Here is a 144,179-nt window from a genome sequence, read left to right as displayed (position 1 = left end):
GCCGGCATTTAAAAATGGCGGTGCCCGGCAAGATGCAAATGAAGCCCAGGAAATTCAAATCCCGGGCTTCATTTGCAACCTCAGTTGCCTACATTAACCACCCTAGTTCGAACTAGGGTGGTAGTGTAGACATACCCTTACTGAATACTGGGGACGACAAATGAAAAAAACAGGGATGAGAGTGAAGGTCATAGGGTGAAAATCAGGGAACTGGAAGGGGACACCGAGCTCAGAACTCCCGACAGCGCCCACTGCACCTCAAAGGATTCCAGGAAGTCAGGGGACACTGCCTGCGGGAACTCTGCTCGGAGGCATGGCAAGGAATGGAAACAGGCCCCACAGTCACAGAACACCCCCCCATTCTGGTCCAACTTCCTCCTTCTGGTCAGGGGTGGCCCGTGAGCCTAGGCAGACTCGGTGGTTGCCTAGGGCGCCGCCGGACCGGGGCGCCCAATGATGACATCATGGCCATTGATGGCTGTGCAGGCGGAGGCACCGATCGCGCCTTTCGCCTGGGGTGCCAGCTGCCATAGCCAGCCTCAGGACACTTCTGCTTCTGGTACATCTTGGCCAGCTCCAGGAGGAGGCTCCCAAAGAGGTCCCATGACTTTGTGGGGGTCACAGACGGGGTGTGCTAGAGGAGAGGTGTGGAAGAGTACAGCCAGAGCCTCTATAATTGGTTGTGAGGAGCCAGAAGAGGGACTGCAATCTGATGTGCTCCATGTAAATTTGTGCCTGGGTCTGCCTCTCACTGCAGAAAACACAGGTGTTAGGGGACTTCATGAATCATTCCAGGTACATGGCTGTGCTCATGGCTCTATGGCGGAACTGACAACTAATACCCCAGGTGAGCCACGCAATGAGAGTGAAATACAGACTGGCCCAGTGGTTAGGGGGAAGGGTGTCAGACTCTGAGCTCCAGCCAAGCCTGAGTGTTTATACTGCTGCTTTTAGCCCCTCAGCTTAAGCCCTGCAAGGCTGAGTCAACTACGATGGGATCTGAGGGCATGTCTACACTAGGGGTGTGTCTACACTGCACTGTTATTTTGAGATAACTAGCGTTATTTTGAAATAACAATGCGAGCGTCTACACAGCCATTCTGTTATTTTGAAATAATTTCGAAATAATGGACAGCTTATTCCGAAATCTGTAAACCTCATTCTACGTGGAATAATGCCTATTAGGAAATAGCTATTTTGAAATAAGATGTGTGTAGATGCTCCACTGCTGCTATTTCAAAATAGCTGTCCCCAGTGCCTCCTGGGGCTCTAAATCGAGATCGCACGTCTACGTTAGGGAAGCCTGCCTCGGGCTAATGTTGAGGCTTCCCTGCAGTGTGGATGTGCTATTTTGAAATAAGCTATTTTGGAATAACTATTCTGGAATAGCATATTTTGAAATAGCCTTGCAGCGTAGATGTACCCTAGGAAATTATTTCAAAATAGCTAAATTTGAAACAATAGCTCCTGAAATAACAAAATCGAAATAGCATGTCCCCACTATGGGGGAGCCTCAAAGTTAGTCCAAGGCACACTCCATTATTGTGGGCATGCTACCTCAACTTAGAGGCCCAGGAAGTCCTGGAGAGTAATTGCCTCAAATTATTCTGGGGAGTAGTTCTTTTGAAATAGCAACACCGGAGCATCCACACTGCCACTATTTTGAAATAAGTGTTAATCCACGAGAAAAGCAGGAGTACATATTTCAAAACAATGGGTTTGGTAGTGTGGATGCTCCGCTTATTATTTTTAAATAAGGGGGGTTATTTTGAAATAACTCCCTAGTGTAGACCAGGGCCGAGACTTGGTGCCCCAGGTTTTAATTTGCAATGTAGACAGAGTGGAAGAGGGCTCTTTCCCCAAAGAGCTTTGCCAACACACTGATCTATACCTGCTGAGGATCTCTTGCATATAAACAGATTTATTTCTTCTGTCCAATCAGTCTTGTGTTCCCAGGCTCATTTGTCCACTGATGGTGTCTTCCGATGTGCAGTATTGTTTCCACAGTGCTGAAAGGGCCTGGGTGTGCATTCACTGCTGCTCATGTTGCATTGGTGTCAATTGGTGTCCATGTGAAAGCAGAGTGAGGTTTATGGAGCCACAGAATAGAAGCCAGAACCCAAGAAGTTCACACTGCAGACTAGCTAGCCAAGAGGGGGATGGGAGGAAGGATGGCCCCTTCATTGGGAGGTGGGGCTTTAGGACACAGGCTCAGTTCCCTGCTCTGCCACGCACTCCCTGTGTGGCTTAGGTCAAGTTAGTTAACCTCTGTGTGCCTCCACTCCCATCTGTAAAATGGGTATAATTACACTTTCCCACCTCATAGGGATATGGACATATGTGAGAGGCTCAGATAATAGAACTCCACCATTACCTTACTAAGAAATCTCTGCAAATCAAATCTGATTTTAATGTTGCCTCATTTATATAGTACCGCCATAACTAAACCATAGAGAACCAGTTAGTTCCCAGAGGCACGAAACCTAAAAGATCCAGGAAAGCTGTGAACACCGGATGGTCTAATTCTCATTTACACTAAGGCCTCATTTTCACCTCTTTGGCAGTGCACGAGGGCCTGAATGTGAGTGTAACTGTGACTACATCCATTTTAAAGATGCTTTCACTGCTAGCAAAGTGTGAATGAGACTCCAGCTATTCAAAATTTATTTACTCACAGTGGATGCTTGCTTGTCTTTTACATCATTTCCAGGTGTGCTAAGGGGTATTGGGAAGCAGTCTTCTAAAGCACTGGCACAGCCGTCCAAAACTGCAAAGGGAATTCAGTACCTCAGTGCTGAACATCACCAAGCCTAGCTTTTAGGCACCTATGAAATCACAGGAAATCACTCTGTGATCCACAAAGCCTGAGCTAGGCACTGAGGTTGTGAATACAAGGATGCGGGAGAGATGGATACCTTAGAATGCAACCCACAAAAGTCAGCAACCTAGACAGGGAACACTGAAACTCCCCTATGGGAGAAGCTGACCCTGCCCTCTTTCATTGGTCAGTTCCAACATCTGGGTTGCAGGTAGGCACCAGTTCCTGCTAGCAATCTGTTAACTGTGGGGAAAGGTAGGTGCTCCCCTCCCCTGCCTAGTTACATGTGGAGCCTAGGCTGGTAGGGATGCTTACAGACTGCTTGACTCCACAAAATCATGGAGGGAGAAACTACTTTCCTTACAACTTTTAGCTCAGTGGTTAGGGTATTCACTTGGGATGTGAGCGACTACTAGTTCAAGTTCCCCCTGTCCTGTTTGAGAAGAATGGACATGAACGCCTGTCAGCTGAATGCTCTAACAACTGGCCAGCAGAGTCATTCTAACTCTTTTTCTGTCTCAACTGAATGATCAATTATTGAGTTGAAGCTGACCCACTTTAATAGGGGAGAATGAGGAAGATACCTCTCATGCTCCACAGGCCAATTGTTAGGACACTCAGGCCAGCTCTGCACTACCAGATAAAACTGACAAGGTACACAACTCCAGGTACAAGAATAGCGTAGCTGGAGTCGACGAACATTAAATCATCTTTCTGTGGAGTTCCTACCACTGGAGGTCAATGGGAGAAACTCTTCCGTCAACTTAATTTACTCATCGCAATCCTGTGGAGTACTGAGGCCAATGGGGGTGCCATCAGTTGTTGATTTAGTCGGTCCTTACTAGACCTGCTAAATCGAACTCCAGAAAATTGATCTCCAGAGCGTTGACCTCTGGGTAAGTGTAGACCTAGGGTCAGGTGAGATTGCAGATCCCTATCCTAATTCCTTCTCTCTTTCAGTTGTGGAAAGAATCAGACACAGTGCCGCTCTATTGGTCTAAAGCTGATGCTAATGAGAACAGTAATAAATTCTTAAGACCAGGACTTTAGCTTACAAAGAAAGGATGGCCCAGCGATTCTAGCTTCAGTGTTGGGATTTGTGACTTTAATTCCTTGCTCCACCACTGACTTCTGTGTTACCCAGGGCAAGTCACTTAGCTTCTTGGTTCTACATCTGTAAAAATGGGGTCACTAGCAGAGCCCTGCCTCCTAGGGGATAATTACATGTTTCTTCTTTCATGTGGCTGCTATAGAAAAGCAACCACAATTTTGCCTGAAGTTGTCTGAGCCAAATTAAAGTCTGTGAAGGACTTGCACCTTATTTTCTATCTGTTTTAGTCTTCTGAGAACTGAAATTCTTTAGTCAAATGCAAGTTGTAGACTCAGTACAAGGGTGTCAGATGAGTATGAAAACCCCCCAAATCAGAATAGTCCCATTGGCACATCTATTTTGCATTCATTTTGTACAGAGGTAAATAACAGCACAAACTGCAACAGAATCAACAGATTTCATATGCTTCCCAACACTCACCGTGTTGTCTAATGTTGATTATAATTAGACCGTAAGACTATGAACAGACTATAAACAAATTTCTTGTTTTTTCTCAGATAAAGTATTTCTGAAAGAGGGGAATTAATTTAATTTAATAAAGTCCAGGCTTTTGGGCAGTTTTCTTATTGCATCTTCACTGTACTTATCCTTCAGTTAGCCCCAAAACAATGATAATAATATGATCTTCCAATTCAGAGAGGAAAAAAAACCAATATCTGTTCTGTTTTCACAGGTGATGGGGAGGGTAAAAGTTACATTCTTGTCTCTTGTTTTACTAGTGCCCCCTCTAGTGGCATTTTGACAGCAGTGCTGAACCTAAAAAGCGAGCTGCATATCATAGTGACAAGAAAACTACTTCACTTCGTTCAATTTCTTTTCCAAAGCATTTCAGACAGAAAGATGCAATGAAATAAACAAGATAGTATGTATATAAACAAGAGATGAACTATTGATTGTAGTTTTAAAAGACAGTGCCAATATAAGAGTTGTTAACATGTCAGTCATGAAAATATTATGTACCTACTTGCTAAAATTGTTGCCCTTTATTTCTGAACTGTACTTTTTTTATTCTTGAAAAACTAATTGGTGTTTTGCTTATAACTTTTTCTGGAGGCATCCTTCTTGTAATAATCTTCCTATCTTCTCCTTCTAGCTTGTATTTCTCCTTTCCTGATGATCTGTTTTTCTTATTTTCTTTTCTGCTGTATTAGTTCTCCAATTTCTTTGTTCTCCAAATTCGTTGCTGGTTTCCTCTGCAAGTCAAACAGACATCTCAGGTCCAATGTATCTTTTTTTTTCCTTGTTTACCATTCCCAGTGTCTTTTCTTACACACTTTTTAAAAGCTTCTCTACTGATGCATCATTGATTTTCTTTTCAAATTAATTGTATTTGCACTAGCAGAGATGGGGTGGGGAGAAATGAAACAAAAACCGAAATGACCAGTGGCTTGCAAGATTTTTCATGGAGAAGTTTTAAGTCAGTAGATGCATCTTGTTCTACAGGGATCTCTGTCAACTTCTCTTTTTATGCATTTAATGTTCTTCCCTTGTGATAGCCGCAGGGTGCTTTCACTAAACAATTAATGTAAGGCATCTCCTGGGAACCTAATGGGTATTTAGCAATAAGTTCACTTCCAGTGAATTGTATAATGTGATATTTTGACAAGGGGTACAGTGAGATTCTCGAAAGGTGAAGTTTTCTCCAAAGAAGCAATAAAAAATATTTGGCAGAACTTCTGGTACCATTTTGGTGCGTGGGTAGGACAGAAATGCTCTGTAATTTAGCACACCATTATGTGCTGTAGTATAATATGTTCTATAATTTTAGTGTCATCCAGTTATACTGTTCTCTTTCACTAATACAATGTACAAGTCTTAATCTATTAGTGAAAATAAAATTTGCTGTGACATTTGATATGAAAGCCGCTAGCAATGAAAGATGTACTACCGCAAGAGATATTTGTATTCTGTTAATAAAAAATGATATTAACATATGAAACTAATACTTGGCAGAGATAACTGTTTAATATTAAGGCTCAAATTGTAGAAACTAACTTGAAATCTTAAATATGGTTTGATAATGTTCATTCAGAATTACAGTCACCCAAAAGCTTGTGCATACTTTCAAAGAACTTTATGTGGCGATCATTGTTCCAACAATAATATTTTAATCCAGACATTAAACAAATTCTGAATTTTATAGAGAATAAACTCACAACTGAATATTTCCCTTCCTGAAATGTTTTCACTGCTTGTTTAAAATAAAACAGAAAATCCAATTTGGAATTTCCTGTAAGTTAGTTGCCTTTATTTTGATACCTTATGTAGTGCTATGAAATCACACTGAGAATTTTTTTAATATGGTATGTGATTTTTCATGTCTTCTTTTCTGTGTGACAATAATGTGTTTGTATATACAATTTTGTGCATGAGTATCTATCTATATATATATATCTAAGCCTTGAAAAATTCTACTTATTTGCAATGAAAAAGTAATTTTGGGGGGTGCAGGTAGGTAAAACACCTTTTCATGTCTTTTAGTATTATTACTATGGGTGGATATAAGGGCAAATAGATGTGTGTTTGTGTGTGTATGTAAATTTCTATCATACAAACTTATATACATACACACACACACACACACACACACACACACACACATAGATAGATATTATTCATTAACACTATTCCAAGGTTTTTTATTTTCATTTTCCAACTCCCATCCACACAAAATATTTAACATAATAAAAATAGTGATGCAATACTAAACAAATTAAAATAATCTGACTACATTATTTGTCTCCACTAATTATACAATTTTTAATACTACATTAATAAAAATGTCAAACATCAGCCTAGGAAAACTGTGTTTGCTGATTCAATGAAGATTTTCAGTTGAAACATACTACTGATATTGCTTTTCTCCTAAAACTCTGCTTCAAAAGGAAATAATTTTAGAGCATTGTAAGTATACTATCTACCACTAAGAGAAAACTACAAATAACTTTAGAACTACTTTGCCAGATTAGAATGGTTCACCTTACAGTTTATGATTAAATTAAGCTTGTAACCATCCTTAAAAATCCCTAGTTTTCAGCTATTGAAGTCGGAAATAAAAAGTCTAAATTTGTTGTAGCAATTGTTTTTATGAGTAATGAGGGCAGAAAAGATTGGTGGTTTTCTCATTATAGGAGTGAATCTGATCAAAATCAATAACAAAGCAAACATTTGACATTGAATCAATCAATATAAAAGGAGTAAAATTTTGCTATTTTTTTACCCTGCTTTTCCTCCTTTTTTTGACCAGGTATCATAGCACAGATGCCTGCAGCAGTCTCCACTTCAGCGTCTAAGCTTATTAAGTGGCAAAGCTCATCTGGATTACTGTTGAAATTGTACAGGAAACTAGCGTGTCGCTAAAACAACAAAAATAAACCAACAACAAAAAATATAATTAGCTAACTTAGCTAAACACAAAGACTATGTTGTGAGGTCAGCACCAGATTGTAAGGATGGTGTTTTGATGGTAATATCTGTTTAATATATATACAGTGTATGAATTTCTAAATTAAGTTTATTTACAATTTCTTGGTAAGCAGCTGTTATATTTAATATATAGCGGAAGTTCCTCAGCTGATTTACATTGGTGTAGCTCCATTAAAGGCAGCAGAGCTCTGCCAGTTTATACTACTTAAGGATCTGGCCCTTTATGTTTGAGGACACTTTTACCTTTACAACAGAATATAATGTAATATTAAATATTAACAATGATGTGGAGTTGGCATGTATCAATATTAGCACTCCACAGGATAAATTTGTAGTATTATGTTTAGCTGTAACTTACTAAGGCTTTGTTTTTATCTGTTCTGAGAGAAGATTCTAGTTCAGGCCTAAATGCTAAATATGTTATATATATAAACTTTTAGGCCCAGATCAGGCAAAGATTTGTACACAATTAACTGTAATGACTGTAGATATCATTGCTGTAGTCATATGCTTAAAGTTAGGAATGAACATAACTGTTTACACCCTAAATTATCCTTATTTATTTGTATAGCTCCAGATACTAATCTTGTGTAAATGATAATCTGGACTAACTCCACTGAAGTCAAGGGGACTATTTAGGATTCACTCCATTGTAATTTGGGTTATTGTTTGGCTTTTAGGAGCAAAAAATATATATCTGTGCATGCTGAATAATAATATAGGTCTTGCTTCAGCAAGGTGCTTAGGCAGTTGAAGTAAATGGAGTTTCTCATATGCTTAAATCTAGGCATGATGTTAGCGACAGACAGACAGTTTCTTTCTTTCTTTCTTTCTTTCTTTCTTTCTTTCTTTCTTTCTTTCTTTCTTTCTTTCTTTCTTTCTTTCTTTCTTTCTTAATAATTCAAAGGAAAGAACTAAATCCATTGTTAATTGTAACTCAAAAATCAAGGGAGCTATGCCACAGATGAATTTCGACAATTTTTGTTACATCTACACTACATTAAGGGTATGTCTAGACTACAACATTTTTGTGGAAGAAGGTACGCAAAATGCACTCTGCATTTTGCGTACCATTTTCCACTTTTGGTTGTGGTTTTTTTGGAAGAGGCTTTTCCAAAAAATTTTTGGAAGAGGCTTTTCCAAACTGGGCCAGATTTGGGGGAAAACCCCCTTTTTTTAGAAGATCCCTTCTTCCTCATGGAAGGAAGACAGGGCTTCTGAAAAGTGCATCTGCTCTTCCACAAAAAAAAGTGAAAGAGCAAATGTGTTCTCTGGACACGGTGGAATTTTTTCGGGATACCTGTGGTATCTCAAAAAAAAACCCTGCAGTCTAGACTTACCCTAAAGGCTTTGCGTACCTTTTTCTGCAAAAAAAGGAGTGCATTTTGTGTACCTTGTTCAGCAAAAGCATTGTCGTCTAGACATACCCTTAGTTTGTTTAGTTAACAGAGAGATAGCAGAATGTTCACAGAATCACAGAACTGTAGAATGTCCTCAGAATGCTGTTCTATATTGTGTCCTCAGCTACACTAATGTAAATCTGGGGAAACATTTTTGATGGAAAATTATTTTGGGGGTTTGTTTTGTTTTAAGAGTAACTGACCTTTTTCACAGAAAGTGTCTGCTTTGATTATTCGTTAAAAAACAACAATTTGTCGCTGGAAACTTTTTGGTTTTCACATGAAAATGTGTTGGTTTTCATCCCAATTTTTGGTTTACTGACAAAATATATTTAATTTTGCAGCAAAACAAGCAGAACACATTCCTCCCCGCTCTAGCAATATGAGATGAATTGTCTGCCCCACATGAGCCTGGAAAGGGTTAAAGAGGCTCAGATGGGGTTAACTGACAAGCTACACCTGGAAGAGAGATAAGCTTGATAGGCAAGCACAGATTGAAGATGAGCAGGAGCAGGTGGGGCTGCTGTAAGGTCAGGAAGTGAGGACACAAGGGGTGCATCTACACAGCACCCTAAAGTCGAAATAAGATATGCAATTTGTGCTATGCAACTTGCATATCTTATGTCGACTGAATTTCAAAATAGCTTATTTTGAAATTTGGCACATGTACAGTGCCAGATTTTGAAATAATGCCTGATTTTGAGACATCCCTTAATCCTCGTGGTATGAAGGTTACCAGGATGCTGAAATAGCGTGCCCATTATTTCCAAAAATATTTTGAAATAATGGGCGGCTTGTTAAGACACGGGGTAGACGTACCCAAGGAGACTGCAATATGGTTGTCAGCAGTCTAACTCTCTGGACTTAGAGAGGAAAGGGGGAAAATCCAGGAAGGGTTTATATGTCCTGGGATTCTAGCCTTGAAGGCAGAGTTTATCCAGAGAGCTGATGAAGAAAGAAGTCTTATAGAGGTGGAAGAGGAAGCAGCCCAGGGAAATGACAACAGGGGTTGAGGGATGGAGTAGACATTGGTTTCTGATTGTAGGGTTCCTGAACTGTAACCTGATCAGAGGTGATAAAGGTTCCTCTAGTCACTACTGGGGAACTGACATAGCCTGGAATTGGAGAACTGCCGAGAATTATACCCAGTCAGCCAATCCATTGAAAGTTTGACACCCCAAAAGGGGAATGCTATCATGACCTGGCTGATGGGACAAGACATGAAGAAGGAGCATCCTGAGTCCTAAAGAAAAAGCACTGGAACGCCTACGGTGTGAGAGCATTCTCAGCAGAAATGAGGGACAGAAGGAAGCATCAGACTGGACAGACACTGCAGACACCAACACAAGGAGGCGCCCTAGCAGTGAGTGAACAACCCCATGACACAATAATTGTTAATTCCCAGTGGTGGTGAGAGGCAACACTGAACCATATTTGTGCCAGGCTTGGGACATGCTGAGCCCTGCTTGCATGCTAAATGTTCTGTTTAATTTTAGAGCTCGTTAGAAAACTAATATATGAGGTTTTTTTTCTAATTTCCCCATTCCTCCTATTATTCTGCTGAAATTCAAAATCCAAAAGTCCATTGCAATTCAAGAAATATCAACCAGCTCTGTAGTTGGCAATGAAACAGGGAAATTACAGAGACAGTGATATTTTTTCCAAAAGCTTCAGGGGGTAGCCGAGTTAGTCCGTTACAGAATTAAAAAAATGGTCCAGTAGCACTTTATAGACTAACAAAACATGTAGATGGTATCATAAGCTTTGTAGATACCATCTACATAAAAATGTAGATGGTATCATGACCCTGGGGTCATCTGAAGAAGTGGACTGTGCCCACGAAAGCTTATGATACCATCTACATGTTTTGTTAGTCTATAAAGTGCTACCGGACCATTTGTTGCTTTTTTTCCAGAAAGTTCAAAATGTTAACAATTATTCTTGTTGGATTTCAAAGTATAAAGGATTTCAACCAGCTATGTTGGTCATAGTCGTCCCTGTTAGCAAGGGGCCACATCTTGATTCATGGTGTGGCAGGTAAGTTTGGCTGTTCTTTGCTTTTCCTTATTCTAATTGTCAGTGGTTGGTGTTTATTCCAGCGTTGTTCTGCCACATTGCTGCTTGCTGTAATGTACCAACTTCACTTCCCTTACTTGAATTTCTTCGGAAACATTCTTCTTTATACTGCCACCATGGATCACTTTTCCTCCTGGCAAATAGCCTTTTGCCTTTAATAGTAGTTGGAATGCCACTTGCGTGTACGAGACCACCGGTGAATCTGCTGGGCTCACATAGAATCCTATGAATAGTTCTCCACGTTGGAAGCTCTTGGCCAAGGTTTCATTGAGGAATATCTTGTGTGTGGGTGTGAGCTCAAGGAAAGACAATTGTTCCATTCCAGCAATGCATCAGAATAGCTTTCTGTATGCTTGCCCTGGGCTCTAACAAAATCCAAACTCTGATAGGGTATGTCTACACTACCCCGCTAGTTCGAACTAGCGGGGTAATGTAGGCATACCGCACTTGCAAATGAAGCCCGGGATTTGAATTTCCCGGGCTTCATTTGCATAAACTGGGCGCCGCCATTTTTAAATCCCTGCTCGTTCGAACCCCATGCCGTGCGGCTACACGCGGCACGAACTAGGTAGTTCGGACTAGGCTTCCTAGTCCAAACTACCATTACTCCTCATTCCACGAGGAGTAACGGTAGTTCGGACTAGGAAGCCTAGTCCGAACTACCTAGTTCGTGCCACGTGTAGCCGCGCAGCACGGGGTTCGAACGAGCAGGGATTTAAAAATGGCGGCACCCAGTTTATGCAAATGAAGCTCAGGAGCAACTTACATACTCTCATCTGAGTTCCAGATTCCAATCCCACTGAAATCCCTGGGGATTCTACCGGTGAAAGAAATGGAGAGAATAGGCCCAGTTCAGAATATCTCTTTGGTATATGCATTACTTTAAGAAGGGAAATAATTCCACTGACTTCTATAGGATTACTCGCCTGCTTAAGGCTAAACATGCTTGCATGCTTTGTGGAATCAAGGACAGTGATACTTAACCACCCCACAAGTGTGAGGCAATGTATTTCTTGTATATCACTTTGAAGATGTGGATTTATGTGGAAGGCACTCAGATACTTTGCTGCTGGGTGTTAATATGAAACCTAAAACAAGTATTGCTGCTATTGTGTTTCCCTTGCAATCTGGAACTGAGCGCTCAGTCCAGATATTCTCCCTTCAAAGGATGAAATAATTTAAATTCCACCTCATAGCTTGTCACTGTGGCAGCAAATTGCCAAGGCTTTCCCTTAATTTGTAGTTTTCCTTTCATCAAGGAAATGGATATGAAAAACAGAGAGTGATGATAAGAAATCGCACAACACACCAACAATCAACATGAGCTGATTATCTGTGCGAGGATTCCTGAATCCTAATTGCTTTCAATGCTCTCAAAACACAGTGAGTTGGAGAAATAATGACTTTCAAAGCACAGTAAAGGGCAATTACACCAAGCTGGAGGAGGTACCTTAGGAACCTTTGTCTCAAGCCTGATACATGCCTGCAAATATATGTATGAATCTCAACAGGTTTGACTCAGCTCCATCTAATTAGTTCCAGGTAGTTCTATGTGTTTGGACCTTTTTTGATGAGAGCACTAACATGATCTACTTGTCTCAGAGGTGTAGCCATGTTAGTCTGTAACTTTCAAAACAACTAGTAGCCCTGTGGCACCTTAAGGCATGTCTACACTAGAAAAATATTTTGAAATAACTTATTTTGAAATAATAATTCCCAAAATAACTGTTTCGAAAAAGCATGTCCCCACTACTGGGAAGCCTTGAAATTAGTCCAAGGCAGGCTCCACTAATGTGGACACTCTACCTCAATTTTAGCCCCAGAAAGCACTGGGGAGTAATTATTTTGAATGACTTTGGGGAGTACTTATTTTGAAATAGCAGCAGTGGAGTGTCCATACAACCACTATTTGGAAATACTATTTTGAAATAACAGGCTTGGCAGTGGAGACACTCCGCTTGTTATTTTGAAATAAGGAGAGTTACTTCAAAATAACTCCCTCGTGTAAATCAGGGCTTAGTATCATGAGGTTTTCGTGGGCAAAACCCATTTCCTGAGATGATGACCTGGAAAGGAGTAACAGAAAGCAAGTATTTTAATAAAAGAAAAAAAAAAGAAAAGGTACCTACCAATTGTGGGACCAGTGCTAATGAGGCTAATTAAGTGGGCTGGAAGCATCTCATACCTAGCTTTTGATGTAACAATGAGGTATTAAAGGCATGAAAGACTGGCTTTATAATGCAACATACAGTTAGGTTGCGTCTAGATTGGCATGATTTTCTGGAAATGCTTTTAACAGAAAAGTGTTCCGTTAAAAGCATTTTCGGAACAGAGCATCTAGATTGGCATCGAAGCTTTTCTGCAAAAGCACTTTTTGCGGAAAAGCATCCGTGCCAATCTAGACACGTTTTTCCACAAAAAAGCCCCGCTCGCCATTTTCACAATCGGGGCTTTTTTGCGGAAAACAAATCTGAGCTGTCTACACTGGCCCTTTTGCGCAAAAGCTTTGCTCAAAAGGGACTTTTGCCCGAACTGGAGCAGAATAGTATTTCCACAGGAAGCATTGATTTCAGACAGTAGGAAGTCAGTGCTTTTGCAGAAATTCAAGCGGCCAGTGTAGACAGCTGGCAAGTTTTTCCGGAAAAGCGGCTGATTTTCTGGAAAAACTGGCCAGTCTAGACACAGCCTTACTGTCTTTGTTCAAGCCCAGTGATCTACATGGGGCATCTTTCTGATTTTCTCACACCCCTCTTCACATCCTGCTTCTTCACCACTTCAGATTTAAAACTCTTCTCTGCATGGTCCAGGCTATCCAGACATATCTCTATCTTTCCTTTCTTATTTGGGTACAATAGTTGGTCTGTTTTTATGCAGGCCATCAGACTGGAGGATTGTTTGTGGCCAAAATTCCCCAACCTTCACTATTGTGCAGGGTCCTGTATACCACTTGTTCTGCACAGTGGGAGGAAGTAATGCCTGGATTTATACAGGGATAAAGTGTGAATCCTTTAGCCACATTACAGTACACTTACCTGCTGAGCCTCACTGAAGTCAGTGGAACTAATTACCTAGTAGGATAAATCTCAGCATGAGAAGAGTAACATAATCCAGCCCATAGCAGCTGACATCTTTTGGAATAAAAGGCTCTGTATAAATACAAGCTAACAACAATAATAAATGATGATATTTTAAAATATAATCCACCAAAGAGCAAAATGAAGAAGGATCTCCTTTGTTATTCCACTTCCAAACATGACAGTCAATTAACACACACAGGGCCAGAAACTGCTTTCAGTAACATCGGCATGAATCTGGCGTGTGTCCTTTAATGTCTGTAGAGTTATCATAATACATACTGATATATGTGAGCAGTACTTTTTTGCTATAGCTGTTTTGTGCTTGACTTTTAAGTTGATCGGTTTCTGATGGTACTTTTGTGGAGGACCATCCATGTGTCACTCATTTATTAAGCAAGTCCAAGGAAAGGGCGAAGAAGATCTAAAGCAATCTTTGGCACAGCTCGTCTATATTGACCATGATTTAGTTTGGCATCTAAGGGCTGGCGCTGGCTCTGAGATGTCTGATGTTTGTTTTAAGAGTGTCACATATCCATATCCTGCTTGAATAGCAAGTTCAATCGGTGAATATACATAACCTATTGTCTTTTCTTATTCTTTTTCTGTAAAGGAAAAATTATATCCAGAACATTCATGAATTAAACATTCCAATTTGCTGGCAAAGTATACTTTTTACAGGGATTGTTTCACAGTGCAACTTGTCGAGAAGCCCCAGGGAGAGAGGACAACCCTATCCCTGTGTCACTCCTGCAGCTTGGGGCCAGGTGAGAAATACCAGTCCATGGCTGCTGCAGCTCCAGTGGGCACAGCCAGGGGGCAGGGTTCATGTTCCCTGGCAGGGGGATAGATAGACAGGAATAGACACACAAACAGGCAAACTCAAATATATAGTAGATAATTGTCCCTTTCTCCTCCCCTGCCACCTGCTGCCCCAATGCAGTTATGATCCCCATCTCTGGCCTTTTGCTGCCCCCCTGTGGCCATTATGCAGTACAACTGTCTCTGGTAGCAGACTCCTCCCTTTCCATTTTATGAAAAACAATCACATTCCAGGCACATCCCATTGTCCTGGCACACCCAGATCCTTGCCTTGCTTTAAATTATAACACAAAGCTGCATACTAAATTTGGTGGCCCTAGCTCTTACCATTTAGGAGTTCTTGAACAGATTCACAGACAGATGGATGGAAGGACAGACACATATACACAAATTTTCTCAAATATATAGTAGAAAAGTTGTAATGTCAAGTAAAAGAAATAAAAAGTAGAGATGGTAACAAATAAATTAGGGTAAAAAGACTAAGACTAAACAAGGTACAGCCTTGGTTCAAGATAGATTTCTTACCAATCTCTCTTCTTTCCAGCCATTGACGATTCCCATCAGTCAGGATCTTCCACACAAGAGCAAGGGACTTGTGTTCCTTGTCTTCCTAGGTGAAAGATCTGTACCTAAGCTAGTGTATCACTTGTATTCAGTTACAAGGGACCTCAGTAACCTCACCCATCTTTCTCAGTTTGCAAGAGCTCTGTTTCCTTGGGGGTGGATGCCAAAGATGGCTTCTGCCTTTGCTTATATCTTCCAAAGTTCAGTTACATTGCTTTGGAGGCAAGATGACCTCATGCTGTTTTTCCCTTCTGGAGAGCTTCCCATCTGCTGTACATAATAGGACTTCCATTTTTTATTCCACTATATCTAATGTGCATCATAGACAAGTAAATAGTTTTGATGTGCCCTTCTGCCTGGGACAGATTTGTTTCTGACTTTGTTTGTACAGAGATTGTTAAACCTTATGCCAAAGAGTATCCATAACACCTTATATAGTGTTAAAACAAACATTTTATAATTATATTGACCATCAGAGTCAGAGGCTTTTTAAAGCACCTCACTTGGTAAAGTTTTATAATACAGTAATATTATATACAATTAATTGATTCAATTATTTATTACTTGATTCAATTATTTATTACAATAGATACATGTTACTATTATACTACTACCAGAAACTTTAGTATATGATGGTAGATTGAATCAATATTATATTGGGTCACATATAGGATACATATATGTATTTCCTAACACTGTCCTTAAACACTAAGGGTGCATCCAGACTGGCAAGTTTTTCCGCAAAAGCAGCTGCTTTTGCGGAAAAACTTGCCAGCTGTCTACAGTGGCTGCTTGAATTTGCGCAAGAACACTGACAATCTAATGTAAGATTGTCAGTATTCTTGCGCAAATACTATGCTGCTCCCGCTCAGGAAAAAGCCATCTTGCGCAAATGCTCTTGCGCAAGAGGGCCAGTGTAGGCAGCTAAAAACTGTTTTGCGCAAAAAAGTCCCAATGGCGAAAATGGCGATCGGGGCTTTCTTGCGCAAAACTGTGTCTAGATTACCACGGACGCTTTTCTACAAAAAGTGCTTTTGCGGAAAAGCGTCCGTGCCAATCTAGACGCTCTTTTCCACAAATGCTTTTAACAGAAAAACTCTTCCGTTAAAAGCATTTGCGGAAAATCATGCCAGTCTAGACATAGCCCAAGTGTCGGGAATGATGCTATAACCTTGTTCCACTTCTCTACATTTGTAAGCTCCTATACAAAAAAGTCACGATATCCTGCACGTGCTGACTTCTGTGCCTTGTTGAACAGCCATAACATGTTGCCTCCATGCAGTCTGCACATTTACTTGCAAATCTGAGCTAAATTCAGCTTCAAGGTCCTCTGGTTTCTTTAGCCAATGGCTCAAGACACTGGGGATTCTGCAGCAGCTTCAAAAACATTTTAAAAAATCATATTTATTATTTGTCTAATGGTATCAAATAGAGGCCTGGATTAGGGTTCTGTGGTGTCAGATGCTGTACATAAAAATAACAAAAAAGACGATTCTGCGCCAAAGAATTTTGTTTGGGTCTATAGTAAGGGCTTCTGCCAGTGTAATTGCATCAGTCAGTGTGTGAAGAGGCATGATTCCTGACTGACAGACCAATGTAGGCTGAAGCCCATAGTGCAGAAGCCAGGTCTGCTGTCAAGGGGGACAAAAGGGGCAGTTGCTTTAGGGTCTAGCGATACAAAAGGGCCTGGAAACCCCAACTGCCACCAGCACCCTGGGCCCTTTAAATCACCGCTGGAGCACCATGTGGTCCAGGCAGCACCTGGCCCACCAACAGGGTCAACAAAGAGGGTAGTTGCTCTGGGGCCTAGTGATTCAAAAGGGCCTGTGGCTCTGGCCACTGCTGTTGCTGCAGTGACAGCAGCTGGAGCCTGATTTTCCTTTGAATCCCTGCTGGAGCCCTGGAGCGGCTGCTCTGCATGGCTTTGGGGGGAAGGGGACAGTGCCACAGCCTGAGTGGCACTGAGGGTGGGCAGCCCTGGCCCTGCCCCTCTGCCTGAGGCCCCGCCCATTCCGGGGGCACACAACTGGCCCTCCCACACCTTGCCCTGGGACCCGCAGTAACTGTTGGCCCCGCTGGGCAGTGCTGAGGGCTGACTGCCCCCAGCCCTGCCTCTTCTGCCCAAGGCCTGCCTCTTCTGGGATTACGGAACTGCCCACCCCCCAATTTGCCCAGGGGCCCTGCAAATCTCTTGGCCCCCCTGGCAGAAGCAGTTATACTAGTAAAGTTCCAGCTGGGGAAACAGCGGCGCAGGGAAGCACTTGCCTACAGGCTCCCATTGGCCAGGAATCATGCAAGCATGGGGTGGTGTGAATCCACCTGTCACCCCCACTCAGAAGCTGCTCCAGGTAAGCACCCCAATCCCCTGCCCCCTGCCCGCACTTAACTTCCCCCCAGACTGCTTCTGCACCCCACCTCCTGCCCAGATCCTGCACTCTCACCTCCAGCCCCCTCCCTGGCAGCCCCCAACAACACAGAGAACCCCTCATTTTTGGCCCCATCCCAGATCCTGGAGGTCCCAGAAAATCTCCTAGCTCCAAATTCCTAGAAGAGTTAATCCAGCCTGAGGGGGGAGGGCCTGAGCCTTGGCACCCCTCCCTCCTCCCATGGTGCTGGAGCACAAGGGAAACTCTGACACCTGGATTTGCATAAGTGAGTTTAGTGTTTCTTTTTTTTTTCTGCTTCTCAATTAGGGACCATATCTGTGAGTTATTTTGTGGAGGCTAATTTTGGGGTAGGGGGGTTTGTTTCTCACTTGTGTGTGGCTTCTTACTTATTTTTCTGTAAGTCAGTGACCCCTAACCCAAAAGGTTCCCCATCCCTGACCTACCAGGTTTGTACACGGAGAATGTGGAAAAAATATATTCTCCTTAACCTCTGAGAAAAGGACAAGAAGCAATGGGCTTAAATTATAGGAAGGGGGAGGGAGGGCATGTTGGTCATTAGGAAAAACTTCCTAACTGTCAGGGCTGCTAAGCACTGGAAAAATTGCCTAGGGAGGTTTTGGAATCTCCATCATGGGAGATATTTAAGAGCAGGTTAGACAAACACCTGTCAGAGATGATCTAGATGGTGCTTTGTCCTTCCAATGAATGCAGGGGATTGGACTTGATCTCTTGAGATTCCTTCCAGTTCTATGATTCTGTAATTCAACTAGCTGAGTATCTAGCAAACATACGCAAACAGGAGCAAACTATATTTGCTTAGTCTTAGAGGGGCAGCCGTGTTAGTCTGTAACTGAAAAAACTTAAAAAAAACACAAATAGTTCTGCAGCACCTTAGAAATAGTTCTGCAGCACATCTAACAAAACATGTAGATGGTATTATGAGCTTTCATGAGCAAAATGCACTTCTTCAGATGAATGGAGTAAGGGGTCCAAGGTACAAATAAATAGCATAGAAAGAGAGGGGATGGGGATGGAAAGAGAAGGAAAAAAGTAGGGGAAAAAAACTTATCAATTAGAGTGTCCGTGCTAAATGAGGCTAATAGAGTGGATGTAAGTACCCAGTGCTTTGCTTTTTATTAGGGTGTGGAATATAGAAATCCATCCAAGTCAGGTCTTTGTTCAAACCCCGAATACAGCTGTCAAACTTGTAAATGAAATCAAGTTCTGCAGCTTCTCTCTCCAGCTGTTTTTTGAAATTGCTCTAGTCACTTTTAGATCCATTAATGTAGATTCACTGAAAATTCTCCACACTAAGGCCGTGTCCAGACTCAGGGGTTTTTTCGGGAAAAGTAGCCTTTTCCCGAAAAAACTTCCCCTGCGTCCAGACTCAAGCCGCGTTCTTTCGAAATTATTTCGAAAGAACACGGCTTTTCTTTCGATGGCGGTAAACCTCGTTTCACGAGGAAGAACGCCTTCTTTCGAAAGCTCCTCTTTCGAAAGAAGGCGTTCTTCAATGTAAAGAGGCCGTCTTCGAAAGAGAGCATCCAGACTCGCTGGGTGCTCTCTTTCGAAAAAGCGGATTTCTCTTTCGAAAGATCCGCCTGCAGTCTAGACGCGATCTTTCGAAAGGGGCTCTTTCGAAAGATGCTTTCGAAAGAGCCTCTTTCGAAAGAAGCCTGCAGTCTAGACATAGCCTAAGGTTCTCAGACAATGGACACTTTTTGTTTCCTTTGGGGATTTTTTTCATAGACAATATTTATAGTTTTTCAAACAACTACAAGTATAATTTGGAGCAATCACAAATGCCTCCATCCTAGTTAGAATCACCTGTTTTGTAGCATCTTTGCAGATTATTTGGTTTTTAAAAGGAAGATTTTAATTTAATTATATATGCCAATAAGCAATACAATCCACCTAGTATTCCTTGTGTACTTTAATTTCATACTCTGTATGTCTTATTCTGCCCTTCTATTTTCCTTTTTACTCATGTGACAGAATTTTGTACTGAATACACATGTCTGCATTGTAGGATTTGTCATTTTGGTAGCTGGATGGGGAATGATTGAAGTGTCTGGTACCGGAGAGTATACAAAGCAGTTTGGGATTTTGGGGTAAGCACATGGGGGCATGTTAAATAGATGTAAATGTTGACATTCTCTGATCCATCTTATGGGTTTCAGAAGAATAAAAGAAGAGACATACTAAATCAGACCAGAGGTCCATCTAGCCCCCTATTCTGTCTTCCAAATATGACCTCAAAGTTTTGTTGGCAATTCACACCTCTCAGAGCTATTGTTTCAGACTCTGAAGACACACAGAGACATGACTGCTCCCGCTTTCACTGGGTTAACATTGGTCAGCTTGTCATAGTGAATGAAAACTTCATTAAAAAAAAAAACCCTGAAAACTGAGATTCCAGAGCAACATGACCAGCTCAGGGACAGATTCTGCAGGAAACTCTGGGTCCCTGTAATTACACAGTACACAGTGCCCTGCTTGTCATATTATCACTGTTGTCAGTCTGTGTGTTCCTTGTCCATATATGAATCTATAAACTGGTTTAACTGCAAAGTGACTCATTTCTTTAGTTCCCTCAAGTGTCAGGTAGTTTTATTGTGCCAGTCAAAAGTCATCACTACGAATGACTATGGCACCAACCCTGAGAACTTAACACATGATGTTATGACATGTCTGTGTCAGGAGTGCATTTGTCACAGATAGCCTTGGTGACAGCTGTTGGTTGCTTGGTAACCTACCGTGCTTTGCAGAGTTATCATGAAATGAAGTGAAGTCCGTAATGAAGGTAGACATGACTTCACACTCTCCACTGAGAACGAGAAAATGAACACCATGCTAATGTTACAAAGGGTCCCAGATCTGTTAGATACCACATGTAACTTTTGCCATTTTTGTCACCTCAGGAAGGGATTCAGAGATAAAGTTTCTAGACACCATTAATGACTGCTCCTTGTGGCAGCTAGTCCTAGAACCCACCAGGGGAGAAGCAATTCTTGATTTAGTCCTAAGTGGTGCACAGGATCTGGTCAAAGGGGTGAACTGAATAGCTTGATGTAGGGGAGCCTGGACTACCCTGCCTTGACAATAAATGGTAATGTCTGCCTTGTCCAAAGCGTGGATCCCTAAAAAAGCAAAACCCAGGCCTGTCTCAAGTCTGGTGCACATAAGCACACAGGCAAGGTTTGGGAGGCAGGAATGTTTTGAATAACAATGCAGATTAAGTGTGGTACAGTGGGACCATGTCAAGAACACACAAGAAGCAACCTTGGACTGGTACTTCTGTTTCTGATAAGGAAAAATTACAGGTGCAGCCACACAACTGTCAACTATGCAAATAGCAGCAACATCCTGAGTAGGATGTACTCCAAATAGGGCATTGGGCATTTTACGTATCCTACCCAATATATAACTAATTGGTAAATATGATTAGAATGACTAAGTCTCGCTTTGCTATAAAGGGCTTAGTAAGAAAAATTGATGGGGGGGAATGTGGCAGGATTGACCCACAGGTCCTACTTGATGTAACTAGATGTAAACAGGCCCTTTACATGGTGACTCAGTGCATGGCATTCCATTGCGTGGGAAGAAAAGGAAACATTACCTCCTGCCTGGTCCTGTAGGTACATCCGGGTGAAGTGTAAGTGAATTAGAATTTATTATTGTATTATAGTAGATCTTCTATTAATTGCTTTTGTGTTGCTTTGCGTTGTATTAATTGCTTTAGAATATAGTATTTAAGGTTTAAGTTGTATAGTAATTGTAAAACAAACAACTGTAATAACTGTTTAAAGCTTGCAATAAATAAGAAAGTGGTTAAGTATAAATCAAACCACATGACACTTGGTAAGAACATCTATAATGTAATGAAATTTAACATATTTGTAAGGGGAGTAAGCAAAAAAAAAAAGCATGACAGTAGCACTTAACTTCAAAAAGAGGAACTATACAAAAGTGAGAAAGCTATTTAAATGGAAAGTAAAAGCAACAGTCACAAGAATGAAATGCCTGCAAGCGGCATGGAAAAAAAATTAAAAGCACTCTAATAGTCTCAATCTAGAGATGTATAACCAAAATTACAAAAAAAAGGACCAAAAATGCCACTAAGGCTAAACAATGGAATAAAAGAGTCATAGATAAAAAAAGATATATCTTTTTAAAATTGGAAATCAAATCCTAGGCTATGTCTAGACTGCAGGCTTCTTTCAAAAGAGGCTCTTTCGAAAGCATCTTTCGAAAGAGCCTCTTTCGAAAGATCGCGTCTAGACTGCAGGCGGATCTTTCGAAAGAGAAATCCGCTTTTTCGAAAGAGAGCACCCAGCGAGTCTGGATGTTCTCTTTCGAAGACGGCCTCTTTACATTGAAGAACGCCTTCTTTCGAAAGAGGAGCTTTCGAAAGAAGGCGTTCTTCCTCGTGAAATGAGGTTTACCGCCATCGAAAGAAAAGCCGCGTTCTTTCAAAATAATTTCGAAAGAACGCGGCTTGAGTCTGGACGCAGGGGAAGTTTTTTCGGGAAAAGGCTACTTTTTCCGAAAAAAACCCCTGAGTCTGGACACTGCCCTAATAAGGAAAGTGGAAAAGAGCATAAACTCTGGCAAGTCAAATATTAAAGTCAGTCCACAAAAGAATTTTCAAATCACGCAAAAATGAAAATCAATTTTTAAGTACATCAGAAGCAGGAAGGCTGCCAAACGATCAGCGGGGCCACTGGATCATTGGGGTGCGAAAGGAGAACTCAAGGAAGACAAGGTCATTGTGGAGTGCTAAATGAATTTTTTGCATCAATCTTCAATGAAGAAGATGAAAGGCACGTTCCCATACTTGAGCTATTCTTTTTAAGTGTTGAATCTGAGGAACTGTCCCAGATTGAACTGTCAATAGCGCAGCTTTTGGAACAAATTGATAAATTAAACAATAATCACCGGGACCAGACGGTATTCACCCAAGCATTCTGAAGGAACTCCAGAGTGAAATTGCAAAACTACTAACTATGCTATGTAAACAATCGCTTCAATTGGCCTCTGTACCAGGCGGCTGACAGATAGTTAATGTAACACTGATTTTTAAAATGGATACTAGAGGTGATCCAAGCCATTACAGGCCAGTAAGTCTAATTTCAGTATGAGGCAAACTGGTTGAAACTATATAAAGAAAAGAAATATCAGACATAGATGCACAAGATGGCTATGGCTACACTGCCAGTTTTTTTGCAGAAAAGGATATGCAAATAGCGCTCGGATTTGCATATCTTCTTTCAATTCTTTTTCCGGAAGAGGTTTTTTCCCATAAAAAGCCCTGTATAGACAGGGCCATTTGTTGGGGAAAAAACCCTTTTTCACAAGACCCCTTATTCCTCATAAATCGAGGAACTGCGAAAGAGGGGGGTTTGTGACAAATGGCCCCGTCCACATGGGGCTTTTTTTATCGGAAAACCTCTTCCGCAAAAAGAATCGGAAGAGGTTTTCCGATAAAATTTGAGCATGATTTGCATATCCTCTTCCACAAAATAACTGGCCGTAGCCATCATATCCATCTATCTCTGATACTTCTTTTTCTCATCTTTTGGAGGAGTAAGGGTTATTTCGAGGGAAGGTTATTATCTCGAAATAACCCCATTTTTTTCTCTCAGAATAGCACTATTTCACAATAGCGCAAATGAAGTGCGGGATATTTAAATTCCCGCTTCATTTGCAATTTCGGATGTCTGCATTTGCATTCCTCTCTCAGAAGAGGAATGAAGTGTAGACATACCCCTGTAGTCAATCCACATGGGCTCACATGCTACCTTGTGGAACAGATACCAAAATGCACCTGAAAAGCCTCAAAACTCTTGTAGTGAGGGAAAGCAGTGGGTCCTCATAGCATTAATCCGCATAGCATCTTTGCAAATCTCCTTTGCATGACTGAGTGGTTCTGGGGACATGGTCCCATGACATGCTGTTTTGAGTTCAGGGGGATTTCTGATTGGAAACATACCTAAGAATTATGTTACTCATGGGCAAATTAAACAAGTTGCATAAGTGTTTATGCAATTAGGGTTATCTAAACTATAAAGTATTTGCACTCAACAAACAAATAAGTATGAAAGCCTGATCCAAAGCCAATGGAGGGAAATGAGAATCTTGGGCCAGGTCTACACTACATCCGACAGCTCATCTTAAGGTACACAACTCCAGCTACTTGGAATAGGTAGCTGGAGTCAGCTTACCTTAAGTTGAGGTTGGTGTCGTCCCCCCCACAGTGGGATGCTGATGGAAGCAAATGCTCCCATCAGATTCCTTATTCCTCACAAGAGCAGGAGTACTGGACAATGGCGGGGGGCACCCTCTGAGTTTGAAAGGTGGAATGAGGTGTACAGATAGTTCCGAATGGCTTGCTAGTTCGAACTATCTAGCCCGTGCCGTGTGTAGCCGCGCGGCACAGGGTTCGAACAAGCCGGCATTTAAAAATGGCGCCGGCCGGCTTATGCAAATGAAGCCTGGGAAATTCAAATCCCGGGCTTCATTTTCACGTTCGGTATGCATACATTACCCCGCTAGTTCGAACTAGCAGGGTAGTGTAGACATACCCCGAGTGTGGCTGTTACAAAAGCTCTCTATAAAAACTCTTATACATGCATATTGAAGTAGATATTTAATGAGGAATGGAACCACCTACTGACATATAAAAATGTGTAGCATTGTTCATACATTTGTATTGTGAAGCAGAGTTCTATTGATTTTTGATGCACTATCAATTTTGAAAAGTTGGAGAGGAAAATTTGTTTTGATTCAGATGAAAAATGAAAAATGTCAACAGCTTCAGATGATAATAACAACAACAATCACCATCATCATCTCAGGTTTAACAAAATATCTTGTTTGATCCCCCCCAAAAGGATTTCATTTTGAGCATTTTTAATGTTTTTGGATTTTTTGAAAAATAAAATGAGAGGAAATTTTAAATGACAAGTTGTTTCAAACAAAAAAAAGTATTTCGTTTTATCAAAATGAAATGCTTTGACTTTTTTTTTAATTTTAAAAGGAACAATTCAGATTAACTGACACGAATTCATGAAACATTTTGATGTGACTGAATCTGCATTCTTTAACTGAAAACAAAAATTTCCCCCGCTCTAGATAAGAACTAATGTAAAGAGCAGCTAAAGGAAATATTTGTTTGTTTTGCATTGAATAGTAACAGGTATTACTGGTCCTTGTTAAGTGGTTACAGCAGCCCCACCTAGTGGTTAGAGCCCATTGCAGTAGGAGCAGAGATGGAAAGGGATCCCAGGTCTACCCACTCCGAGTTCCAAGCCATTGGGTTCCAATACGTCCTCCTGGGTACCATATAGTCACTATTTGCTATCTGTGATAAAGCTAATGCCCTCCCTTCAGTCCCTTCCTACTGCTTTATGCCTCTATGCCTCCTTGAGATATGTTGGCTATCTAACCCATGGGCCTCCTCTGTATGACCCGTGGTCTACACTTGGGGTATGTTTGAATTAAGATACGCAACTTCAGCTACGTTAATTGTATGTCTTAAGTCGAAGTATCTTAACTCGAATTTTGGGGCCATCCACACTGCAGGAAGTTGAAGGGAGGATACTGTCCCTTCAACTTCCCTTACTCCTTGCAGAAGCAGGACAATCAGCATTGACAGGCGCACCCTCTCGGTTTGAATTAGCACGGCTTCACTACACCCATTAATTTGAACCCCAGAAGGTCAACGGCGGCTGCTTCGATCTTATCTGTACTGTAGACATGGCTGGAGAGACTCCTAGTTTTGCTCGGTGGTCCTCAGCTTTCCATTGTTTACCCGACTTTAAGGACCATTTGCGTAGCAGGTGTTTGGGTTAACAATTCATATGGTATGTGCTAGAACTGGGAATGGAAATTTTAACAGCTTGTAAAGTTTCAAAAGTGAAATGTGGGAAAAAAGCATTTTGTGTATGAAGAATGGATGAAACATGCAATGTCACATCCTGAAGAATTTATAAGGCTAAGCACTCTATTGAAATTAGAAAAAATCTAGAGAGAGATATTACTTTTAGAGCTAATTGACTGTGGAAAACTTTCCACCTGGTGAAGATTCATTTTCTTCTTCAGCCTTCATCCAAAAGGGAAATTGGATATAGGCCAACAGAGAATTCTTCAAGGCCCCCATTGTTCTGACTTCACAGAGCATAGGAATCCGTTGTTGGAATTCTGATAGCACATGATCTCTTTAGCAGGCACTCCTCTCAGGGCAGATCTACATTACGGGGGAAGATTGGATTAAGGTACACAATTCCAGCTACGTAACGTAGCTGGAGTCAACATACCTTAAGCCTAGGTAGGGTGCTGTCCCATCAAAGGAAACATTCCCATCAACTTTCATCACTCCTTCCAATAGCGAGGAGTATCGGCATTGAAAGGGGCACCCTCAACGTTCAATTTAGCGTGTTCCCACTAGACCCACTAAATCGAATGCAGAAGATCAACCACCACAGCGTCGATCTTCCTGGTAATGTAGACATGTCCTCAATCATTCACCATACTTCAGGCAAAAATGTGGACATTGACAAAAAATAATTGGCTATCCCTGCACTACCTTCACCCACTCCAGCAATGCAACCACCTCCTCCATGAGACGCTAAACTGGTCTGTAAAACTTGACAAAGAAAGAGGTTTCTGAATGCTAGCAACCTGCATTGACTTCTGTGGGACTTCTGAATGCTCATCATCTCTCAGGAGCATGGCCAATGCAGATCGTACTAAATGCAATGAGATTGTAAGCTCATTATGCTAGGAATCAGCGTATTGTGCTCAGCTCAGTGGAGCCCTCATCCCTCATGAGATCCTCCAGGTGTTCCTACTAGTAATATACTTAAACCTCTTTAACCCAGCAACCTCAGGAAGGAGGCTATCCTGTATTAGGGATTATTCTGGACCATGGGTGTCCGAGATGGAGGTGGGAGGTTCAAGGTCTGGGAGGGAGGAAGGTAAGGAGGGTGCATAAGAGGAATGGGGCCATGGTCTAGGCATGAGGGATATGGGATGGGGCATGTTTCTGGAGCCCCACTCCAAGGGCCACATGTGACTTCACTCTCCACACCACTTGCCACTGCCACTATGGAAGCAGTGGGGAAAAGCTTCCAAATAAGCACTTCACTGCACTTCCATTCCCCCAGCTGTAGGGGAGGAGGCAGAGCTGCTTCCTCCTCCCCCAGCCCGGGACTGAACCATGTGAATTTTTAATAGTAACAGTAATTAACCACTCTGACAACTTACCTAGTGTTCTGGTGGATGTTTTGGTTGAAAGGGGAATTAATTCAAGGAAGTCCTATGATCTGTGTAATACAAGAGGTCAGACTAGAAGATCGTGAGCTTTTCTACCATTGTAATCCAAGAATCACCCTCATTTTACATATGGAAAAACTGAGGCTCTAAGGGTATGTCTACACTACCCTCCTAGTTCGAACTAGCAGGGTAATGTAGGCATACCGCACTTGCAAATGAAGCCCTGGATTTGAATTTCCCGGGCTTCATTTGCATAAGCGGGGAGCCGCCATTTTTAAAACCCCGCTGGTTCGAACCCCGTGCAGCGCGGCTACACGGGGCACGAACTAGGTAGTTCGAACTAGGCTTCCTAGTTCGAACTACCGTTACTCCTCGTGAAATGAGGAGTAACGGTAGTTTGAACTAGGAAGCCTAGTTTGAACTACCTAGTTCGTGCCCCGTGTAGCCGCGCTGCACGGGGTTCGAACCAGCGGGGTTTTAAAAATGGCGGCTCCCCGCTTATGCAAATGAAGCCCGGGAAATTCAAATCCAGGGCTTCATTTGCAAGTGCGGTATGCCTACATTACCCCGCTAGTTCGAACTAGCGGGGTAGTGTAGACATACCCAAAGAGAGGTGATGTAACTAAGGCCACCAAGCAAGCCAGTGTCAGAGCCAGGAATAAAACATAGGTCACCCAATGCTTTCTCATTGCCCTAGTTCAGTTACTGATGGAGCCTTTAAAAGATAGGACCTGTAGTTTAAACATTTCCCCTCCTTTTTAGGTGAGGAGACAGGGTTTGCATCTGGCTCAGGAGCTGGTTTAAGCTTTTAAATGCTTTATTCTGACTTTCTGGAGACAGCACACAGCAGTCTGTACAATCCCCATCCCCTAGTATCTTGGCTGGATACAAACATAGGGCAGCTAGCCCCTCCCACTACTCATGACACACGGACTACACTCTATTGTTAGCCTACTTAGCTCCATCAGAGCTAGCATGGGTATGTTTTATCGAGCTGGGATTTGTGCTTACAGTTTTGAAGTTTGACATACCATATCTGGACTATGGGTAAACTTCTATAAGCCAAGACTGTACAATAGTCTCAAGTAGGGGTAAGCTCCTCTAGAGCACATCACAGCTTTGCCTGTCTACACTAGGGACTTTGTCCACTGTTCTCAGTTATACCGGAGAGAAACCTACGCTGACCTCAGGGACAAGACTCCCGATTTACACAGGTGCGAGGGGAGAATCAAACCCTGGGGACTGGTGCCGATATGCTGCTGATTGGCCACCCAGGACTGCATTAGGGCAATCGCCCCAAGCAGATCAGGCCTGAGGCTACGTCTAGACTGCAGGCTTCTTTCGGAAGAAGATTTTCCGGAAGAGATCTTCTGAAAAAACATCTTCCAAAAGAGAGCTCCTACTCATCAAAAAAGCGATCTGCTTTTTTGACAGATAGCATCCATTCGGTATGGATTCTATCTCGCATTTAAACTGTGATTATTATGGGCAGAGTGGCCACAGGGCACTTGTGCTTTTTCCTCTTTCCTCTTCTTGCAAAATAACTCCCTCTTCCCCGTCCACACACGCCTTTTTCCAAAATAGCTCTTTTGGAAAAAGGCTTCTTTCTCACAAAGAGGTTTACCAGTGTCAGAAAAACCCTCTATTCTTTCGATTATTTTTTTTGAAAGAATGCGATGGCAGTGTGGACATAAGTGAAGTTTTCTCAGAAAAACGGTGTTTTTTCTGAAAAAACTCTGCAGTGTAGACATACCCTGACCCTCCTAACCTCATTCCCCACCATTGTTTGGCATGCTTGCCCATGTTGTCACATCTAAAATCACACTGTCACCTCGCTGAGGCAGGGAGTATGGCTCTGATACTCAAAGATAGTTGGGGGCTTCACTCCCATTGATTTCAAAGTGAATTAGACACCAAAATACCTGTGAGGATCTGGCGCCATGTGCTTGGGTATATTCTGTAAAGCACTCAGCAAACTTTTGGGCTCTGTGTCACTCACCACTGCTTTATCATCAATAACAAGAATTAAAAGGTGGCAGAGAGTAACAAGAGGGGAGGCCCAATGCCTCTCACGACTGGCACTACTAGGAAATGAGACTCTTCATTCTCATTTGGTATTGTGACCCATCAGTATTTGTGGTGTTCTCCTGCGTAACGGTCTCAGTTGTGAAGAAGTGCCTCGAATTTTGACAAGAGCAGCCAACGTCAGGGGCAAGTGACAGAAAGGAGACATATGGCAGCCTGACCTGGGAGGCATAAGTGTTACACAAACTTGCAGTCGCAACATTTTTAATAATCTGGCCTTGAATATCAAGACAGCTGGGGCTTGTCTTGACTTCTGGAAAAGCATATGGCAAGGACTGGCATGTGCTTAACAATATGGAGATTCTCACATGCAGAGGGTTGAATTGATCAGCACAATTTGGGGCTCACATCCTCACCCCTCTGATCTTACAGTGTACATAGATTTCAATGGCCTATGCTGACACCAGCTCAGGATCTAACCCTTGGACTCTTTTCTCCCGCAGCGGGCTGGCCAGTATCCCAGGTGTGCTTCTTTGGGAGCAGAGGATGCTGACCCAGCTATTAATTCCTACAGTGGCAGGAAGAGAGTATCAGTGAACTTCAGTCCTTTTCGTGTGACGTTTCTATGTTCAGGGCTCAAATGTGCCAGGCAATGAGTTGTACCAGGACTTGCCCCTCTTGCTATATGGCACTTTGTAGGGTCCGGACATAAATCTGATACAGAGAACAGACACTGATTCCTGTAAGCAACCCAGTGAATGCTTGCTGCCTAAAAAACGGTGGGGTGAGACAGGCTTAGGGTGGGGACATAGCATAGCTGGCTGGCTACAGAAGTGACTGCCCCTCAGATGCTCAGGTCTGTGGGGCAGGAATGAATATTTCCTATAGGCAGGGGAGCCAACAGCCTCCGTGGGCCCCTGGGCAACATGGAGGGGGCCAGCTCCCTTCCCCCCAGAAGGGGTGGGGCCTCAGGCAGAAGAGGCAGGGCTGGGGCAGCCAGCCCTCAGCACCGCCTCAAACACACTATGCAATCCCCCAGACAGTCCTCAGTGATGCCTGGAGTGCCCGACTCCTCCACCCCACCACAGCCCTTAGCACTGTCCAAAGTGTGCAGTGCAGCACTGCAACTCTGGCCAACACCGCTGCTTCAAGAGCATAGCAGCAGCCAAAGCCCAGGGCCCCTTTGAATTGCTGGGCCCCGGGGCAATTGCTCCCTTTGCCCTTCCCCTACCTCCCATTGGCAGGGGGGAAGCCTGCCTATAGGTTTGCATAGCACTTGAGCACCATTGGACGGTGACTTGTGGGAGTCCTTCTGGCGCTATTGCGACTATACCGTCTAATTGTTTGCTCAGCTCTTGTGATCAGTGAACACGCTCATCCATCCCGACCGCAATACAGAAATTAGGTATCTTCAAACACCGTCATCCGCCAGATGGGTGAATGTCTCCGATTTCTCCTCCAGACCCATGCTGACCCTACGAGATCTACAAAGGCAGGGGTTCATGGAGCCCTGGGGCAAAATCTGAAACCAAGGGCCCCACCAGCCTTCCATACAAAATTTGATTCACAGGAAGTGCTGGGAGGTGAGAGATCAAGCCGCACCCCATTCACCCAGCACTGGCGACTCCTGTCCTGTGGGGCTCGGCCTGGCTCCCTGCTATAGCTTTTATGACCTGGAGTTACTACCCCTTTCAGGTTTGTACCAAGCCACGATGCCACTTGGTTTGGGGGCCTTGTCAAATGAGGAGCCAATCTTAGAACTGGAAGGGACCTCAAGAGGGGTCCCCTGCCCTCACGGCAAGACCAGTCCCCTGCCCTCACGGCAAGACCAAGCACCATCTAGATCACCCCTGACAGGTGTTTATCTAACTGGACACTCTGTTTCTGCCCAGTTTTGAGTTAGGGACCTTTTACATGTTAGGCAAAGGTGATAACTACTACCCTACAGAAACACCCTAGCTTTTCCCTTTTATGTCTCCACCCTACCCTCCCCACCCACCATGTCAATGGCATGTGATCTGGCCAGAGGAGTGTTTTTATCCACCCTACCAAAAATACAGCGTCAATTCTCTCAAGTACTAAAGTATGGAGGCCATGTCTTTTGTGAAACAATTATCTGCACCTTTAGATGACTGAACACACTTCGTAGCCACAGAGTTGCTAAACAGTGGAGTGGCCAAGTGCTTGTAGGTCAGCTCGTGTCAAGGTCTCAAAGAAATCATCAACAATCAAGAATGTCACACTGACTGTTGTAGTGACACTGGGACTCCATACAATGGAACAGGTGAGTGGAGGGGTAGCTCCATGCTGGGATGTGTCTTGTTAATATACATGTTCTTCACACACAGATTTTTTTTCAAACACACACATTTCAGTGGGAAGACACCCAGACACAAAGATGAAAGTGACTGTACATCACCACGCTGAAATATCCACGCCTCCTTGAGGAGCTAAATGGGGACAGTGATCTGAATTACTGAAGGGCTGTTGAATGCCAACAGTAGGGGTATGTCTACACTAGCTCAGTAGTTCGAAGTAGGAAGGCAAATGAGGGCAACTGGAGTTGCAAATGAAGCCCGGGATTTAAATATCCCGGGCTTCATTTGCATTTTCCCGGGCGCCGCCATTTTTAAATCCCCCTTAGTCCGAACTTCGCGCCTGCAGCTATATGCGGCACGGAGTAGGTAGTTCGAATTAGGATCTCTAATTCGAACTAACGTTACTCCTCGTGGAATGAGGTGTACCCGTAGTTCGAATTAGAGGTCCTAATTCGAACTACCTACTCCGTGCCATGTGTAACTGCAGGCACGGAGTTCGGACGAAGGGGGATTTAAAAATGGCGGCGCCCGGGAAGATGCAAATGAAGCCCGGGATATTTAAATCCAGGGCTTCATTTGCAATTCCGGTTGCCCTCATTTGACTACCTAACTCGAACCACCGAGCTAGTGTAGACATACCCTAAGAGAACTCTGTACAGTGACAAATGCTATCAGTTGTATCACAGTTCCCTGCCACATTTGGGAGCCTGTGGCATGCATGCCAGAGAATTGTTCCCTGGTGTGCTTTACACTGTATTCATCACAGTAGTCATTCGAACTTGCAAGTGAAGCCCGGGATTTAAATATCCCGGGTTTCATTTGCATGTTCCCGGGTGCCGCCGTTTTTAAATGCCCGGTAGTTCGAACTACCTGTGTAGTCCGCAGCTACATGTGGCACGGGCTAGGTAGTTCCAACTAAAGCTCCTAATTCAAACTATCTTTACTTCTCCTGCAATGAGGAAGAATGGTAGTTTGAATTAGGAGCTTTAGTTGGAACTACCTAGCCCATGCCGCATGGAGCCACGGGCAGGTGGTTCGAACTACCGGGCATTTAAAAATGGTGGCGCCCGGGAACATGCAAATGAAGCCCAGGATATTTAAATCCCAGGCTTCATTTGCAAGTTCGAATGACTACATTAGCCACCCTAGTCCAAACTATGGTGGCTAGTGTAGACATACCCTCAGAGATGGAAAAGCCCTATTAGGTCATCCAGTCCATCTTCGTGGAGTCATAGACTTGTTCTTGGTGCACCGAAACATGCTTTTATTCTGCATATGAGATGCATAAAAATTGCCTTATTGCTGCGATTCTCACTGATACCTCTGCAGAGATTAGTGATGTTGTTATTGAATGTTTTCCACAGGCAGACAACTACCTAGCTGAATTATTATTATTAGCTAACAATTATATTGCAGTAGTGCATAAAGGATTCCACTAGATTGGAACTCCATTGTACTACCTGCTATGCAAACACATCATGGGCATCAGCTTTTGCCCATGTTAAGACCGGCCTTCTGCTCAGCAGTTCTTTAGTGCTCTAAATCTTCACTGTTACTCAGGTTGCCTTGAAATGTTGTGTGTCTCATGAGAAGGTGGGGGTAAGGTTAGTGACTGTTAATGATAATTCTTTGACCCCACAATCTTTTGCTCTACATTTCCAGCTCTATTATCAGACCTCAGCTCGGTGCAGTATTGTTCCATCATGGCTGGCTGGGTTTGGCTATTATCAGACTGACTTTCTACTAAATTAGATGTGCTGCCCTGATCCTAGTTCTGAGTCCAGAGAGTTTTTTTAATCACACAGGCTACATCTACACTGAAATGCTATTTCAGGATACCAGAGTATCCCGAAATAGCTATCCTGCATCTTAACAGCAAGCTTGTTATTTCAGGCACTCTATTCCGACGTCCCTGTAAACTTCATTCCACCAGGAGTAAGGGACATTTCGGAATAGTGGGTTATTTCAAAATTTGGTACTGTATAGGCAGTGCCAAATTATGAAAAACCCGCCATTCCGAAAAGAGATTGAAATAAGATAAGCAATTTGCGTAGCTCAAATTGCCTATATTATTTTGAGCTACAGTGCAATGTAGATGAACCCACAGAGTCCAGGAGACAAATTCTCCTTTCATTTCCTTCTGCAATTCTCCACTGACATCAATGTTTAAGATAGGAGGATAATCTGCCAAAATTCTGGCCTGGAGGCAGGGAGCAAGCCCGAGGCCTGGTCTGCTCTAGAGACTTTTGCCAGTAAATATCTTTTTTTTTTCACTACAGTTTTATACCAGCAAAAGCCCTAGAGTGGCTGCCATTTCAGAGCATGTCTACACAGCAGGGCAAAAGTTGAATTAAACTACGCAACTGCAGCTACATCAATTGCATATCTGAAGTTGATACTGCTTAATTCAGCTTTTGGTGCTGTCAACACAGCAGGAAGCTGAAGGAAGAATATTCTTCCTTTGACTTCCCTTACTCCTCTGGAAATGAGGGTTACAGGAGTTGGAGTAAGAAGTCCTCCAGCTCGACATCATTTTGAAATAACAGCTTGCAGTGTAGACGCGCTCTTTGTTATTTGGAATAACGTCAGTTATTCCGAAATAACGCTGCTGTGTAGACATAGCCATACTGACATAAAACCACTTTGGCTGATAGCAAAAGCACTTTTCTTGCTTGTAAACACTGTGCTTGGACTAGGAGATTTGCCATATCCCTAACTCTTTTCTGGGTGAATTACAGTGATTTTTCAAGTGCCTGACTCCTTTTGTGCATTCAGCCCTTCATCTTTCTGTGCCTTCAGTCCTCATCTGTGAAATGAATCATAGAATCATACAATACTAGAACTCGAAGGAACCTTGAAACGTCATCAAGTCCAGTCCCCTGCCCTCACGGACCAAACACAATTTAGACTTATCTCTGACAGATGTTTATCTAACCTGCTCTTGAATATCTCCAGTGATGGAGATTCCACAACCTCCATGGGTAGTTTATTCCTGTTTAAACATCCTGACAGAAAGTTTTTACTCATGTCCAACCTAAACCTCCTTTGCCTGCAATTTAAGCCCATTGCTTCTTGTCCTATCCTCAGACACTAAGGAGCATAATTTTTATCCCTCTTCCTTCTAACTCCCTTTTAGGTCTTCATATCCCCTCCCAGTCTTCTCTTTTCCAGTGTGAACAAACCCAGTTCTTTCAATCTTTCCTCATAGGTTAATTTTCTAGACTTTTAATAATATTACTATTTGCTTTCCAGGGCTGGCCTTACCATGAGGCGAACTGAGGAGGCCATCTCAGGTGCCAGACTGTCGGGGGGCACTACTAGGACCCAGAGTGTAGAAAATTATGTCTGTTGCTGGTGCATATGTATTCTCTCTGAAGTACCATGAGAGGAGTAGAACAGGAAGAAGGCAGAATTGAGACCTTTCAAAATTTTGGCCCAAGCGAGGGGACATGGGGGCGTCATTTGAGCTCCCCACCTCAGGTGCCAAAATGTTGTGGGCCGACCCGGTGGCTTTCGCACTCTTTATGTCTGTTTTGTCTATTGTAACTCTTCAGGACAGGGAATGGTTCTGACTAATTGCCTGTACAGTACCTAGCACCATGTGACATTTACCTTGGTTGGGACCTTCCAGCACTGCTGTAGTATAAACTGCAATGAAGTTACTGGCATAAACAAATGCTGGACTGTTGAAAATCAGCAGGGATTCTATATTAAAATTTTCCAAGGCTCAAATTTTCACTTTGTGGACAAAACCGGTATCAGGAAAGAACTGGGTTTTTTTTATTTATTTATTCTGCATAGGTTTAATTTGTCCTTACGCTATTATTTTTCAAATTCAAGTAGCAAGAGAGAATGTGGCTCACCGGACTACTGTGCACAATATGATCTGCAACACAGTTATTATTCTTAAAAACATATAAATATATTTTAAACTAACCAGAGAAACTCTGGAAGTAAAGTCTGAGCCATCACCTTAGCCATGCCATTTAAAAAGTCTCATGCATTAAACATAATGGAAGGGAGTAGTAACAGCTCCAGTTCAATATGTGACTTGTGAGCTATCACAGGGCTTCTGACTCAGTATTACTAAGAAATGTTCACTGACTGTCACTGCAAAGGTATGTGAGTGAGAATCTCTAAGGACCAATTAATGGGAATGGAAGAGAATTGTGGTGGATTGGTTGCCAGTGGGGGGAAAGTGAGTGGAGAGTGGTGAAGAATAATATATGTTTGCAATTCACTTATTAGACCTGCCGGGAAAAAGAAGTGCAACACATGCCAAATGAGATAACAAAAGATCTTAGGAGCCTTGTAAATACCATTTAAATTATTTAAACTGAATGTGAATAGAAAGTCTTTTTTTTAAAGGACACCACTGCTAATCAACTCAATGGCCCCATTTTGTGTCATAAATCTGTTCCATAGCATTCTGCCACAGTGAAGCTCGTTGCTCCAGGTTTTTTTTTTAAAGCTTGCAGCCTTTAATCAGAGCTGAAATAATGGCATCTTAACGGTAGCATATTTGTGTTGAGGTTTGTTGTTGGGTTTGTTTTTAGGTTGGTGGGGGAGGGTTCTTTGGTTTGTTGTTGTTGTTGTTTTATTTTTTGCACTATTTCTTTAATTCGAGGATCTCAAAAGCATATTACAAACACCAATTAATTTAAATCTCACAACACCCCTCTTTGAAGTAGAACTTTCCTAATAAAATTCACTAGGCTGTAGACTGAATTTGTTTGAGTCTGATGAAAAAGTATTTTATACAAAATGAACCACTGCCCAGGTTTGCCTGTTTTTATGTATTTTTATTTTTGTTTTGTTTTAGGTGATTGGATGGCTGATGTTGTGCTTCTCAAAACGGCCCAACTGCTTTAGCATATGTCTTTGACAGACGTTCTCTCAGTAGCCAAGAAATAGCTTTTTTGTTCAAACCCCTCTATTTTCATGAGGAAAAAGACAAATATGTTGACCTGAATATGACAGAGAGAGACTGGATTGTTATTAAAAGCACACTGCAGCCAAACATCTTGCATACTTTACATTACTTTAGGCCACATTATGATCTTAGAAACAGTAGTACAACCGATTTTGGCTTCAGAATTGGTTAGGTACTTCTTCATTAAAGTACCTAAGTGTGTGCTTAACTTTAGAGGTCAATAAGAAATAAACAGTTGTTTAATTTTAGATTAATAGGTTTCAAGGTCAGAATGGAGTGTTGTGATCAAGTAGAAGAGAACCAGTTCAAAGAAACTTAAGTAGAGTTGGTTAGGAATGTTTTGTTTAAATGGTTTTACTTTGAGAAATTATGATTTGTCAAAAATGATACTTTCCATAGAAAAGGAGCTGGTTTTGATGAATTTCTTGACTGAAAAAAATATTGAAAAAATCATTTTGAATATCTTAAAATGTTCTACTCTGACACTTTTGACGTGAAAAAGTATGGGGTTTTGGTACAACTTGATTTTTTATTTTAAATATAGGCTTTGGCAAGGCAATCACTAGGAGGGACTGAGCATGGTACAACCACACACCTTGCTAACGGCAACTAGAAGCTGAACCATTTATACTGCCAGATGCACTGCAGGTGTTTCAATGTGTGGGGAAAAACAGAGGCCACCGTGAACTATTATTCTGAGTGCTAGTAGAACTAATTTAATGTTTACAATAAATAGGTAGATGAGTGAATCTCTTGAGTGTTTCCTGGCTCCTTTTGGATCCATTTAACCAAACACACAACAAAGGCAAAACATTTCAAACATACGTGACTAAATTTAGACCTCTAAATCAATGGCCTGCTTTTTCAGAAGTGCTGAGCTCCTGTTAATGTCGATAGCATTGAAAACAACAGGGATACAACACCTTTAATTATGAACCTAATTTTCAGCAATTACGCAAAGCCTCTTCCACAAAAAGAATTGGAAGAAGATATGCAAATACAAGCGTGGTTCGCATATCTTCTTCCAGAAAAACACGGCAGTGTAGCTGTAGCCTGAGTCTTGTGCCAGCACAATTCTATTAAACCTGTTATCCCAAAACACTGCCATGATGAATCAGCCCTTATTAGACTTTCAATGTGCCCAGTGATGTCTCCAAGCACAATACCAATATATTTTAATTAGTTTAGGCAAACATGTCCAAAGTCCTGCTTAGTCAAAAACAAAATAAACACATGTAAGCCCCTTTTTCCTCCCCGGGTTACTGGGGAGCAGGTCACACTCAGAGGTGTGCCTGGGCGCCTGATGTTTTAACCTAAAAGAGATCCTGAGCACCCCAGTGGTGATGGTGTTTAGTTGGGGAAAGCCCTATCCACACCCTTGCTGCAGTCCCTTGCTTGTAATGAATGTAAAATGGCAGTGCCTCCACCTGGCTGGCCTTGTACACACTCACTGGTGTGCCTTGAGAGCCTCCAGGAGCATACTCATTCCAACATAAATCCGGATCTAATTCCGGAACAACTACAAATCATATACAGATTTAGCAATGAACAGCATTAACAAAACACATAATAATTGAAGCTTACACAGCTAACATTTGTACTACCCGCGACCCCACCCCAGAGTGTGCACACCCCGAGACTCACAGTCCCAGACTCTTGCTTGCATTGGCGCGCTGATGTTGCAGCTGTAGTGGAGATGCGGTCCAGGCTAGACAGCAGCTCTGTCCCAGGCAGCACTTTTCCAACAAGGCCCAGAAACTTACTGCCTCATGCTGTGCCTATCAGAAGCAGCCGGCTAACTCCCAGTTTCAACAGGCATCTAGTCCCAGTCTGTAGCTGCATCCAACAGCCCCTGGACTGGATCAATATCCTTGGCAGTAGCCTGGCTCCCCCTTTGTTTCCAAAACTCCAAGGCAGAGTCCCAGACTGCTAGTCCTCTTTCTTCAAGCACATGGAGAGAGCAGTCCTCTCTCACCCAAGAGTCCTTCCTTCCTGTTTTTCCCAAGGGCTCATGGGAATTGTAGTCTGGGTTGTAGCACACAGGGTCTTTTCAGAATAAAACAGAAGCTCCTTTAGTAAGGGGACTACACATGCAATGGTCACAAGCAGGGTGCTTTGCCTAAATAAGCCAATCTAAGCAGGAATCCTGCAGATCATGGCTTGGTGTTGCATATTAAAATATTTTGCTTAAAGACTAATAATAAATGCGTTCAGATGTGTTGGTTTGGTGAAAACTAATTGTCAATCATCTTCTGGAAGGAAGTTTCAAAGGGGTCAGTCAAGAACCAGACTATTAAGAACAGTCTTCTGATTTGCAGTTTCAAAATTCAGGGCAAAAACTTCAGGTGGTGTAAATTGGTGTGGGCTTCAATCGATTTACACTAGCTAAGCAACTGAACCATGAAGGAGCACTTTAAAGCAGGAAATAGACTCAATCTGGCATTTTCAATTAAGCCTATGGGAGTAAGAAATTTCAGTGGGATTTGGGCATTTAGCTTTCAGCCTAAGAGTGTCTCTTAGTACAACAGGTATATTCTGATTCAGTATTTTTCACAAATTAAGACAATGGTGGTTATTGCATTGTGAACCCTTTACCAGAGAGCTGTGAATTGAGGCTTTAGCAGAGTACCAAAATGTAAGGCTCAGATACCATCTTCTCACTGCACTTGTTGATGGATAACCCCCCAAAAGGCAATATGACCATGTCCTGATGGCCACGGACGTCAAAAGGAGTCTTACCATTGACTTGCATGGGTATTGAATATACTCCAGTGTCCATGTTATTTATGACAACTGATTGCCAAAGAAGGGCTGTCATTAGTGGGTGACAAAGGGATTCATGTACAACCTTCTTTGAAGATGAATGTCTTTGAGCTATTGGACCTTTGTTCATAATGAGAGGCAGGCATTAAATGAGCAAAAGTCAACCGGCATGGAGATCTATACATATTAGAAGTTGTCTGATGCCAGAAGAAAACATCGGCAGTGATGTATTGGTTGAACATTGCCATTATTCATCGATTCATCCGTACAGTAATAGTTGATCAGCCAGAAACTTCTTTTCATATTAGAAAAATATTTTTACAGAAAGAAATAGAGTAATGCTTGTCCACTACTTCAGCAAGTGAACATTGGGCCTGCTCTAGAATATATTATATAATAAACCCTGTATTCTCCAGTTCTGTCCGACTTTCAAGGCTCTGCTTCAGTGTTCCCACAGGTGTTTGTCCACCTGAGAGGTAGTGGAAAGGTTCTCAGATGGTGTGATGATGAGCACGGTAATAAAACAGAGGGCCAGATCTTCAACTACAGGCTGAACCTCTCTAGTCCGGCTCTCTTTGGTCTGCCAATATCCATGGTCTGGCATGACGTTACTTAGCAAGATGTCTACTTATTATGGGTGTGACCAAGTTTTCTGCAGTGCCAATAAAGTTTGTTTACAGCCCCCAGTCCTGGCTCTTAGTGTTCTGTGCTGTTATTTAGCTCTAATTTACCCCTCTGTGTTTTCTAAGAACCCCATAAGCATTGGAAGTGTTGGTAATGCTGCTAGATAATATTGAGCTCCCATGGTTTGGCATTTGGCACTGGTCAGATCAAACCAGCTTGGTTTTCCCTTTGATATTTATGTACCTACTGCCTCCTTTTGTTCCCCCCTCCCATTTTTTTCCTCTCTCCCTGCCCCCCCCCCCCCCCCCCTCCTTATTTATTTTGGATCTGGACTTCTAATACTCCAGTCATTTTAAGAAGTGGGCTATGCCCACAAAAGCTACATGTTTTGTTAGTCTTTAAAGTGCTACCAGACTATTTGTTGTTTGTTAAGACTTAGAGAAGTTCAGCTGGCAGTATAAATGGGGATATTTCCATTGAAGTTAATGATGTGGGGATTGATTCAAGGCCACTGGGAATCTTTCCACTGCCTTCAGTGGGCTTTAGCATGGCTGTCAGTTCAGAACTAAAATAGCACTGGCCCGCTGATGAGGGAGGCACAGGGGACAATTGCCCCATGGCCTGGCGATTCAAAGGGGCCTGAGGCTCTTGGCCACCACCATTGCTACTGCAAGAGTAGCAGCTGGGCCCCAAGCCCTTTAAATTGCTGCAAGAGTGCCACTCCACAGGTTCTGTGGGGCTGATAGCTGGGGGGGGGCTGCAATTCTGATGCCACTGAGGGCTGGCTGCCAGGGCCATGCCCCTTCTCCTAAGATCTTTCCCTTTCCAAGGGTTCAGAGCCAGGCTCTCCCCACACCTTTCCTGGGGGGGTCAGCAAAGCTGTCTGCCTCCTTGGTCCAGTAGGGAAGATATGAATGCATAACTTTTAATGGCAGCAACTGAATCCTCCTAGCAAGAACAAATGGATGGCAGCATACTTAGCTAGTGATATATTGCCTTTGTCTTCTTCCTTCTTGTTTTCATATTAATGCACTTAGTCTTACAATCCTCTGTAAAGCCTATTGGAACAAAAAAGACGTTTACAATGTTACATATTCCATAAAACATGTTCACTACTCAGCAATCTGCTTGCTTCTCTTAAAAATGTATTTTCCTGACAAACAATCATTAAACCTCTCAACCACTGAGCTCAGATAAATGAAACTAGTGCAGATATTACCATTTGGGTGACACATTTGTTTTGACATTGTAGAAAAGCTTTTCAGATTTTTTTGTATAAATCTCTGCCTTTTCCCCCCTCTGAAACAATAATGTGTTCCTGCAAATGCTGCAAAAGATCAAAAGCTGTTCAGATCATATTTACAGTAGTAAAAGCACAATGAATGCCCCTGTAAATGACATGTAAATTACCGAACGATGATTCAACTTCAGTCAGCTTTGCAGATGAATTGAAGGACCTTAATTCCACATTAGCTTAGAAATCTGATTATTCTACAACGTGTAAGAAATCAGCTTTAATCCTCTTTTAAATGTCATTCAACAGGTTCTTCATGCACAAAAGATGCAAGTGAATTTTCCCTTACAGTATCTTTTCTAATTCATTTTCCTTCTTCCGGACAGTCAAAGAAATAATTTAAGACCAAGCTATCAAAATTGTAAGTGTCCTCTGTGAAAGAAGATTAGTCATGATTCAGATCTTACTTACTCCAGTTTTATATTAGCTTCATTTCATCGGACTTGTGCTTGATTTTGAGGAGACGAAATGAGGGACCCTGGTAACATTGCAGGTAAGTTTACATTCGAGAAAACAAGACATCATATTTAATTGGAGAGTAAACGTAAAGTAGATCCAAGAAGCATTCATGCAATAACATTCCAAAATGAGATCTGTGAAACAGAATGCCTGGGCATTCTCTCACTGTTTTCTGGGCTCCCCTGTCTCTTCTACCCACCTGCTCTCTCCTTTTTTATGGTGAGAGTTTTGGGGGACTTTTTGTCCCATGGTTCAGAGTGGGCCTCAGTTCCTCACTGGGAACTACCCTAATACAAATTAATAACAAAGAATCATGGGCGCTTAAAATGATTGAGCCAGCTCCTCACCTCATGTAAATCCACATAGCTCCATTTGATATTAGAGGGCAGTCATTTAACTCGGGGTACATTTGCATTGCAATTAAAAGCCCAAGCCACCTAATTTCTGGGTCTGGGTCAATTGACTCTGCTTGTGAGTCTTGGACTGAAAGGCTAAAAATTCCAGTGTAGATGTTCAGACTGAAATCTGAGCTCCGGCAAAACACATAGCTGAATCGGCTTACCTTTAGCCAAGCTGCCACAGCCTCTATTCTCCGGGAGGCCAATCAGAGCACACGCTACAGTCAGCTTCTCTTACTCCTCACAGATCGAGGAGTGCCAGCCGCGGGCGGGGGCTGCTCTAAGCATTCAATTTGGGGATCTACACTAGATGCGCTAAATCAAATGCTAGAAGATCAACCTCTTCAGGGTCAATCTTCTCCATAGTGTAGACATGCCCTCACTGTAGTGTAGACTCATGCAGTGAACCAACATCTCTGCTGTTGTAAAGTATTCCAAATCTCAGTAATGTTTTGCCTATTTACACCTGCAGAGAGTTTTGCCTGTTGATACTCAAGTCCTTGCGCAAACTTGAAAACTCTAGCTGGATTTTAAACCATCTAGATAAGAAGAGGTCATCTGTGGGCGATCCACAGAAGCGAGATTATTTTTTGTGGTGTAGTTCACAAGATTTAGGGGAGAGAGCCCTCTGAGAAAATGAATTTATTCAGGACTCCTCATTCTCCCCTCTCTGAGCCCTTCTGTTTTAGTTACTATTTATCACAGTACCTATGATGAATTTCACTTCTTTTTAAAGCAACTGACTTTTCTGAAAACATCATGTCTACTTACATCAGGGAAATCAGGCTACATTTAAAACCAAAATCACCTTTCTGTGGCTTGTCTGTGAAGCCCTCAGTTAGTGTTCAAGGGCATAGAAATTGAGACTTTCAGCACCAGCTTCTATTACACCAACTAAAGGAGCAATTTTGTTAGCTAGTAGCGTCATATTCTGTGTATCTATGTCTACACTACAAAGAAAATTTGGGAAAAGATACTCAAATTGCGAACCACAATTTGCGTATCTTTTTCTGCTTTTCTTTCAAAAGAGGCTTTTCCGAAATGTGGTACGTCTACACAGTGCCAAATTTTGGAAAAACCTCCTCTTTCAACACATTCCTTCTTCTTCATAAAATGAGCTTTACAGGGATGGCGAAAAAGCACATCCGCTTTTCCAAATTTTTTTTCCCTAAAAGCGGATGCATTCCTTGGACCTCTGATATCCCGGGAAAGAGCCGCAATCTAGACATAATTTGTGTGGAGCTTTCATAACATGCATAGACCATGAGTCAGAAGTACCCTTAAGCACATAATTAAATGTAATCACATACTTAGCTATATGAGGGTCTTAATCAGCTTGTGACAATTGCTTTTGGTAGCAAAATACAGTGCATGGTACTGGTAAAATGTTGATATTAACACTGTGCAGTAGGTCCAAGCACCCTTTCTGTCCACATGCAAATCAGTCTGACTTAGGTCAGCGAGTTCGCAGAACCCAAGTTCTAAGACTACCCCGGAAGAGTGGGTCAGAGCCCAAGTCTTGCTGTCACATGGATCCAAGCCCTGTCATTTTGCAGTGAGGATGCATATCAAGCCACAGGCCCAGGTCTGCACAGTGCAGTTTGGCTGTATTAGACCGGCTGTGAAACTTGGGTCCAGCAGTTCTAGGTGAATAACGCATTCAGATCTAGGCTTGGAAACAGTGAGTCTACAAAAGGCCTGACACCATCTGGGTGTGGTGAACTGTCTCTTTGAGTGCAACTCAGACCACTTACAGAGAGAATAATGAGTTTGCTCTATTGTCTTAGGCTATGTCTACACTACCAGGTTATTTCAAAATAAGATATTTCGTAATAATAACTCTCAAAAGAACTATTTTGAAGTAGTGCATCCACACTACAGGGAAGCCTCAAAATTAGTCCGACTCAAGCTCCCTAGTGGATGTGCTACCTAGACTTAGAGTCCCAGGAAGCACCGGAGGAGTAATTACTTTGAATGACTCTGGGGAGTAATTATTTCAAAATAACAGCAGCTGAGCCTCCACACTAACTCTATTTCGAAATACCAATTTCAAAATAGACATGATTCCTTATAGAATGAAGGGTTATTATTTCAAAATAACAAGCCCATTATTTCAAACTAATTTCGAAAGGGCGGGCTTGCTGTGTGGATGCTCAACTTTTTATTTCAAAATAACGGGAGTTATTCTGTAGTGTAGCCATGCCCCTAGTGATCAGCCAGCTGTATTTTAGCTCATGCAGTAGAGTCTCATGCACTAAGCTCCAGAGATCCCAGGATCAATGCCCCCTGTTTGCCTTGCACTGGGGTTCATAATCAGAAACAGTCCCTGCTCTGAAGAATTTAGAAAATTAAAAATGTAAACGGAAAATAGATTATAACAGGGTCTAGATAGAAAATTGATTACAAAAGAATCCAAAAAAGAACTAGGTATGTTGATGGAGGATAGTTCTATCCATGTCTATTAGCCAGGACAGGAGGGGATAGCATCCCTTGCCTCAGTTTCCCAGAAGCCAGGAATGGGTGACAGGGACGGATCATTCAAAAATAACCTGTTCTGTTCACTCCCTCTGAAGCTTATGGCATTGGCCTCTCGGCTAAACAGATCTTTGACTCAATATGGACTTTTTTTGTTCTTAAAAGATGGACATAGACAAGGTTGCCATCATTCTAATGGGTGGTAACTGGATTCTGAGGCCCCACCTCATGTTTCACCTCTTCCCTCAAGACTACACCCCCTTCTTTCCTAACAGAGCTTGTCAAAGGGCACCTAGATACACAAGCCAAAACCTAGGCTGTCCAGGTGAAAACTGAACAGATAGCAACCCAAACCAAGAGTGGATGAAAATGAGTCAAATAGAAGATGGTGAATTTAGTCATGCTGACAGAAAGTAACTTGGCCCAAGACAAACAGGAAGTCCATGGCAGAGACAGGAACCGACCTCAGTTCTCTTGAGCACAGACCTCCTCTAATTGCACTCAATATATTGCATTACTGTGCTACATATTTCATCACATACTGTGGAGTCTTCAAAAATTCTCACTGCATTCCATGCTGACTGTCTGGTATACAACTTAGCAGGTTTGTTTGTAAAATAATTCTAAATGCCTTGAACACATTTAAAAAGTGTGACCGTGAAAGACACATTTAAGGTCTCAAAACTGAGATCTGAAGTTGAAAGATATGCATTATCTGGTGTGAGTGTGAATAAGTAACATAGAACTGAGCTGTATAATGTTAAATGTGACTTCTGCATTGTGCCCCTTCTTAAATTCTGTTTGTGCTACCTGTGACTTCCCATAATGCACAGTCAACCTGTGGAACTCTTTGCCAGAGGATGTTGTGAAAGCCGGGACTTTAACAGGGGCCTCAAAAAGAGCTAGATAAATTCATGGAGGATAGGTGCATCAACGGCTATTACCAGGATGGGTAGGGGTGGTGTCCCTACACTGTTTGTTAGAAGCTGGGAATGGGTGACAGATCACTTGGGTTACAGCTACACTGCAAAGCTATTTCAGGATAGTATCGCAAAATAGCTATCTCACATCTTAACAGCAAGCCTGTCATTTCAGGCTTGCTATTCTAACGTCTCTGTAAACCTCATTCCACAAGGAATAAGGGATGTTTCAGAATAGCGGCTTATTTCAAAATTTGGCACTGTATAGACAGTGCCAAATTGCGTATATTATTTTGAGCTATGGTGCAGCATAGATGTAGCGTTGATGATTACCTGTTCCATTCATTCCCTCTGGGGGCACCTAGTATTGGCCACTGTCAGAAGACAGGATACGGGGCTAGATGGACCTTTGGTCTGACCCAGTATGGCCATTCTTATGTTCTTATATTCTAAAGGTAGATGATGAAGTGCAGTGATATGACTGTATTTAGCCTAACTATCACTCTTGGAGCATAATTGTAAACAACATAAATCAGATGCAAATCTATTGTATTTTAGCAAGTGTTCGCACGGTACAGAAAATGCTTCCATGGCACCAGGTTTTGCAAACTGCAGGAAGAGTCTTATCATTTAAAATGATCACGTGCAAATCCTATTAGCCAAGCCTGCCTTTGGCCGGATACTTTGGGTTTGATATGATGTGACCTGAATTTCTGCCCTAATGTAATTCTCTTATCTAGTCCTCATCCAAGCAGTCCCAGGGGCAGCAGGGTTTATGCTTTGAATATGAGAAAGAGTTGCCTGCATTTGAGTGGGGGGAGGAGGAGGAAGAGCACAACATTTCTATGGAAAAGCTTCATGTGAGGTCCAAGGTTATATCTTTCCCAGCACAGAGGAAAATAAAGGCCATCTAAGAGGAAGAGATCTCTTACCATGAAATGTTCTATGCAAAACACAAGGCCAAAAAAGACTGATTTCAAAAGGCAGCAAAACTTGAAGAGATTTCCCTGTGAGTACAGCAGTACAACCAGGGGACACTGGGTATGTCTAGACTGCATCCCTCTGTCGGCAGAGGGATGCAGATTAGGCAGGTCGACATTGCAAATGAGGCAGGGATTTAAATATCCTGTGGCTAATTTGCATAAAAATGGCCTTATGCTTCCTGTAAGGAGGTTTACAGGATCAGTTGAAAAAGGCTTTCTTTCTCGACAGATCCCCCTCTAGACTGCCGCTTTTTGCCAACAAAGTGCTGAGTCCGCAAAACGCGGTGGCCATTTTTATGCAAATTAGGCACAGGATATTTAAATCCCTGCCTCATTTGCAATGTCGACTTGCCTAATCTGCATCCCTCTGCCGACAAAAGAATGCAGTCTAGACATACCCACTGTGTCCAGCTTTCAGACGTGATGAAATTTATCAGGGCTGATTCACTAAACAGACTAAGTGTCTTGGGGGATTCTAGGGAGTCATGGAGGTTTTTTTTTCTTAGACGAGAGAGAAAACAGCAAGGAGGGGGGGGAAACCTATATTATGCAGACAACACTTAAAGCTAGAGCCCTTCATAGATAAAGAATTGGTATCTGCAGCTGCAAAAATGATCTGCAGATACCTACGTCCACATCCGTGGATGTGGCTACCTGCTGATATAAAGCTGTCAGCCACAAATTTGCAGGGCTCTAGATAAAAAAATTGTATCTGCATGTGTATCCCTATCTGCAAAAATGAGCTGTGGATATCCACACCCACATCCATGGATGCAAATATAAAGGGGATATCTGTGGATTTTCAGGATTCTGCTAAAACTCTCCCGTGGCCCCCATATCTTTGGCATAATTGATAATTGCTCCTTTGATTGGGTAGTGGCCTTTCTAGAGCCAGGCCGAAGAGAACTTGATAAAAGCCTGATCCAACTTCCACTGATGCCAGGAAGTCATTCCAATGACTTCAATCCATTTTAGATCAAGCCCTAATAAAGGATAAATTTCCCATGTGCTCCTTCTGTTCTTGTCTGATTTCTGTGTGGTGCTGGTATGTATGAAATACTTCTGACCTGCCTTGGGCCTGCAGTGGCACAGATGGTATTTTGTAACCAGGATAAGCTACATTCAAAAATGAACTTTTTCTCAACCTAGAAAATTCATTACAATAGAATCACAGTGAGCTTCATCACAGCTAAATTTGCCCTCACATTTGCAGCAAAACGGGTGCGGTTGCATTACATAGAACAGGTATTAGCTGACGTATGTGGGGCAGGCAAGGATTGGTGGAGCATACAAAACGGGTGTATGTCTTCCTGTGCCACAGTGACAAACTTCTCAGGGAACCTACACCATGTGCCCACACAACAGGGTAGGGATTCTGGGGTGAAGCCTGGTATCAGCCAGTTTGCACTATCTGTGCTGAGGTTCAGTGGCAGAGTTTGGACACAGGCTCCCTTCCCCTACCAACCTGGATGTTATGGACTTTGTATGACAAGGAGGATCTGGGTCAAATTAGGGGTCAAAAACTCTTGTGAATGAGTGAGGTTCAGAGACAAGTGAGCTCCAGAGTCGTAGCTGGGACAAGGGCAGTTCACATCATGCTTCAAACAGACCAATGGAGGAGTGTCACATTCACCCATCCCTTATGTGTGACATTCACTAAAGCCTTGAGAGAGAACTATTTAAATGAATGTCTTTGTGCTGTCAGGGAGTGAGACTAAAACTCCAGAGCCAATGCAGAGGTTCAGGCCCTTACTGAAAATGGCCTTGGTTTCATGCAAATTCCGGGGGAAACACAAGGTTTATGGTATCGTTTGTGACTCATTTCCTGGGAGACCTCCATCCACAATGAAGGGCAAAGTCACCGGCCATGGTGCTCCAGTCACCCTTGGCCAGTAGAGTAGTCCCCAGAAAGCTGTTCTAGCTGGCACAACTGAGGACATGTCTACACAGTGAGCGTCAGCCTCCCACAGCAAGTTTCAGAGCCTGGGTCTACAGACATTTGGGGTGGGGTAGACCTTCTGGGCTGGAGCTTGAGTTCTCAAGCCTAAGGAAGGGATGGACTTCAGAGCTGGACTCCAAACATCTACACCACTATTTTTAGCACAGTAGCTCAAGCCTTACTCTGCAGACACAAACTCTAAGACTTGCGGCTGGGTTCTGCCATTCAGAGCCATCCATGGGATCCCTTCCCCACTGACGCAGTTTTACATCATTTTTACACCTGCTTTGCCCAGGGGACAAGGCCTACCTACACTGGGTGCAGGGCGATGAAGAACCAGGCTCAACACATTTAAAGAGCCCGTTCAGCACCGAAAGCCCCTTTGGGCACTACAGCACTATATGAAATAATGAAGCCATATCCCCTCTCTGTTCTTGGGATAAACTGGAGAGGTTCAGAGGACATCCATGAGAACAATTAAAAGATTGGCAAATACACCTGATAGTAATAAATTCGAGGAGCTTACTCTATTTCGGTTAACAAAGAAGAGGTTAAAGAGTGACTTGATTATGACAGTTTAAAAGCACCTAAGTGAGAAAAAATATTTGGTAATAGAATCTTTCATTTAGCAAACGAAGATCCAGTGAGATCTCATGGCTGGAAATTGAAGTTTGACAAATTCAGACTGGAAATAAGGTTATTAGCAGACTGGTCAATTAATCACTGCAACAACTTGCGAAGGGGTGCGGTGGATCTGCCTCCCTGGCGATATTTAAAAGTCAGCTGGAGACGTTTTTCTAACAGATCTGTTGCAGTTCAAGCAGGCATTAGCTGGGAGAGGGTCTATGTTATGCAGCCACACTAGGGGTACGTCTAAACTACATGCCTCCGTCGACGGAGGCATGTAGATTAGACAGATCAGCAGAGGGAAATGAAGCCACGATTAAAATAATCACGGCTTCATTTAAATTTAAATGGCTGCCCCGCTCTGCCAATCAGCTGTTTGTCGGCAGATCGGGGCAGTCTGGACGCGCCGCGTCGACAAAGAAGCCTTTCTTGATCGGCACAGGTATGCCTCATGAAACCAGGTTTACCTGTGCCGATCAAGAAAGGCTTCTTTGTCGACGCGGCGCGTCCAGACTGCCCCTATCTGCCGACAAACAGCTGATCGGCAGAGCGGGGCAGCCATTTAAATTTAAATGAAGCCGCGATTATTTTAATCGCGGCTTCATTTCCCTCTGCTGATCTGTCTAATCTACATGCCTCCATCGATGGAGGCATGTAGTCTAGACACACCCTAGATGATCACAGTGGGTCCTTCTGGACTTTGGAATCTACGACATGGTCTTCCCTGCCCCTGATAATATCTCAACTTCCTTTTACATGCCATGTATAAGGGACAGAGCCATAGAGTCCAGCTGTTGCTCATATGCACCAGCATGATGCTTCCCTCCAAGAGGAATGATATGCCTGGCCTCTGAACTTAGATTGCACCCCTTTTGCATTGCTAAGTAGTGCAAAGAAAGACACAGCTGTTCTCTTAATGGTCCAGTCGACATAATAAACTCCTTGTAGAAAATAGGAATCTTTTTAATTGTAACAGTAAAATAATATGAAGGTTGAGAGTCTGTATCGATAACTTACAAGGTTAAAAAACAAACAAAACAGAGACTGTATAATTATCCCCAAAACCGAGCATTACAAATCCAGGGAATTCAAAAGGCGACATTTAAATGAAATGTGGAGATATAGGAAAATATGGAACTGCACAGTGAATATATGGAGACAACTTTAACTTTTTCTGTAATGATCCCATGTAATATGATTATGGTTAGGGCATTTCAGTATTTATGGTCCCAGATTAGACAGGCCTGGTATTCTAAAACATTTTTCTTTGTATATTTTTTCCTTGTGGAATAATATTCATAATGCCTAGCTCTTACATAGTGCTTTTCGTAAGATCTCAAAAGAGATCAATATCATTATCGCCATGTTACAGATAGGTAAACTGAGACACAGACAGTGGCCATGGCTTGCCCCAGGTCAGTCAGCTATTCAGTGACAGAGATGGGCACAGAACCATGATCACCTGAGTTCCAGTCAAGAGGAAGAAAGTCTAATGGTTACAGCATAGCCCAGGGTCTCAGGATGTCTATGAGCCAGTCCCAGCTCTGCCACAAACTTCTTGTGTGTCATTGGACAAGTCATTGTATTTTTCTATGCCTCAGTTTTCCATCTTTAAAATAAAAACAACAATCCTTTCTTTTTCTTATGCTGTGTCAGTTTTGTCTATTTCAACTGTGAGCTTGTGAGGGCAGAGACTGTTTCCATACATTTGTGCAGTGCCTGGAACAATTAGGTTCTGTTCTCAATTAGGGCCTCTGGGCATTATTGTAATAAAAATTGTAACTGTTAAGTAGTGAAACATGCTTTGTTTTTAGATTTGTTTTCCAAGGAGCTCACTTTGTAACCTAAGATAGCAAATGACATCCATGGCACAGTGAAGAACTACCACTGAATTACCCAGTGATCCCAAAGTCACATCTGTGTCTGTCTCCAAAAGTTATAAATCCAGAGTTCTTGAATGGCTTGCACCTGCAATCAGGAACCAGGAAAGTCGGCCTCCTTTCATCAAGAATTTGCTGTTTAACTCTGGGCGAGTCACTGAAACTCTCTGTGCCTCAGTTTCTCAAAGAGGGTAACAATAGTCTCAGTGTTTTCCCCATTGAAAGCAGCAGGAGCAAAACAGGTCTGTAGAGAAAGTGTGGCCCAATGATTGGTATGCTTGATTTGGGTTTGGGCGGTCAAGCTTCAATTCCTTGTTCGACCCCAGACTTTCTGTGCGGCTTTGGTCAAGTCTCAGATATTTCTCTTTTGAAGTCAAGATATGTATGGCAGGTGTGGGGATACACCAGAGCTAATTTGCTGACACTATAAGTGAGGACATCTTGGTGCTGGCACAAGTATTGCACAAGCAATTCTCTGGTGAGCTGCTGATATCTAAGCTCTGCTAGCATGGGTACAGCTCCATGAGCTGCCAGACACATCTTCATCCATGGTGTAAGCATACTCTTAACTTCTCTGTGCCTTGGCCTCCTCTGTAAAATAAGAATTAACAGGACTTCTATGAAGATAAATACATTAAAGACTACAAAAACAACACATAGTCCTGTGGCACTTTAGAGACTAACCAAGAAATATAGAATCATGAACTTTCATGGGCAAAACCCACTTCATCTGATGAATTAGAATGGAAATAACAGAAACCGAGAGATATAACAGCAGAAGAGGCACCTGTCAATTGTAGGACCCGTATTCATGAAGCTAATTAAGTGGACTGGATGTGTCCCATACATAGCTTTTGATGTGGAAATGCAGATGTTAATGGCAGGAGAAATTGTCTGTGAAAATGCACATTAAAGATTGCGATATGTTCAGATACTGTGATGATTGGTATCATATAAGTGTCTAAGGGTGATAGAATGGGGGTAATAATAATACATCCCCAGGTAACATAAGTGTTAGTTCATGTTAGTAAAACTAGAACATGTAGAACACCACATTGTGTTATTGTCACCCACTGGCATGTATGTCCCATTCTGTGCTGATCCACAGGGAAACTGTTACAGCACTCTCCAACCAGGCTTTGGCTCAATAACCATAGCCTAACTTTTGTTTCAAGGGTCAGCACCCAGTGTGGCAGCCATCACATTGTCACTGCATGTATTATTATAGGACATTACATTGTTCCCCTTGGAGACAATGGGAGAACTCCCAGAGATTGCAATCTTGGGTTAGACCGTTAGGGAGTATTCCGCTATTGATTCCTGAACACCAATAAGGGGAGAGTTTGCCCTTTCTCAACTCCGCCCCCTTTTAGGAGCCACTGAGCATGTGGAGGGGGCGGGGATATTAAAAGTCTGAAAAATAAATACTAGCTCTACAAGCTATTGTATGACGGCAATGGAACCAGGAGTTCACCCTATTTATCACACAAGGTGCCTAATTATGATTGCAACTTCTCAACATTTGAAGGACAAACTACTTCAATAATGTCTTTTTAGGGTGCAGTCCTATAAGGTACTCATGTGACATCTGTCATATTGGCCCTCACACTGAGCACTGAAAGAGAGCTAAAAGCATGAGTCTCAACATCTGGAGCTAAAAGGCAGCTGTATAGCTACGTGATGTAACAGATTCACATCCTTTGTGGATCATACATAAGGGGATACAAACTGACCCTTCCCAATTTACTGTCATTCCAGACAATTCAGCAAAGTACACACCACTTCCAGAATGTAAAAAGTCCCATTGAATTTGAAGGGACTGCTCATATTCCTTGTTGAACGAGGACCTCTCAAAGGGATGAGACTAGGGTGGCTAGTGTAGCCATACCTGTAACCATACCCAAAGATATTTAGGTGCCTTAGTCACATGGAAATCAATGAAAGTTATGCACCTAACTACTTCTGAGTCCCAGTGCCTTACCAGATCAAGCCTATATGCTTAATCTGGCAAGGTGTTCTTGTGGATTTCTAAGTGCTTCACAAAGGAGCTGCATCTTTAAGAGATGGGGAAACTGAGTCAGAGAGAAAAATCACTTGCCCAGGATCACAGAGCAGAGATGGGGACAGAACCCAGATTTTCCAAACCAGGGCTTAATCCACAGGGCCATGCTACCTTCCTAGGAAATAAACTACTTACAACATCATCATCAACCACCATCATCATAAGCATCAATAAGCACCAGGCTGCAAAAGGGAACACCACAGTCCCATTCATGCTTTTTTTGTTTTTTTTTTTGTTTTACCTTAAAAGGCCCTTTGATATATTTTTTATACCATCAGACAGCAACCAGCTCAGGTTTTTTTAACCTCCTCCCTCTGGGCACATGGGATATTAATACTAGGCCTGGAACAAGCAGCAGAGGAAATAAAACATCTAGGTAAATACTGCAAATGAGATTAAAACTCTTAGCTTTCTGATGTAACCCTGTGACATACAGTTTCTAGCGAATTAAACCAAATGTGCGAGTATTTAATGACTAATCCTTTTAAGTATTCTAATGCCCAAATGAAGATTTCTGGAGGGGAGAGGGAAAGCAGATGTGGTTTCCGTTAGAGCCTGCCTGCAGGCGGAGGATTGAGCAGATTGGCTTTTGCTTCTCCTTTTTAATTAATTAATATTGCTCCTCTTTTGTTTTTTGGGGCGGGCAGGCACCACGTGGCTGTCTGGTTCTGAATGGACAGCTCCTTTCTGCAAGAGGCTTCACCACACACGCCAGCGCCCAGCACTGCGGCTGTGGAAACCAACCTGCTGATCCTTCAGGAAGGGAAAAGAATGGGGTGAGGCAGACCCATCCCAACAGCAGCCAGCCTGTCCTTACTATAACAAAAGAGAGGCAAGCTAGAAAGATGGATTTACTTCCTTGGATTACAACCAACTACCGTGGGAGAGGCTCTTTGTAGACAAGTAAAGGAGAAACAAGTTTAGGAATCCATCCTGCAGGGCAGCAGGTATTAGGCTGATGATAAAAACCTGGCTTCTTATAACATTCATCTTTTTAACTTAGGGGAATAATATGTTCTCCTCTCTGAATAGCAGGACTTGTGGTTTCCAATGAATAACATTCAATATAGTGTATTTCATCAAATCTTTAAGAGCTAGGTTTGGTTCCAAATTTAGTGTCAGGGATAAGGTTAGGGCCCTATATCCAATCAATGACGATCATTCCGATATAGAGAAATATATCTTCTCTGTAGTGTACGCGTATTGCACAGCCATGCCAAAAGTTCCTGCACTGTACACACAACACAGCTTATATTACGCACGTGCACCAATCGAGAGAGCTGGTATACAACACTTCATGCGTGCACATCCCATGGGTGATGCTGGGGACTGCGTATGCATTTCTCCGCATTCATAATAAAGGATCAGATACTCAGCTGGTGTAAACTGACTTCAGAAATTATTCTCCATAAAAATTAACTGCACACCTAACTCTGATCCTACCACTGAAATTCAGTTTCACCAAAAACCTAATTATCTCTCACTGTATAGTGTATGTGTGACATACATATATCTATAGTGCAATATAACACTAGAATTTGTGTACATAACTATACTACATTGTTATAACTTGAACCATCTCATATAAACGCATTGTAAAATTACATCATTGTATTTTAAACTTTGTTAATTAGTCCCAGTTTTCACTCTGCACGTTGCTTTATGGTATTAAAACCATGTACTTGCTCTTTCTGTTCAAAGTACGAAAATAAAAGTTAAGCTGGTGCTTAAATTCTGGTCTGGATGGACAGAGCAACTAGTATGTTCAAGCCCGCTGCCATTAAACAGATGAAAACATTTCCTTTTATTTTCCACTTAATTTTATAACGAAAATTGTTGACTGTCAATATTTCACTTTAATGTCGTGGAATAATCAACTTGAAATGTTCAGTCTCTAGGAATGGACAAAAGCTAAATAGTGCTAGAAATGTGTTAACTATGTCGTTCATGGTTGCTAATATATGTACAGTGATTTTAGAAGAAAGAAAGAAAGAAAGAAAGAAAGAAAGAAAGAAAGAAAGAAAGAAAGAAAGAAAGAAAGAAAGAAAATGTATCAATATTCTTAATATTAAGTGACTTTCAGCTTTCAGACTATGAAACTAACATTTATAGAGAAATCGTTCTGTTTTCCATTGTGAAATTATTACTTTTCTACTCTCTCCTTAATTTTCACATTTTAAGCACGATAGAAACTCAAAGACAAAGACTTCTTGGGGGCCTGATCTAACGCCCATTAATACCAATGAAAAAACCCATTGACTTTAAATGGACTTTGGATCAGGCCTTTCATTCAAGAGAGCAACCCTTACCCTGAACTGAAATTAACAGTCCCATGGAGGTCGAGACTTTTAAGTGTGGATTACTGGCAGGAATAGGAATTGCAGAACCGATCTCATAGGCAATACTATCAGCTTGTTCATTATGAAAGCCTACTAGCTATTGTCAGGAAGTTCTGAATAGCTCCTCCTCCAAACAAAAAGATCATTCCAGAAATATCAAACTTTGCAGACAAGACTTCATTGCTGGAAACAACTTTTTCCTTTTGCCGAATAAATGTTAATGGCCAATTTTTAAGTCAGAGAAATTGGGGGGTGGGACAGGATTGAATTTATGCATGAGTAGGGAAATTAAGATATGTTTTAAAGACATAAATATATATATATATTCCCCTGATGGATTCAACTGACTCTGAAGTAGCAAGCTTCAGTTTGGGGGATACAGCATATGCATTTTAATCGAAATTGCCTGAATATTGAATCAACCTGAACAAAAACGTAGAATGCTTTCCTTACAACTATCCTGGATTCTTGGGTCAATAAAATCCCATTAAAGAAAACATGAATAAATATGTGTTCAATTAAAATATCTATATTTCTTAACCTAAATACTGGTGTATTCAAGCTATTCAGAGGAATCCCAGGCTCTTGAGGAAAGAATGTCTTAAAAATATTAATAATAGTACACCTAAATGTAAAGAGTGTTAAGGCTATAAATTAAGACGCGGGGAAAACATTTAAAATGAATATCCATAAATCGATGCATTGCGCACACACATATACATACGGAGAAAAGCCATCAAGCCATGCCTCATGAGTAAGGACAGGGATGTCAGCCTTACCTTTGAATTTACTCTTTTAAGTTTGTGTCACAACCTTAATGTTATTTAAACATACTGTAGTGCTCTGTGTTTAATTAGGCAAGGAAACGTGCTTGCTATTACTGCCAGCGCATAAATATATGAGCACAGTAGATTATACTCAATAATCTAAAGAACCTGACACTGTATTATTTATTGGAATGTCGGCATTAATTATGGATGATTCTAATATAAGGTACATCTTTAATACATCACAGTCTACAGATGTTTTCATTCTCCACTACCAGAGAGGAGTTTAATGATAGAATTCGGCTTCAAATATTGAAATGCACCCTGAAAATAATGTGAATAGTGTCATCTTGGTTTAAATTAGCTAGTCAGTTTCTCTGATTAGGGGCATTTTCAAGGGCCTATTTGATTTGATTGGGTGGATGCACGGCTCAAAACTGCCCTGAACCTGAGACTGGCTTGAGGATTGTTTTAATTGGGTTCATTGCTTAATTTTCAAGCTTTGTGAAGTATCATCACCTCGTCCTTCTAGATACCAAGTGTGTTGTGGGTGAGGTACCCAGTGGGAAATGGTGAATTCCAAGGGCCTGATCCGAAGTACCCTGATGATCATGGGAATGCTTCCATTGACTTTCACGGCCTTTGGAGCAACATCCCAAATTAATCTTGCTTCTATTGCACGTTCTGCAGAAGCGGACTTTGGAGCGTTGCGACTAGAGCTGGTGAGAAAAATGCTGCTGATGTTATTTTTTTCAAGAGCCATGCTGTCCCAGAGAAATGCGTCAGTTTCACTGTGAAGATCTCTCAAGTTAAGGATGAAAGAAGAGAGGACGAGTGGATGGATGGATGGATGGATGGCTCATGCTCTTGAAATTTGAAAGATCCACGTACAAGATCCACGCAGGCAAGATAAGGATTTCAACATGTGTCTGTGTGTGTGTGTGTGTTCTCCAAAACAAACCTGTAAACCTCAAAATCTTTCAGAAACAAAGTTATTACAGGGGAGTGGACAGTCAGTAGAAATTATTTACATAACATCTCAGAAGGAACAATATGGGGACGAGAATTACAAAAGTATTTTCCCAACTTCAAAGAAAGCAGCCGGGGAAAGCTTAGCTTACTATTTGGACATGAACTCGAGTGCACACAATATCACTGAGAAATTTGGGACCACCTCCTTCTCCAAACAGAAAAGAACTGAAACGAAATGGCTCATTAATGAGCAAAGAAGATATGCCTGGAGATGTAGTGAGGTGGAGGTAGGCACACATACAGGATTGTAAACTAGTTGGGTTTGCAATTAGAACATAATTTTACTTTTCAGCAGAGCAAATAAGAGGGGGTGAAATGTAAAGTGACAAAGCAATAGGTAAACAAGAATAGGATGAAAAGATGCAAAGGAAGTTAGGGTGCTCTCAGGAACCCTCAGTTACACTCGGCCGCGAACAGACTGGGAGTAAAGAAAGGTTGGTTTGGATGAACCAAAGGTCCAAAAGTAGAAAGGTGAAATATGTGAAGGAAAGAGGTCAGGGAAAGAGAGACGAGGTCTGGGGATCTTACCTCATGAGGGGAAGAGACTGTAAGAAATGTGAGAACTGCCAAGCTAAGGAATGAAAGGAGGTTTGCACCAGGGATTACGATAAATAAAACAATAAGACTTTTTCAAGTACAAGAAGAGGTCAATGGAAAGGAAAATGGTCTGTAATTGACAGGAGAGGCAGCTTTTGCTATTTAGGCGGGGGAGGGGGCTTCCCACACGTAGCTGATAGCCGGATGCCACGCAAGTGATCATGTTCCCTTTAAAAAAAGGATGCAGTAAAAAATTCTGAAGGAAATTAAGAGCGCTCAAGAAAGAACAGGTTGGTAGAGTCAGCCTAGAGCGCTTGATGGATCTGGCTGCAGAAGAGGGAACACGCCAGAGATCACTGGCCATTTTCGATCATCGTTGAGCAAAGGTGCCTTTGCAACCTTTCGCTCTAGGTTCTGCGCTCGCACCTCCGCCCCCAGGCATAGCCTTCAGGGAGTTCACATGAGCAAGGACCACGAGGGAGCTGCCGCAGGAGTCGTCAAGTATCGAAGAGAGCCAGAGGCTTGCAAGACGAGGAAGCTGGTGTGGAGAAACACCGATGCTGGGAAGGGAACAGCAAGGTGCCCAGAAGAACCAAGCTGGGGCAGTCTGGCCTAGTGCGTGCGGCGGAGAAGAGACATCCATTCCGAGGAGGAAATGAGCTAACGACACAAGTCCAAGGGATGGAGCTAAGGGGAAGGAGGCCAGCTCGACAGTTTGGACACACATGGCCAGGCAGTAAGGAACCGAAAGGGAAGACGGGAACAAAGAGAGGAGGCGTGATAGGGCACTAGGACCGAGAAGGGTCTGCTCGGAGGGGTTTCAAGAGGAATCGGTTCGAGGAGGAAAGCTGGGAAGGGTTGCGAGTCCAACCCAGGGGAGAACTCTGGCTTTGTCCTGGTCAGCTTAAGAGCACTGTGTATGCAAGGAATGTTTGGAAACGTCGATGAATTCATAGTAGGTTGAGGCTAGAGCCGGCCACACTCCGGAGTCCGTCTAAAACAAGGCCTTGGGTGACGCAGGCAGCACCCTTCTTGGCCCGAAAATATTGATCGAGTCCAGGTTCAAACCAGAGATGTTTGCTGATGGCTTTGAACAGTCGCCCTTGCATCACAGTCGAAATCTTGGCGAGGAAGAAACCCCACAATTGTTACGGTTATCAAAGAAATTACTGGAGACACTAGTTATGCCCTTTAATTTCAGACTAATATATTCACAGAGGTTTTAATTGCTAGCAGATGCATTTTCCCCTCTCCTATTATGTGCCTCTCGGCAGCTGGGTCGAAGCAGAATACAGATGCGCACAGACCATGGAGTGTGGTGGCGGGCAAAAGGGTTAGTTGCCGTTCAAAAGGAAAGGGCGGGGAGCGGGAACACATGTTCATCTGCTAGGAGGCCAAATTGTGCCAGAAATATTAACGTGGCCGGCAGCAGCCCCAAACTCTGCAAACGGCTCTTTAACTTGTCTCCTCGAGAGAAGCTAGGGAAAATCGCGGGCCAATGTTTATTCCCTCGCCCTGCCCCTTACACACCCAGAATAATAAGAGGGGGGAAACCACCGATGCCGTTTTAAATTAGGATCTTGAATAATCATCTTTAATAAGAATATCAAACCTGCCAAAGGCACTACGAGAATGGAAGTTGGCCGGACTCCGGCCTGCAGAGTGATGCTCTTTGGATTTACCCTTCTAAGTCCACTTTTCACCCAGGAAGGAGTCAAAGTTATTGGCAAGAATCTTAGGGTGGATAAGACAGAGTCCCAAACAACGGGGTTCCCGAAAGCAAGGGGTTACGAGGCTAGAAAGAAGGGTGGACAAAGAAATGTCCGAGGGCTCTCTTCGAGGAAAATGCCTTTTCTTTTAAGGGGAAGTTCCTCGAAGCTCACACCCTTCAGACTTCTGAGAAGCAATAAAAGCCACGGGGAAAGGCAAGCATACGGGGAAAGGTAAACAGCCTTTGTCAGCCAATGAAGGAGAGAGACCCTTCTTATGCAGGCGTGTGACTACAACGCTCACAAAAGGACTTAACGTGGATCCCCGCTGTTGAGTCTTTCATCGCATTGTTCATGCTCAAACTCCCTTTGTAAAGATTCTTGGTCTTTGGACGTTCTCGGCTTCACTAGGGTAAAACTCTCCCTAGCCTCGGAGAGGTTCGCGCCAGTGAAGGCTGTAAGAGCAGGCTCATGATTTGTCATCAAAAGAAATACTCCTGTGTGTGTTAAAAAAAACCCACCAACCTCAGTTGTGTTAGTCTGTAACTTTAAGACCAACCAGTAGTCCTAACCAAAATATAAAGAATCACGAACTATCGTGAGCACAGCCCACTTTGTCAGATGAACAGGGACTCTGAACACGATCGGGGGAAGGGAGGAAAAATGAACTCCAGGCTGGCCTCCAAATACTTGAGAGTATTTTAGGTCAAACACCAATCTGTTGGACAGTTGTGGGCAGTTATTCATGGTACGATCGCCAGACAACTAGACCAAGCTTCCCGTTACACAGTTCAGTGCGCTACCCGATGAATGGAGATGAGTCCAGACAAGCGGCACGTTTTCAGAAATCCAGTCTGGCTTGCCCAGCTTTCCTCTGGAAATTCACCAGCCCTACGCCAACCATCAGGCTAGGTTCTCCTCGAGGATGAACCCTTTGCATGATCGTCAAAGGGAGAGCACGCTCTATTAAATAATTTACCCAGTTAATTCAATTAAGCCTAACGCCAAAGTCTGCTGGAGCCATTAGCTTATGGCGATGATAGGAAAACAGAAAGATGCCAATTAACTTTCCTGAAAGGAATTCTTTTAGAGTAATTAACAAGAGATCTGCAGCTTGCCTCGGCCTATTAATGGGGCTTGGGGTGACTTCAGAACAAACTGTCTACATGCCGTGTTCCTGAGTAAAAGCATAGGAGACACAACCAAACGTAACAGATGGAATTGACCAGCGCCTGCATATGTCACGTTGATTTCTTAAACTTTTTCTTCAGACAGGAGCATTTGGTGGTTGTTTGGTTAATTGATCAAAACTCCCCCGCAGGAGAAGTTAGGTTCATAGTTCGGTTTAGTTGCCACTGAGCACGTGTGTGGGGTGGGGGAAGGGAGGAGGAGTTATTCTCTTTGTTAAATCTCAGCGAGGAAACTGTGTTAGTTTGTATCTGCAAAAAAAAGGGGGGGGGTGAGTACTTGAAAGAATCAGTCCTTGTTTAGGAAACTTGGGTCATACTTAAATAAATTATACATGTGACCCAAAAGGGTCAGTTACATCTTGTTTTGGGTGCAAAAAGTAACGGCAGCCCATGAGCCGAGCCGAACCCAAAATAAAATAACTCTCCCCCCCCCCCCCCACTCCCGTATGGAAGTTTTCAAAATAAATAAATAGAAGGCTGATGGGTTCTGTGGAGAAATAGTTCATTAAAAGCATTGATCTGAGAAATGGATGTACATACATAGATTAATAGGAGAGACAACTCTGTTTAACCTTATAAAAATAGACTCACATCCACGTTTTTCGTATCGCAGTGTTTCCATGCACACCTTAGTTTATCGCGCTTTTCCCTTTGCTTTGTAACAAGTGCAACTTCTTTAGTATAAATAGTGATGGAGGAGAAACAATAATCAAAACAAACGTAGAGGACAAAAATAACATCCTTAGGCATTAATAATTGTGAGGAAAATATTGATATTGGATGGGTGTCGAGAGAGAGTTTTCTGTCTGGATGATATTAGAGGAGTAGGGGGAGTAGAAGTAGAAGAAGAAGAAGAAAGTTTACATCTATCAGAAGTATCTATTCAAGCTATCATAACTTTTGGTGTATATGACCTATTGCTCATGTATTGACCGTACACACATATATTTCATTTATTGGGAGCAGGTCAATAATTTAAAGGAGAGTTTAGTTTATTTATTTACTCCACGTTGTTTCAGGCTTTGCCTACCAGACTTTTGAGAGGTTCCGCAATATCTAATATGTGGAATCATCCCTGACTATCAAACATGGGGAAAGAAAAGGGATCCTTGATATTTCAATGCATTACGTTAGAATAATCAGTGTCGACATTCCCTCTTATAAGAAACAAAGTAAATAAAACGTCCTTCCTGCCTGTTACCCCCCCTTTTTCATTAAGAAGAGTGAAGGGAGCGGGGGGGGGGGGGGGGGAGAGGAGAGAATTCTGCCAACATGAACCCGCTAATAAAATGTGGGAGTGCTAGAAAGTGTTTGCTGCTGACCCCTGTGCACGCCTGCATAATCGCACTTTTCCATCTCAGACAATGCATTTCAATTCCAGTCGTGTGCCTTTGTCCATTTGTATAAAGAAAAGAGGGATGAATGACAGGTCCTGTTAGCCTGCATGAACAGATACCAGTAAACCCTCCCCAAAAGCTAGACCTTTAAAAAAAAAGCCACATGCTTATTTGCCTGCGGCTTATTATTAAGACACCTTCGTAGCTAAAACACTTGAAAGCAAACCAAATTAAAGGGCAATTAAAAGCGAGTTACACCCTCTCTTAACTCCAGCCTTGTAATTTGTGGACACTAGCCATCAGCAGACACACATCGTCAGGAAATGCCATTTGGCCAAATACCTTTCTCAGAACATTTGCAACTTTCCAGTATTGTGCTCGATTTAGAACGTTCGTTTATATTTTGATACTTCCCATTCTAAATATGCCTTGCTTCTTCTTCTTCTTCTTCTTCTTCTTCTTCTTCTTCTTCTTCTTCTTCTTCAACAACAGTGTTTCAGCCCCAACCCAGCATGAAAACTCCTACGACTAATGTCACTACAAGTATATAAATAAATTCATTTGTAAAACCTTCCTATGTGCAATACAGTGCTAACCAGCCTCAATTAATTTTCCACGAATAAAATGTAATAGCACTTCTTGAAAAATAAAAAATAAAACTAATTTAAATGGGAAAAGGTCCACCTTTCTCTCACACGGCCCCATTTTCCCCTTATGTATCACATATATATGTATGTATGTAGCATTGTGTGTAATTTAGTGTGTGTGTGTGTTTGTGTGCGTGTGCAATAATGCTTTATAGTCTCAGACTAGCTACTTATTTGAAAAGGTATTTAAAAACACTAAGATTGTTTGGTAACCTGGATGGGGAAAAAAGATTGGGGTGTGGGGTGGACTTAAATTGGAAATAAATGTAAGAAAAAATCAAGCCCAACAACATTGTTTTAATTTAGAAAAAAAATACAGCTAAGGAAACACCCCGAGATTGTGCAATCTTTTCTTTTGGTCAGTATTTAAAAGCAGTAGAACCAACAGGAAGGAGCACACTTACCTATTTAAAATGACGATTTAGTTAGTATAGATTACTATATCTATTAGATCTATAGCCTCTCGATAAAATGTGTTTAAAATGCCCCCTTCGATCAGATTACCTCCCATATAAGCCTGTGTACGAAAAAAAAATTCTAAAGAGTGGAGGAAAAACTGTATAAAAATGTTGAAAGAGCCTACAGTTCCTTATTAGGCGAAGATACAATATTTATTCCTTGTCTCCTGGGATGAAGCTCCTCTATCTATTGTCCTCCCAGTTCTCAGTGCTGATGCTTAATTTTCAAAACTTCTATATTACCAAGGGACCTACGACATCAGCCAAAGAAATACCCAGCAAGTACAAAATCTGATCCAGGGAGCTGCTTTTGTGCAGAGGGAAAATTTTGTTCCTACAGGTTTTTAAGGTGGTGCATGGAAAAGGAAGCGGTCTAATCTATGCAGACACATTGCAAATTCTCTCCTAGATATAGACTTAAAAAATCGGGCGGGGATTCAAGCAGTTTGGATATTTTAATTTTATTTTAATTTTATTTTCTTTTTTGAGAGGGAATTTTATCCTGCGCCTTTTTTTTTCGGAGAACCAAAAAATGTCAACTACATTTCCAGGACTAGTCCACGAAGCAGAGGTATTTTGTGCGTGCGTGTGTGTGTGTGTGTGTACGCGTGTGTATGGGTGCATGGGTGTGAGCGTGTGTGCCTCTGTGGTTGTTTCCAGTATTTTTTTTAAAATAATCCATATTGGACCGTTACATTTAATTATAATCTGGCTTCAGACACAATTTAAAGAAGTATAGGGCGAAAATTCGTTATGACATCTGTCACCAGCAAGAGCAACTCATTACTACGTTAAAACAGTTGCCACCACGAAACCAGAATAAGACCCCTAATCATATAATGAAGTTGCGGGGAAAATAATCAACTCGCCAGAAAGGGGAAGATGTGGCCAAGACGGAGCATCGCCTTCTTCTGGGAACATTCGAGGGGGGAAATGCGCCGGAGTCGCTAGGATCCAGGGTCCCAAACACAAGAAGGTGGCGGTTCTGTTGCTAGATATGTAAACGCTAGAGAACACAATGGCGAGATTTTCCCCTTCTGGGGGTGAAAGCCCTTCTGTGTGCTGACTTTTTGTTTCCCTCCCTGATAGCAGAGCTGTGATCAGTGTTAGTTTTGTGCTGGTGGTTTTCCCTTTTTTCCCCCTTGTATTTCAGCGCGGTGGATTCCTTTTGCTCTACTGCAATCAGGCAGGTTTGAGGGGGTCCTTTATTTTTTTAACAGATCTGCATGACACCAAGCGCAAACTACCTCCGTACGGCTTGGAGTTGGGCGCTTTTAATAGGGGGGAAGCGATGCAGCAGACAGGGCCTGGAAGAGTCGCGCACGGTGTTTTAAATGACAAACCTCCAGTTTTGGGGTCTCCTTTTCCCTTCTTCCTTTCAGATACGTCATGACGGATCAAACAGCTACCGTTTGATGCAGCTTGGATGTCTGGAGTCTGTGGCCAACTCAACTGTCGCCTATTCCTCCTCTTCGCCTCTAACTTACTCCACCACCGGCACTGAGTTTGCTTCCCCGTATTTCTCCACTAATCACCAGTACACCCCACTTCATCACCAATCCTTCCACTACGAGTTCCAACACAGCCACCCGGCCGTCAACCCTGACGCGTACTCCTTGAATTCTCTCCACCACTCGCAGCAATACTACCAGCAGATCCACCATGGGGAACCCACCGATTTTATTAACCTGCACAACGCCCGGGCTCTCAAATCCTCTTGCTTGGACGAGCAGAGGCGAGAGCTGGGGTGCTTAGATGCTTACCGGCGCCACGACTTGTCTCTTATGAGCCATGGATCCCAATATGGGATGCACCCCGATCAAAGACTCCTGCCAGGACCAAGCCTCGGTCTTGCATCCTCGGGAGCAGACGATTTGCAGGTAAATAGCATGCGATATACTTTCGCTGGGGCTTCCTCCCAGCCACTTCAGGATCGCTCCCACCCCGATCACATCTATCGGGAGGGAGTCATAAGGACCATTTCCAGGGTCCAAAAGCAAGCAGCGCTCTTGCCGGACAAATAACTTCACACCTGGTTTAATACTGTCAGTGGCTCCGCTTTAATACGTGAGGTTTGGTACACTAATCAGGAGATCTTTCTGCGTATCCCCTCCAAACCCAAGGCGCTCGAAATGACTACGAAATCATCCACCGCAAACCCTTTTCTCCCTTTTGTAGTAAATGGGTATGTTTCACTATCAGAGGGACACGTAAAAACATCCAAATAGACCGAGGGAGGAGAAAGAAGAACATCCGAAAAAGTATCTCTGCTAGGAGATATTTTTTTAAAAATCTAATGTGGTCCCGTAGATAGTCTGTAGTTTAGCGACGACAGATGAAATGTTAAAGCAAAAAATATACCATACAATAAAATAAATATATGTCAATAAAAGAATGAAGGTCTTGAGATATATAGGTATGGATGCAGATCTATGTATCTACTTTCTGTCTATTCACTGTATCTCTCTACCTACGCAGATAATAACCTAGTTTATAGTCAACTAAATATCCGGTGCTGTCGATTTAGAATTCATTTCCAGCCGTCTCTCTGTCCCAAGTTAAAATATATTTTTAAAACTGTCATTTATAATTATGCGTATTTTAAAGGTAAAATACAAATAGTTTCCCTTAAACCAAACTAAGGAGCCATGGTCAGTCCAGAAGTGGCCAGGTTAAGACGGATTTCAGGGTATTTACTGTGCTTATTTTCCCTCATCCATAGGTGTTAGTTTGGAGAACTAAGAAGCGCCCCATTAAAAAGCTTTTTTCTCCCCATTTACTTCGGAGCAAGGCATTAGTTAGGGGGAAAAATAGTACCAACCAAAGAATCTTAACTGTTCCATCCGTTTGGAGGAGAAACTCCATAAATCTTGAATGTCTACATTTAAATTCACAAAATAATTGCATATTCGCTGGGCATTTTTTTTTATATTTTCCATAAGGCTCCCCGTATGTCCATCACCCCGCCCCCCCACCAAAATCTGCCATTCACTTCTTAGCCCAACTAAAACCTATTTACTCCTTTTTATAACCGCGTCTGCTGCTGATTTTTTTTGTATCTGTACAATTTTTTTTCTTTTCCGAGCACAAAGCCTTGTATCTTTCAAAAGAGGGGATTAAGAACGTTTGCAAGGCTGTGGACAATGCCTAAGTCCTGTGCAAAAGAGCACCATAGTTTATCCAATTTTCGACTTAGTGCCATTCAACTGGCCATGTATACAGTGTCATCCGACCAAACAACATGGTTCCCTTACGAATAGTAATAATAATAATACAGGATTGATAAAATTCGATTAATCTGGCAGATCCAGATTCATTTTGATTAGAAATTAAAAATAATCAGCTTTCAAAAAACGGGGGAAGGGGTGTTCATTATTTGATCAAAACTCATTTTAAAAACACCCTCGCCCCCCTTGCCTCTTGGCACCCTCCCTTTCACTTATTTTTCACCCCCTTTTTTTTCTGGAGAGAAAAGGATACTCTATTGAGGCATAGAATTTGTATATGTGTAGTAGCTTCAAAACACACTTTCAGGCTTGTTAATTTCACGTGGCGTTTAGTGCGAGGTGTTTTGGTGGCAGGCTGAAATAGAACGGGCAGGAGTCCTACAAACCAAAATTGTGGCCTCCATAGTTTCCCCTTCCCCTCCGTCTTTCTTTTTGAAACGTTCATCAGCATATGCCTCATTTCCAATGCAACAAATGTAAATATACTTCCCCCGCACAGAATGTTAAGTGAAAGTCCAATAGTTTAGAGGGCGGTTTAAGTCAGCCTAACAGATGCAAACAGTCTTGAGGCTGGAGTGGCATCTTTCAGTCCCCTAAAAAGATTTTCCATGGACAACAAAGGAAACTGTCACACCTTTTCCCGTCACCGCTTTAATTTATGCTCAGTCGCCACGTTTTTTTCATATTGATTTCATAATCACTTTAAAGCAGAACACTTAAAATAAGAAAGAGCCTTGAAAAGCAGGGTCTTACAGGCCAGCGCCAATATGGTGAAACTGGGGGAGAGAGCCAGGACTGTAAAGGTTGTTTTGTAAAGTGAGGTTTTTATTATGCACCGGCTCTCCCTCCGCATTTACTTAACTGTTCACGGGCTGTTGAGTAGGTTAACACCCTTAAAGGACTCTTTCATGTCAAATATCTCGTGTGTTTGTAAAAGAAAATGCGTCTTTGCCACATTTCCATTGGGCCAAAAGGTATATTTCCCCCCACTATTAAAAAAATAACCAAAAAAAAAAACCGATTCCATCATTTCCATCGTTCCTACTAAAAATATGTAGAAAAGCGGAATTGAATATAAAATAAAAGAGTAATAGAGCAAGTATAAGCAAGAATCATGCAGACATACAAAACTCTTCATAGATATACCAGCACACTCACACACACACATTTTCTTGGACGCTGTGAGTGAGTGGCCATGTTATATATACACGGTGTGTGTATGTGTTTGCACACACAGTGTACGTTTCTGTATACATAGATAGCTGCACTGTTGCTCAGAATTTTTTGTTAAGATAAATAGATATTTGGGGGGAATTTTGTGTATTCACTATGCACACTTACAAACAGGCTATATGAGTATTTACAGAGAGACAGTATGGACTTTTCAAATCTATCTATCTATCTATCTATCTATCTATCTATCTATCTATCTATCTATCTATCTATCTATCTATCTATCTATCTATCCAACAATTATGTCTAAATAGCAATCAACCTTGAGACTTATTCTATAATAAATACCTTTCCTAGGATAGTGGAAGATTAAGGGATTATCCTGATACTGTATAGACTTTGTCAGGCAATTTGACTCCCATTTTAGAAGTGTGTTGCCTTTGCTGTTGTTGTTGGCCGAGCTCCGTGTTAAAACAAACGCTGCTTTATTTAAAGAGTTTTGATGTCTGTTTGTGTCTGATTTTGCTTATTTTTCGTAATTTAAGGGGTCGGTGGAGGCCCAATGTGGGCTAGTACTGAACAGCCAAGGTGGGGTGATAAGGAGAGGTAAGCAGGTTAACATATTTTCCTATATTTTACTCGTTTTAAAAAAGTAACCCCATGTCTTTCTCTCTCTCCGTTGTGCAGAATATTACAGGTATATTGAAAAAAAAAAGATGATAACTATGTAAAGAGAAGCACATTAAAACTAATGGACTGTCTTAATGTGCATCAGACAGTCAAACATCTCTATTCATAGCAGCTATCCGAAATTAAAGGTGAATCGAGGTTTCTGTTTGTTTGTTTCACCCCCATCGCCCACCAAATAGCTGTCTCGCTTTAATTTAGAAATGTGTGGACTTTCTAGTGCTTGGCTGTTATATTCTGCAGTCTGATCTCTTATGGGGAGCGGGAGAGTTTGGGAAGAATCAGTGTACTAAATAACTCGGTGTTCCAGACAGGTTGAAAAATTTGTGATTGCCAAAATAGTTAATTGCCTGGATAAAGACGTCCTCTATGCCATCTGCTACTGAAAATACCCTGAATCCAAGTTAGCCGGAAGATTCTGTTCTCTTTAAGGAATATCTTGTTTAGGACTATTTGTGAAAAGTATGTGTTTTGAATAAGAGAAGCAAAGGTAGGCTGTTTTGTCTTGAGGCCCATATATTCAACGCCAATACAGCTACAAGCTGTATCCCAAAATAATGCTTATCATAAATATATGCATTCCGAATGAAACGAATATAAGGGATTTGTCAAAGACCCTGTCTCTTGGAAAATATTATTCTTTCCCTTAATTAATCTGCTTCTTGGGGGTTTTTTAAGTCCATTGCTCTTCATCACACTATTAGGTGAAGTGTTACTTAAATCGAATAAACCCGATTTTATCATTCAGATACCGGGACATGCCATATATTTAAATAAAAACAAAATGCATCCAGGATCGAATTGCTACTGAAATTGCATTTAACAAGACAATTTCTAGAATTACACGTGGGGTCCTACACAGGGCGTGAACCGTTCCGATTTCCTTTTCCGCCAGATTTTAAAATCTTATGCACGGAATGAAATTCCCATTTCAGTGGCCAGGAACAAGCGAAATCTTGACCGAGTGGTTGTGGGAGGGAACGATTAGCTCAAAATAAAAGCCGAGGGGGAAGCGGGCTAAAAACTGAATCCGTTTATATTTTAAGATCGATTTGCTTTAAAACATTGTAGCAATAATATAAAGTTTAGCAATGAAACCCAGCACCATAAACACGCCTGGGTCTGTTAGTATTAACGTGGCAGCTGAAAGAACAAACAAATTAACTAAAAAGCAAGTGAGAGGGTAATATTCAAGGCTCTCTGGACTGTAGATGACGGGTAGGGCGGTCATTAACAAGGATGGTGCTGAAAGAACAGCTCCACTAATGGCAGTCGTCCTCCTCTTCCTTCGCTAGCATCTGGGGTTGTTACTGGGGGCTGTTCTATAACATGTCGTATATTTTCCGCCGTTTAAATTATATCCCCCGCTAGGTAAAGTTGCGTTTACTTCTTATTTCGCAAAACTATGAACCAGAGCAGCAAAACTCCAAACCAGTCGGAAACAGGCAGGGAAATTGAGGGGACCATTCCTCTGAAAGGAGTGGAGAAGGATGGTGGGTTGAAACTTTAAGGAGTTGCGGAGAATGTTTGTCCGTGATTAGACACATGGAGGTGGGATGTTGGCAATTCCTACCCATGCGGTCTCTCCATTACAAGGGCATACACGCGCCTGTTTTCCCTTAGTTCTTTCTCCTCTGAATTCAGTTCATATTAATTCTGACTCAGGAAGTGTTTTCGCTTCTGAACCAAAATCGGATCTCTTGGAAGCTGACTCGTTAGCAAAGAGAATAACTATAGTCCCATAGACCGGGGGTTCTGTCCGTATTATTTGTCCGGAAAGAGGATCCGAATATCCGTTCTGCTTACCTCCGGTTTAGTAAATTTCCGCCTCTCGGTTAAGGAGCTAACCAGTTACCTGTGTGGCTGATTATAGTCACGATTTTCTCTTTTTTAAAAGCGATCAAGTTGCTCAAGAGTTTAAAGATCGCTAGTAAAGGAAATCCAGCATGGAAATGTAAAGTTTTCCCTCCACTGAACTAATGCTGAACTGTAGCTACACACAAGTTACCTCTTGGCGATAGGTATCAAAGATTAGTCTATAAGTTTCAAATATATAACAAAATATATGATAAATATGTTGTCCGACTTCGGAAAAAGCGATAGGAATTAGTAATACTAAAAATATCCCATGCTAAGCGCTGTACAGCATCCCATCTTCTCCATCGATATATCTATAGGAAAATATCAATTCTGGAATTCCCTAATATTTTAAATGTCTCATGTCAATTTTTTTTCTCGTTAATACATATATATCATATATCGTTTAAAAACAAGTTTGGCTGATCTTTTTGGAAAAAGAAAGAAAGAAAGAAAGAAAGAAAGAAAGAAAGAAAGAAAGAAAGAAAGAAAGAAAGAAAGAAAGAAAGAAAGAAGTTGATTGATTGATTGATTTTAGGACATAATTCCTCATGTAATTTCCCCTTGAAAAATGTCATTCTATTGTTCTGGAGAGAAGGGGGATCGAAAGGCAATGCGGTTTTCTTTATCAACCTGAACAATAATTATAATAAATACAAATACATTAAAATCCTTCTCCGAACGCAGGTCTGACATTGTAGGTCCTGGCTGTCTGGGACATTGTTTAGTGCCATGATTTTGTGTTTTTCTTTAATGAGCCACGGAAAGCAAAAGACTTTTGCAGGCGAGATAATTACTCGGTAGATAAAATATTTGCCACCAATTCTGATGCAGAGATCCCCATGCTATCACTTTCATTTAATGGTGTGCAGGGTATAGCCCGGAGCTCCACTACTCTAACCATCAGAACCAATAATCTTTACTTTACCTACTGCTCGTGTATCGATAGCTTCTCTAGCCTCGGGCGGCTGCTTTGATATGTTAATATTTCTGAGTACCAAATTCTGCAGAGATCATATTAATGTTGTACATACAGAGCGGGAGCTTTGCCTTAAAGTTGAATATTCACATCGTCTCTTTCAAAAGAAATCACTCGAAGAAATGAAGCTTCTGTTTACAGGGGGCGTCTGTGGGGTTTTTTTTGAATCATTAAAACCAAACCAAACAACAACAAAACCCGGACCCACGTCCTCCCCTCTCACACTTGCCCTAGTGAATGTCTCAGGCTTTCATTATTATCGACTCCTCTTTTGCATTCCTCGCTAGGTTGCCATTTTACAGCAGAAGAGCCTGCTTCGCGTTTGATTTGTGGGGGGCTTGTTTGCTAGTCGCCCCACTTCCCAGCCCCCCCTGCGTCTGAAGCACACACCGCTTGGGTGCGCCCCGCTCCAAACTATTTGGATTAAAAAGCCAACACGGTGACATTTGGCCCCCGCCGTTTTATGGAATCGAGATGGCAAACTCCAAAAAAAGCTCGTGTTTCGCTTTGTGATCATCCATCGTTCCTGCCCCAGGCTAATTTCAAGCAGCTTAAATACTGCTATCGCCTCTGGGCCATGACGAGAGAGGGGCCAGGCTATCGGCAGTAGCTCCTTTTCGATTGCCCTTGGCAACATAAAATACAAACTACTTTGAATCAAAACATTTTTGGGGAATTAATATGATCTGAACTCTGCACGTTTTAAGAGATCTGGAGTTTGTCAAATCGCTTAGAGGTGACTGACGTGCGAACGCGGAGGCATTAATGCCTAGCTAGGAACACTGTCAGATCTTATTTGATTAAAAAAAATCTTAAAAGCTCCAACATCAGTCACCCAAAAAGTCTGCCAATAAAATCGTGGGAAAGACGCTTCCCCCTTCTCTCTTCTGCCTTTTATGTGTTTACTTATGGCGCTGCCTCCGATTTGAAAGGGATTCGAGGTGGCTTGATCATTTTCTCTGATCTTCGATTTTAAGTGGAGACGAAGCTGCAGTCTAATAACGCCTCCCTCATTAAGGGTGAGAGTTTAAGCAAGGGACTCTGGGAATGTTCACACAAAACAAACAGCAAAATAAAGTCCTCTCTCTCCAGTACATTCTGCCTTGTGTGATACATGGGAGGAAAGATAAACTGGATCTTGGTGGAAAGGGTGTTTTCCATGCATCCGATCTACAAACTATACGTTGTTCCTGAAAACGGAGAAGACACAGGGAGAGTAATATCTTGTATTGCTTTTATTTCATTTGAATTGTAAACCCCTGTGTAGCAGAATAGTTGACAGGGAATTTATTGTGCTTGCTTGCTTCTGTGACATGAGAGATCATTTTAGTGTCTGTCTCTCCCCAAGATAGGCTATGCTAGTGCTATATTTCTCCACTGCTTTCTTGAGAAGTGCTGTTCTGTATCCAAAATGAAATATAGACGTTAAGAACCCGAAAGAGCAGAATTCAGTCTTAACTAACAAAGGATAAAGTATCCTTCCACAATTATATTGTGAAATTTGGGGCCAAAATAAAGCTTATTTTCTCGAAATACTTAAGGGCAAAGGATAAGAAATGGATCTATACGGGTACCCTGTACTGAAGGATAATATAGTATATAGAGGAAGATGATTTGATCTTTCAATTAATTAAATTTTTCTCTTTTTATTGTTCCCAGACCCCCCTCCTTTCTCCCTTCAGCTCTTATCTGTTGCAGGAAAACCTTACACTAGTCTTGATAATCCTGTAATAAGTATAATTGTGCCCCGAGTTCTAATGCACTGTAATTAACACTGCTGTCTCTTTTCAAAGGCCAATTTGAATGGCATTAAATCCTAATAACTTGTTTAATTAATGGGTTTCGCGGTTCCAGCAGAGATAATCTTAGACAGACAACAACAAAAACCGGTTGAAGGGATCAACTCTATTACGCTAGAAGGAAGGGCCGGCCATGCGGATAGAGCTCGGCTTTTGGGTTCATTAGGTGGCAGATAAAAAGCCATCCTGGCCGCTTGCTTTTGTCTACACAGGATCTGCAAGCACCTTGTCAGGCTGGTCGGACGTGGAGTTTGTTTGCCAGTAAAATCGCCCCTCGTGTGGAGCAAGTGTCACAAACTAGCCGCTGTTTGTGTACATCAGGCTGTCAGGGAAAGTCTGGGGGAGGAAACCAGCGACCAGTTTCCACCAGAGCTACATGGAAACGTGGTTCCTTGTGGCCTCGGGGCAGGGAAGGAGTTACTCGTAGGCAGGCAGGCCACACACACACACACACACACACACACACACACACACACACACACACACACACACACACACACACCGTAAGCAGTACAACACAAAGATAACTTCTATTGCATAGAATGGGCCAGGGCACCATGCACACAGCGCACAGAACACAACACAACTGAACAATCCCACAAGCAGATATGCGCGCAACGGACAGAACACATGCCTCTATATAACACACAGCAGTACGCAAAACAAGTAACCCACACAACCGCCGGGGAAGAGGCTCGCACCTCATATGCCACGCACTCACAACGGGTACAGCACTCAGACATACAATATGCCAAATACAAAGCCACGCACATGCACACACCAAGAGAAGGAGCCTACAGCGTAGCACAACGCCCAGCAACACACGCAACCCAAAAGAGTGCAAAAGAAAACACAACGGGAAACAAAGGAACACGGTACAACAAAGGGAACACAAAACACATCACACCGCCATGCAAAGTCTCATCAGCACACACACACACACACACACACAGCGCAGCACATAGAACACAAAACACAACAAACGTGCCAAAGTCTCGTCACCAGATACACCCACCCACCGGAGAGCGCACACAGCACCACACAAAACACAACACAGTGTGCAAAAGTCTCATCACAAAATACCCACAAAATACAGCATGCCAAATTAAAAACAAACTAACTAACTAACACTCCCCCCGCCCCCCAAAAAATACCCCAAACCCACCTACATTTCCCCAAATCTCTGGCAGGATGAAGCATTAGAACACCTGCAGAAAGATTATTAACTGGCAACTTCTGCTTTAAAACAGCATAATGTCTTAGGAGTCCTTTTAGACAAGTCCTGCTACTTTATGACCTCTTTGACAATTAGGGAGACAGGTGAAATTAACAAAGCAAACTCTAGCAATGCTTAGGAGTGATGTATGTGAAAGAGAAAGAGAAGGCTTGATTTCTATCTCTGAACATTTTCCTTTGGACCCCATATCATTACAATCAGATCATGTTCTCCTTATAAACCACAAATCCCTTCAATATCACTGCATGATGATTGCATCCTCCTTCCACCCAGTGTCTGCCCTTTGTGCATGTTTGCAGAAATCTTTACAGTAGTGTTCTGGCCAAAAAAACCCAGCAACTAAACTATCAGAAGCACCTTCATCCCTTTGTTTGTTTTGAATCCATTATAATGGCATTCTTAGGTGCACTGCTGCCCTATGCCTCCATCAACATTTTAATTGCTAAAATGAGCCCCCCGCCCTCCACATGACACCTCCATGCCCCTCTGGGTGGCCCTCCCTACATTCTCCCCTCCTCTCCCTTTGCAGGCACCAGTCACCTATCATCTGAATTAACTTCTTAGGTCAAGACTTTCTAACATAGGTGCTCTATGTTAGGCTCTTCAACACCTATTTAGGCCTATCTCTTCCTGCTTTGATTTTCAAAAGCATTGACAACTCAGCAGCTCCTACTGAACAAAATCAGATTACTCATGATTTTGAAGTTACACACAGGGTTACATTATTTGCTGGATCGGGATCTAAAACAGCAAAAGCCTAAAGCAAACCCACCCTCAATATTTACTGATATAGATATAATCACTTCTGCTGTGTTCATGTCCCTTTTTTCTTTAGTGAACATGAATATTCTGGTAAATAAATTTATTACATCAATGTACATGGAAACAGCATGTTAAATGCTCCTAGAGATATTCACAAAATTTGAATTTATAAAATGTAAAGAAACATGATTGCAAAAGTTATATGTATTCAGTCACAAATAACCCAAAACAGCTCGGATTTGACATTTTGAACATTTATATTGAAGTCCTCTGAAATAAACTACAAACAGCAGTCATTCACAGATATGAATTGCTGAATAATTTGATGAATAATTTTGAAAAAATTATAAATTGCCCACAATGACTCATAAACTGAAAAGGAGGTAAATTGTGTCAAATAAATCACTCATCATTAGCCATTTGGTCAACTCTATTATTACTTAAGAAAACAAGGATTTACATTTCTCCATTTTGCAATACACTGTACATTTGCTAGATTTTCAGAAGAGGGTAAAAAAATGTTCTGGAAGTTGTCATGAATTATAACCCAGAAATTTATTTTAAAGGAACACATAGATATGAATAATAGAATAATAAAAGAACAGAACTTACTGTTAATCACTTATATAAGATGACTCTAGTGGTTTATGTTGCTTCTACTAGAAAAGCCCTTTTGTTGTTTCTTTAAATAACCTCTATTTGTCTGTATTTAACTTCCTGTATTGTGGGTGCTATTACTAACAAATATTAAATAATATTGCTATTATGTGCATGCTTTTTGCTATAGGTCAGAAACATATTCAGCCACAATGCAGTGATAGCAGGAGAAATATATGTCTCACATTTCTGACAAAGCAATAGAATAGTTTTCTATTGAAATAATAATTAATGTACAGAATTTTAACTAATGGAGGGAAAGGATTTGAGAACACAGATTTATTAATAAATGGACACACATGTGCCCTGTTCAAAAGAGCAAATAACTGCATGCTTAATTTTAAGTATGCCCATGAGATTTAAAATTAAGCATGTGATTAAATGAAACAGTCTTCATTATTTTCCACCACCTTATATTATTGTGTACATCTTCTGTTAATATTAAAGGGAAACATTTTAACCCCAATTCCCCATCCTGTCTTTACACCTTAATTTACTGACATTTTCATTGTGCTGACAGGACTGACCTGTGTTTCTAGTAAGTTAGTGGAATACATAGTTGTTCCTGCCATTTTTATTTGATGCATTTATCTTTATTAGTGGCTGGTATTTTGCACTGTAATGGGGAGAAAAAGTACCATTACTCTCTCACTGCTGGCACATACTTCCTTTTAATGTTAATTTGTGGGCTATTTAGCACAACTCTTGTTAATTCTATTTCAAGAAGTGATGGTCAGATCAGGATTGAAGGAACAAAGTGAAAGCAGAGTCCAGCACAAAGGAACCAGTTTTGCTCTTGTTGAAGTTAATGGGAAGATTTCCCCACTTTGCCTTTAGTGGGAATAGGATTGGGCCTCAAAATATTACAGCAATAAAATTAAGAAATCTTTTCCTATTAAAGCACTTAGTTCTGCTAGGAAATTCGTAACATCATCCTCATCTCCCAGTGAAATTCATGGTGGATGAAGTATCAGAGAGGTAGCCGTGTTAGTCTGGATCTGCAAATGCAACAAGGAGTCCTGTAGCACCTTATAGACTAACAGATGTATTGGAGCATAAGCTTTCATGGGCAAAGACCCACTTTGCCCACGAAAGCTTATGCTCCAATACATCTGTTAATCTATAAGATGCTACAGGACTCCTTGTCGCTTATGGTGGATGAAGGCACTCTGTACATTGGAGGATTGGGCCCAGAATCTTCCGTACCTCTCCTGTGTCTTCTGTTCCCTACATTACAGCTACCATTTTCCCTATTTCCTCTGTTCAGTTATATGTGTGGAAATGGTCATGAGGATGATAAATAAGATGACAAAGTCATGTGGCAATGAGAAAGAATGTAATTTAGTCACATGTATAGGCATGTTCCACAGTGGAAGCTAGATGCTCCATACATCATCCTACTATTACTTCCCCCTATCCATAATGCTTCATCTTGAGAATGGTCCCATTGTCGTCATCAGGTCCATTTGCATAAATAAGGAAAAGTTTGTGGGGTCAGTTAAATAGTGAATGGGCCGAGTCACCCCCAAAATGATTTATGTCAGTGCCTTGCTAGCAACAGTAATCCCATTGGCACCCTTTCAAGACCTCACCGGGACTACTCATGTGAATAATTGCTCACTGGTGTGTGTCAGTGGCTCACAATCTGCCACTTTACTCATGTAGGGCAGTGATTTTTCATGGGCAAGGTACTACTCAGCATGAGTACCAGTGGCAGCATCTGGTAAAGAACAGCTACTGAGGGGAGAGAAAACTGCTCATGTGACTGAGGATTGCACGGGTCATCTGACATTGATTAAGCTCACGAGAGGCTGAGATTTTTTTTTTTGCCCTGTCCTCTATCATTTCTGCTGTAGCCTACTGCCTGTGGTGGGATACCAGCTAAAAGGACAATCCCTTTGATGCTCTATGCCCACAACGCAGTTTCTGAAGGTGAGCAATGATCCACCCCAGTCGCTGTCATTGCTCTTTTATAGGAAATAATGCACAGTCAGGGCTTTCATTGCTGACCTCGGCTTCCCTTCAACTTCATCTCTTCATTTTAGTATAGTAACTAAAAAAGAACTGGAAGCGAGAAATATGTGCATGCTACAAGATGCATAACTTGTGATCTTTCACTGCCGCTGTACTTGTCCTTTCTGGTCTATTCTGACCTGCTCTCCCTTTGTTTATTGACACCGCTTGGTCCCGTCTGTTGGATTTAAGGGCCAGTCCTAGAGTCTTTATTCTCTCTTGTCCCAAGTGGAAGTATCCATGTGAGTAAGGGCTGAAAAGCAGATTGCGAGAAGATTGCCTGCTCCTTGAGGCCTATTTTTGGAGCAATCTTTGTAAATTCCACCTTCCTCCATGGTGCAGTATCAATGAATAATTAACATAGTGCAATAATTATATGCAACAGATTTTATCGTGTTCTAATTTGCATCTTGTTTTCAGTGTTTATATAAAAAAACCCTACTTTCGCTGTTCAAAATTTTTGTTTTGAAGAAAAAACACACATGTTCCCATACATGTTCCCCCTCTGTATTGTTTTTAATGGGATTGCAGTGAATGATAAATGTGTTTTTAAACATTTTAGTTGTAAGGTATTTACAGCTACAGATTAACGACAAGGTTTTCAACAAGCACAAGTTAAGGACAGAAAGCTAAGGTGGGACCAAAATATTTTCATTTTAAAGGAACAATTATTTATTCAGTGTAAATTGCTTGTGCACATATGGGTTTAATTTAAGAAACAGAGAGAAATGTTGATATTTCATTAATTTCAGTACAGTCCCATTGTTTGTAAAACATACAAGGCATTTTCTTCTTACTTTAACATAAACAGATCTCTATCTATAACTCCTCTATACTTAAATGCATGTGTGTGTGTAAATACATTATATACATACAACAATGCTATACTGAAATTTATCAGAGTGGAGAGATCAGCTAAACATCCAAAGCCATCACCAAATTTGCATTGCATTTTGCAGCTACACATTAGAGACCAGAAATTTTAAAATGCTCATGTGAAAATGGGCATGGACTTTTATACAACCCAGACTTGTTCATGTACAAACTCCACTGCATGCATGCTTGACTTCTCTGTACAAACACCTAGATGCCTGCTCAAATTTGGGTTCACATACGTAGCAGAGCTTGCACATTAGAGAGGGCAGTTCATAGAAATACACCTTGCACTTGGAGATCATTAGTTAATGGAGGAATTCATCCAAACTCTCAGACCAGCCCTGCAGAAAGCTGTCTCCTGCAGAGATTAGCTTTATTCTTAAGGTAGAAAGTTCCATTGTTCCTGACAAGCAGAGTTGTTGATCATATTCTGCAACCACAAGCTTTTGGCAATGTCCTAGTTGACTAAACAGATGTTAAGGACAGGGGATATATTGGTCCAGAACTCATCTGGGGATAAACCAGTATAGCTCCAGTGAGTTATGCTGATACACCAGATGAAGGGCTGGCCTAATGAAAGTAAAGTGGTTGAGGGTTCTAAGACCTCCGGAACCATTCAGATTAAAAAATACACCCTATAATCATTACACATCCATTTCTCCTAAACTAAACAGGACACCAGTGTTCCTGACTGATCTTATATAGTGTTGTGAATGTTAAAATGTAGCCTTTCAGCGGTGTTGGTTATTTACCATTGGAACAGATCTTCAAGGGTGTGGTAAAGGCTCCATCACTTGATGAGTTTCTAACTCTTGACCAAGTGTCTCAAGCAGGTGCTTTAGTTCAGCCTTAAGTTTTTGTCATGCTGGATCCAGGAAAGAAAGAAAGAAAGAAAGAAAGAAAGAAAGAAAGAAAGAAAGAAAGAAAGAAACTTGTGCCTTTATGCAAAGGAGAACATCTCAGTGACAATACTCTGATTCTGCCTTCTAACCTAAGGCATGTGCCTTTTGTTTTGTAGGTGGCACCTGTGTTGTTAACCCCACAGACCTTTTTTGCTCTGTACCTGGACGCTTATCTCTACTCAGCTCCACTTCTAAATACAAAGTGACCATTGCGGAGGTGAAGAGGCGCCTCTCTCCACCTGAATGCCTCAATGCTTCACTCTTGGGAGGTATTTTGAGAAGGTAAGATAAGGTCAGGTGTAGCAGATTCAAGGTAGTACAGGTACTGTAATTCTTTTGCTTCTAGATTTTTCCTCTGGATCACCTAGATAGAGTAGCTCAGAAAACGGATTGAAAGGCAGCAACTTCTAAGGAAAATGTCAATGAAAACAAAGAAAAAATTCTTTTTATCAACATTTTCTGAAGGAAAAATAGACTTTTAATTTTAAAAAATCAAATTTTCCTCAATAAGACCAAATGTTCCATGGAAAGCAGACTCTTTTTGGCATGGAAAAGTTCATTTAGTCAAAAATCTAAATTTACTATTGAAAAAGAATGTTGATGGAAAATTACCCACAAGCCCTAGTCACAGCCCTTATTTAGCCACACAAGGGAATATGAGCGAGTAAGGCCCACTGCTCAGCCTTGCTCAGCCTTTGACTCTAGCCATGATGGAGTAAGGTGAGGCTACTTGCCGGATTTCCTATCATGGGACAAAATGGCAGAAAGAATAAGGCAGTGGGCAAGGTCTTGTTTCCCTTCAAATTTCTTACCAGCCAGAAGAGCCGATTAGGTATTCAACAGGCAGTGAGCTGATCTACTACAACTTACTACAGCTCTCACACAACAAGGGAGAAAACTGGAGTAAATTGTGAGGAGTCTGGATAAGGGGTATGTCAGTACTCCACACTAAACTCCCAATCTCCTTCAATCTAATCTATGCAACTTCAGCTATATAAATAGTATAGCTGAAGTCAACATACTTACTGAACCCTCTTCTACGTGGCAAGGTTGGTGGGGGTTGCTCTTCTGTTGATGCCAGCTACTCTTCTCATCCTATAAGTCTACGGGAGAGTGCTTGGAGTTCTATTTATGGTGTCCAAGCAGACACGCTAACTTGACCTCCAGTGGATCCGCCATAGAGTGAAGACGAGCCCTAAGCAAAAACTACATTTGATGAATGGAATGCTTTGTTTCAATGCTGATCATTTTAAAATATTTTTGAATGGTTTCAAAATATTAAAAATAATTTTTGAAAGTTGTTTCAAACTGGAAAAAAAATTGAAACGTTTTCACACAGAAAACATCAAAACAAAATGGTTCTGTTTGTTTGGATTTTCTGGGAGATGGGGATGCTTCCAAAAGAACAATTTGTTGGAATCAACATAGATTCACAGAATATTTCGTTGTTGCCTAAAATGCATTTTGCACCAGAAAAACTTTCAGCTGATCAATTTTGCCCATTTCTGGTCAGGAGGCTACTTTTAGAGTAGCATCATTTATGTGAAAACTTTTGCTCCAATTGTGCGGAAAGTCATCGTCTGGAGTCATTTAAAGCTGGATTCTGGTCACCGTACCCATGCTGAATATCACCTTACCCAAATGGCATGTTAAAGGGACCACTTTTAGATTAAGTCACTACTCAGTGTGAGTAAGGAAATAAGGATCTGGCCCTGACTGATTTTTCATTGACACCAGCAGTGATGGGATAAACCCTAGATTAGCAAAAGGGGTGAATGGAAATTTTAGATTGGTGTGTAATAAACAAACAAGTTGATCTCCTTCAGGAATGATTTTGGATAACTCGTATGGCCTATGTTATAAAAAAGGTTAGAATAGGAATTTCTGATATTGCAATCTAGGAATCTAGGAATAAAATCAAGGTGGGATTTTTAAAAATTCCATTCTCTTATGACAGAGCAAAATCCAAGAATGGGGGACGCTGTCTGCGAGAAAAATTGGACAGATTGGGACTGAATTTGCCTGCAGGAAGAAGGAAAGCAGCAAATGTCACCCTTCTGACTTCCTTGGTTGAAGGTAGGCTATATGATAACGTATTGTAATACTTCTGTTCTGTAATAATGTGTTTGCAATGTTGTGGTAGCCATGTTGGCCCCAGGATGTTAAAGAGATGAGGTGGGTGAAGACATGTCTTTTATTGGACAAACTTCTGTTGGTGAGAGAGACAAGTTCTGAGGTCTGAATAACTTGAAATCTTGTCCCATTCACCAATGAGGTTGATCCAACAAAAGATGCTAACTCCTATCTTTGTCTATATAATCATTTGCATTGCATTGCTGACCCCTTCCATCCTTCTAGGTTTAAATGTCTTCATCCCCATTTTGCATAAAGAGCAAAAGTGACTTGACAAAGTCCATAAGTGAATCACTGGCGAGATAGGAGTTAAAACTCAAGTCTCCTATCTCCCATTCCAGGAGCTTATTCATTATACTGTGCTTCCCTTCACATTTGTATAATGCTTTCTGCTCAGAGAATCTCACACATGAACCAAAGAAGTGTCATAATGCTGTTGTAAGGTAGATAAGGATTCTATACCCAATCTATAGTTTGGGTTATTTAAATGTTTCCTTTTTGTGTGTGTGTCTTTGTGAATTGCTTAGAACTGGTTCAAAATATTAACAATTTCCCCCTAAAAAAGGAAGATATTTTTCAACAAAGAACTTTTGTCAGAAAACAATCTTTTTTTCAAATCTAGAATTGCCCACAAGCAGCTAAAAAGGTTTCCACAGAGTTATTTGCTGGTCAAAAGGCTTTCAACAAGCACTCCCATTACTATAGCGTCTCAGAGAAGTTTTAATGCATTTACTTTCCCAAGTTCTCTGAGGGCACATCTACATAGCGTGGCTGTTTCAGGATACTGGAGGTATCCCCAAAATAGCTACCCCGCATCTACACAAGCCTCCCGTTATTTTGAAATATTTTTCGAAATAACGGGAGCATAATTTTGGCATCCCTACAACCCTCGTTCCACAAGGGATGTCTTGAAATAGTGCGTTATTTTGAAATTTGGCACTGTGAAGACATGCCACATTTCAAAAGAAGTTATTTCAAAATAGAATTGAAATAAGACTTGAGTTTAGGGTGCTGTGTAGGCGCACCCTGAGAGATAGGGAAGTGCAATTACCCCTAATTTACAGATGAGGAACCAAACCAGAGAGACTTGCCTGAGGTCATAATGGCAATTAAGGGGGGCTGGAACAATTTGTACAGTGGGGATGCTGTGAGCCATTGAACCAAACTGTAAATAACGTAAACCATTTCAAGCCAGCGGGTTCTGCAGCACTTCCACATCCCAGAACCAATGTGGCAATCTGTCCAGAAGTTATGTGGCAATCTGTAGGAAAGCAAGGAATTGAACTGAATCTCTACCTACCCCTCAAAACCATGGGCCACTCCTTAGTATTAAGTTATTACAATGGGCATGGTAGGGGAGCAAACTTAAAACTACTTGGAAGCTGGTGCAGAAAGTGGCAGCTTGCTTGTTAAGCCATGCATCACATAATGAACACTACACCAGTGCTCCAGGATTGGCATGGGCTGCTCATTCGTTTCCAGGTGGAATCTGAAATGCTGACTGCGAGCTATAAAGCCCAAAATAGAGGTCAGCCTACATGAGAAACTGGCTCTCTCCTGATGCAATAGGGGAGTTGAGATTCCTCCCAAAACCTTTCCACTTGGATTATCCAGAACACCTTGCCCAGTTCTGAGAGAACCCCACATCTGTTTCTCTGGGCTCTCAAACATCCAGTTCAACTCCGAATTTCCTCACTCGGGAATTTTTATTTGGCATACAGCAAAGAGACACTGGGTCAATCAGACTTAAGCATAGGTGGGCATAGGGCACCCCACCCAGACAAAGGTACATAAACAACCTCTTCCGTTATGTGCACTTACACTTCACATTGCATTTGTTCTACGCTGAATCACATGTTCTTGGAATGGCTTGGTTACTGTCCAGGAACCAATCCCTGGACAGCATGTTCTACCTGTGCGCTGTTCACATGGAACCTGATTTTTACATTCCGGCTACATCTACACTGGCGTTCTCATGCAAAAACTCTTTTGCGGAAGAGTTCTTCTGCAAAAACTCTTCCAGAAGAGAGCATCTACGCTGGCATGTGCTTTTGCGCAAGAGATGTGCTTTTGTGCAAGAGTGTAGACGCTCTCTTGTGCAAGAAAGCTCTGTTGGCCATTTTAACCATAGGGTTTTCTTGCGCAAGAAATTCATGTTGCCTGTCTACACTGGCCTCTTCTGGAAGAGCTCTTGCGCAAAGAGGCTTCTTCCTGAGTGGGACCATCATAGTTCTGGCACAAGAAGCCCTGATTTTATACATTACAACGTCAGTTTACTTGCACAAGAACACGCGGCCAGTGTAGACAGGCAGCAAGTTTTTGCGCAATAGCGTCCACTTTTGTGCGAGATTGTGCCAGTGTAGACACAACGGCGGTGTCTACACTGGCATCCCTCCCGGAAAAGGGATGCTAATGTAGCACTTTGGAATAGGCAAATCTGCGGGGGATTTAAATATCCCCCGCGGTATTTGCATTAACATGGCTGCCGCTTTTTTCCGGCTTGGAGATAAGCCGGAGAAAAGCGCCAGTCTAGACATGATTCTCCGGAAAATAAAGCCTTTTCTGGAGGATCTCTTAATCCTACTTTCAAGAATAAGAGATCCTCCAGAAAAGGCTTTATTTTCCGGAGAATCATGTCTAGACTGGTGCTTTTCTCCGGCTTATCTCCAAGCCGGAAAAAAGCGGCAGCCATGTTAATGTAAATACCGTGGGGGATATTTAAATCTCCCGCGGATTTGCCTATTCCAAAGTGCTACATTAGCATCACTTTTCCGGAAGGGATGCCAGTGTAGACACAGCCAACATGTTTATGTTGTCTGTAATCCCTTTCATCACGATATTGCTGATTATCCTAACTAGTACCGAGATTCTGACTGCACTGTACTGTTTGTCAAGCCCCTATTTATGGCTTTTCCTTCTGTTCACCTTGCCAATTATGACCACTAAGAAATGAAACAACATAAAGGGCGCGAGAAGTACATAACAGAAGGCACCCATAGGCTATGTCTAGACTGCAAGCCTCTTTCGAAAGAGGCTTTTTCAAAAGTATCTTTCGAAAAAGCCTCTTTTGAAAAAAAGCATCTAGACAGCAAGCAGTACTTTCGAAAAAGCAAGCCGCTTTTTCGAAAGAAAGCAGCGAGTGAGTCTCGATGCTCTCTTTCTAAAAAGCCCTGTTGGCATTCAAGAACGCCTTTTTTTGAAAGAGCACTTTCGAAAAAAGGCGTTCTTCCTCATGAAATGAGGTTTACCGACGTCGAAAGAATAGCCGCGTTCTTTTGATTTAATTTCGAAAGAACGCGGCTGCAGTCTAAATGCAGGTGAAGTTTTTTCGAAAAAAGGCTACTTTTTTCAAAAAAAAACCTGAGTCTGGACACAGCCTTAGTGGGGAATTCTCCACAAAGTCCTTAGAAATTCACTCTTCTGCTTCCTGGGATTTCAAATTGCTGGAATCTGTTGGTCTTTGGGGCCCATCATACACCTCATCTAATACTGGAAGTTCTATGTGTTTCATGAGTGAGGACATGGCTTTTGTGGAAGCTGAAGTAGGGAAATGTTGGTTTTTGTGGTGTCTTTTATGTAGAAGAAAGCGGCTGATTTGCTTCATCAGGATGGGGTTTCATCAGATTGTATTTTCACTTCTCTATCAAGGACACTTGGAGCCAGGAGTTCTTTTCATGTGGCCTTGCTGAAATCGAAACAAATAAAGCAAAGTGGTTGAAGGTGATGGATTTCAGGAGGAGTAAAATCCACATCTAGTCCTGCCACAGCAAAAGCAGAATCTCCCATCGACTTAGGACATCATATAATGCAGCCTGCACCAAAATGCCTCTCTTTGGCTGTGTCTAGACTACAGAGTTTTATCAAAAAAATGGATATTTTTTGGACAAAACTTGAGTTATGTCCACACTGCAACCATGTTCTTTCTATAGTAAATTGAAAGAACAGAAGGCTTTTTGCTCAATTGGTAATCCTCATTCTACATGGAAGAAGCCTTTTTGCGAAAGAGCTCTTTTGCAAAAAAGCATGTATGGATGGGGAAGAGAGAGATTTTTTGGAAGAAGAGGGAAGAGGTGAAAGCACAGGTGCCCTGGTGGCCATTATGTCCACAGGAATCACTGCTTACATGTAAGATAGCGTCCACGCAGTCTGAATGCTATCTTTCAAAAAAGCACATCACTTTTTTGATGAGCTTTTGCACTGTGGATGCGCTTTTTTGCAAGAAGTTTTTTGGGACGATCTCTTCCAAAAAAAGCTTCTTGTGCAAGAAGCCTGTAGTCTAGATATAGCCTTTGTTCCTTTCCAAGGGCTGGCATGTATAAAAGATTTATGAGTCTTCAACAATAGCCAGCTGGCAGAGCTAGTTTGTTTGCTGCCAGAATATAGCAAGTTCTCCTCTTATAGGCAAAATTCCTGAGATCAAGACCCAGGTTGGGTTTGAAGGAAGCATGCAAAAATGCAACACATGCTTGGAGAGGCTGTCTCACAGGAGGAAAAATCCAGCCATACTATGGGTTCACAAGGTGAAAAATTGTATGGCTATGTCTAGACTACAACTATTTTTTGGAAAAAGGGACGCAAAACAAGCTCCACAATTTCCATACCTTTTTCCGCTTTTTTTTTTTTTCCGGAAGAGGCTTTTCTGAAATTTGGCTCATCTACACTGGGCTACATTTTGGAAAAACACACTCTTTTGGAAGATCCCATCGTCCTCATGGAATAAGGAAGACAGGGATTCCGAAAGAGCGTGTCTGTTCTTCCGCAAAAAAAAAGCGGATGAGCAAACGCGTTCCCCAGATGCAGTGGAGTTTTTTGGGAAACTGGAGTCTAGATGTACCCCACAGTCTAGACGTACCCCAAGAGTGATTACTTAGCAATTGGAGCTTTAAACAAAGCACAAAAGCTGGTTTTATCTTAAAAAAAGACAACCAGGGATTTTTTCTGCCAGACCACACAGAGATCAGTTTTGCTGTACCCTACACGTATCTTTTCAATTATCAGTATTCCTCCACATGGGAGTCTATGCTTTGCTCTTCCTGGTAAATAGGTCAGCTAAATATGATGGTTTATATCAGCAGAACATGATGGTTTATATCAGTGCAGATGAGAGAGCTCTTTTGTCTGCACTGATATAAACCATCATATTCTTTCTTATCCCTTCCTTCAGCCTTTGTTTTCACATCCCTCCCTCCCTCCCACCTCCCTTCCCATCCTGGGAGGGGAAAGACAACCTTCCCCCTCCCACCTCCGCTCCTTGTCTGGGGGCTCTGCTGGATAGTAGCATCAGATTGAGGGAAAGCCAAGGAGGAGAAGAGGCTCAGATCCAGAGCATGCCTCTCCTGGGAAACTGCCTCTGCCTTCACTCTGGATAGAAGCATCCCTCAGTCTTGGCTAGGCCCAGGAGAGCTTCACGCGGCTCCATGCACCTGCCGTCAGAAGCCTGTCAAGGTACACAGCCTGGTCCCTCCAGTGGGGCTTGTGCCAGCTCAGCCTCAGCAACTGTCCCTTTCAATCATGCAAATCTTCCTGGTCAATTGTCAAACGCGATAGGGACGTGTTGCCGTTCAGCGCTGTCTAGAGCTGTAAACAAGGCAGCGCCCCAGATGCAATGGGAAATAATGAGTGATCCCTGACTCCATCTTTTGTCTCCGACTCAGGAAGAAGGCTCTGACTATTAGCAAACAAAGTCATTGATTTGTCTTTAAACAGGGCAATTGATTGGCAAATGCATGGCATTTCAAGGGATGCTAGCAGCCCTCTTTACTGGGGCCCCACTAGCACACTGCTGAAATCAGCAATCGCAAGCCAGGAAAGGAAGAAACCACAGTGAAATCATCAAGATGATAAGCAGACATGGAAAATGAGACCTGACCCAGCTCCTCAACATTGCCCAAACTTTCATTGATTTTCCAATCTCTGTTTTTGTGACAATGTTGATGGGACAAAAGGGAAACATGTTAAGTGACATTTCCTGCAATGTGATTCTTATTTTTCCACCCTATGTACAATTAAGAACTCCAGCAAGCAGCAATCAAGAGAATGTGCACTACTGGCACGAATCTAAAGATGTAAGAGCTGCATCTAAATAAACCATGCACTGATATTGGTACTGGCTCAATTCAGAGGGTGCATGAAGAATCAGACCCTATAGGCGTTAGCGTTTAGAATCCAAAAGTTTAACACAGAAAGCTCCTTTCTCATGGCATGTCTCAGTAAAGTGCTACATAAAATCAACATCAGTTTTCTCTTTCCAGTCAATATATAATTTTAAAGAGATGTATTTGTATGAATATATACATATATATGTACATGCACATAATGCATGCAGACACAGATACACATACATTCTTAGGCTATGTTTTCTTAGGAAAAACAGCAGGTTTTCTGCAAAAACTCACAGAGCGTCTACAGCTCAAGCACGTTTTTGTGCAAGAGAATTGAAAGAACAGAGGGGTTTTTACACAATTGGTATTTTTCTTTCTACGAGAAAGAATGCCTTTTTGCGAAAGAGTTCTTTTGCAAAAAGGCGTGTGTGGACACGGAAGGGGGGGTTGCGCAAAAGGAGGAAAGAGGAAAAAAGCACAGGTGCTCTGGTGGCTATTTTGTGCATACCAATCAGAGCTTACTTTTGAGAGAGCGTCCATGCAGTCTGGACACTCTCTTTCGCAAAAGTGCATCGCTTTTTCAATGCGCTTTTGCAGTGTGGACGCGCTCTTGCGCAAGAAGTTTTTGCGGAAGATCTCTTCCGACAAAAGCTTCTTGCACAAAAAGCCTGGAGTCTAGACATAGCCAGAGAGAGAGAAAGGGGAGAAAGATGTTATTATGACTAATTTGTACAGAAGTAACACCCAAACAGAACTGGAATATCGTCTCAAGATAGAAAATTCAAAATTAATAATCACCTTGGCACGAACGTCCCCACAGCTCTGTTTTCAGCCCTGGTATGATACGCTCAGTCAGCTGGTGTACAGTATTTACAACTGTAATCACATTTGCTTTCCTTTCTCCTGCGTGTACTGGAAAATGTTATTCAAATGCTAGCGTTATTATTCCAGGTCCTGTAACATAACTGACTGCCAAGGTTCCCTCTAATTTTTCCCATCCATATGCAGAATACATTTTGTTATGTGCACCAAAGTATGTGCAGATGTGCACCACCAGTAAAAACACATGCTGCCATCTGTGGGCGCAGAGGGTGCTCTGCTCATTAAATGGGTAGCATCTGAATCTGTTCAGGGTGGCCACTCAAGTGCTCAGCTCACAGGGAATGCTGCAGGAAAGCATGGCAAAGCTCCTTCTCTGCCTTGGTGGGGCCTGCGCTTTCTGGCGTACTGCTCACCTCAGAGGCTCATGGCGACCCTTGATTTAGACACTTTCCTTGGGGGCACAAACTTGCCATTTATTTAGCCACCCTCATCATTGGCCAGTATGGGGAAAAGAGAGGCGATTGAAACCCTTAGTCTCTGCTGCCCTTCGGAGCGATTCAGGGACAGGACAGACTCTTTCCCAGATTAGGCCTCCTCTGGTGCATCCCACTATCCAAATCAACTCTCTTGTGGTGAACAGGGAGTTGGGGATGGGGTGAACATGGGCCTGCCCCCTACTCCAGATTGCAGACCCTATGATAGAAGCTTCCTGTAATACCCCCAGTATCAGCTGCATGACAGCTATGATTCCCTGGAACACTTCCCCACAGCCCTCCCCAGAACCTCGCTTATCACAGGCCCTTCCTTCTGGTCCTTGATAGTGTTTGTACCTCCCAGAACTTTCACAGTGCCTTCTTACCCAGCTCCTTGCACAGAGTGAGCTAACAGAAGGGGAGTTTTTTCAACCTGTACTAGCTGCTTCTTAATTGGCTCCGGGTGTCCTGATTAGCCAAACTTAATTAGCGATGAGGAATACTGTGGCACCTTATAGACACTAGTGGGTACGTCTAGATTACAGGCTTTTGTCAACAGAAGTTTTGTCGAGAGATACTGTCGACAAAGAGCATCTAGACTACATCCAGTTCTGTCGACAAAGCAAGCCGCTCTATCGACATGAGAGTGTAGACGCAAAGGACAGAGTAGATGCAATAACGCCTTCTGTCGACAGAACTCTGTCAACACAAAAGGCTTTATTCCTCGTAAAATGAGGTTTACAGCCGTCGACAAAACTGCTGAGTTCTGTCGATGTTATGTCGACAGAACTCAGTGGTAGTGTAGACGCAGGTATAGTTTTGTTGACAAAAGTCCACTTTTGTCAACAAAACCCCATAGTCTAGACACCCTAACAGATTTATTGGAGCATAAGCTTTCATAGGCAAAGACCCACTTCGTCAGATGCATGTAGTGGAAATTCCAGAAGCAGGTATAAATATACAGGCATAAGAAAAGAATACCAATCAAGAATAAGGCTACAGATAACGAGGTCAATTCAGTTGGGGAGGATGAGGCCCACTTCTAGCAGCTGATGTGGAGGTGTGAAGACCAAGAGAGGAGAAACTGCTTTTGTACTTGGCTAGCCATTCATAGTCTTTGTTTAATCCTAAAATGATGGTGTCAAATTTTCAGATGAACTGTAGCTCAGCAGTTTCTCTTTGAAGTGGGTCTTTGCCCATGAAATCTTATGCTCCAATAAATCTGTTAGTCTATAAGGTGCCACAGGACTCCTCCTCACTTTTGCAGATTCAGACTAACACGGCTACCCCTCTGTTACTTGACACCAGTCTTAATTGGTTATGGAAAGTACCTGATTGACTTTGGGTGTCTTAATTGGCCTGTCTGCCCTAATTGATTCTGGCAAATTCCTGACTGTTCTGGATTAGCCCTTTCTAATTTAACCCGGGAAAATATACCTATTTAATCTGGGGCTAATGTACTTGTTTTCTACCACTCTCCTGTAGCCCTCTATCCTGACCTTGTTACAGGATATTCAGATGCTGTTCAATTGATTACCAGAGCACTTACAGCTATTTTTTTTTTAATTTCTACTGTTGGACACATTGGCATACACCATGGTGGGATAAGGGATACCCTGAAAGCAGGAGGGTGGGGTTGGTTCTGTTGTAGCTAAGGGCTAGGGCCTTTACCTCAAGAGCATAGGGTTGGTGGGTTCAAATCCCACACTTCAGTACTCATCATAATATTTATTCCACACATGGATTGAAAAAATCCACCCATGGATGGATAAGATTAGAGGGAACATTGCTCTTCTGAGCAGCCACACAAGCACAATGCTGACAGGGCTCTCTGCCCAAAACAGAATGTGCTGGCAAAATTCAATGTCAACTTATATCACATGAGTGTCATATGATCAGTGCATGCATTTAATTGGTTCATGCATGTGATCTGGTAGATGAACACTTGATTTATGAAGACAGTGTGTGGGGGGGAGTGGATTGCATGTGGAAAATGAAGATATTCCTGTGGCCGAAAACATTTAAGTGAGAATGGCAGTAGCAGTATTTTCTGAAAGGAAAGAGGTATTAATGAACTGACACCTCACTCTGGAAGTTCAGCGAACCTGGACTCACTTCTTGGTAGTTCCGCTATGCCCCCCCCCCCCCACCCCATTATATGGGCCACAAATAACAGCAGGCTGAAAAGGCCAGAATTTGGTCTCAGGCCATGTCTTCACAAAAGGTCGACACTGTCACGGTCAATCTTCTGGAGTTTGATTTAGCTGGTCTAATAAAGACTGGCTAAATTGAACTCATAGGGTGTGTCTAGACTACGGGGTTTTGTCGACAAAAGTGGACTTTTGTCGACAATACTATACCTGCATCCACTCTACTGCTGAGTTCTGTCGACATAACGTCGACAGAACTCAGCAGTTTTGTCGACGCTTGTAAACCTCATTTTACGAGGCATAACGACTTCTGTCGACAGAGTTTCTGTCGACAGAAGGTGTTATTGCATGTAAACTGTCCTTTGCGTCTACACTACCATGTTGACAAAGCAGCTTGCTTTGTCGACAGAACTCAATGTAGTCTAGACGCTCTTTGTCGACAGAAATTTTGTCGACAGTATCTGTCGACAAAACTTCTGTCGACAGAAGCCTGTAGTCTAGACGTACCCAAAGGGTGCCCCCATTGGTGTAGATACTCCTGCTCCTAATGTGGAGTAAGAGAAGTTGAGGGGAGCATTTGTAGAGACCACACAGAAACACAAATTAAGGTATGTCAATTCCAGCTACTTAATTAACCCAGGTGAAGTTGCGTATCTTAGTTCAACCTTCCCCTGTAGTGTACACCTAGCCTCAGTTATGTAGAAGAAACTGAGATCAGGGATGTATTCACACTGCAGTAACCTATTGTTCCTTTTTTTAAAAAAAAATGTAGCTGAAAAAATGTCTTTTAAAAAAACTTTCTGTATAACCTGATTGACTTATTTTTTCTTCCTGCAGGGGAAGCCTTACATTTGGCCAGGGATTTTGGGTACACTTGCGAAACAGAGTTCCCAGCCAAGGCAGTGGGAGAACATCTTGCCAGACAGCATATGGAACAGAAAGAACAGACAGCAAGGAAAAAGATGATCCTAGCAACAAAGTAAGCAAGAAAAATCATTCAACACAAGAAATGTGTCCGGACGCTTTTCATTTGGAACATGGGAGGTTTATTATTATTTCTGTTACAACAGCCCCCAGAGGCCACCAGCAAGATCAAGGCCCCTTTGTGCTAAGTGCTGTCAAAACACAGAAAGAGATAGCTTTTAACCCAAAGAGCTTACAATGGGACTGCTCACAGTGCAGGAAGTTACGCATGTGCATAAGTCTTTGCAGGATTGGGGCTTATATAGGAAACGAGCATTATTCCAATATGTGCTCACCGGGGCAGAGACCATCTCTGTGTTTGCACAATGGGATCCCTGTTCCATGACTAGGGCTCCAATCTGTAACCACATCACAACTAATAAATAATCATAGCATCATAGAATCCTAAAACTGGCAGGGACCTTGAGAGGTCATCAAGTCCAGTCCCCTGTCCTCACGGCAGGATCAAGCACCATCTAGATCATCCCTGATAGATGTCTGTCTAACCTGCTCTTAAATATCTCCAGTGATGGAGATTCCACAACCTCCCTAGGCAATTTATTCCAGTGTTTAACCACCCTGACAGTTAGGAAGTTTTTCCTAATATCCAGTGTAAATCTCCCTTGCCACAATTTAAGCAATGTATTAATTATTCTCAATGTAGAGGAGGAACTGAGACACTGGTGGGTGGATCCTGAGCTGGCACAATTGTCACAGGTCCACTGATGTCCATGGAGCTATGACAATTTACACCAACTGAGGATATCCACCAGAGAGCTGAAGGCCCTGATTTTTAAAAAATGTAGGCCTTGCTGCACTCAGCATCACAAAGCCTAACAGATCTGGGTGCCAGCCCATTTTCCAAAGGGAATTTGGTGCTGAGGAGTTTAGCTCTTGACTGCTGATGGGATTTGCACTCTTAAATTCCTACATCCCTTTGTAAATTAGATTAGGCTCTTAAATGAATTAGGAGGCATTGTGATGTCAAACAAAGTCATGCCTAAATGCTAGGTGACTTGCCCGACATCATAATGGAAGTTTGTGGCAGAGCCAGGAACTGACGCCAGCCCTCCTGAATTCCCAGTTCACAAGATGACTCTGCCTCATTGAGGTCAAGACACATCAACAGTTACAATTTTTCATGTACTGTTGGAACACAAGTATCTTTGTCCCAACAGGCTTTGTCTACACTGCAGGGTTTTTGTGCAAGAAGCTGTTTGTTGAAGAGATCTTCCACAAAATATTCTTGTGCAAAAGTGCGTCCACACCTCAAAAGTAATGTGCTTTTGCGCAAGAGAGTATCCACCCTGCATGGATGCTCTTGCGCAAGAAAGCTCTGATGGCCATTAACAGAATGGCCATCAGAGCACCTGTAGGGGGGTTTTTTTGTGCAAGAAACCCCTGCGGAGCGTCCACAACACGCCTTTTTGCACAAGAGCTGTAGCGCAAAAAGGAGTTATTCCTCATGGGGAAAAAAATAACTACCAGCAAGAGCCCTCTGTCCTGTCCATTTACTGTATTTTTTTTTTTTTTTGCACAAAAACGCTCTTGAGGTGTGGATGGTCTGCTGATTTTTACGCAAAAATGGCTGGTTTTGCACAAAAACCTTGTAGTGTAGACATAGACTTAGAGCAGACTTTTGCTGCCATTGCCTAGTTTATATACCCAATGCCATGCGTGAGTCAGAGCCAAGACTTCTCCGAGGGCTAAGCAGAAAAGCCCACCGATGGCTATGAAATCTAATGCTCTGGATATGAGATTCCTTCTGTGGCAAATGGAAGTTCCATGCTCAGTCTGAGAATAACGTGTGCATGGATTGTAAGTCACTGGCTTGATGGGAAGTTTTATTCATTCATGGCTCTACATCCCTTGGAGAGCATCGGGGACAAGGGAAGAGGGAATGCATAAGTATTGCTATTATTATACGTACGTTCTTCCCTCACATATATCAGCTGTCGGACACATTTAGCAGATGTGGGAATCAGTAAATAACCAAGAAGTGGCTAAAACATCATGTGGCTCATTGAAGCTACCGTTTTGGTTATGTTAAGTATTTAGGGCTTTATTGTGCCTCCAGGCATAGCCCTGAGCAAGGGGGTTGGATATGTAAGCTGCACCACCCCAGGCATATCCCAGGAGACACTGTGAGTCAGCATCACCCCTCTGAGGCAAAGATTCTGCTATTCTTTCTCCCTGCCCTCGGGAGATAGTAAATTGCCTCTGGCTTATACCACCAACAAATTACCATCCTCCCCCAGGTTGGGTCAGCTGCACCAGCTGACCTATTGGGTGACAGGTCTGCCCATTCCCCTGCTCCTGTCTCAATTCACCAGCCACCTGCTCACAGAGGGAGTGAAGAGTAGTAGGCACAGAAAGTCCACTTAGTTCTGCTTATCCAGATCCACAATCCAGCCAGTCCAACTGAGGGCTAAAAGAGGTTCTCTTATCCACCAGTGCTGGTGCATAGTCCACATCATAACCTAGCCGTGATCCATCTCTGTATCATTTCAGTTCACTCTGTACTCATGATACACTGATATGGATGAAATAAATAAAGAGGGAAGTACATAGTTTAAAACGGAAGTGCTCCCTGATTCTTAAAGCAACCGCTGCTGCCATGATGTAATCATGTTTTCAGGGAAAGAGATGCTGTATTTCCCCTCCACTGCACACAAGTACTAAGTAGCTGGTCAAAGTGGTCAAGTAACAATATCATTTATCATACTGTATGTAGGATGATTGACGTTGTGTACTGGACTGTCTGGTGTGTCTGTTACCTGTACCCTCTGCTGGGTGCAATTAGAACTGCACCCCATAGTATCACAGGCCTTGTGTGCTTGTGACCCCAAATACAACAACATCTATAATAAATAATCCATCCATAACTGTGCTAATAATGAACATTATCCATTAGCTCAAGTTTTGGGGTCAAGTCATGAAGCAGAAGAATCTGTGCTGTAGCCTAGCTTTTGACAGGAAGTTCATAGCTTCCATGGTGTATACTAGTGACAGCTAGTAAGCTCTGGATAGTTACAGTATCGGGAATTAAACTGAAATTCCTGGGCACCAGAGACCCTCAAGGATATGCTGTGTCCAGCCTCAAAAGACAGCTAGATACGTTCATGGAGGATAAGTCCATTGATGTCTATTAGCCAGGATGGGGCAGGGAAGGTGTCCCTAGCCTGTTTGTCAGAAACTGGGAATGGGTGACAGAGATGGGATCATTTGATGATTCCCTCTTCTGTGCCTTCCCTCTGAGGGTACCTAGCATTGGCCACTGTCAGCAGACAGGATACGGGGCTAGATGGACCTTTTGTCTGACCCAGTATTGACCCAGTATTCTTATGTTCTTATCTTCTTACCTTAGTTCAGCCTCTGCCACTGATGCACTGCACAGTCTAGCTCCTCCACTGATTACAGTTGCTTGCTGAGTATGGTACATCTTCCCACAAGATGCCAGTGCAATCAATATCCTCTGTTACTGTCTTCTGCCAATTCTTCCTTGGACTTCCTCACCTCCTCCGATTGCTCTAGGGTGCACCCAAAGCAATGCTTGCTTGCATAGCACGCCTCCCATCTTCCATATGGTGCAAATATCTTTCATTCACTATATTCACTAACACATCCTAACCTGCCAGCTGCCTTACTCTCACCTAGTTATTTTCTCTGTCCCTTAAATCTATAGTTGTCTAACTACTAAGGAAGTAAATGAACTGGTGGGTAGGTTGCTGGGCACTGCCCTCTGCTGGATAGAATCAGAACTGCTTAACTATATTTAAAAAACAACAAACAGTCTAGTAGCACCTTAAAGACTAACAAAACATGTAGATGATATCATGAGCTTTTGTGGGCAAAACCCACTTCTTCAGATGACTGGAGTACCATCTGAAGAAATAGGTTTTGCCCACGAAAGTTCATGATACCATCTACATGTTTGGTTAGTCTTTAAGGTGCCACTAGACTATTTGTTGTATTTTTAAGTTTTTCCTTTTTGCATTAACAAGGAAGTTCCTCAATGAAAATGTTCAGGTTTCACAATCATCTTGTGAACATTTCTTTGCCACCAAAAGGTGAAGATCTGTGCAGGTTTGAAAAATCAGCAAAAATATTTTTTTCTACTTTTGATTGGTTTATTTTACTGGCACTAGTTATTAGCAATCTGCTGAAGATTGCTCCTTAGAGGCACATCTTCACTGCAGTGCTATTTCGGGATACTTCTGGTATCCCAAAATAGCTATTCTGCATCTTTTGAGCAAGCCCATTATTTCAAAATATAATGTGCTCACTATTCTGATGTCCTGGTAAACTTCGCTCCCTATCAATAAGCTATTTTGTAATTAACTTGAAATAAACTATGCAATTTGCATAGCTCAGATTGTATAGATTATTCCAAGCTAAGGCTGCAGTATAGATGCACCCTTGCTCAAATGGTAGGGGAGCAGTAAGATTAGAGTTCTAGCCTCACTTGCTTTGTGAAGTTCCAAATTTTTATTATTTATTATTTGGATGCCATGGATGAACATTTCTGGATCAGGACCCCATTGTTCTAGGTACTATACAAACACACAACAACCTGTACAAACACACAACAACAACAAAAGCTCCCCTGAACCAAAGAGCTTCTCATCTATCAAACTGTGGTGCACTGTCCAGGGGCAATGATTTAAGTTGTGGGCAACCACAGATGTGTTACAAGATGTAAGGCTGTACAACTAGTGTATTCACTAGTCCAGAAAACACACCACTGACTTAAAATGGAGACAAACAGGATATCATTTTTATTGGCATTCACTGTATATATAGTGAAATGTTGAAAATCTATAAACAGACAAAATACAGGACTATGTAGCACTTTAAAGACTAACAAGATGGTTTATTAGATGATGAGCTTTCATGGGCCAGACCCACTTCCTCAGATCAAATAGTGGAAGAAAATAGTCACAACCATATATACCAAAGAATACAATTAAAAAAAAATGAACACATATGAAAAGGGCAAATCACATTTCAGAACAGAAGGGGGATGCGGGAGGAAGGGGGGGAAGGAAGGTGAATGCCTGTGAGTTAATGATATTAGAGGTGGGGAAGGGTAGATGTCTGTGAGCTAATGGTATTAGAGGTGATAATTGGGGAAGCTATCTTTGTAATGGGTAAGGTAGTTGGGGTCTTTGTTCAGCCCCCTGCGGAGAGTGTTGAATTTTAGCATGAATGCCCGTTCAGAGGATTCCCTTTCAAGTGCAGATTTGAAAGTCTTCTGAAGTAGGATGCATGTGATTAGGTCATTAAGACAATGTCCTTTCTGGTTGAAATGGCAAGAAACTGTTTTTTCTTTGTGATCCTGTCTAATGTCTGTTTTGTGGGCATTGATTCTTTGGCGAAGTGTCAGAGACGTTTGTCCAATGTACATAGCAGACGGACACTTTCGGCATATGATAGCATAGATTATATTTCTGGAGGCGCAGGAATCTGTGTTCTTGATCTTATAACTCACTTGGTTAGGCCCAATAATGGTGTCAGCAGAGTGAATATGTGGACAAAGCTGTTTTTTGAATAACACGACCGTCCCCGGAATAACACGATTTCTCCAGCTGGCCCATTGCCGGTAGCTGCGTGGGGCTTCCTCCGCCTCCTTGCAAAGCAGCGGAGGGTTTGCTGCTTGCCACGCCATTCCCTGCTGACTCCCTCTCGCTGGACGCCTTGCCCCCTCTCCTCTTCCCCCTTTTGAAGGCCAGCGGCTGGGTTTCCCCAGCCGGCCCGTTGCCAGCGGCTGTGCAGGGCTTCCTCTGCCTCCCTTCAAAGTGGCCAAAGGTTCACTGCTCACCGTGCCGTTCCCTGGTGACTGCCCCTCGCCGGAAGTAGTGTGGGACCCAGTAGACCCATCACAGGAGCATACTCCCAACCCCAACCCCCTCCCCTCTCGTCCCCTTCCCTTCCCCAGAGCCAAGCACCCCCCCTCCCTGCTGTAACCCAGTCCCCTTTCTCCCCCCACCTTATGTCCCTGTCCCAACAGACACCACCGCTTGAAATACAACTCCCACCTTTTCCATAATTTTCAATGGGAAAATTGACCCCGCATAACACGTTTTCACTTAACACGATCATTTTCTGAAACATCTATAGTGTTAAATGAGGAATTACTGTATAGCTCACTGCACAAGGAACATGGTAACATAGGCCGGCCTCTCACACCTCTGGCACAAAACAGGTGAGATTTTCTGTACCATCATCTTCCACTCCATTGCATGGCCATTATTCAGTGAAGGACACAAAATACAGCTAGGGTACTATGGTGATTAGTGCTACTTTCATTGACACACAGCTAGATAGAAAATTAACATTTGTGTGCGTTATTCGAAGATAGCAATGGCTGTGTGCTTGCTTTCTCTGGTATTTGTTTGTGCATCCGAGAAAGTAATCAGAGATTACTTAAGGTTATTTTGTTCATCACCTGAATTTAGGATGAACTGAGAGAAAATTGGAGAAAATAGCAATCTGATCACAGCTGCAGATATTGTAGGTATTGCAAAACAGGTTGAGTTCATCACATGCAATGATTTCCTGTGAAATCTTGAGGCAGCACTAATGGACATTATCATACGCATAGAGCGAGTCAAACTTCATCGAACTTCATAACTTGTTACTCAGTTCTGAAATTTGGGTGTAAGTTCCGGTGGGTTCTAATATCTCACAGATTGGTTTGCCCATCCCTGGCAGTAAAGGAAACAATTGTTTCATAACTTGAGCAGGTTTGTGGTAGAGCCAGCAAGGAGTTTACGTTCAGCTGGGTAGACACCCATCCTCCTATTCACAGACCTTCTTTGCATCTGCAAAACTGATTAGCACGTGGACTGGATATCTGAACACATCCACCCTCTGATTGGCACCCAAAATTCAGCTGCAGGTGTACAAGGGGGAATGTGAAATGGAAAAAAAGGAGCAAGTTTTGTGGCACAGGAAATAAGCCTTTTGGAATGTACCCCCTAAATTACTAAGGCTATATCTACACAGCAGCATTATTTCAGAATAGCTGATGTTATTCCGAAATAACAAAGTCCGCGTCTGTACTGCAAACAGTTATTTTGACATAATGTTGAAATAATGGTGAGCTGGAAGACTTCTTACTCCGACTTCTCTAACCTTCATTGTAGCAGGAATAAGGGAAGTCGGAGGAAGAGTTCTCTTTCTCGGACTTCCTGCTATGTAGACAGTGTCAAAAGCTGAAATAAGCTATTTTGATTTCAGTTACACAACTGACACAGCTCAAGTTGTATAGCTTATTTCGACTTTAGCTCTGCTGGGTAGACATGCTCTAACAGTCCTCATGTAGCCATGGTTGTAAAGCAGCCCTCACTCCCCTGCTTGGTGCTGTAGGGGTACATCTACACAGTAGCACATGGCTCGAAATAAGCTACGCAATTTGAGCTACGGAAATTGCGTAGCTTATTTTGAAATAGCCTATTTCGAAATTTGGCGCTGTCTAAACAGCACTAATTTTGTGCAACGAGGTTTACGGGACGACAGAATAACAAGCCCTTTTGAAAAAAAAAGGCTTGCTGTTAAGATGCACAGAACTTCGGGAGAATGAACGTTATCCTGAAATAGTGCCACTGTCTAGATGTACCCTAGCTGAGGAGGAGAGCTGGGGGAGCTCGTCTGATACAGCTGGCTGTGAGCAAGGGAGCAGGGCGAGGGGAGGAAGCAGTAGGTAGAGCATTGGTTAGGGATGAACCCAAGTGGGTGGTGAAGGGGTAAGCAGTGGGAGAACACGGGCCTGCAATGTTCCCTCTAAACTTTTCCATCCCTGTGTGAATTTTTCCATTCATGTGTGGAATAATTTTTTATATCACCTAAACATGTGTGAATGTGCACCACCAGTAGAAACAAAAAAAAAACCAAACCTTGGTGTGGGTGGTCTGCTAATCAGCTGGATGGCACCGGCATCTCTCATGAGCAGCCGCACAAGTGCACAGCTTACAGAAACACTGCTGGCCTGGCCTGAGTAGCTGATTGATGCTGGCGAGGAGCAGGTGGCACCACAGGACGGAGGAGGAACTTGCTTTGCCTTAGAGCATGGGTAGTGTCTCTTTGACTCACTCTCTGGTCACTAGCATTCCAATGTGCCACCCGTTAGTCAGGGTGTCTGCGGAACCACATGCTGTCCCAGAGTGAGTGACTACAGGACCCCACAGCGTCGTTTTTCCAGAGACACTTCCCTCCCTGGGAAGCCACTTTAAAGTAGGTTACGGCTCTCTGTCAGTTTTCATGTATAATGTAAAGCTGCTTTTCTCCCCCTTCAATCCGGAGCCCTATTTAATGACTTCTGACATGTTCAGCTGGAAGAGACAGGAACCGCGCACTTGGCTCAGTTCTGACACTTGCCGTTGTCAAATCCTAACAACTTTTAAGCTGACAACTTCCAACAGGTAGAACCTGGAGGTAGAACTGACAGGCATCCTAGGTGTGTTAGATCATTTATAAGCCAAAGCTCTTGCATGATTTCTGTTGTTAAAAGGGTCTTTTTTCCTCATCTCTAAGGGCCTGATTCATTAAAACTGTATACTCCATATGCATACTCCCCTCTGTAATTTTACCAGAAAAAGTGCTGAATAGGATAAAAGTCTGCACTGACGCAATCCTTTCAACAAGTCGACTTGCAGAGCCATACTCATGGCATCCATTTACAAGAGGCAGGCTGGGTAAACGCAGACAGGCACAAAGGCTACTAGCCTGTTATAGCTAGTGGCTTTGGGGGTTACACCTTTCATAGAGTCATAGAATCCTAGGGTTGGAAGAGACCTCATGAGGTCATTGAGTGCCGCCCCCTGCTAAAACATGACCAACCCTAACTAAATCATCCCAGCCAGGGCTTTGTTAAGCCGGGATTAAAAACCTCTAGGGATGGAGATTCCACCACCTCTCCTTTATCTTAAGGGGACTGTGGTATTGAACACCCCATGTTCAAACCCATTGGATAACCCCTGAGGGGATTCATTGCAAAAGTAGTATCTGAAAGGGCTCAAACATTAATAGGCCTCAGATATGCAGCGCACAATTATTCTAACAGCAGGGCTGTGTAACGTATGTTGGCATAAATCCCTTCAGCATCCTTTCTGCAAGGAGACACCAACTCACCACTATTGCTGCCAATAGTGAGGTTTACAGGAGCGGTCGACAAAGGCTTCCCTTGTTGACCAATCCGCGTCTTGACTCACGCTCTGTGCCGACGATCAGCTGAGCCGGCACAGCGCGGCGTCCATTTTTATTTTAATGAAGCTGGGGATATTTAAATCCCGTCTTCAGTGACTATGTTGGGTAGTCTAATTTACATGCCTTTGGCGACAGAGGCATGTAGTCTAAACATACCCTCCGAGTCACGTGGGATGAAACACTCTCCTTTTAATCAGGCCTAACTAGGGGTATGTCTACACTGCCACCCTAGTTCGAACTAGGGTGGCTAATGTAGTCATTCGAACTTGCAAATGAAGCCTGGGATTAAAATATCCCGGGCTTTATTTGCATGTTCACGGGCGCCGCCATTTTTAAATGCCTGGTAGTTCGAACTCCATGCCCGCGGCTACACGTGGCACGGGCTAGGTAGTTCGAATTAAAGCTCCTAATTTGAACTACCCTTACTCCTCATTGAAGGAGGAGTAAGGGTAGTTCAAATTAGGAGCTTTAATTTGAACTACCTAGCCCGTGCCGCGTGTAGCCACGGGGAGGTAGTTCGAACTACTGGGCATTTAAAAATGGCGGCGCCCGTGAACATACAAATAAAGCCCGGGATATTTTAATCCCGGGCTTCATTTGCAAGTTCGAATGACTACATTAGCCACCCTAGTTTGAACTAGGGTGGCAGTGTAGACGTACCCTAGGAGGGGATGGACACTGAGCTCAGATTTCAGCCTGAAGGGATCATTATGGCACACTTCCATTTCAGGGAAAGCATTGGAAAGTTTTTGATGCAGAAGAAAACCAGATTTCATCCTCAAATATTGCTGCAAAATGGAATTACATTCCTCCAGTCAGCCCTAAGCGAAAGGTCTGTGTGGAGTTGTAATAGGTCCTGAATCCAGGACACTGCAGATGACACAAGGTAGTCATCGCATAGACATAATGAGGAGTAGCAGAGGCAAATAACTCTGGGAACATTTTGCATCACAGGTTTTACTGCCGCATTTGGTTATAGAGCTGTGGTTAACAGAGCCCAGGACAGAGGGCTAGGCATGGCACTTTATGCATAGTTAGCCAATTTGTGCATGCAAATATAATCTTGCCAATTTATACAGGCATTGCAAATTTTGCAGACAAGATTAGGGTTTGTCTAGCAGGTTAATGGGTTTTCAAGCATACCTTACCTCTTGTGTAGACAAAATTTAATACTGGGAAGGTGTGTTAGTTGTGTTAAACTGTTCAATACTAGGTGCAAAATTCCTGTTTAAATAAGGTCAGGAAACCTGTTTTCAAGCACAATCTATTTCTCTAGACTAGTAGAGTCTTAAATAGAGGCTTGTGATGGTTCTGCCAGCAATGTTTATTGATGCTTTTGGGTTTTTTGTTGTTGTTGCTGTTACACAGATTATTTCACTCTGCACCATATTTGTGTTAAGACTAAGCTCTGCAGATTCATGATGCTACTCACAATAAAGCTGAATTGTTCTGATGTCGGGTGTGGGTGTCAGCCTCCCAACAGAGACTGAATGGATCCCTTGTAAATGATTATCCTTTCCTTTTAGACAAATATGTAAAGAATTCCAGGACCTATTGAGTCAAGACAGATCGCCCCTCGGATCCTCAAGACCAACTCCAATATTAGACCTCGATATCCAGAGACATTTAACACACTTCAGGTATGACCTTTGAAGTCGTTTTGTGGTGCAACTTCCCAAAGAAAGATAAAGACTAAGGTTAACTGAATAGGAAGGATCTTGGAGTGATCTTGGGAAGCTTTTTAAACTGAATTTCTTCTACAGGAACTGGCAGATCTTTTGTTTCTGCTTGGAAGGACAACATTCTAAGGAGGGATTTTCATAAGGACTCTGCATACAAATACACTGGCACCTGTTCTCTTATCTCCCCACAGTTTGGGCTACAAGGGCGGTGCTGGGTGCCCATCTGCATATTTAGGCACCTTGGAAAATTGGGCCCCAAGTAACTTGGCTAAGATCTATGGTAGAGCAGGGGCCAGAACCTGACGCTCCCAATTACTAGTCCAATCTCTTCATCCCCTCTTCACATATAAACTACCAAGAACTTCAGTTTAGGTCAGCCAGGCAGCCCTGAAGTATTTTTGCACAGGACTGGGATAGTAGCAGAACAAGCTTTATCTCATCCTGTAGTTAGATCTCAGCCCTGACCGAGAGGATGATGAAGTCTTTGTGGTTCAGCAGTTCCTGGACTCGGCTGCGATGACCACCAAAGCTGCTGGTTACAGCCAGTGGTGACTGTTTCTGTGGAGTGGATATTTAACCACTACATAACTTGATGGAAACCAGAAGTAAAAGTAGATTGGTGGGCCCTATTGAGCCCAGAGGTGGAAGTAAGCGGGTGTGCCATGGTGCGTAGCTCCAGCAAGAGCTGGCTAAGCAGTGGCAAAAACCAGCAGGAGCTATTTAAAGAGCTGGCACCAACCTAGGTTGCACTAGGACAGTACCTGTAAGAAATGTTTAAGTGACTTTCACTGCCGGTTGTGCTGCTCTGAAAAGCAGGAGCCAGCCACCTGGGGCACTCTGCTTCAGGAGGAGACATGGAGCATTCCCTCCCTGACCCCCTCCTCACACACCCTAACCCTCTTCCTTGAGCCCCTCCTCCTCACACCCAAACCCTCTTCCCTGAGCCCCTCCTCACACCCAAACCCTCTTCCCTGACCCCTCCTCACACCCAAACCCTCTTCCCTGACCCCTCCTCACACACCCAAACACTCTTCCCTGAGCCCCTCCTCACACACCTAAACCCTCTTCCCTGAGCCCCTCCTCACACCCAAACCCGCCTCCCTGACCCCCTCCTCACACACCCTAACCCTCTTCCCTGAGCCCCTCCTCACACCCAAACCCTCGTCCCTGACCCCTCCTCACACCCAAACCCTCTTCCCTGACCCCTCCTCACACACCCAAACCCTCTTCCTGAGCCCCTCCTCACACACTCCCACCTTGACTCCTGAGCCCCCCGGACCTCCCTGCCTTGAGCCCCCACAACCCAAAATCCTGCCCTGATTCCTGCACCCCACACCCCACCTCCTGCCCTGAGCTCCCTCCACACCCACTTCCTCCACAACCTGCTATTATGATCTCCATGCTCCACATTACATTTAGATTTCCTACAAGTACAGTCGTATCACAACCGCCCCCCCCCCCTTGCCCTGAATACCCCACAGGGGTGTGATACAACAGTACCTGTATGAAAATTAAGTTACTGGACACTATCAATTTATTTTATGTAAGGAACTGGACAGTCATAGTTGCTAAGAGCTACATGTAAACTGCTCCCACATGTAGCCATGCCAACAGATTATATTAGTGCTCCAAAACCCAAGAAATGCTGCATGCTCTCTAGCACCATCTACTGTCAGCTTTTCAATTACAGGCAGTCCCCGGGTTACATACAAGATAGGGACTATAGGTTTGTTCTTAAGTTGAATTTGTATGTAAATCGGAACTGGCTCCAGATTCAGCCGGTGCTGCTGAAACTGACCAGGGGCTGACTACAGGAAGCTGGAGGCAGAATTGCTCTGCCCCCAGCTTCCTGGAATCAGCCACTGATCAGTTTCAACAGCGGCTGAATCTCGAGTCTGGGACAGAACAGCTGGGCTGCCAGGTAGGTCCCTGCAGGACCAACCCGGCAGCACCCCAGCTGCTCTACCCCAGGGTCCACAACAAAAGCCTGGTCTGCTGGGGGGGGGGGCGCACTAGCTGCGCCCCCCCCCCCCCAGCAGACCAGGGACACGGGGAGCAAAGCCGCAGCGGCGGCGGGGTGCCGCGCCTCTGAGGCTTTGCTCTGGCAAAGCCTCAGAGGCCCGGGACCCCGCCGCCGCTGCGGCTTTGCTCCCGGTGTCCCTGGTCTGCTGGAGACGGTCCCCAGCAGACCAGGGGCACCCGGAGCAGCTTTTCTCGCCCCGGAGGTCGAGGTGGCGGGACCGCTGTGCTCTGGGCGGTCCCGCTGCCTGCGAGCTCCGGGGCGAGAAAGCCCCATTCGTAAGTGCGGATCCGACATATGTCGGATCCGCGTAATTCGGGGACTACCTGTAATTAACTACACATACACTCTTATTCACAGCACACTCTTATAACAGTAATGGCTTTCTGTTCTTACCCCTGGATTGAGCTCCATGCAGTTTCTCTGGGGTCTTTTTACACCTTTACTTACACACAGACACACACACACACACACACACACACGCAGCTCCCATCAATCATAAGATGGTTTAAATGGGACCATCCTGTGAGGAAAAGGATAAGACACATTATATGCACACAAAGCCAATGTGACCCAATGCAGCTAATCACTGTGTGTTTTACACATTAGATTATATGAGATTTAAAAGGGACATGGGGGGAATGGACCAAGTACTGAAGTCAAGATTCCCATTTCCCCCTTCACTACCCTGCTACACTGGGACTTCACTGCCAGCCTATCCTTAAGCAAGCTTAACTTTTCAGTGTGTCTTCTGTGGGACTACTCAGGTGCTTACATTTAGACATGTGTTGGAGGACTTGTCTGAATTCGAACCTAAGGCAGAATTTCCTTCACTGGTCACTTTTTTGGCTTGGGCCCTGAGGAGGTTTATATTAGTCAATAGGTGAGTTTAAGAGAGTAAAAAAAAATCTAGAACAATAAAATAAGAAATGGGGTTTAACCTGACACTCTCCAGTTTAGGGAGTGGCACTTGGAATCTGAACCTGAGTCCGAATTTCAGATCTGTCCTGTAACTCTAATGGACAAGCCAATTTCTATGTCTAAAAACCCTGAAATGTTGGGATGGGCTTGGACCCATCTTTAAATGAAATGTTATCCAGACTTAGATCCTTTTCTAATATATGGTTAAGACTAGTGCTATATCCTGGGGAGTCACAGAAGTCACAGAATCTATGACTTCCATTGACTTCCATGACATTTTCTGCCCTGTGGTTGGGTGTCACAAGTTCAAGTATCTAAAAGAGTGTTACAAGGAGGAGGGAGAAAAATTATTCTCCTTGACCTCTGATGATAGGACAAGAAGCAATAGGCTTAAATTGCTGCAAGGGAGGTTTAGACTGGACATTAGGAAAAATGTCCTGTCAGGGTGGTTAAAAACTGGAATAAATTGCCTAGGGAGGATGTGGAATTTCCATCACTGGAGATATTCAGAGCTAGTTAAATAGACATCTATCAGGGAGGATCTAGAACAGTGTTTCTCAACCTTTTTTTTTTATAAAGTACCCCTTTTTCAAAAAAAAAATTATAAGTACCCCCAGTACCTAGTTTTCAGACACACACTTTTTTTTTCTACTGTTGCAACACTAAACAACTTAATCGTAGCTGGCCGATGAAATTTTTGGGTGTAAAAAGTACAAAAATAATAAAACACTGTAAAAACTTAAAACAAAAATTCAGTTTTCTCCAAATTTCAGTTGTACTGATGTGCCCCCCCCAGACTTCTCTCAAGCACCCCTAAGGGTACTCATACCACTGGTTGAGAATCACTGATCTAAATGGTGATTGGTCCTGCCTTGGAGGAAGGGGACTGAACTTGATGACGTCTTAAGGTCCCTTCCAGATCTCGGATGCAATGATTCCTTGATTCTGTGAAATTTACAGTGATACGTAATTTATTTGTTTTAATTGTGCACCAAATCCTGACATCCTTCCTAGGAAAAAAGAAGGCTGGTGATGATGTAGCTAGAAGAAGGAATTACTGTGAATATGTTCTGAAATACAGACAGTTTCCTTTATATTTTCCTTACACTCTAAAAATAATTGGGATAAAAAGAAAAATGTGATTTGCAGAATAATATTCAGAGGCAGTTACAGAAAGGGGGTCTATTGCTGAGACTGGAGCAAATGTTCTTTTTCTTTAGTTTTCTCTAAATGCCAATTCAATGGGAATCTTTTAGCTTCCTGTAATTACCCAATTACAGTATAACCTCTCTCAAGGTCCCTTCCAGTTCTAGTATTCTGTGACTTTACGATTCTATTATTCCCAGCCATCCTCCCACCTGAGCTCCCAGGTCCTGCCTTAGTGGAGGGACCCTGCAGTTGCTCAGCTGTGGGAAGCAGTGGGGAAATCACGCACAGCTACCCAGCCACAGCAGACAGACCCTATAGCTCCCAGCTGTGGTAGGTGGTTGTGGGATTCCCTGGAGCTCACACAAGGGGGAGAGGACCCTGGAGCTCCCTCTCACTGCAACAGCGGAGCATCCCGAAGCCTCCTTCCTATTTTGCCATGAATATTTCAGTGAAAATCAGGGACAGATCATGGGCTTCCATGATTTTTTTTAATGTATTTATTGCCTGTGACCTGTGCATGACTTCCTAAAAATATCCACGACAGCCTGAGGCCTGGTTGCTATCATTCCAGGGCGCTCTGATGCCCTCTAGCGCTCATACAGAGAGGTAGCCCTTCATCACTATACCCTAGCAATAGAAGCTACTTGATCAAGAGAAGCAGAGAGGCTTGTGAGTACTGCACTCCCAACACAGGTAGGTCAGCATTGTGACAGGTTGGATCATACAGATCCCCTGCGACAGCCACCCATTGTGCGGATCATTCCATTTAGCCCACCTACCTGTCCTCTGAAGTGTCGCAACACATTCTCCTTCTGGGCCAGATAGTCAGGGTTCCCCTGGCAAAGGCCCAGAGTTGGTGTAACAGCCCCCAGCAAAGTAACACAGACAGTGATAACAGCTCTGGAACGGCTCCGCTACAGAGACTTGACAGCACCCAGGGGCACAGCCCCAAATAGAGACTAAAACCCCAAATAAATTCATCTTATTCTATAGAAAAGTTTTACATCGAGAAAGCTCATAGAGTTTGCTCTCTTTATCAGTGAAAGAGCTATGCACTGCTGTAATACCCCGCCCCAGGTAACTATTATTTACACTGGGTTTGATAATAAACAAAAGTATTTTAATTAAATATATAAAAGTAGGACTTATGTGATTGCAAGGGATAACAGAAGTTACTAAGCAAAATTAAAACAAAACACGCCAGTTATGCCTCATACACTAAGAGAAATTGTTACAAAACATAACTCCTCACCCTGATGACGACTTTAGGTGGAAACCATGCAAAACTGATGTAGTTTCAATTTGGCTAGATCTACACTGGCTGAGAAACTCAATGCAAGATATGCTACTCCAGCTACATGAATTGCGTAGCTAGAGTCGACATACGTTGCACTGATTTTCTGTAGTGGCCCCACAGTGGGAGGTTGATGGGAGAAATGCTCCCATTGACTTCCCTTACTCCTCACATCAGCGAGGTGTTTCAGTGCCTATGGGAGCCCTCTCAGCCTTCAATTTAGCCGGTCTTTACTAGACCTACTAAATCGAACCCCAGTGGATCGATCTGTAAAGCATCAGTCCTGCAGAAAATGGAGACATGACCTTAGGTTTAATATTGAGATAATGGACTGGAAATTTCTGTTTACTCTCTCTCATAAGACAAGAGCAAGGTAATGTGGGATGAAAAAGGAAGATGGCAAATACAAAACTGATAAAGAGTCTAACAGAACTGGGGAAAAACAACCCTGCACATTCATACAAACAACATACATTTCCAGAGCTATAATAAATATTAGGGCATAAACAAGAGTTTTGGGAGGGATATAAACTCACGTGCATGGAGCACAATCTAGCCTTTATTTGTCAAATATTAGAAGGATTTTTTTTCTTTGGGAACAAGCTTATCCCATAACTGCTAGCTGCAGTTTCTTACATCTGGTGCTAATGAGTATCAGTAACTAGCTGATGGACCCTGGGTCTGTAGTTCGGGAATTCCGATGTTCCAGTATTTTAATTCTTCATCTCAAATCAAGCAGTGGTGTTTCTTTTTGAGATCCCTGCCCATCAATATACTGGTGCATGTGTTTAAGGACAGGAATAGTCCCACTGAAGGAATAAGAGTTTCTAGGTTTGCTCAGACATAAAACTCAAAGCTCATTCAAACAGAAAGCAAGGAAAAACTTCAAAGAAATCCCCTGTGAGCCTAAAAACTGCTGAGTTTCACACAGCTCCAGTAGACAGGCATAAACCATAGGCTCATCTACACTACTGATACAACCAATTTTGTGCATCTAGTTTCTGACATGCCTACCTGACCTGAATACAGAAAACACAGTTTGAGCAGCTTTATGCTACAGGTGCACAGTGTATTAATTGTGTTTGACCATCCACTGATACCATGCAGCCATGTTGAGATCAGTGAACTTGGTGGGAAAATGTGAGCAATTATCCTATCGCACACGAGTCTGGATAGAGGATTTGGGGTGCTTTTCAAGATTTTCTTGTCAATGTCCTCTGAGATGGCCTCCTGCCAAGAGAATTGGGAAGTGGAAGTGCTAAACTGGTTTACAAAAGCATAGTTAGGGGTTCTCATCTGCACTACAAAAGGATCAGGCTAGGTCCAAGTTAAAAGGATGGTGATTACATGGGTTAGCTGCTAGGCAGCAAACGTTGGTACACGCTGCAGAGCCCAGGGTTAGGAAATGTGTGTCCATGTCACGTGTGGCTATGAACTAGGTTTGGAGTTAATCATCCCATAACCTGGCAACAAATATGATGAAAGACTTTAGTACAGACAGGACCGAAGGAAGAGCTTTTGCACAGCTTGGGGCAGAAAGTATCACAGTTCAGGAAGCAAGCGTGCAGATCCTGGGGAGACTCAACGCCATCCAAAAATTCAGAGAGTTTGTGAAACCACGTTGAGATCTGCCTCACAGTGGCATTTTGTTCACTTCTAGGCTATGTCTAGACAGCGGTGCTATTTTGGGGTATCGGAAGTATCCCGAAATACCAAGTCCATGTCCTTAAATGCGCCCGTTATTACAAAATATTTTTCAATGTATCAGGCAATGTATTCTGGCATCCCTATAACCCTCGTTCCACGAGGGATAAGGGACTTGTCGGAATTGTGCTTTATTTTGAAGTTAGGTGATGTGTAGGCAGCACCAAATTTCGAAATTACCTCAGATTAAGCTATGCAATTTGCATAGCACAAATTGTGTAGCTTATTTTGAGGAAAAAGTGTTGTGTAGACTTGGGTATGTCTACACTGCACCCTAAAATTGAAATAAGATACGCAAATTTTCACTACACAAATTGAGTATCTTATTTCAAATCTATTCCAAAATAGCTTATTTCAAAATTTGGCGTGTCTACACAGTGCCAGATTTCGAAATAACACACTATTTTGAGCCATCCCTTATCCCTTGTGAAACAAGATTTACCGGGATGGTGAAATAGCATGTCCATTGTTTCAAAAAATATTTCAAAATAACGGGTGGCTTGTGTAGACACGGAGTAGCTATCTCAGGATACTTCCAGTATCCCGAAATAGCCACGCAGTGTAGACATAGCGCTAGTGACCAGCCCACATATAGAAGTGTATGAGTCTGCTATTACCTTTGCCTTTTAATTTGAGAAGTGGTGTCTTATTCATCAATAAATAGAGATCCTGAACTGAAGACTCGCACTAGTAAAAACATATTTCATGGGATCCAAATTACCCTTGAACATGTTTTGTCATCAACCCTGCCACAGGCATAAGAACATAAGAACGGCTGTACTGGGTCAGACCAAAGGTCCATCTAGTCGAGTAGCCTGTCTGTCGACAGTGGCGAGCACCAGCTGCCGCAGAGAGGGTGGACCAAAGACAATGATCAAGCGATTTGTCTCCTGCCATCCTTCTCCAGCCTCTGACAAACAGAGGCCAGGGACACCATTTCTATCCCCTGGCTAATAGCGTTTTATGGACCTAACCTCCATGAAATTATCTAGCTTCTCTTTAAACTCTGTTATAGTCCTAGCCTTCACAGCCTCCTCTGGCAAGGAGTTCCACAGGTTGACTACGCACTGTGTGAAGAAGAACTTTCTTTTATTAGTTTTAAACTTGCTACCCATTAATTTCATTTGGTGTCCTCTAGTTCTTCTATTATGGAAACTAATAAATAACTTTTCTTTATCGGCCCTCTCCACACCACTCCTGATTTTATAAACCTCTATCATATCCCCCCTCAGTCTCATCTTTTCTAAACTGAAAAGTCCCAGTCGCTTTAACCTCTCTTCATATGGGACCCGTTCCAAACCCCTAATCATTTTAGTTGCCCTTTTCTGAACCCTTTCCAAGGCCAAAATATCTTTTTTGAGGTGAGGAGACCACATCTGTACACAGTATTCCAGATGTGGGTGTACCATAGTTTTATACAGGGGCAGTAAGATATTCTGTGTCTTATCTTCTATCCCTTTCCTAATAATTCCTAGCATCCTATTTGCCTTTTTGACCGCCTCTGCACACTGTGTGGAAGTTTTCAAGGCATTCTCTTTTAAAGAAAAATCTCCCTAAGAGCAAAAGTACATTAGCAAAAAAGGAACTCAAAGGGATTTTGTGGCCTGAAAGGCCATGGCCCATCTTCCCACACTGCCTCTCACATTCTGGCTATTCCCAAAGTAGTCATAAGTCATGAAAGCAAAGTAAAATGAAACGTTTTATTAGGTTATTTAAGGAAAATCCAGGTTAATGTCAGCATAGAAAACTTTACATGCTTCTAACTGAAAAGTCTCTGTCTTTTTAATCTCTCTGCATATGGCACCCGTTTCAAGCCTTTAATCATTTTCATTGACCTTTTCCAATGCAGATTTTTATTAGCACAACCGGACCCACATGATGAATGTTGTAACACTTTAATTAAACTGATATTATTAAAGAGGAACAATCTTTGTTTTTAAACAAGGCCTAAGTGATGTAGGAGCAGAGATCCAATCAGTGGGACTTGTGCTCACAAATCACTTAGGTGCTCTTCAAATTCCACTCTTCGCTGGTATTATTACTCTGAAAAATGGTTCTATAAAAATCCAGTATTGCCAAGCCCCACAGTTGTATTGCTGGTCCCACAATAATTAGTATTTTACTTTTAAGTTCCAGCTTCAGGAGCCAGATGATATGAAAATTAGGATGGGGCATTAGAAATATTATTTTCTTGTGGCAGTAGGGGAAAGAGGAACGGGTAAAAGAAGCAATCTTTGGCAATCTGAAGTAAATGGAAAAATAAAATAACAGGTTCAAAACATACTGTAAAATATAATCAGCATAATTGTGACTGAAATTGTTTTCTGAAGAACACTCTGGATAATACAAACCAACTTTCAATTGGCATTTTTGTCACTGGATATCTGTGGCTGAGGTTGCCAATTTCCTATGGTTTTTTGGCATGGTATGGAGAGGATGATAATGAAAGTGATGTGCTAGAAACCAGAGGCGCAAAACTCAAGAGCAGGGCCGTGGTAATGTCCTTCTTTTTCAAAAAATTTAAAAAAAAATCAATACAACAAGTTTCAAGATTCGTCAAGTTTTAAAACTCCCATATTATACTCAAACTCAAGAGCCCTGCTGATGTTTTCACTACACACCCACCTACTCCATTTATACCACTTCCCCTTTATCACATGTTTAGCAGCTGGTATCTTGATTCCATTTCTCTTGCTTATTGAAGGTTGCCTTCATTGTAGGTGCATGGACTGGAAGAAGCCATGTGCGTTAAGATGTTTGTGGTCACAAAGCTCTAGCGCCCTCTAGAGCTTTCCAATTTCAGCATGGCTTTAGGCCTGGTTATACTATGGAATTTACATTGGTTCTCCTGGCCAGTGACCTGGTGAAAGACCAAGGCTGTCCACACTGATCTTTTCTATTTTCTTATTAGCTGTCTTTGGTAGCCTTGATCAGTGTTCCTCAACCTTTTTTTTTTTTATAAAGTACCCCTTTTCTAAAAAAAATAAGTACCCCCAGTACCTACAGTTTTCAGACACACACAATTTTTTTCTACCATTGCAAAACATTTGTTTAAACAACTTAGTAGTAGCTAGCCAGGTGATTACATTTTGGGGTGTAAAAAGTACAAAAATAATAAAAAGCTGTAAAACTTAACACAAAAATTCAGTTTTCTCCAAATTTCAGTTGTTCTGACGTACCCCCCAGACTTCTCGCGAGTACCCCTAAGGATACTCGTACCACTGGTTGACATTGGCCTAGATAACCAGGTATAAACTATACTACTGGTCCAGGCAGAAATGGACAGTAGAGTTCCTTTGGCTAGGATTTTCTTCATGTGCTTGCCCAAGGTCTCATTCATCTAGCTTTAAGGAGCTGTCATTTTGTCACCTTCTCCGTGGACACTGGAAATGAATGATTTGGGGTGGAGAAGACTGTATCTCAGTGTTGCCAGCTCTCATGATTTTATTGGGAGTCTGGTGATTTCCTGAAAGCCACAATTTCCTGGAAGCCACAATTCCAGGAGTCAAGTGATTCTATTAGGGTACGTCTAGACTACAGGCTTTTGTCGACAGAGGCTTTGTTGACAGATACTGTCGACAAAGCTTCTGTCAACAAAGAGCGTCTAGACGACATCCAGTTCTGTCGACAAAGCAAGCCACTTTGTCGACATGAGAATGTAGACGCAAAGGACAGTGTAGATGCAATAATGCCTTCTGTCAACAGAACTCTGTTGACAAAAGGCATTATTCCTCGTAAAATGAAGTTTACCGCTGTGGACAAAACTGCCGAGTTCTGTCGATGTTATGTTGACAGAACTCGGCGGTAGTGTAGACGCAGGTGTAGGTTTGTTGACAAAAGTCCACTTTTGTTGACAAAACCCTGTAGTCTAGACATAGTCTTAGAATCTCAGTTCTCAATGTTTTGAGAGAATAAATCTCTAGCCCTTGTGTTTGTGGAGGAAAGCTGAGGAATGTGACCCCTAAAGTTCAAAAACTAGAAGGCAAATGAAAAGAACCTGTCATTTTTCAACTCTTGTGATTCTGCGGCCTTACTTGTGGTTTCTGAACACTTGGGACTGGAGATACTGCACTGCCGTCAATGTGCTTATGGCACCAAAACTCTCTTTTTCATCAGACTCTGACAGCTCATTTCCTCTTCTGTGCTGGTTGCCTGAAGAGGGGTGTGGATGGTGGTGAATTGTTTGAAGCTCATTGAGTTTATCACCTCTGGTTTGTCTGCCACATGAGTCAGAGGTGATGTTGATACACAGGTGGAAGAAGACCTGGAGAGCAGTTGATCTGTTTGAGCCCACCCTTTGATAAAGCAGTCTTCAGTCTTCAGCCTAGGAGTTCTTTAGGGCCTCTATTTGCACCTGGATTGTCAGGGAGCAAACGGTGCCCAGGACAATGCTTTTCACCCACACTTAGCCAGAAGTTTTTTACTTTTTCTTTCAGATCCAGACTGCCCCCTGGATATCCAGCCCCTTAGAATCTCTAGTCTGACAGCTGCCCTAGAAAGTGCTCTTCTTGAGACTACCCTTTCATAACTCCCAGCAACTTCAGCAAGTGCTGAACATAAAAGCTCGTGGACACTATACTATGGTGGAGAGGGGGAACTAGCTTTTTGTTTGCTCTCAAGTGAGATTCCAAGCATTGGCCATCCTGTTACAAACATTTTATGGCTTGGGTCTTGGCTGCCTTGGAGATGGTTGCTCCATATGGACACTCGTGATAAGTGAAATTCACCACAAGACTTGAGCAATGTGGGACTGGAGCAGGATGTTTTTGGTGGAGGTCCCTAGATGCTAGAGCCCTGTCACCAGAATTCACTTTTGCTCTGCATGGGGAGGAAAAAAACATCCCTTTATGATGGTATATTCTTAATGTGTGTTTGCTGACTGGTGGTAGTCTTGACTGGTGGTGGTCTTGGAGCTCACAGGCTCTTTGATTAGTTTATAATCCTTCTATCCCTGTAGCATCTGATACCTTTACTTATGCTCAGTGGCATTTTACACTGCCAATGGTCCCATAGGCTTCTTAATACCCACTCTACCTGAGGAAAGGGAGCTGAATCAAGCCCTTAGCTCGTACAGGCAGCCTGCAAATGAAAAACAAATGGATTCTTGACGTGAACAGGAACACTGGTGGGGTAAGGTGCCAATTGGTATGAAGAACGAAATCAGGATCTGTTTTAGTTCTCTTCATTTCCTGAGATCTCATCTCAGAGTTGTCTTTGGTTGTTGCCAGCCACCTGTAGCGTGCTGTGAATTTTGGACACTTGTGGGTGTTTTTTAGAGACTTTCATGTTCCCAGAAGCGTGGGCAGTGGGTGCCTGGTTTTGTTTTTGCTTTTTTTTTAATTAGGCTATTAAAAATCGGTGCAGATGGCACCACCCGTGGAGAATGAGTATGTTACTTTTGCAGTGCGGTGACGTTCCAGCCTCCTGGGGTGAGCAGGAGGGCTCGAGGTAGCTGCTAAACTAGAGTCCAAGCCCCCAGGCACATGGGGATGTTTTCATTTTAAGCCAGGACATCATTAAAACATGAGCAGCCATAATTGCATCATAACACTAGAATGCCTGTAGGCAGGAATAAATGCTGGGTGTGCTAGACCAGTGGTTTTCAGACGACGGGTCGCAACTCAGGACTGGGTGGTGGAGTGCCAGGCACTGGGTCTCATTGCTGCAGGGGATCAGGTGACCAGCAGGGGTGCTAAGGCAGCTACCTGCCTGTCCTGGCACTGCAGACTGTGTTGCACCCCCGAAGTGGCCCGCTATAGGCCCAGCTTCTAGGTGTGGAGCAGAGAGCACACAGGGCTCTGCACACTGCCCCTGCCCTGAGCACTAGCTCCACACTCCCTTTGGCTGGGAACCTGCTGCTGGCAGCTTCTGGGGGCAGCATGGTCTGCGGTGCCAGGAGAGGCAGGAAGCTGCCTTAGCACCCCTGCTGCACTGCTGACTGGGAGCCACTCAAGGTAAGTTCTTCTTGCTCCAACCCTGACTCCCTCAAAGCTGGAGCCCCCTTCTTCACCCCCAAAACTTTAATCCTCAGCCCCACCTTGGAGCCCACACTCTAGTTTCCTTCAACTGGCTCATGAGAAAAAAAAGTTTGAAAACCGCTGCAGTAAAGCAATAATGGCCCTATATAACTTCTTTCATGGGAAGATCCCAATGCATGGTATACAAACCAGTTCATCTAGCCTTGCAATATTCCTGTGATGTATTATTCCCCCCATTCTGGAAAGTGAAGGGACTTGCTTAGAGGTCACACATGGAGGAGGGGAGCAGACTTGAAAATATCCAAGTCCAAGATTTCCAAACTGAACTGCTTAATCGGAGGCTGCTCAAGTCATATTTAGGCATCTTCATAAAAATGACTTGATCCAGTGTTGAACACCCCCCCTAGGTTATACTGTCTTCCCTAGGAGCTCAGCATCTCCAGGCCTCTTTTATGTAGGTACCGAAATGTGGATGCTATGGACCTGCAGTTAAATACTTTGCCTGAAGCCTTCAGTCTCCCAGGCCTGTGCTTTAAACAAGCCATCCTTTCTCCTCTGACTGGAATAAACTTTAGTGTTATTGGCAAAGGGAAATTATTCAAGCTTCCCAGCATTTGCTCAGGGTTACAAAAATGGGGGGGGGGGAGGTGAACTACTATGATAAAGAATCAAGGACATTTTTCACTCAAACTCACTGTGCCTCCTTAGTAAAAAGGGGGGTGATAAATTACACACAGTGGGGCTGCTCAGAACATTGTCTTCCAAATGGTTTCTTTTCGAGAAAAGGAGGCAGTGTACAATGGGAGTCGTGTGCTTGGGGTGCACAGCGGGAGATGCCGTCCTAGGAGGGGGCCCAGGCTACAGAGAAGAATGGGAGCCTGAGGCACCTCAGCTACAGTCCCTGTGAGGCCTTGGGGCAACACTTCAGAATCAAAATATTTGGCTTTTTGACTTTCCATAGAAAATGTGATTTCTTTCCACAGAAAAATACGTTTTCCAGTCAGCTCTAGTCATGATGTTGACTGGTTTGATGCCAAACGTAGACCATTTCCCCAACACTTGCATGGTTTTACTGTTCTGTTCGATATTTGAGATCTGCCCACCTGTGGTGAGCTTTTCAATAGGAGTTTTCAGTAGAGTATTCCCTCCTTGCCCTTCATGATGTAACAAGCCATCTTAGTCATGTGGTATTGTTTCTATTCCCTCGCTCGATGACCAGAATATTTAAAAACAGTGACAGGGCATTCAGTCCTTTTCACAGCTGCACATTCTTACATATGCCTGGACCTTTGGCTTTACTGTACTTACGTAGAAAACAAACAAAATGACAGCACCTAGTGGCAACCACCTAAGAAGATTCATAGCTTTCACTTGACTATAAGCTAACAAATGTTTCTTCTGTATTCCCATGTGCACAATCCTGGCCATTGCAAAATCATGAATCAGGCCCTAAAAAATCAGGAGAGTGGCTTAAAATAGTGAGATTAACCTCCCCACACACCTGACATTTGCGATTCCTTTTATTTACCATTGGGTGTTGTAGCCTTTACGATTTGTATTTTAGAACTTTTCTCCACTTTTCTCCACTTTGGAACTTTAGAACTTTTCTCCAATGTACATTCTTACATAAGGCCTGAGGGCTTGAAATTTATGTAAGAATGTAAATTGAGATCCTTTGTAATCACATGATTCCAGAAGCACGGACTTGAAGAAAAACAGTTAATATCATATTGGATAGCAATACTTGAGTAAATAATAAGCTTTTGTTCAATGTGCCAGGCACTTTCAAAACACAAATGAAGTCACTGTCTTTCCCTACAGAAAGAAAATAATTAGATTTGCCTACACTGTCCCCCTCTGGTGGTGCCTAAGCCATCTAGAGATTAATGAGTCTGCTACAGCCTTAGCTAAGAGATAGCTGGCTGTCATCTCACATAGTACAGTAGAAGCTCACAGACTAAGCTTCACAGGTCCAGAGTTTGCTCCTGACTACTGAAGTCTGTCATGATTACAATAACACTAGGACAAACCATCTTGTCTAAAACTACTTAGCATTTATAATGTCTGTGCATAGCAGTCAGGTCCTTGGTTTTTAATGGGCTCATCTGGAAGACTCAGCAAACTATATCAAATGTATTTAATATGCCACAAGAAGATGTTTTTAACCTTACGGTGATTCAAACTCAGCAATTCCAGCTAGTGTGAATCGCCATAGCCCCATTGAAGCCAATAATGCTACGTCAGCTGAGAAGCTGGCTGAAGGTGTTTCAAACTTGATCTTCCTATTGCAAAAAAAAACCCCTTTGAAGTTGCATCTAGTCTGGTTTTCTTTTATTTCTTTCCCCCAAAGGCAATAAATATTTTAGAAGAAAAGTCTTGAATTTCACTGTAAGATAATCAATGTACAGTAAACTCTTCAATGTTTCTTTCCTTCCTGTCTCCCTGTCTCTCTCCTATTTATAGTTTGATCACTCACGGCTTTGGAACGCCTGCAATATGTGCTGCCCTCAGCACTTTCCAAACTGTTCTCAGTGAAATGCTGAACTACTTGGAAAAACACACGTCGCACAAAAACGGAGGAGCAGCAGAATCCGGCCAAGGACACGCCAACTCGGAAAAAGCCCCCCTGCGGAAAACTTCAGAGGCTGCTGTGAAAGAGGGCAAAACAGAAAAGACAGACTAGCTACATCAAACAGAATCTATTTCCAGAGAGTCTTGCTGCTGATATTTTTTTTCTTTTTTTAAATATATATATAAATATATATCGTTGCGGGTGATTTATCTCCAGTGGACCAAAAAAACAAAACAAAACAAAAAAAAAAGGTGGGGGAAGGTGAAAAAAGGAAAAGATAAGAAAAAAAAAACACCCTGAGAAAAAGCAGTGTACAGTAATTGTGTGATGAAATTGTCACTTTTTTATTTCTGTTGCGCTAAACAATTTTTTTGTGCACGTAGTGTTTGATCGTTCCCAATGATACACTAACACGGTTTTTTATAAGCACTTCCAGACTCAGATAAGATGGCATGTCTGATTTCTCAGGGGCTAACCTGAAGCACTTTCTTATCCAGCAGCATAGGTAGGGATGGGAACGCACCAGTGTCATGGGATACACAGATTTGTCATCATAATGTAAAACCGATGAACCTGGGTCATCAGCAGGTGGGATTGAACCTGGGCCCTTCAGAACTAAAGCCATGTGCCTCTACAGCATGAGCGAAAAGGCTAGTCATCTCTATGCCTCTGGGTCACAATAACTTTACCCATGCAATGGATAAAATGGAAAGAGTGCCTCCTTTGTCCCACCAAGCTGGCCCAATCAGACGGCCATCAGGAGACAGTATGGAAACTTGAGAAGAAGATGAACCTTTATGTCCTGGGAATAATGAACCACTCAATAATTGGGCTGTACAGCCCTGTGTGGGAATTTATGATACATCTGCATTGGCATTATGCCAAAGCAAGCCAGGTAACTGTCCTGATCATTCAAAAAGCAGCCCTGATGCTTCTCATGTGAAGGCCATCACCCTCTAAAATGCAAGAGCTTTGATCGTTCCAGTGAAAGCCCCAGTAACTCCAACCATTGGCGGTCAGATTGAATGAAAGGCTTCTATCCCTTATTCCTTATTGGACCCTAGTATTGGCAGATACATTTCAAAACTGAAAGCCACCATCTCTGTGTCTGTGTTCAAATAGATCGATGCAGGTGGTTGGAGAGATCTTTTGTTTTGCTTTGATTTTACAATGTTTTTCTTTTCTTCGGTGGCTTGTGTCTGCAGCTTGATTGTCTTTAGCAATGCAGCTGGGACTTGGGAGGTTCCAAAATGCCCACTCCAAGGTTCTAAAAACAAATAAAAAATCCCATTTCGAACAAATTATGTCTAGGGATAGATTGGTTATGTCCTCAGCAATCAGAGCTTTAAAGGTCTTGCTGACGTGTTTCAAAAGCATCACTTTACCACCTGCCACACTCATCATCCAAAATGGAGACAGTCATAGGATCCTCTGTGTTCAACTCACTTCATGCTAAAAGGCTACATCTACACTGCAGCACTATTACGGGATACCGAAATAGCTATTATTTGTCTTTTGAGCACGCCTGTTATTTCAAAATATAATGGGCTCGCTATTCCAATGTCCCTGTAAACCTCATTCCATGAGGAGTAAGGGACATTTCAGAATAGCGATTTATTTTAAAATAAGTGCTGTGTATACAGCAAAAAAAAAAAAAAATCAAAATAAGCAATGCAATTTGCATAGCCCAAATTGTGTAGCTTACTTTGAGCTAAGGGTGCCGTGCAGATGCACCCAAAGTGCCTCCAATCTGATTCTGCTTTTGCCTTGGGTTAATGCCATTCCGCCAATTCATGCCAATGGAATTTCATTAGCTCACCACTTCTTTTTTTAAGGATTCCAGCATGTCTCTGTTGGGTAAGAAAAAATATTGTTTCAAAGTGTGGCTGCGAACAGGTAGATCAACCAAACTTGAATTACAAAATATTGCCTTCAGAAAGAGTTGAAGTATTGGAGGAAGAAGCCAATTGTGGCCCTATCTTTTCCTATTTAAACCACTGGGAGATATATCATTCATTTCATTGGGAGGAGGATTCTAGGCCTTTTTGACTACTTTTATTGAGACTGATTGAGTTTCAAAGAACCTACCAACTGTAAAAGAGTCATTACTGAGTCATATTTGTGGAAGCAATTGTGAAAGACAAATGTTTTCATGCAGCATTTGCAATTCAGACATTGCAGGATTCTGCTAGAGCATGAGAAAATGAAATACATTAGGCACTGACTATAAGCAAACCAGAAATTCATGCATCAATTTTCATTCCCAAGCTGAGAGAAATACAAAAAATAACTAAGTGCATGTCTACACAGCAGGGCTAAAGTCAAATTAAAATACGCAACTTCTGCTAAGTCAATTGTGTAGCTGAAGTCGAAATAGCTTAATTCAGCTTTTGGCACTGTCTACACAGCAGAAAGTCGAAGGAAGAGAATTCTTCCTTTGATTCCCTTACTCCTCGTGAAATGAGGGTTACCGTGAGTCGGAGTAAGAAGTCCTCCAGCTTGATATTATTTCAGAATAAAGGCTTGTAGTGTAGCCTTGCTTGTAGTGTAACACTATGCTATTTCGGAATAACATCAGTTATTCCAAAACAACACTACTCTGTAGATATAGCCTAATTAAACAAAAAAAGCTATACTGTGTGTTCAGCCTGACTCCCCCAAACTGTTGGCAGTTACAGGCACTCAGTATTTCTCAGGATTTGGCCCAGATTTTTTAAGAGGACAGTAACCCACTGATGTCAATTTCTTTTTAAAAATATCGATCTCTTTATGAAAATATAAGGAAATTCAGTTGAAAAATAAAAAAGGCACATTCCCTAGCTCTGAAAAACTTGAATAAACCAATATTTTTCCATAAGCCGTGTAGCTTGTTCTATGAAATGGGAGGGGACCCTCTACTAACACCTTCTCAATTTTCCCCCCATTGTTTTCCGTTCACATTTCAAAATCTGAAATACGTAGTAAAAAGACATCCAAGTATCTGTGGTCATGAATTCTGCCCAGATACTGCATTCAGTTAGAATATTGACCAAATATTTAAGCCCAGAAATAATACTTACATAACCCTATTGATAGTAATATGGTATTTGATATATATTCCAATGCCTCTATAATATTTACCTTTTTAAAATACTTACGTTTTCTGTTGGAACACAATCACTGACTGTCAATGGACCATATTATTTGCATCTTACATTACACTTCTACTCATGTAACATTAATAGAAATTATGTGCAACTTATTAAACAATTATGTTCTGTTGTCTGCGAGCAATTCTTAGAAAGGAATCTTTTAAGGCCTGACCCAAAACATGTGCAACTCAAGAGATTCTTTTCATTGATAGTTTTTCACACTGATTCTTATAGCTCATGCTCCTCTTTCTCTTCTTTGATCCCCTCATACCTTCTGAATGCAAAATACTTCAAACCATTTTTTGGGAACCCAATTGAAGCTCATGCATTCTCTGTGCATATTTATTTGTTCTCAGTCTTTCCAATGAATTTGTTTATTTACTTTTCAGGGGGAAAATATTTTAAGTGCTGTTTAAATGGCTGGACTTTTCAAAGAAATTAAGAGAACTAGGTGTGAAAATACCTTCAATTTCAATGGGATTTGAGCAACTCATTCCTTTAAATTCTTTGAAAATCCCAGGCTAAATTCTTATTCACCCCACCTATACATGTGAATGTGCACATGCAAACAAACCTTTCTCCTTCTTTTCCTTTCTTTCAGGCCTTGTCTGGATAGAAAAGTTGCACCAAAGTAACTGAACCGATTTAAAATCAAGCTACTTACACCAATGCAAATGCACTGAAACTAGTTTCAAACTTGCTTAGGTCATTTTAGCTTTTTGAGGGTTACTGCTTGTTTCAGGCTTGCCACTAGAGAAAAGCATGACAATCCATTCATAAATGAGATCAGCCTGAATGATGGGCAATGGCCCAAAGTTTGATTTAAAGAAGAATCGAGTATGTGGAGTGTTAATCTAAACTATACTCAAATCCATGTGTGCCTTTCTGATTAAAATTAAGGCTAGAACAAGCTCTCGCATGAGATATTCAGGAATTCCTTGCTCTACCCAGGTGAGAAATATCTTTCTCATGGCTGAAATCTAAGACAAAAAAACCCCAACATTTTTTTAACCCCCAAAACAGATTTGTGGCTCAAGTTTTGCGTGAATGTTTGAATCAGGTCTCTAGATAGCCTAGCCTCTGACATTACAGCCGCTCTGTTAGCATCTGCTCTCAGTGGCAACACTATTAAGAATCTTTGCACTTACATGGCATCTTCCTTCCAACACACTCTGCAAAGCTTTGTAAAGTCACCCTCAGAAAACCCAAGAAATGGTAAATAAATTAGTTTAATTCTTCCTTTGACAGAGATGAAGGACCAGATAGAGCTACTCTTACTTTGATTCAGTAGACGCTTATTCTGTGAGTAGTCCCATTGACTAATAGTGATGACCTTAATTCACTCGGAGTAAGGAGAGCCAACACTCACCCCAAGTCATTTGCCCAAGGTCAGACAGTAAATCAGTGACAGAACTGAGAGTAAAATCCTCTCATCCACACCTCGAGCCCCTGTGCTAAATATTAGACCACCGTGTTCACATGTAGCACTTCATAATGTTATTAAAAGCCACAGATGCATATTAAGGAGAGAATAACATATGCCCTTTACACCGCAAGTAGGGAGAGTTTTAATGGAATTCCTATGGTGGTGAGTGAGCCCAGAAGAAGATTAGTCATATCTCTACCAACTAAAGTGTGAAGACCTCAGAGAGACTTGTTCTTGATGCTGAAACACTGGCAAGCAGATTTCTGCAGCTTTTGTGTCTAAACTCCTTGCTAGTGTCACTCCATCATTTTGATAGAGTGACACCACAGATGAATTCGGCCCCTAACTTGCCCCCACCGTAGGTGAACTCCAAATATCCATTGAGAAAAGCTTGTCAGATCTCCAAACCCAACAAGACAACCATTCTTTGAAGTTTCTCATCCAATTTTTACTGAAAGATATGACACTCAAACACAATAGTCCTCTCAAATTGTCAACCTTTGTGTAAATATTGCCCCAGATCATCTCTTCCTTTTGAAATTGACTCCCTGACACAGCTACCGTGTAATTAATGAAATGGCATTTTTATTTCCTGGGAGTTTGTTATCTCTGAAAGCTTTTTCTCATCATATTAGACTTTTTTTTTTTTTTTTTTGGTCTTATAAATCAGCAATCCAAATTGTCTGGTGATTAATTCCAAGAAAATCTGACTTTCTTTTATCCTTCAGAGAGGCAACTCTCCTGCTCTAATTATTTACTTTAAAGGAAGAGAAAAAACAGTATTAATAGATGATACAACCTTGCTACACAAAGGAAAATCAATGACAATAATTATTTAGGACTGTAATTATAACCATCTCCTCTCCTCTGCCTCCATTACAGAATCTACAAGACTCAACATATAGCTGATTGGGAGGGAGAAGAATATGATTTCATTTCCTTTGCAGAGTGAAAGTCATTTTGAAATAATCGACCATTTTTATTGGTATTGTTTTTTTCAAAATTTGATTTAGTGTGTACGAAGAATTCCATTCTGTACAGCAGCTGTTGTGATTGTATTAAATGTGACTGTGCACTTGGTCACAAACAAGCAATGTTCTATTTATTGATTTGGGATTAGGTTTTGATTTTCTCCTTCAATTTAATTTAATTTAATTTATAATTCAGTGTTAAAAAAACATAATACTTTGTATTTCTATTTCCTATACGACAGGTCTGTTTTACATGAGTTTCTGAGGATAACAACCACATCCAATTGAACATTTCATGGCAATAAAATCTATGTTGATTTAACCTGTTGTCTGATGCTAGAAAATAATTTCTGTGTATGAAGACAGTCATGGGTATGTCTACACTAGCCCCCTAGTTCGAACTAGGGTGGCTAATGTAGGCATTCAAAGTTGCAAATGAAGCCCGGGATTTAAATATCCCGGGCTTCATTTGCATCTTGCCGGGCACCGCCATTTTTAAATCCCCGTTAGTGCGGACTCCGTGCCCATGGCTACACGCGGAATGAGGTATTCTGGTAGTTCAAATTAGAGAGCCTAATTTGAACTACCTACTCAATGCCTCGTGTAGCCATGGGCACGGAGTCCGCACTAACGGGGATTTAAAAATGGCGGTGCCTGGCAAGATAAAAATGAAGCCCGGGATATTTAAATCCCGGGCTTCATTTGCAACTTTGAATGCCTACATTAGCCACCCTAGTTCGAACTAGGGTGGCAGTGTAGACATACCCTATGTGACAGAAACCAGCACTACTATATTATGTACTTGTATTGTAGTAGTACCCAGAGGATGCCCCAACTAAGAATGAGGCTCCATTGTGCTAGGCACACACATGCACTAAGAGACAATATTTGCCTTAAAGAGCTGACAGTCTAGATAGATGAAACAAAAAACATGCAAGTGAAGGAATGGAAGTATCATACACCCATTATACAGTTGGAGAACAGAGGCTTAGAGAAAGGAAGTAGTTTGCCCATGCTTACGTTCTAAGTCTGTAACAATACCAAGAGCTGAACTCAGATCTCATGAGTTCCTACATAGTGCCTTAGGCACATGTCTGTGAGAGAACCTAAAAAGATCTGAAATTCAAATTCTCTTTTGGGTGGGTAATCAATGGTTTGGCTGATCGGTGGGTACCAACTGCAAAACTCCAGTCCATATTCAGATCCAGGATTCTGAGAAGCATTCAGATCCATGTTGTACAAAATTTTGCATCTAGATCTAAATCCCAATTTCTTGGACATGTTAGTTCAGCTCAGCTCCATCTTAAATGTTCATCTGAATTATTCAGAGCACTCGGGTTTGCGAAAGTTTTGCTAGATATCACACAAGAAAAGGCTTTGCAAAGGCATTTCCTGGCCATCGTGCTTCTAGCATATAAGAAGGATACAGCTTGAACATATCCTGAACTTGGTTGTCAAATCCATTCCCTTTCCATGCTATGGAAAACTATCAAAGTCCAGGCACATCCCATTTTCCTGTCACACCTAAATCCAGACCTTGCTTTAAGTTAGGATAAGAGGAAGCTGCATGCCAAATTTGCATACCTAGGTCTTACTGTTTAGGGAGTTCTTGAAAAAAAATGGACTGGCAGACAGACACAAGGACAGAAGCAGACTTTGACTGTGAAACATGGAACCCAATCTTAGCTGACTCCTCAGAACCTAATGAAACCTGTTAGGACTCAGTACTAAAAGACCAATGTCATCACTATAGTCAAGGCCTGTGTGAGAGAGATTACCTATCTCATTGCTTATGGACCTAACAGAATGCTGCTGGATGATATCCATTGTCCATCAAGCATGCATGGGGCCAGAACATAAACCTGCACAACACAGGCTACTGAATTAAAAAGCCCTGACATCTGGTTCCCCAGACAAACACAGTGGTGGTTTCATTACATGGGTCATTGTGATCTGTGTTTGCTGCACATTCCATACCACGTTATGCTTTATAGGAGGTAAAGGAATGCGTATTGTCTGTAATGATGTGGTCCAGCTGCATGGTAGGGACTTCTATGTCCTTTAAGGCCTTCCACAATGTGACACCGTCTACTGAATTGAATGCTGTCTTCAGACCAACATACACTGCATTCAGGGGCTTTCTGAACTCGTGAGGTATCTTTGATGACAAGCGAAGGGCAAAAATGGCATCTCATGTGGACCTGTTCCTTGTAAAGCCTGGCTGTTGGGGATGATTCTTCCAATGCAGCAGAGACTCTAGGCATGCCAACAAAACGTGCACAAACGCTGTCCCTGGAACGGAATCCTGGATAATTGGCCTGTAGCTCTTATATGCCCTGGGTGGCCTCTGGCCCTTATAGAGTGAAATCAGAATACTGTGCTTCCACGTAGTTTGCAACATTCCAGGTCTTTACATCAGATGAACGATGCCCAGAAGCGACTCTGCCCCAGGATCAAGAGAACATTTTAGCAGCACTGATGGGATACAATTATCGCTTTTTTCGGTTTACAGATAACACACTCCTCTTCATCCAGTGGTGGGGTATCAGTACAAATGTCTGCATCCAGAACTTCAGTGCCTGCCAGCTCATGCAGATCTGAACATGCAGCAGCTGGAGGGTAGCTCAGGACACGATGGTAATGTTCCTCCCAGTGTGAGAGAATGTCATCATCCCATTTACTCGGATGGCCTTGCCTGTTGTTCAAGATGTTGTTTGTCGTCACGGCTTCTTGACCTCTGAGATTGAGGCTGGCGTGGGATGTTTTCTCCAAGTCACCCCTGCCTAAGCAAAATTTGACATCAGCTGCCACTTGGTGATAATGTGCCTTGTGATTGCATGAGTGCCAGGGTGCTTAATTTTCACTTCACTCATTATGAATGTGCTTATTACCATGTGGCATTCAATTTAGTTATTTGGAAGGCCTCCTCCAATTGTCTATAGCCAAATGTCTACTCAGTGGATTGGTTGAAGATAGAAGTGAACAGGAAACAGGCCATCTCCATGTTATCTGACAGATTAGCTAGCGCCAATAATCTGCTGCTGATGTCAATATAAAACCTGCTGGCAAAACCTGGCATGCAGTGTGTGTTGATGTCAAACTTTGTCATCATCCCAGAGGGCTTACTTGTTTTTTGGAGCACCAATGTCATACAGAAGACCACTTGATGATGATCTATATTTACCACTCATTCCACACTACATTATGTTCTACAGGAGGCAAAGAAATGCCTATAATCTGTAATGATGTGGTCCAGCTTCTTCTGAGCAATGTCATCATGAAAGATCTATGACATCTGGAGTAAATAAGGCTGGTAAGTAATAGTCAGCATGGAATTGTAAAGAATAAATCATGTCAAACCATTCAGATAGCTTTCTTTGATAGGATAACAATCCTTTTGCATAAGGGGAAAGTGTTAGATGTGGCTTATCTAGACTTTAGTAAGGCATTTGATACAGTCTCACAAGATCTTGCTCATTAGCAAACTAGGGAAATACAATCTAGATGGGGCTATTATAAGACGGGGGAATAGCTGGTTAGCCAACCTTTCCCAGAGAGTAGTTATCAATAGTTCACAATGATGCTGGAAGTGCATAACAAGTGGGGTTCTTCAGGGATCCTTTCTGGGACCAGTTTTATTCAGTATCTTCATCAAAGGTTTAGATAATGGCTTAGAGAGTACACTTAAAAAAATTGTGGATAATACCAAACTGGGAGGGGTTGCAAGTGCTTTGGAGGACAGGATTCATAATGATCTGGACAAGTCAGAGAAATGGCCAGAAACCAGGAAAAAATGGAGCAATAAGTGTTCTTATTATTTAACATTCCACCAATTTTTGCATTGTGCAAACTTTGCAAGCCATATTTTTTTCTGCCTGATCATAGATAAAGGAATATAAAAGCATTGGGATAAGAACCAATTCCCAAGGGACCACACTAGAAATACTCTATAGAACAATGACGCCCCATTTGCAGTTACTTTTTCAAGATTCGTGAATTAGATACTTTGTGATCTATCTACAGTAAAACTACAATTGTCCGGCATCCAGTGGTCTGGCACTCCTGATAGTCCGGCACCAACTGGAACCCGGAAGTGCTCTGGCCAGCCGGACAATTGGAGCTGCTCTGCCCCTGGCTTCCCCAAGTCCGCCACCGGTCAGTAGCGGTTGACTTGGGGAAGCCGAAGGCAGAGCAGCTGGGGTGCTGCTGGGGTGGTCCCACAGAGCCACCCTCTCCCACGCTGCGCAGTTCCCCGACGACTTCCACCCCCACCACAGACTCCTCATAGCCCCCCTTCCGGTACTCCGGCATATCTGATAAACTGGCACCCCCTGGGTCCTAAAGGTGACAGATTATCAGAAGTTTACTGCAGTATATACTGCATTGATTTTGGATAGTGCTACTTTTTTCACCAGTTACACAGAACTAAATAAAAATGCCTTCCATAAATCTTTTATGTCAACACAGTAATCTCTTAAAAATGAAGTAAAATAATCAAAACAAGCTATATATTTTAGGATTCAGATTTTTAAAGGTACTTAGGTGAATAGGGATGCAAATAATAAGTACACAATGAGATTTTTGAAGGCTCCTACGAACCTAACTCTCAGTGTGACACTGGGCCAAAAGGGCTAATGTGATCCTTGGATGTATAAATGGGAATGCTGCACAGGAGTAAAGATGTTACATTACCTCTATATTTGGCACGGTTGTAATCACTGCTGGAATACAGTGCTCGGGTCAAGAAGCATGTTGAAAAATTACAGAGGATTAATAGAAGAGCTGTGAGAACAATTAAAGGATTAGAAAACATGCCTATTAGTGATAGAGTCAAGGAATTCAATTGATTTTGCCAAGCAAAGAGAAAGTTATGAGATGGCATGATTACATTCTATAAGTATGTAACATGGGAGACAGAAACATGGTCTCTTCAATCTATCAGACAAAGGTAAAACAAGATCAAATGGGTGGAAGTTTAAGCTAGAAAAATTCAGACTAAAAAAGATACAAATTTTTAGCAACAAGGATAATTAACTGTTGGAGCACCTTACCGAGGTTTGTGATTGGTTCTCCACCACTTGAAATTTTAAAATCAAGGTTGGATTATGCTCTTATTTAGTAATTCTGAACCATGGGTACGTTTACCCCTCGGAGTACTCAAAGGACTTCCAGGAGATAAATCAACTCATCTAAATATTTGCCTCGTTTTGCAGAAGCCAACATAAAAAGCACCATCAAGTCCCTACAAATTAAAAATTCATACAGACAAAATGAGAATTTTTCAGTAACAGTGTGTGATGACACTTTTTATGCCTGATTTTGTAAGCAAGTAGTTTTTAAAATAAGGTGACACTTGGGGCACACAAGACAAATCTGACTCCTGAAAGGGGGACAGCGGTCTGGACAAGTGGAGTACCACTGATCTAACTGAACCACAGCAATAGGAAATGAATCAGGAATTAATTCAGGGAAGTTCTATGACCTGATATATGCAGGAGGTCAGACTAGATGATCACAGTGAACCCTTCTGGCCTTACAATCTGGGAATCCTGGTGCTTTCCAAAACATTACCCAATATAACGTTCATTTGGCAAGATCTATTTTCTACACAGGCAGGTTTTGCTACCATCCTTTTATTCTTTACTGATGGCATCCCATATCAGCATTCCCACATGCTGCCACTTTTTACAGTGTTCCTCTCCCATGCCTGCTCAGCGGTACTGGCTGGTGCTCAGGCTTCCTCGCTTCTACCCTACGACATCAGCAAAATTGCCTATCTTGTTTCAGACCAGGGGTGGGTGGCCTGTGTCCCATGGGCAGCATGTGGCCCATTGGAATTCTGTGTGTGGCCCACAAGACATTTTATTTATCATTGCCCACACAGTTATCAGATTCTGCTGGTTTCCCTTTGTGTATTTTTTTCCTGCTGATATTACTAAAGTGACACGCATGTAAAACAAGGGCACATGAAGTGAGGAACATGCTGATTGTACATAACATAGACTGTGAGAGCCATGCTCTCCCTCTGCATCCAATCAAAGCGCTGTTCAGTCGGAACCCCCCACAAATTCTAGGCATGCAAGCACAGTGAGCAAAACTACCCTATCCCAGGAGACCATTTTGGTTATGACAATCTTGTGGCCCACTGAGAAGAAGGAGGGGCACTCATGTGGCCCACTCACTAGCCTAGGTTGCCCATCTCTGTTTCAGACTTTTTTAAGGAGGTTTCATGAATGGGAAAGCAGTTTGATGGGCAGCAATGAAACAGCGTATTGTCAGAGCAGGCTGAGCAAGAATGGTAGCAATGCACATTCTCCAAGCCTGCGTCCGTTTCTGGATCCATGGCTTTGAAGGCCCATCTCTAGGAGGGACAAGATAATTCAGTCAGTGTGTCCATAAAATCTTGAGCCACTCCTAAAACTATTAAAAGACGTGTATGTATGACCTAGATCCCTGTAACAGTGATCACAAAAACTCATTTTACAGAAACCACTCTACAGCCAGGAGAAGATAATGACTTTTGCTTAGTACTGATTTGGGCTGGATTTGCAATAATGACCTTGACGAAATACTCCATGGCCCATTACTGTTCCCACCTGTGAGCCATCTGGGCTCCATATGTTTTTATGAATACATATTTAATAAAAATATTAATTAACCACCGTAGGCAATGTCATTATGACCACTGGAATGAAGGAGTCATCAAGACATAAAGAATTTGCCAATTACCATATACTGTGGAGCGAGTAATAAAACCGCATGAGAAATTAGCATTGGTCAACATCTGTTGTGTAAATGGAGATGAAAGAGCTATAGATAGACTGTTGGTGAGTCTACTTAGTAAATACAGACACTTTCAAGCATGATGGTATGTTCAGAGGTGAAAGAAAGCAGGTGTGCCCTGGTGCACAGCTCTGGGAAGTATTGGTTCAGCTGTGGCAAAAGCCAACAGAGAGCTATTTAAAGAGCAATCAGGGACCTGGGTTGCAATAAGACAGTACCTGTAAGAAATTTTAAGTTACTTAAATGCACTTAGGAAGGAACAATCAGTTCCACACATCCAAAATGGGAAGTGACTATCTAGCAAGGAGCACTGTGTTGGGATATGTAAAATGAATAAGGGTCTGGGAGAGTGGTAAGGAGGTCAGCCACAGAAGGCAATACCCTTGAACATGCTCTTTCTCTTCATTTTTGCAGCCTAGAAAAACAGATAAGCATGTAGCTGCTCTACTTTGCTGTGTCTTTTGCTTATCCTCACTGGTGCAGTATAAAATAATTTCAGGGTTAAATGTCTTGTAATCTCTGTAATCTGTTGATTTAGAAAGTTTGTAGTGAAGAAAGTTCTGATTCAATCAGAAATTTTGTAAATAGTAATTAGGGACGGATATAATGGTATTCGTTACTGGCTTATTAATATTCATTTCATGGGAGTTAACATTACTAAATAAGGCTTTAGGAAAAGTAGCGATAGATGTGTGAATTAACATACTAAAATAGATAAAAGGGTGTGATCGGTGCTAACTTGTTGCCACTTGGATGTTGTGTCGAACTTCCGAGGTAAATGTGCATGGGCAATAAAGCAGTTCCGTTTACCCCATCCACTCCTGAATTGCCTGTTTCTTTTCTAACACACTGCAGAAAGGGATTTAAGGATCACAGTGGACCACAAGCTAAATATTAGTCAACACTGTGCCACTATTGCAAAAGAAGCAAACATCATTCTGGGGTGCTTTACAAGAGTGTTATAAGCAAGTCATGAGAAATAATTTTTCCATTTTACTCTTCGCTGATTGGGCCTCAACTGGACTATTGTGTCCAGTTTTGGGCTCCACATTTCAGGAAAGTTGTGGAGAAATTGGAGAAGGTCCAGAGAAGAACAACAAAAATGATTAAAGGTGTAGAAAATATGACCTATGAAGGAAGATTGAAAGAATTGGCTTTGTTTATTCTGGAAAAGAGAAGACTGAAAGGGGACACCTGTTAGCTGATGGTCAGGGCAGTGCGTGGTATGTGTGTGTGTGCGTGTTATACACCCGAGCCTTCAACTGCTAGAACTCAATGTTCCTTTGCAGCGGGCAGCCTAGGGAAAGCCGATGGGCGCCCCAAAGTTTTACGTCCGTGTCTTTAGTTGCTAGGACCGGGTCCCTTCGCAGCGGGCAGCCTACAGGCTGACAGACGCCCCAAAGTTTTACGTCCGTGTCTTTAGCTGCTAGGACCGGTTCCCTTCGCAGCGGGCAGCCTACAGGCTGACAGATGCCCCAAAGTTTGCAGGGAGAGCTTATTACACCCTTGTCTTTAGCTGCTAAGACCGGGGTCACTCCGCAGTGGGCAGCCTATGGAAGGCTGACGGATGCCCCTACGGATCTGCCCCCTGGAGGCGACACGATCCAAACGCCCAGCTCTGCCTGCATCTGCCCTATGACCGGCTGGAGTTCTTTTAAATTGTGTTTGGTTCTGTTACAGCAACTGAAGGAGTCAGGTTAAAACTTAACCAGTTACAGGTTTATTAAGGAAACTTATAAAGCATGTGGTTACAATGGCTATTGCTCTACTTCTTAATTATTGACAAATACAGGTCTTAAAAAAAAAGAAAATGGTTACAAAGGAAAGAGAAGGTAGAAAATAATGGTACCAAGTGGCAGCTTAATCTTTAAAGAGCTCTATTCTATGCATGCACTCAAAACAAAAGGACACATAAGGGCACAATTTTAACCCCCTTCTGCATCTCTCAACTCCAGCATGTCAGGCCAGGGCTGGTCCCTCAATTCCTAGGAAAGACGAATACGAGGTGGAACCTCGGGAGGCCAGTCACCTAGCCCGACCAGCAGATAGATGGTAGATTGACGCTCAGAGTAAGTGTGCTGCTGGACCCATCTTTATACCCATAGGGGCCCGTATCCTCTTTCTTATCTAAGATGCCAAATTGTGTTGGTCCGTCTTTGTGACGCCAGTTCTTACAAGGGAGTTTCAACTTAATTTACACTTGCAAGAGAGATAACTAAATTGTGAGTACTGGACATTCTTTACTGGGCGGGAGATTCCTCCCCCCGGAAGAGTGTGTGCTCGTATCAATATAGGTGCCAGCCAAGGCAGTTCTCGTAGCCTCGAGGTCAACAATTGGCGTATCTCTGTTTGCAGCCATCTGGGGTCACTGTGAGCTAGCATAACTGGGCCTCCTGTCAAGGCTTCAAAGACTATGCTGATTTTACTGCTCTGTGTGTGCCCTGTATACTCCAGGCAAGCAAGATGGATGTTACAGGTGGGGATTCCTGTCTGGCTACAATACCACAATAGCTTTCAAGAACCTAAAAAGGTGTTACAAGGAGGGAGAAAAATTATATATTAAACCATGGTATGCCCACATCTAGAATAGTGCATGCAGATGTGGTCACCTCATATCAAAAAGGATATATTAGCATTGGAAAAGGGTCAGAAAAGGGCAACAAAAATGATTAGGGGGTTGGAATGGGTCCCATAATAAGAGAGATTAAAAAGACTGGGACTTTTCATCTTAGAAATGAGGAGACTAAGGGGGGATATGATAGAGGTCTATAAAATCACAACTGGTGTGGGAAATGTGATTCCATAATATAAGAACTAGAGAAATGAAATTAATAGGTAGCAAGTTTAAAACAAACAAAAGGAAGTTTTTCTTCACACAGCGCATGGTAGGCCTGTGAAACTCCTTGCCAGAGATGGTGCTGAAGACCAGGATTTGAACAGGGTTAGATAAATTCATGGAGGACAGGTCCATCAATAGCTGTTAGCCAGGATGGATAAGAAAGGTGTCCCTAGCCTCTGTCAGAGGCTGGGTATGGGAGATGGGAAAAGGATTGCTTGAAGATTCCTTGTTCTGTTCACTCCCTCTGGGGCATCTGGCATTGGCCACTGTTAGAAGACAGGAGGATACTGGACTAGTTGAACCTTTGGCCTGACCCACTATGGCTGTTCTTATGTTCTACTTTCCTTAATCTCTGATGATAGGACAAGATGAAATGGGCTCAAATTGTAGCAAGGGAAGTATAGGTAGAACATTGGGAAACATTTCCTAGCTGTCAAGGTGTTTAAACACTGGAATAAATGGCCTAGCAAGATTGTGGAATCTCCATTATTGGAGATTTTTAAGAGCAGGAATGACCTAGATTTTGATTGGTCCTGCCGTGAGGGCAGGGGACTGGACTTGATGACCTCTTCAGGTCCCTTCCAGTTCTAATATTCAATTATTCTGATATATAATGGCAGCAAGGGGCTTTGCACTCTGGATAGACAGACCCACACTAGTTCACTAAAAAGAGCCATGTGACCAGAGTAAATTGGGTGGTGGTTCAAGCCTTTGAGTATGTATTACAGAAGTTAGCTTAAGATGCTGCTATGACCACGTGGCTATTTTTATCTCCCTATCTCAGTCAGAGTGAGCACTTGTCTGTCTACCCACACTGAGGAGACATACCCATTGAGAGACTTAACAAGCTTAATCTGTTCATCTGTTCAAAAAGTAGATTGAAAGATGACTTGATTATAGTGTATAAGTATCTTCATGGGAAGAAAACATCAGGTACTAAATGGGTCTAGTAGAAAAAAGGTATAACAAGAACCAATGGCTGGAAGTTGAAGCCCTACAAATTCCAACTGTATATACTATATATTTGAGTGAGTTTGTGTGTCTGTCTGCTTGTCCTTCTGTCTGTGAGTCAGTTTGTTCAAAAACTCCTCCTGAGCGGTAAGAGCTAGGAACACCAAATTTGGTATGCAGCTTCCTCTTATCATAACTTAAACCAAGGTAAGATATTGGTTGTGACGGACAATGGGATATGCATGGAATTCAATTGTTTCTCATAAAATGGAAAGGAAGGCATCTGCTGTCAGAGACCGTTACACCATAAAATGACCACAGAAGGGCAGTAAGGGATCAGAGATGTGGACCAGGACATCAATAACCCCATTGGGGCAGCAGGTGGCAGGAGTGGAGAAAGTGAAAGCTATCTACTATATGTTTGAGAGAGTTTGCCTGTTTGTGTATCTGTCTGTCTCCATGCCAGGGAATATGAACTCCTCCCCTGATTGGGGCCCACTGCAGCTGTAGTAGACATGGACAGAGGTTTCTCATCTGGCCCCAAGCTGCTGTAGTGACAGAAAGCAGGGGTTTTCCTCTCTCCCCAGGGCAGCCTGCATATTGAAACCCTCATCCCCAGCCCCACCCCAGAGAAATGATCTAAATGAAGAAAAACAAAAAAAAAATCATTCCAGTTAAGGATCAGCACAATGTCAGGTAAATCCTCTAGTAAGATATATGTGTTTAACAGTGAGGATAATCAAACATTGGGGAAAAAACTATCACAAGGAATGATGGATTCTCCTTCAAACCAAGAATTCATGCCTTCAGTCACACATAAACTATTGGGATCAATATAAGGGTGACATTCAATGCCCTCTGTTATACAGGAGAAATGAATAGGTGATCTAATGGTCCCTTTTGGCCTTAAACTCTATGGCTGTGTCTACATTGGCACCCTTTTCCGGAAAAGGGATGCTAATGAGACCAGTCGGAATTGCAAATTTAAATATCCCCCGCGGCATTTGCATGAACATGGCTGCCGCTTTTTTCAGGCTCGGGGCTTTGCCGGAGAAAAGCGCCAGTCTAGACGGGATCTTCCGGAAAATAAAGCCTTTTCCGGAAGATCCCTTATTCCTCTCAAAATCTAACCACTTTGGAGCTTCAACTATTTAACAGAGCTGTTCATCAGTGGGGCAGTTTTGCACTGGAATATGTTGTTTTGCTGAAATAGAAATATTCCACAGGAACATGTTGATTCTGACACATTTTTCTTTGGAAACATTTGAAACAGTTTGCTCTGGCTTTCCCATTGGGATTCGGAATCACCAAAAGGTTTCATTCTGATAGGCTGTGTCTACACTGGCATGAATTTCCAGAAATGCTTAAAACGGAATACTATTCCGTTTTCAGTTTTTCCAGAAAAGGAGCGTCTACATTGGCAGGCTGATTTTCCGGAAAAGCCCTTTTTCCGGAAAAGCGTCTGTGGCCAATGTAGACGCGCTTTTCTGGAAAAGACTACTGGGCTGTCTACACTGGCCCTTTTCCGGAACAGTGTTCCGGAATAAGGACTTATGCCTGAGCGGCAGCAGAATAGTTTTTCCGGAATAGCGGCTGATTTTGTACAGTAGAGCGTCATTGCTTTTCCGGAAATTCAAGGGCCAGTGTTGACAGCTCGCAGCTTATTCCGGAAAAGCGGCTGATTTTCCGGAATAAGTGGCCCAGTGTAGACACAGCCATAATGTTGAAAGGTTTCTGTTTCCCCATTTGTGTTCCACGGCATTTGGTTTTGACATTTATATTAGAATATTGATGGTAATATTACATTTCTATATTCTATATCATAATTAAGACTCTGTGCCATATTAAAGTACATCATTAGGTTTTGACTCTAGCAAAACAGCACATTTCAGCCTTCTCAAAGTGAAATACTTCAACGTTTCTTCATCATATTTTGTTCAGAATTTCCATTTCATGGGAAATGTTGACATCTCCATTCAAATATGGAATGTTTTTTGTTTTGAACCGTTAGAACTTTCCATGGAATGGAAATTTCTTTCTTCTAACCAGCTCTACTATTGAACCATATTCCTTAAACAAAACAATAATACTTCAGGGCTACGTCTACACTGGCATGATTTTCCGGAAATGCTTTTAACGGAAAAGTTTTCCGTTAAAAGCATTTTCAGAAAAGCGCATCTAGATTGGTAGGACTCTTTTCCACAAAAGCACTTTTTGCGGAAAAGCGTCCGTGACCAATCTAGACGTGCTTTCCTGCAAAAAAGCCCCGATCGCCATTTTCACGATCGGGGCTTTTTTGCAGAAAACAAATCTCTGCTGTCTACACTGTCCCTTTTGCGCAAAAGTTTATTGGAAAAAGACTTTTGTCCGAACAGGAGCAGCATAGTATTTCCACAAAAGCACTGACAATCTTACATGAGATCGTCAGTGCTTTTGCAGAAATTCAAGCAGCCAGTGTAGACAGCTGACAAATTTTTCCGCAAAAGCAGATGATTTTGCGGAAAAACTTGCCAGTCTAGACACCGCCCAGGTCTTTACAGACATACATATTGGATAGTCAGCTCTTTCTCTTCCAAAGCAGCCTTTCTATGTGTCTGAGGTAAATATCTATGTGTCAGGTTATAATGGCTACAACAGTATGAAATAAGTGACAACCACAATACTCGCCTTTTCAAGCAGCATGTTTCTTTCATAGCCATTCATGCCATCTAAAATATTGTTGAAACTGAGCAGGGTCGTTTTTTGCATTACTTGAACATCAGCTCCCCTTACTCCCCCGGATTCATATTGTCACCTCTTCTTGAAAATGCTACCAATATAATGTGTGGCAGAGAATCTATCTATTATATCTAACAAGAATATCCATGGAAATGAAATAGAGAAACATAGAAATGTGGTAGGGATCTGTGGGATCTCAAGAAAGCATCTGGTCCAGCTCACATGCTGAAGCAGGATGCAATAAAACTAGGCCAATTCTAACAGATATTTGTCTCACTTTAACCTATTCCAATGATGATCATTCCATAACCTCCATTTTTGTGTTAGAATCCTAGAACTACAGAACTGAAAGAAACCTCAATAGGTCACCAAGTCAGGTCCCCTGGTCCCATGGCGGCATCCAGCACCATCTAAACCATCCCCACAGATGTTTGTCTAACCTGCTCTTAAAAATCTGTAATGATGGAGATTCCACAACCTCCTTAAGCAATTTATCCCATTGTTTAATGACCATGACAGTTAGGAGGTTTTTCTTAATGCCCAATCTGAATCTCCCTTGCTACAGTTTGAGCCCAATTGCTCCTTGCTTTATCATCAGGAGATAAAGAGAACAATTTTTCTCTCTCCTCCTTGTAAAAATTTTTCAGATATTTGAAAACTGTTATCGTCTCCCCTCTCAGTCTTCTCTTTTCCAAATTAAACAAACCCAGTTCTTTCAATTGTCCCTCCTAGGTCATGTTTTCCAGGTGTTTAATGATTTTTGTTCCTCTTTTCTGGACCTTCTCCAATTTGTCCACATCTTTCCTGGAATGTGGCACCCACAATTGTCGCAACACTCCAGTTCAAGCCTAATCAGTGCAGAGTAGAGCGGAAGAATGACTTCTCATGTCTTGCTTCCAACACTCTGGCTAATACATCCCACAACAATGCAACAATGTCATACTGTTGACATATATTTAGCTTGTAGGACAGATCCTTAGATCTCTTTCCACTGTGTTCCTTCCTCGGTATTCATTTCCCATTTTGTATGTGTGCATTATTCCTTCCTAAGTGAAATATTTTACTTTTATCCTTATTAGTTTAGCTATTGAACTAGTTAGATGTATTCAACTCACAGGTGTCAAGGATCTGACAATATTCACCCTAGAGTAATGAAAGAATTGGATAAAGCAATCTCGGAATCATTAGCAGTTATCTTCAAAAACTCTTGGAGAATGGGTGGAATTCCAGAGGACTAGAAGAGGACAAATCTAGTACTTATCGTTAAGAAGGGGAGCTAAGAAGGCCCGGGGAATTGCAGAGCCATGGTTGTCTTATTCGAGTACTTTGACATTTTACAGAACTGAAAAATCAAAATGTTTTATTAATATCAAAATGAAACGGTTTGTTTTGACATTGCCAAAACATTTCTGTTTTTCGGGCTGGAATCACAAAAGGGCCAAAGGAGGAGAAGGTGGTGGTGATGTAGTGACCTTTTTATAACTTTTAGACAAGTCATTAGGGCACTCACCTGAGATGTGGGACACCCAGGTGCCCCTTTGTCTGATGTGGAAAAGGGATTTGAAGTTGGGTCTCCCAGTCACATGAGTGTCTGGACCACTGGGCTAAAAGTTATGAGACAGACACTAGCTCTCCTACCTCATCCTCCTTCTGCACTTTCAGGAAGCTAGTCTGTCTTTGCTTCATGTTAAAACTGCCTGAAATGAAAACCAAAATAATAATAATAATAATCAGGTCAAACCAAACTTTTGTTAAACCAAACAACAAATATTTTCTGACTTTTGATTTACCAAACATTTCAAAACATGTCAGTTTTGGTTTGACCTGAAATTATTTCCCCCAATTTTTCAGAATTGAGAATGAACCAAAAATTCCTTTATTCACCCATCTCTATTTATAACAAACAGGTTCTTTAGTCCTGTCAGCTTCAAGCCACCCAACTCCATCATATACTTTCCCATCCTCTTCACTAGTCTCATGTAGCTTAAGCAGCCCGGCCACATATCACTCCCCCCTGGGAACCTCACTTTTCAGTCTGAGTATTACATGATTCTCTCTGCCTTACTCACACAGGTTCTCATGTTTGTCTGTTCTGGAGCCCAAACAGACTTTAAAACTGATTGTCAATGGCCTCGCCTACTGACCGTCTGTACTGCACATTATCAGAGCTTGTCTACATTACCCCTTTTGCCCCTCGGCTTTCCCACCATTCATAAATCCAATGAGAGCACTAGCAAAAGTAGAGTGACTGCACTTTAACTACCATGTTATCTCTCCTGGATTCAGGCAGGGCTAAAAGTTCCACATGGCATTGTGGGTGATGTAGTCCTTCAGGGAGAGAGCCCAGCACACTGCAGACAATATGGACTGAACTATAACTCCCATGAGGTATTACACTAGGAAAATGTAGTTTAATTATTTTATTTGTAGCTGATTTGAAACTAAACATTTCATCTCAGTTCAACTCAATAAAAATATTCTGATTTGGTTTGAATGGATGAAAACCAAAATATTTCATTTTGGGTTTTTTTTTTCTATGGAAACTTCAGTTTCCATTGGAAAGTCATTCAGGCTATGTCTAGACAGTGGGGATATTTCAGGATACTGCAAGTATTCTGAAATAGCAATACCATGTCTTTAAACACACACATTATTTCAAAATATATTTTGAAAAAATGGCCATACTATTCCGATGTCCCTGTAGACCCTCATTCCACGAGGGTTAAGAGACTTGTTGGAATAGCACTTTATGTTGAAATTTCAAAATAAGCTATTTTGAAATAACCTCAAAGTAAGCTACGCAATTTGCAAAGCACAAATTGCGTAGCTTGTTGGAGGTAAGGTTGCTGTGTAAATGCACCCTTGGATGGAAAATTCCTGACCCACTGTAATAAGAACCTAAATTGAATAGCATGGAATGGAGCAATTAAAGGCACACCATCAAGATAAAGAAATGATAAGGAATTGGCAGCGTGTATGTATTCCTCCGCACTGTACTGGATGGAACCAGAAATTATCCATGGTATGTGTAAGACCCTATTCTGTGGAAGCTAAAGAGTTTTCTCACTTAGCTGATATGGTAGGAGCTTGGACCTTTTGAGCAAAAGAATCTGAGTTACATTCCCACCAGTTTACGGGGCATGCAGCTTCCCAGACATCATAGGCAACTGGGTTTGCAGTATTCCCAGTCTCAGGAGAGAAAAAAAAATAATGAGGCAACCTCCCTCCTCCCTCCCTCCCCCTGCAGCCCAGCCTCCAGAATTGAAACTGGGCTAAAAAGAATAATAAATATTATTAAGTCAGTGTTGTGTGGGTGGAGATGGTTTGTTTTGATCTGTCTTGATTCTTGAATTCCCTGGCCCATCTCCTCAGGCCTTCTCCTGAGGTTCTTCAGTGCCCTCTCCTAGGCTGGGGGGTTGCCCTGAGGTCCCCTTTACCCCTTCCAGCCTGGGGAGCTGGAGTTCCTCAGACACACACACTCCACCCCTGATCAGGTCACATGTAGCAGGGTGGGAGGTGGATAAGACCCATCCTGTCCCTATTGCTCTCAGGAGAGGAGGGAACCATCCTAAACTGCTGGGCTCTGTAGTCCCCTCCCCTTCCAATGAGGACGGTGTCAAGTTGCTGAGAGGAATAGAGAGTTCTGCCTTCTGCAGCTCTGATTCTCCCCTCTCCCCCTTCCCTGAAGGAGAAAAGCCAATCAGAGAGCTCAAATTTGCTAGAGGGACTGGAGTAGAAAAGTGGTAGAAATGTAGCCGGGTTAGTCTGGTGCAGCTGAAACAAAAAACAGGACTGTGTAGCACTTTAAAGACTAACAAGATGGTTTAATAGGCTTTTGTGGGCCAGACCCAATTCCTCAGATCAAATAGTGGAAGAAAATTGTCACAACCATATATACCAAAGGATACAATTAAAAAAATGAACACATATGAAAAGGACAAATCAAATTTCAGAACAGAAGGTGGATGGAGGGGGGGAAGGGGAGAGGTAAATTTATGCAATCATGTGCTGAAAGTATTCGTCCGCTACATACATTGGACAAACGTCTCAGACACTTCGCCAAAGGATCAATAACCACAAAACAGATATCAGACAGGATCACAAAGAAAAAAGTTTCTTGCCATTTCAACCAGAAAGGACATTGTCTCAATGACTTGATTACCTGCATCCTGCTTCAAAGACCTTTCAAGACTTCACTTCAAAGAGAATCCTCTGAACTGTCATTCATGATTAAATTCGACACTTTACACCCAAATTTGAATAAAGACGCTAATTATCTTACCCATTACAAAGATAGCTTCCCCAATTATCACCTCTAATATCATTAGCTCACAGACATTTACCTCCTCCCCTTCCCCCATCCGCATTCCCCTTCTTTTCTGAAATTTGATTTGTCCTTTTCATATGTGTTCATTTTTTAAATTGTATCCTTTGGTATATATGGTTGTGGCAATTTTCTTCCACTATTTGATCTGAGGAAGTGGGTCTGGCCCACGAAAGCTCATCACCTATTAAACCATCTTGTTAGTCTTTAAAGTGCTACACAGTCCTGTTTTTTGTTTCAGAGTAGAAAGGTTTTTCCAGCCTGCACCCATTTTCCCTTCAATCCCAACATACTGCAAGAGTTGGCAACCCTGATGGGGCTGTGCTGGTGTATGATGGGATATATAACCCAGCAAGATTCTCTCTTTGTCCCCAGTGGGCCAGTCTCCCTGACAGGACTATACCTTGATGTCCCCCATCTCAGATGACTCCTCTTATGCGCCAGACAGCTCTGTGGGCTGGTCCACACCACCCTATGGGATATACAGTCCTCCAGGAAGCCTGGCTCATAGAATGCCATGGATACTTGAATGACAACTTCCAGAAGGCAAGAGAAGTGCATTTTTGATACTCATCTGAATCAGAAAGGAAGTGTTCAGAGTCACCTCAGCAAAGTGAAATGTTGTGGTTTCTGGAACGTCACTCTGCTCTGTTTCAGACAACAATGCTGAAATGAAACCTTTTGCCAATTCTGAAACAAAATGGGTCAGAATGTTCACTACAAAAAGAATTTCATCTTTTTTTTCCCCATTTTGTGGCAAAAACCAGATGTTGAAAAGTTAGAATTTCCAGTGGGACAGAAATTCCAGATATCATTCAGCGTTCATTCTTATGCTGTGGAGCATTCGTACTTGTACCGTAGAGCAGAGGGAGGTTGTGGAATCTCCATCATTGGAGGTATGTAAGAACAGATTAGATAAACATCTATCAGGGATGATCTAGACAGTGCTTGGTCCTGTTGTGAAGGAAGGAGATTGGACTTGATGATCTCTTGAGGTCCCTTTCAGTTCTAGTATTCTCTGATTTTGAGTTCATCCATTTCATCTAAGCAGTTTCTAATAATAATACCAGGGATCATAGTACAGGTTGAATCTCTCTAATCTGGCACTCTCTTGTCTGACAACATCCATGGTCCAGCATGATTTTAATTAGCCAGATGTCCATTTATCATGGGTGTGGCAAGTTTCCTGCCATCCCATAAAGTTTGTTTACAGCCATCCATCCTGGCTCTAAGGCTACGTCTACACTGCCAGTTTTTGCAGCAGAAAATATGCTAATGAGGGTCTCATTTACATATTCTCTGCTGATCTGCTTTTGCGCTAGGGGTTTTTGCGCAAAACCAAGCAGTGTGGACATTTCCTTTTTGCGCAAAAAACTCTTTTTGTGCAAAATCGGTATACCCCCTTTTTGGAGGCATAAGGATCTTGTGCAAAAAGGGGGTTTTCCTCTGTATCAAAATGTATACAATGGAACTGAAGTAAAACAAATAAAATCAGAACTTCTGACTCTCTGACTTTACCACTGAATGTTTGAACAGACTGAAAACGTCCTTCAGGTTTTAGAGTTTGAATATTATCTCTATTCAAATCAATTATTGATTACAAATATACATAGTACTAGGTTATTTTAACATGATCAATAATAACACTTTTTTTGTGTTTGCTTCCAGTATGAATCTGCTTAAAAACAATCCGGGTCTGTTAAACCAAAGATGATTCTATCATAGTTTTAAGCTGGAGGGCTGGAAGAAATTGTATAGTGGGAGGGCTAAGAGGCATAGAAACAAACTTTAAGCCCTATGTATAATGGAAACCATGCCAAGCGAGGAGGTGTAGCAGTACTATCTCTTCTCACTTCCCCACCCCCCACTAGTTCCAGAACCTACGTTCTTAATGGTTGCAAAAATGGAAGAATGTAGAAGAAGGAGTAGCCAGTGGTTAGGGCATGAGCCTGTATCTTGAGAACTTCAGGGATCAATTACCTGCTTTCTAAAGATTTCCACCTAACTTTGGGCAAGTTCTTTGTCTGTGCCTCAGTTCCCAATCTGTAAAAGGAGGATAGTAACGCTGCTGTACCGGACAGTGGGGTATGAGGCTAAATACAGTAAAGAGGTATCCAGCTACCACTGTGATGAGGGCTATAGAAGTGTCTTATATAGTAAATGTGAGCAAATTAATATTAGCTTCGGGTCCAATAATTTTCTCCCAAATGTAAACATTTTAATTTTAAACACTGCATTGTTGAGTTCAAAGGACATTTATTTATATAGTAAAGAGCCCATTTCTGGTCAGCATTCTTTAACTTCTGCTCTGTTTGTTTGGGGTTACTTGGTTGTGAATAGAGAATTAATACAAATCTCTCCAAACCCGATTTTATGTGCAATATATTTATTTTCTGTTCTTCATCTCAGACCATTTTTAAAAACAGCCATTGCTCAGATCTCTCTTGCTCTCTCTCTATCGGGGGAGCCGACAGTCTCTGCAGGCCCATAGGCAAGGTGGGTGGGGGGAATGGACAGGCCTGAGGGGAAGGGGTCTGGTCTCCCAGATCATACCACTCTAGCCCCCAGTAGCCCTCAGTGCTGCTCCCCCTCCCAGTCCTTAGTGCTGCCCAGAGCATGTGGCATAGCACTCCCGCAATGATTTAAAGAATGTGGGGTTCTGACCGCTGCCACTGCTATCCCTGGGTCAGGGCAAAGGCCTTCTCCCCCTCCCCATCAGTGTGTCTACTATCTCTGTCTGTCTGTCTGTCTGTCTATCTGCACCTTTTGCCTCCTCCCTCTCTGAAATTCTCCATTATTACACATTTGAAGATGTTACCTTGTTCTCTAAAACAAAATAGACTATTCACCTCCAGGTCACATTTACCCAGGAGACCTGAAGTACCTCCTAGAGGTAGGAGTTGGAGCTTACATGATATTCTATTGAATTTTCCAGAGCTATTTCCTTCCATTGTCCTGATACACAGAGATGTAGAAAAGGATAAAGAAAACTTTTAGCAAAAGACAGCAAACAGTATTCATAGAAATG

At 42.3% G+C, this 144,179-nt stretch overlaps 1 protein-coding gene and 1 long non-coding RNA gene across 2 annotated transcripts; one reads left to right on the top strand and one right to left on the bottom strand.

Annotated features, from left to right (window-relative positions):
- Positions 1–4,893: 4,893 nt before the first annotated feature.
- Positions 4,894–8,788, bottom strand: LOC142827553 (uncharacterized). Its single transcript, XR_012902223.1, has 3 exons — positions 8,749–8,788; positions 7,150–7,285; positions 4,894–5,122 (listed from the first exon to the last, which is right to left on the bottom strand). It is a non-coding gene; the product is annotated as an uncharacterized LOC142827553 (long non-coding RNA).
- A 54,254-nt stretch (positions 8,789–63,042) lies between these two features.
- On the top strand, positions 63,043–119,573 carry TFAP2D (transcription factor AP-2 delta). Its single transcript, XM_006137022.4, has 8 exons — positions 63,043–63,241; positions 64,053–64,550; positions 67,616–67,676; positions 78,956–79,121; positions 80,797–80,915; positions 91,356–91,497; positions 102,215–102,328; positions 117,900–119,573. The coding sequence occupies exons 1-8, from the start codon at positions 63,203–63,205 to the stop codon at positions 118,117–118,119; spliced, it is 1,359 nt and encodes a 452-aa protein (XP_006137084.1). The 5' UTR covers positions 63,043–63,202; the 3' UTR covers positions 118,120–119,573.
- Positions 119,574–144,179: the final 24,606 nt, after the last annotated feature.

This window comes from Pelodiscus sinensis, chromosome 3 (assembly GCF_049634645.1).
Source record: "Pelodiscus sinensis isolate JC-2024 chromosome 3, ASM4963464v1, whole genome shotgun sequence".
In the NCBI taxonomy this organism is placed as follows: domain Eukaryota; kingdom Metazoa; phylum Chordata; order Testudines; family Trionychidae; genus Pelodiscus; species Pelodiscus sinensis.
Note: the sequence above shows the minus strand (reverse complement) of the source record. Positions and strands in the feature narration are given on the sequence as shown.

Bases quoted from the DNA above. Each gene is read 5' to 3' on its own strand.
- TFAP2D (XM_006137022.4), top strand. From the start codon at position 63,203: ATGTCAACTACATTTCCAGGACTAGTCCACGAAGCAGAG. The intron at 67,677-78,955 runs GTAAGCAGGTTA...TTTGTTTTGTAG, and splicing joins AGGTGGGGTGATAAGGAGAG to GTGGCACCTGTGTTGTTAAC. The intron at 102,329-117,899 runs GTATGACCTTTG...TCCTATTTATAG, and splicing joins AGACATTTAACACACTTCAG to TTTGATCACTCACGGCTTTG.